Genomic DNA, 144179 nt, shown 5'->3' on the forward strand with positions numbered 1-144179 from the left:
CTACAATGTTCTGTAGCAAAAGAAGTCGTTGCACTGGCGAGCTAAACACGAGTTGCAACCCCGAACGTACCAAGCGCCTCGGCGAGGACGGTACTGGACGCGGCAGTCCGGGACGTGGTGTTCCGGATCCGTAAGATGGCACCCGGACGGGATACCATGTACTGCTACAATCACGTCTGCGACGGTCAAGATGCTACGGCAGCCCATGGCGGGTATGATGAAGACTGCAGGACAGCCACTGTCCGGTCCTTGGGGAGCGCTTTGAATCGTTATCGGTATCAGCATAATTATCAAGCTGCAGATGAAGACGTGCTAGCAGCGCCGACGGATTTAATAATGATAAGAAGAGCCCGGGTGTGCATCGGCGTTCCAGATAAACTTCCGACAGCGTCTTCCGAAGCGCACGTGAATCCCAACTCGTCGTGTACTGGGAATCAGTAGTTTGAAAGTGATATTGTGTGTACCCAGGACAGTACTACTCTCGTGTGGTAGATGTAAGCTTTTCAAATACGAAATCTTTTCGAGTGGCCAACGGTTGTGAATGGTATGAAAACAGTGGCGATTGAAAGCAAGCAAAACATCCTTAAAACGCAATAGGTCTATGTGCAGAAAATATAAATATTTTCTAGAACGTACAGAGTGACGCGGGAAATAGATAAGAACGAAGATATAGAGTGATACCACGGTAGAGATAAGCGATTTCCCTACACTCGGGGGAGGTTAGTTGGTTGTAACCTACAACAAAGTGAGTACGAGTCACAGAGGAGTGAGAGTGCGTGTATGAGGGCAGTGAAAAACGAAACCACTAGCTACTAGCAAGAAGCGGTCGGGCCGAATTTGCTCCGAAACAGTGAGAGCGGTGTGTGTTGTTTAGTTCCCTTTAAGGTTTTCCGTTACTGCACCATCGCGTCAAGATGTCGTTCCTCAACAATCTCAAGAAGGTGTTCCACCTGGGCAGCGGGGAGGCGAAGAAAAAGCGCATCTTCAACAACATCCGCATGGACACGGACCCGAACGACTTTTGGGACATGATCGGCGAGCTCGGCGATGGCGCGTTCGGCAAGGTGTACAAAGCGCAGAACAAGGAAACGCGCCAGCTGGCCGCCGCCAAGATGTGCACCCTCGAGGACGAGGAGAACCTGAGCGATCACATGGTGGAGATCGACATTCTGTCCGAGATCAAGCATGAGAACATTGTCGGTTTGTACGAGGCGTACTCGATCGACGACAAGCTATGGGTGAGTTGAGTGAGCGAAGGTTGTTGGGCGGGGTTTTTTTGTGATTCTAATTCAGAATTTTATTGTAATCAGAGAATCCTATCTTAAATTCAGAGAACTATTAACCTCCAATCTTTTAGGATCGCATAAAGAAAGTTTAGCCCGATCTGTGTGTAGATGTATAGCAATGCACCAATGTAAAATTGATCGCAGCTTAGTGCGTACGTTGCAGTTGTAGAGTGTACAGAAGAAGCTAAGGTTTGGTAGTGATTAGAAAAATATCTTGAACACAGAATATAACTTTCCATTTCATCCGATACGATGACTTGTACTGGAGTCGCTGAAGGCGAGAAGACAATTATTTTGCCTTTTATTATTAAATTACTATTTGATTTTCCTGTGTTGATTGAACGTTCATGTTCCCTCGAGGATTTAGAGACTAAGATATACTGTTTTACATATCAACCGTAGGATAAATTCCTACTGCTCCAATGATCTACTTAGGCCAGTTTTAATTATTTCCGTGGAGTGAGCTTTACCAGATCTTCAAATAAATGCCTGTTTCCTGTTGTGAATTATCTGATTAAGGATCAACACCGCGTACTCATAAAAATATCAATATGTAGACCTTGTGAAGGCTTGATATTATAACTAATATTGATTTCAGTAGGATCATATATACAAGAAAATACTACTCGATTTGTATTTTACTAACTAAAGTTGGTTTCGCATTATGAATACTCCTAGAAATGTTTTATTTTCTTTTTCCTTGTTTGGAATTCTTTTAATCAAAACCGTAAACAAGAAAGATGATACAAATAACCAAACAGTCTAATTTATCACTCAAAAGCAATTGTTCATTATTGTAAGTACACCCATGTACAATTGCCAACATGCGTTCAGCTAGTGTGAGTTTTTATACCTACTTTTTTGCTTCTCGCTCATGTAAAATCAACGATAGCCTGTGCCTATGCCGGCGGTACAATACGTTACCCTTATATTATTGCACTGAGTGAGGCCACCCTTTTTTATGCTTCGATGTTTTGCATAGTTGCACGGTTCCTTTTCACTGCACCAAACCAACGACAAACCTGATAGAGAAGAAAAAGGATCGAAAGCGTCTATATGTGCTGCTAAGAGACTGCGACTTGCAAACCAAGACGCTAGCTCAAAGCGTGAACATGTTTATGAAAAACAAGCAACGAAATACAATCTGTTGCACCGTCGACAGTCAACTGGAACCTTATGCCGCTTTGTCTTGGAAGATGTTTTCGGGATGGGGCAGGCCACCTCCAAGTGGATCGAATTTCTTTGCGGGATTGCTTTCCTACTGCCCGGTCGGTGTTGGTGTTGGTGGAGATTAAGAAAACCCGGCGGTAGGTAATTTCATTCATAAGCTACCGGATGGTTTTGATATTCCAAACTGTCCTCCGTCCTCCGCTATAGAAAGTTTCTGTTTGGGTCCAGCGATTATCCGCGTCACCATAAGGGAGAGGGATCATATGTTTTTCTTCCAGAGGGTATACGCAGCCTGTGCAAGGTCTAGGCTGATTGAAGCGATTTCTTCTTCGCACCTCACCCTTCGGTGGTCTTTTGTTACGAAACTTTATCACGCCTTTTCTCCTCTTTCGTTTACTGCAGATGCTGATAGAATATTGTGATGGCGGTGCCTTAGATAGTATTATGGTGGAGCTGGAGAAACCGCTCACCGAGGCGCAGATTGCCTACGTATGCAAGCACATGTGCGCCGGACTGAACCATTTACACAAGAACAAGGTGATACACCGGGACTTGAAAGCCGGCAACGTGCTGCTGACGATGGACGGTGGCGTCAAGTTGGGTAAGCAATTGCAATAACGCCTACCGCTGCCGCGTGTGTGATGGATGGGTGCACCCGTGAGTTGCAACGATTAATCTCTTTTCTCTGCTTCCTTTCGGTTTTCCGCAGCGGATTTCGGCGTCTCGGCGAAGAACAAGCATACGATGCAGAAGCACGACACCTTCATCGGGACGCCGTACTGGATGGCGCCGGAGCTGGTGCTGTGCGAAACGTTCCGGGACAACCCGTACGACTTCAAGGTCGACATCTGGTCGCTCGGCATCACGCTGATCGAGTTCGCCCAGATGGAACCACCGAACAGCGAGATGTCGCCGATGCGGGTGCTGCTCAAGATTCAGAAAAGTGAACCCCCGAAGCTGGACCAACCGTCGAAATGGACGAAAAGCTTTAATGACTTTCTGGCGCGCACACTGGTGAAGGTACGTACGGGTTTGATTAGAAACATTTATATTCTTACCAGCTGCTGCTTGCACACAAAATAAAACTGTCTTGTTGGACTGTCGTTGTAGGATCCCCAGCAGAGGCCTTCGACCGACGTACTTATGGCACTACCGTTCATCAGCGGTGACCTGGACTCGAAACCCATCAAGGACCTGCTGCTCGAGTACAAGGCGGACGTCGTAGAGGAAGAACTGGTCGATGAAGAGGCAGAGGTACGCATTTTACTCCGCATCGAAAAAGTTTTCACAAATCAGGCGCAACAGGATTTCGTACCACGACGTGGACAATCTTGGGCCTGCTACCAAATAGAGTTTAGCCCTCTGTGTGCTCCATGACTCGCCGCTCACGTACTAACACACACGTGTGTTTGTTCGAAATGCAATATCTCACTATCTCATGCTCTGTTCACATCTTTTCCTTCCCATTGTTCACACGCTGCCTCACACCTGATACTCGTTTACTAACATCTGCGATCTCGCCATTACCAACCGTTTTCTCCGTGGAATTTTTTGTCTAACAAACTCAAACGAACTTGCGCAAACAAAATAACAAAACGAAAACAGAAAGCTAAACGACAAGCGAAACGCAGATCGCTCTATCAGAGGGTTGGTAAGTTTTGTCAGACTAGAGTGTTTTGTGCTGGAAATGACGGCAGCCCGATTTGCGTCCCTCGCTCGTTCTGTGATTGCGCGTGTTGAGTGTGAATTAATGTTGTGTTGTTAAGAGTTCCTCTCCCGGTACCCACGGGGCGCCAGAGTTTCGCATTGTTTGTTGTACGGAAGTAAACTTATCTATTGTATTAGATTTTATTAAAACGATATTTAATCAATCACTTCTTGATATTATACAAAACTACCAATCTAGTAGAAAGCTTTTGTTTGGACGAGAGGGAATTGTATACTAAATTGCGTACATTTCGTCATGAAGTTGCTATTTGAATTTCATTTTCTCATAAGAATCCCGAACACGACCTATGACTAGTTTACAATTTCAACAATAATGTATTATTTTACGGTTTAAGAAATCAATACAGTACAGTGTGACATAGAATCGTATGTTATACTATACAATTAAACTAATTAGTTTAACTTACTTCCTTACGTATGCAACAACGCCCCTGTACTCTAAGCGCCTCGTTTTCTATCAAGTGTGTCGTAGAGTGCCTCATTGTAAATCGAAAAGTTTTTCAATCTGATCTAAAGAAAAAGAATTTGAAAAAAAACCAGAAAAATCGGACTGTAGTGCGTAAACATCTAGTCTGGCAATAGTTCCGTAGCTCTTTTTCTTTCTTTTCTGTTTCGCAAACTGTCATTCGATAGTTAGTATTGTTCATATTTTCATAATTTGCTCAATGTTATATGCATGATGTTTTTCTTCAATGATTTATACTTTGATAGTGTTATTTTCACTTCATTCATTTTTATTATCAGTTTTTTGTTCGATTGCCAAACTCCTTTTCTTACATTAATGTTGTTTATTTTTCTCTTGCGTATTTCTTCGTCGCGCACGCCAGGAACCCCGCAATTCTGCTCTACCGCTCGACTTGGACGATGATTCTTCATCACTACAGAGTCAAGAAACTGATAAACGTAAGTGGAAGCTTTGGAGAGACGCTGGTAGAAAAGTGTATGTTTTATTGAATTCAAAATTATTCCAGTTCCAGACACACCGACATCCCTTTCGAAATCGTCCAGAGATTCGAAAGAATCTACACCCGTTCCTAGCACCGAAGACGAGCCCAGCAAAACGAAGCCCATCCCGACGGTTCCAGTTCCGGTGCCACCACCAGCGGCAGCAGCAGCAGCTCCAATTGCTGCGCCAACTCCTCTTTCTGGACCCGCAGAAGTGGTTGTTCCGGCTGCTGTGGAGACGAAGCCAGAGTCGAAAAAGTCGCAACCGGCACCGGTTGCAGCGGTGTCGCCGCAACCAACAACGACCACGTCATCATCTTCAACCTCGTCCACGGTTTCCGGTGTGCCAGCGCCAGTTCTACCGGTTGCCAAGCAAGTTACGGCCAACGATCAGCAACAACTACTCGATCAGACGCCATCGGTAGACGGTTCGGTGGTGGGAGGTGAGCAGAGAAAAGCGGCCGTCATCGGTGCTGCCGGCGTTAAGAAAGGACCCGCACCTCCACCGCCACCGCAGACACCGACTTCACCGACGGCCAAACATGCCATGCTACCGCTGGCCGGCGCTGGTGCCATGCCGAACGAAGGAGTTCCCCCGACACCACCGGAAACACCCCAAACACCTCCGGCCGGAGCTGATCGTCCGGATGCAACAGCGGCAAGTTCTGTTCCACCACCACCGGCGCTTGTGCGCATGAGCAGCGCCGGTGTACTGATCGACGATCAGCCTAAGTCTCCACGCAAAGAGCACGCTCCTCCGACGCCAGTAGGAGGAACTGGGGCCACCAGCAAGGATAAGGTGTCCCCGGTCGTCGTCGAACGTCCTGCGTCGCCGACACCTGCTAATCAATCGTTCAACAATGTTGCCATTCCGCCGAAAGCAATTCCACCGTCGGACGATGGAGACGATGGTGGCGTTAAGATGGTCCCCTCGACGCCCGGTAGCGCACGCCAGCAGCAGCATTATCACCCGCATCATCTGATGAACTCTTCCTCTACCACATCCATTACCATCAACGATGCGACCGTGTTGGCTGACCCGTCGAACAGTCTGGCAAGCAATGTGGCCCAGGTGACGGTGGTGACGAGCCACCCGCCGGTCATCATAGATAATTCGATTCCACCAGCCGCGGCCACCACCACCTCCGGAACGTCCTCATCGGCTTCGTCGACGAAATCGTTCGGTTCGTCGCAGCAGCGTCGCTCGCGCATCATATCATCACCGGCGACCGGCGGCTCGGACGAGGTCGTTATTGTCTCGAACGAGTTGAACAAAACGCACGTCAACGAATCGTCGACGGACGACGATTTCCAATCCCTGGACAGTCTGGAGAACGTTTCACCCCGGCATCGCCAGGGAGCGATCGCACGCAAACTGGACGAGAGTGAGGTGCTTATCGTTAGCCCCGGATTCGACGAGGTCGCGGTGGAGCGCGACACCGACAGCTACGGCGACGGGGACGTATTTAATGCTAGCATTAGTAACCTAAACACCAGCGGCAACGGAAGTAAGCTGCTGCTGGACACTAGTCATGTATCGGTGGTGACGGTGGGCGAGGAGGAGATCAAGGTGAAGGACTCGTCCCAACACCACCCGCAGCTGATGCTCAACCAAGGCCATCTTCCCCAGCAGCAGCATCCGCACCACCATCTTCATCATCCGTACCATAATGATTCCACCAGTGACTTGTCGAACGTGAGCTGTGGCCCGAGCGAATCGAGTGACGACGTGAAGGTGGACATTGTGGTGGGTGCTGGCGGCGGCCGTCAGCAACCGCTCCCGACGCAGCACCAGCAGCAGCGGTCGCCCTCGGGATCATCGATTTCGTTACCGAGTCAATCGGGTAAGGCGCCGGTTGGTGGTCCGGTGTCCACTGTGGCCGGCGCCAGTGGTGGTGCTGCGATCAATGGAAATCGGTTTAACGGTGGGGCCGAGTTCCATCAGAGCCGCGAGGACGTTAGTATCATAGTGAATAGAAGTAAACACAACGAGAAGCAACGGATTTCACCGGACAGCAGTGTCGGTTCACTCGAGGGCGGTGGATCGGTCCGCTCGGCCAGCACCCCTATCCACCACCATCCACCGGCCGCAGCGGTTGTTATCGGGGGTGGTAGCGGCAGTGCCGGCCACCATCATCATCAGCATCAGCGCATCGGCAGCGGAAACGTAACGGTTGGGCCGAAACAACTGCACGATCGAAGCGATGCGGAAAGCATTGCGACCACCACTAGTCACGACAGTCGCGAGCACCCTGCCGGAGCCACGCTGGAGCTCGACGAGGAGGTGACACTGCGAAGGAAACCTCTACCCTCACTGGACCTCGACGACGGAGATAAGGTGCCACCGCTGCTGTCTTCCTCGTCGGGCGCTTCCACGCTTGTCATTGGCGAGGGAACGAAGGCAGCTGCAGCAGCTACGGCAGGTGCCGGTGGGCCAGGTGTAGCCGCCGCTCCGGGCGCTCCCGGTGCGGTGCGACAGAAGGCGAACCGTAACTTCACCAAGGAGGAGCTGCACTTGCAAAATCTGAAAAAGAAGACCCGCAAACGAACGCGTAAGTTCGAGATCGATGGCGTACAGGTTACGACCACCACTAGCAAGGTGATCTACAGCGACGAGGACAGCAACAAGCTGTACGACGACCACCTGTTCCGCAAGCAGGAGCTGCGCGAGCTGAAGATGCTGCAGAAGCAGGAGAAAAAACAGTTTTACGACCTGCAAGCGAAGGAAGCGATCGCCAAAGAGCAGCAGGAAAAGAAGTTCGAGCAGGAACGCCTTCAGCTGGAGCGTACCTTCGAGGCGGACATGGATGTGCTTGCTCGCCAGCACCGCCAGACGGTGGAGAAGTTCGAACAGCAGCAGGAGGCGGAACTGCGGAACACCTCGAAGAAGATCCGGGGCGAGCAGGAGCGTGATCTAAAGTTGGTAAGTTAAGACTTCGCCCCTTTCCTCGATTACGTTGTGGTACATTTGCATTTTCTAATCCCGATCCATGTTCTTCTCAGTTCCGCGATAGTCTAAAGCAGGAGATACGGCTGCTCAAGCAGGAGGTTGACCTACTGCCGAAAGAGAAGCGGAAAGACGAGTTCCGCAAGCGAAAAACGCAGATGGAATTCGAGCACGAGGAGCGTGAGAAATCGTTCCTGTCGTCTCTGTCGGAGAATCACGAGCTGGCGCTGCGACGGATCAGTGAAATCTACCGCGAGAAACTATCGGCGACGGACAAGGGTTACCTGCAGCAAAAGCAAACGGTATGTTTGTACTAAAGTTTGATGGGAGCGCACTGAATATTAGATAGTTTGGATTGCCATCCAATGGGATTTACTATTAAAATATTGTTATGCCTTTGTGGTTTTCACAGACAATGAGAACGCGAGAAGCGATGCTGTGGGAGTTGGAGGAGAAACACATTCACGACAAGCACCAGCTAGCGAAGAGACACGTGAAGGACATTTGCTTCATGCAGCGCCATCAGATGATTATCCGGCACGAGAAAGAATTGGATCAGATCAAACGGTATGGCTAAAAGGGATGGTAGTTTTTGCTTTCTTTCGTGAACTCACAAACTCTTCCGCCTCTTCCAGTATGATCTCCCGGAAGGAGGAGGAGCTGCTGAAGCGACAGACGATCGAACGGCGAGCACTGCCAAAGAGAATCCGCGCCGAACGGAAGGCCCGCGATATGATGTTCCGCGAATCGCTGCGCATTTCGATGACCACCGATCCAGAGTTGGAGCGGGATAAACTGAAAAAGGTATGAGGACAGAGAGCCTTCCCAAGTTGTTTTAACCATTCTTACTTATGTCATTTGTTTAAAACCATCAGTTCCAGGAGCAGGAGAAGAAGCGGTACAACCAGGAGCAGCAACGCTTCGAAACGAAGCACAGTAAGCAACTGGAAGAGCTAAGGGCTACCTCAGAAGGTTCCATCAGGTAAGTGGATTAAAAGTTTCCATTCCTCCAAAGCATATGGTGATTTTCACATGGTGGATCTATTTCTAACAGGGAACTGGAGCAGCTGCAAAACGAAAAACGCAAACAGCTGCTCGAGCACGAGACGGCTAAGCTGCGTGAGTGCGACGAGGCGCTGCAGAAGGAGCTGCGCGAATGGAAGGCTCAGCTGATGCCACGCAAACAGGTAAGTGTTCCATGATGATAGAAATTGAATGCTCTATTGGCAGAAATGCGAGGGGTCTCTGGGACCTGCATGTGATCGTATGTGAGATTGGTTTTTAATACTCCGTATGAATTGTAGAACCAAATTTTATCATCTTCTTTAAAGATAAACTAGATTCTAGATTAGATGAAAGTCATCTGAATGGTGAAGTTGAACGTGAATGACGAGGGGTGTTCAAAACCAAAGATGTAGTTAGCGTTTTTCAAATGTTTTTGTTATTTAATTCAAATTGGCTAATGTAAAAACGATTGTACTAAAATGTTTGTCGAAGAACTAACTTTATTCGTTTAAGGTTTCGTTAACCCCCTAAAGGCTTTTGATTTAATTGTTAAGATAGATGAATTTTAATATCATACCAATAATTTTTTTTTTATTATTAGAATACTTTCTTATTGACATGGTTGATCAAAATTTAACGACCTAGTACGAACGATACTAACTAAACTATTTACATACTTTATTTAGACCCCTTCACAGCCAAATTGATTACGAAATGTGCCACATTGTTTTTTTAAATAGTTTATCGTCCGAAGCAGAAGAAACATTAATATTAATTTAATCCTAAAAATGTTAAAAATTATGATCTATACTTTAAATGATCGTTTGCTCCCTAGCAACTATGGAAGTACTTTGGATAGTAATTAGCTGCTTGTTCTTGTTTTAAAAATATATTAGCCTGTGCCGCACACGGGAAACGAGCAGTACGAAATCACTGCGCTTACCCGAGTGAGGTAAAACTATGAAGGCGACAAGCCTTTACAAAACAATTTCAGAAAAGCTTTACCCTGTAGTGCCTTAAGGGTTCATATTAAATTGGTTAATCTATCTTTTAGTAAACACCGTTAGTTCTTCGACGTAACGTAGATTGGTTGGTGTGTAAAATGACGCGTTGTAGCGTTTGCTGAGCCAAGTGCATTGCATGCGCCACAAAACTAATCGTATGTAAGATTAATTAGCTTCTAACCAATAATGCTCATGTTTTCAGCTTTCGATCCTATTTATACCCGTTAACCTGTTGCTGTACAAATGCCGATGCCACTTACTAACCGTAACCGAATGTATTTTTTTACTCTTTTTCTATTTCTCTTTTGCCCGCTACGTTTATGAAAACAAAACAAAACAAAACAAAACATAACACAACTCACATACTCGTCGATTTTTGCAAATTTTGTGTCATCGTCCTTGGTCCCGCTCCCCGATTTTTCCCCTTCCCGTCCCGTCACACTGCTGGTCGTGTGTGTGTACCGGTACTGCCAGGCCATCGAAAAGCACCTGAACCGCATGGTGGACGAGTACGAGGACCGCTGGGGTCCGGTCGATCGGCGCGAATTCGAGGGTGACTTCATCGTGCCGCCGGAGCTGCGCAATCGCGCCAACTCCCTCAATACCCTTTCGCTCCGGTTGCTCAACATCACGCGCTCCCGTACGTTCCTTACCCTTCCCTCGGTCAACGGCGGTGGTGTGGGAGGTGGTGCCGGAGTGGTAGGCATTGGCGGAACTGGTGGTGTAGGTGGCGGTGGGGGTGGTGGTAATCGTAGCAGCATACACAGCTCCGTGCCGGATTTGACCCGCTCCATGCCGAACACGCCCAACTCGGCTCACAAGCTTTCGCTCGCCTCGTCCTACGACTCAGTGCTGGAGGAGAACGAGGGCGAAAACTACATCCCGAGGGGGGCTGGTGGAGGAGGAGGTGTGGCAAGTAGTGGGTACTCAGGTGGTGGAGGTAGTGGCAGTAAGGGAAGCCACCGCGATTCCGCGATCAAGTATATTCACACGAATGACGGAGCATATGGTTCCGCTGGTGCTGTCCACGTGCGGCGCAAATCAGAGGATCTGCTGTCCGGCAAGGGGTCGTCGTCGGGTGCCCGCTCGGCGACGCGCATTCCCATCAAAAGTTTCCTCCACTCGAGTGCTTCGACGACGGGCGGCGGCGGTAGAGGGGAGTATGAGTATGGTAGTAGCTCCTCCCGGACGTACCAAAACTATCCGGAGCCAAAGGATCGCAGTATCGTGTCGATACGCGTCAATCAAGTGAACCATCGGAAGCCGGCCAGCATCTTTGATGGTATGTCGAACCGGTCGAACATTTCACACGCATCGTACGCGTCCAGTGGCACGATGCCCCGCACGTCCGGTGGCTGGGGAACGAGTCGGCTCGGTGAAAACACGTTTGCTGCCAGCGCTTCCGACGTCAGCAGCGTTCATCGGCTGACCACATTCAGTTCCGCCCGGGGTGGGCTACCGTTGCCACACGACGCCACGGCCAATGGTGGCCGAAAGTCGGGCACAACGGGCTTGAAGTTGTCACCGTCGACACCGGTGCTGCTGGCGCCGGGCAAGGATGATGATACGGTTGTTTAGATGGATTGTTTTTGTCCTCCTTTCTATGTAGATTGGAAAACATCTAGAGATTTTGCTCAGTATGTGTGCCAAAAAAAGGGGAAAGGAAAGCTGATGCTGTGTATTGCTGGTTCGTGCCACTCCATATCTCTTCGCCAACACCATCACCACCACCACCATCTCCCGCACTGCCAATGGTTCTTCTATCCACCCAACTATCCCTCTATTCCCTCGAATTACGTACCACTGTTTGGCGCGCGTTGGGATCTTCCTCCCGGAAACTCCCAGAGCGCCAAGAAACCCGCATCGCGAACCTGTGACATGCAAACGGAGCTCTAAAACCACCCGCAACCAACCCGCAGCGCAACTCGGAACTGACTCGGGCTGCAGACACTTCTCCAGGCGGATCACACGAACGAACGTTCGCTTACTTCTCTCCTCTGTTGAAGTACGAAGAGACAGGCCGTGTTCTTTCCAACACCTTCCATACGTACTAACATTCACCCACGTTCACACCGAAGCACAACAACTACAAATAGGACGGGAAGAGTGTGGCCATCCTAAATCAGTCTGTCACTAACAAAATGCCATCGCGAAAATGGAAGATAAACTACTACTATTACTAACATTTGTCACACATATTAAACACTACCCTTGCCAAAGGAACTAACCATGCTTGCACAACCAACATCGTATGTTAAAACGTGTTGAAGTTAAGCGAGCGAAAAAGAGGAATCGGGGTACAGTTTAAAACTTCTTGTGGAGTACTCCTTCCGGAAACTGCAAAACATTAGGCATGCCTGGTTCCGCTTCCACCCGGTTATTACGCCCGTCAAACGAATGATACCAATGGCGCTCTTCCCCATATGTTCCTACAACACACTCGCGCTATTCCCGCAACATCCAAACAAACGCCACACGCGCACGTCCTTGTTGTGTCTTGCGGCCCTCTTCTTACTGCCTGCCGACATTCTGGATCGTCCTGAGAAGGTTGGTTTTCGATGTTTTTTCCTCCCTCTTTGTCGAACCACATCCCTGCTGTGTGTACCGTTGTTCCGTTTGTTCATTGTGTTGTATCGGTTAGTTCTTTTCTGTTCCACTTGCTACGCGTGTTTTTTTTAAATTATATCCCATGTGGCGTAAGTTGCTTTATGGTTTAATGTTATAAAATGTTTGTTTCACCTTTTGGGTATTTTTCATTTGTGTTAACGATTATCGTTTGTTATTGTCGTCCATCCAAGCGAGTGGTCCATCGAAACTGGTGCCTCATATGCCATGTCATTCATCTTGAATTCTGATGCGCAGATCAGACATTCGCTTCTTTATCTCTTTTGAAAACAACTACTGTTTTGAAGTACAAGCAGGTGCACCAATAACCATAACTTATGGTAAAATATTACCTACCTTCTGTGTAAATGACCAATACCAGTCACACATTCCAGGGATGACATTCTCCCGTCGATGCATCATCATCCAATTTGAACTGTCCCAGTGTATGCGAACACGTGATAAACCGAAGCCACATGGCGCTCATTTTCGTTCCGCTAGCTGGTTTGCCCTCCATCCGTGACGACGGAAACACGTCTTGGAACGGAAACTTGGTCATCAGCTTGGGGATAATGGGTTGTTAAACATCTGTAACTCATTTCATCCACGTTGCGTACGGGAATAAATCTCCTCCGACTTGGTTGGAGTACTTCAGGTGTTTATTTATTTTTATTTTTTGCAACACAAGCGTGTTGTAACGCACCTAGTGGTGACACGAGCTTATCGTTTCCAGTGTCTTATCACGTTTGCTATGTACTCTACGATAAGTTGTCCCTCCGATTTGCTTTACCGATGCGCCGATGATAGAGAAAGTGCTTCATTTGTTTGAACTCTTTTCGAGTGTAAAATCTGGTCGTGACCCATAATTGGATATTTTGCTGTTATCGATGGTTTGAGTAGTAGAAATAGGACAACGAAATTCGGGAGAGGTTGATAGCTTTTATTTTATTTATCGTAAACAAACATGCATATTTTAAATAAATAAAGTTGAAATATTTATGTATGGGCGAATTTACACACTTTATGTGTGTATGGTCAACTTATGATGGAATGGAATATATTATGAAAATTACGCTACGTGAACCGCTCTGCCTTTATGAATGATCATCCTTTCGGTTGAGCAGGTCCGGTTGAACATAGGCATCGGTAGTGCGTTCCGTTGTTGGCGCAACCGTACTTGCATTTGCTGCACCGGCGCCCCTTCCGGTAGACCGGCCGCTCGTACAGATTCCCCACCGAGTAGTTGCACACCAGGTAGTACTGCGTCACGGGCAGATCCTGTTTCACGCTCCGGAAGCGTACCATCGCGCACCCGACGCGCGTCGTGTCGGCGTGTACCATCTGCGTGAAGTGACCGATGCCGGCCCGCATCGACTGCTCCCCGTAGCGATCGAGCAGCTTCTGCCGGCCACGGCTGTGCTCCTGGAACCAGTGGCGCTGGAACTTGTCGATCGCCGCCGGCACGGTCACGTTAACGCCGTGGAACCAGTTGATGGCCAGATTTTGACCGACCTGCCGGTATTTGCGCGTATTGCGACACTCGTCGTGGGCGAAGTTGCACGTACGCGCGTTGTACTCCGCCATCCGGGCGAGTTTGTTGTCCCAATGCTGAAACAAGCGAGGAAAAAAACAAGGAAGGGAGTAATTGTTCAAGTGTCAACATCATGGACACAGGGTTTGTTGTTGGTGGCTTACCAACTGCTCCATCGAGCTCGCCTCGGCGTAACGACGGAAGTACCCGCAGGCCAGATTGTTCCGCAGCCGGTTGTGAAAGTCCAGTATCAGGCCCCGGTATGCCGGTTTCATCTTGATGAGCCTCGGATCCGATTGGCAGGCTGGCGAGAAACGCCGTCCATTGCAGACGACGTGGCGTGCCCCGGCTGGTTGGCAGAGATTTTTCGACGCGGCACAGTAATCGAACGCCGCCAGGGTGCTAAACTGGGGCTGACTATCGATGGTTAGGAACACTAGCAGCAAACATCGAAACAGCGCGAGCGTCACCACCCTAAGGGTCGTACCACCCCGTGGCGCGCATGGTGAACCGATTCGCTCGGATATCATTGCTAAACTGAACCAGCCAAACAAGTGGTTCGCACGCCGTAAGGCGTGCCCGACTAAACGCCGCGCACCTTACTCTACTCCATGACTCCGCCGATGACTAGTATTCTTCCGCAGGAACCACACTTCCGGACAGCAGGCAGACACCCCCTGTCACCGAGCATTGGTTTCCCCCGATTGGTACGGGTTATTATTTCTATGAGTACCAGCTCAGTACTCAGGGCGGCCTCCGGGAGTCGGTTTGTAGTGTTGGCGATAAGATTGATACGGTATCGTGAGTTTCACGCGGGATCACCTCCTTCGCATTTTAAAAGCGAGGAGAGATCCAAGATCTACCATGTGTGTGTGTGTGTGTGTGTGTGTGTGTTGCTGACCGTGTCATAAAACCCCTTAAAGGTCTCGATCACGTATCGATAAGCGATTTGCACACTTTAAAATTCAAGATCACTTGCGATCAATAATAATGGGTGGCACAAGTGCGCAAGGCGTTGCTAGATAAATTAGTTTGCTTTCGTTTGTCTGTTGGGTCGTTTTCAAAAGGACGCGCGTGTATAAACTAAACCGGTAGATTTGTTAACAAATTGTAACGTTTACGCTGGAAATAGGTGGGCTACATCGAATGAAATCAAAAGGTTTTTAAAGATATATTTATACCGCTTCTATGGGGTTTCTATGGCGTCCACATCCATTCTTTGTTGATTAATGTCCAATGCCTTCCTGGGACACATTTAACTATATGCAAATATGTTTTATGAAGTGTCACTACGGAAAAAATAAACACAACAAAGTATCAAATACAAGAGTTAAGATAATCAAGGGTTCAGTTCTCTTATGGTCGCGCATCTGTTGCACAAATCACGTGCATTTATGATCGATGTTGGTGCATGGACATTGCGCCGCTCGTCGTGCATAAAATAATCGTTCGTCTTGTGCGACACACATACGGAGGGAAGCTTATGCGTGCGTGATGTTTTGTATTCACTGTACAATCGATCAAGTACATCAGATCGACCACACAGTGTGACATGTGTTGCACGATTCGTTAACGACACGATACCCCGTTTCTTTTCCTCATGCTGGCAGGAAATGAAGGTGTTAGGAAGTGTGGTGCAATTTTTAATATTTTACATTGGCACCTAACATAAATCTAACAAAAGGTAAATCCTCTTCATTATCTATTGTTTATGTTTGAAAAAAGAAAATATACTTTCTTTAACACATTCAACTTTGATACTTTTATTATATTAAAGCTTTGAACCACTCAGCTTCACTACAACAATTCGAATTTAAAAACAAAATGTGGTTATTTTTTCTATGAAATTAATCCAAAACTTTGACAAATTGGAATTAAATTAGTTGTTTTGTGTTTAATACTATTTTTCATGGTAATCGGCCATCTAGCATTGTTGGATCAAGCGTATACTGTTCTATATGGTTAGGTGGTTGGTTGGTGAAGGTTTATCATAATTTGTGTGGGCCCCTTTTCTGTACAGGGAGCTTGTTTCTCCTCGTACATGTTTCGTGTTTCATTTTTTTTTGTTTTTAAAACCCGGCTGCAATACTCATAGATATAATTATATGTTCATTATGTTTGTTACACTTTATTTAGTATACCACTTGTTTTAATTATCTGTTTCTTTCGATTCGTTTTGTGTGTATTTTTTTTATTTCTATTTTTTATGTTGGTCATTATCATTGTGTAAGAATTTGGGACTGGGGATAAACTCAGGTTTATTGTTTGCTAATACTGTTTTGTTTGTTTTTCTTTATCATCTTGCTTTTCTTTTGTAATACCACCGTCACCATTGAACTACGCAGCGCCTCGAGGAAACGTTCGCCCAGCAGCTGGACGAAATGGAGCAGCTGTACGGGAACAGCCTCGTGCCGATGCCTCCACAATCTCCCCAGCAGCCCCACGACCACCAGCAGCATCCGAACCATGCGTCCCATCATCCGCACCACCACCATCATCTGCTGCAGGTCGGTGGCTCGACGCGGAGCAGCATTTCTTCGTATTCCGATGGGTTGGGTGCATGACAGGGGGCGGCAGGCTTCAGGGCACGGTACAACAGTATCAGCGGCAGCGGGACCGGTGGCAGCACCAGCAACAACAGCACCAGCAGCAACCGGAACAGCAGCAGCTAGTCGTGTGGTCGATCGAGGAGGGCAACTGTCTGCTGCATTTGTGCTAGCTCCCTACGGTATTGCCCTCCGCGAAAGGTCCACCACAGATAACACGCGCCTTGTAGTCTGCCACGTACGGAAATCGAACGTTAAGAGCGAACGTTCGCTTGCAACGGGGCACGGGGATTCGTACATGTTAGGAACGATGGGTTTTGTAAACTTTAGTGCTAATCTTTTTGTTACTTCTACCGTAGCAGCGTAAGTGAAAGCGGGGTGAAACAGAGAACTAAAGAAATTTCACTATAACACGACATAATGAGACCGGTAGGAATCAGAAGAAGGAAGGTATCGTTAGCTGTAGTCACAGGAGGAGGTAGTGCAGCAATGCATAAGATAATCCAAATCAAACGAACTAAGCACAGGGTCGATGTGCATGTAAACCATTCGGGAACACTCGAATTAGTACCGCTAACCCAATCGTAGAATCCCAATTTAGGGAACCAGAGACAGAGAAGACAAAAAGCAGATAAAGCATAAAGGAACGCGCAACATTTTATAGCGTGTTAACGTATGCCTCTTCTCGATAACCGTATGCCAAAAGGAAGTAGGTACAGTGCGTAGCCCAGAACCGGAACGAGATATAGCAGCTTGGTCGGCGCTGTGACGATGTTATTGTAATAAACAGCTATCGTCCACACTTTGTAACTATAAATATCCCAAATCGTCGCGGCGATCGACCAGCGGTTGGAAGATCAAGTTGTTAACTTATGTAAATCCATTTTTTAACCTCTTAGTTCGTATTACATTTCCTGTGACTGCGACGTACCCCGAACATGGCTGAAACGAACGTCCATTTGAAGGCAGTTCGGAATCACTTGAGCAGCCAAGGGACATTCTCTTCCCGGGTTTGCCCACAATACGTTAAGAACGCTCCCGGGAGCCAACTCCAGAGTTATTTGCCAAAATATGTACATTTTACAAACGTAATCAGTACTTTACCTTCGTCTGCCATGTCCATGATCCACACTCCACAAAACTTCGTCTGTCGCCTCGACTCCCGACGGTTACCGCTTCGGGTCGCTACGGTTTTCCTAGCTTTCCTGCGACCCGGGTTCGTGGGTTCGTGTTTTGCGATTTCTTCCAGATCGGTGCGTGGTGTCCATCGAGCTGTTCGACTTATATGGATGTGAGTTGCGGTTGGATGCTCATCGGCTTAGAAATTATTGCATAACGTCGTTATTTTGATTCTGGTATATCAATGCCACGAACAGGAAGATCATTCGCTTTCCTATCAAAACTGTAAAGGGCGGGAACATTCAACTGCATTACATTTCTGGAACACGTAATAGCGAAACGCTCGCGTTCTTGTGTTGTTTTAAAGCTAGCATTAAGAAACAGACCATCATTTAGGGTATGTTCCGTTTTTATGTTATCGGTTTGGCTGGTGGAGCGATGTGAGTTTACGTTAAATTGAAGCTGCTCCAGCTTCAATTCTTCAGTATGTCCCAAAAAAAGTTTAACGAACAACTGCCGCCGCGCTGTACATAGAAAGTATGTAGTTTCCGCTTGGGCAAATTAAAGGCCCGCTTCTCGAACATGTTCAAACCAACAGCGAAGCCTTCGCGTTTATTTATCTTCTTGTACGTGGGAAGAGTTCGGTTGACGGTGACTTCAATTGCAATACATTGACGCATTTATTTGCCTCTTGGTACTGCTCATTTTAGAAAAAAAAACAAATACCTTTCAATGAGTTTAAAGTCGTCAAAGAATTGAAGTCGATAAGTTAATTTTCTAACGTTAAAAAAGTAGCTCATTGGATCCGGCTGCGACATGGGAATCGATGAATGGTGGGGCATTAGAAGAAAACAGAAACTTATTCTGGCTTACGGTCAAGGTATAGCCCGACAAACAGCTGGCATGGACGTCAAAGTCCAATGTTGAACGTGATACAAACGAGAAGGAATGAGTTTATTTTTTTGATTGTAAGAACATGTAGGTGAATTAGTTAAGGTAGCTGAATAAAAATATTAGATAGCGTTCGGATTCGAGCAGTGAGCGATTTAGCACGAATGTGCACCATGTGCTGGTGATGAGGACGATAAGCAAATGTATTGTATCTACTAAATATATTAAAAATCTATATATATATACATGCATAGATAATGTTTAAGAAATATAATAACAATTCTTATTTTTACTCAAAGAATTATTGTTGTTCTATTTTTTTCTGATTTGGAAAATGTATCCTCCTTTAGAAGAAGGGTTGTGGATTTCAATTTCTAGTAGAACGTAAAATGCATATGACATAATAGCACCAATATATTTTGAAAGCAAACTTGGAGACCAACTGGCAGTTCAAAACTGTTCGAAATCGTTCAACGCAGTGTCGAGGCTATTGAAAATTCCAGCGTTGATGGCTTTGACAATCGTGACATTCGTATGACTGTGGGATATCCAAGGTTACTAAACACTAGACAGGTTGCGACAGAGCAGTTTTGCTCGGAACCATTTTGGATATCTTGTTTACAATTTGTCTGTCAAAATAACGGTGGTGTTGTTGTGGTTTGCAGGAACGATGGAGATAATTTAGTGGCTCGCATAAAAATGCTTCTCTTTTAATCTTTTTTTGGTTTGCTTGGACCATGGCCGTATAGGCTGTGATAAGTGTAAGATGTGAGAAATAACATTGCTCTAAATCGTAGAATCAGAGGAAGGACCCAATGTGTACAATGAGTTGATCTTGAAGAATGAAAAGAACTTCATCCATTTGTACGTCCTCAAGAAACCGTTTACAGGCACACCGGTACTCAATTGCAAACTACGATAGGGAAAATCAGGAACTCATCGCGTTTGTAATGTTGAACGATGGCGAGGTCGGCCTAATGAAGGACATGCTCGAGAATAAACTGCTACACCCAAACAAGTGGAACAAGTATCTCTACACCTGCCTTTGTGAGTTGATGCCGATGAAGCAGCTTGTATGAGACGGTGTTCGAAATCAGTTAGCATTTTAACAAAATCAATTACAGGTGGCCTCTTCCCGCGATATGGATAGCCAGATAATTCGTAAAGGAAATTTTCAAGGGCAAAAAATAGTCTATAAACATTCAAATTAATGATAGCACAAAGCTGCGCAAGGAAGATCGTACGCTAATGCCCCATTTAAAGACGTGCAGCAGAATAATGCTAAAATCAAGCAATGGAGCTATTGGCGGAGTTTAGAAAAATGGGAAAATTTCTGTATTCGTCGGTGATACGGCACTGAGCACTATACATTAACAATGGTACACAGTCATTCTAAGATTAAGACTATAATATAGGATTAAGAATAATACAGGATTAAGACTATATCTATAACAGTATAATATAATACTAAGCTTATATCTATGACGGTACTATGTAATATATTGAATTATGTTGTAATTTTTTTCATTTTTTTGACCGCTTTAGTGTTAGCCTGACCAAACTTTCTTTTGGTTTTATATTTAAAAGTATTAGCTGTTTTTAAGTTTATGTAACGCATTCTTACTATCACTCGTTGTTTAGCAAAAGAACGAATTATTTCTATTGGCAGTTCTTCAAAGTGTTTTTGTATCCTTCTAGTAATTTGCTGCACTATGCCTGAACCTTTCATTAAGCTTCCGTCAGGATTCATTTTAAGAAATATTTTTTCCATCTTTTTTCCCCAATTTAAAAATTCGTCTGATGGTTCAAACAACCCACCGCACGATAGGTGCTGCACAAATGTTGGGGGTTGACAATAGGTATGGTCTAATTTAGTTTTGAATGTATGTTCCCCCAGATTCAAATTGGAAAACTTAGATTGGTGTTTTTTTGCAATATACCCAAGTATATAAGCCAATCCGTCAGCTTCTTGTTCAGGCAATTCTATGCTAGTTTCACTAATTGAACTAAGTGAACTTCCGTCTGGCATTGAGAAATTATTTACATCTTCCATTGCTTCCACATTTGGCAAAATAGGAATTATTTCGGCTTCACAAAACATGGAGGCTGAGATAAAGAAATCGTTGCTTCCAACATCACATGCAGTGCTCTCTGTTGTTGTAATGAACTCATCTTGCTCAGTATTCATAGCCTCAACGGTTGTTGTCTGGTTTAGCAAAATGCTGGGTGATTTCCCTAAAACCATTATACGTATTCTATACAAACAACTGAGAGGAGAAGGATGATCGTAAACTCCCCCAATTTGTCGCAATTGCGAGAAAAAATTCTCTAATACATCCTGATTTAGCTGAAAAAAAAACAAAAACATGAGTTCAGATGTTACAAAATATTTCAAAATTTAAATATGAATTACCTTATGTGTAGAGATGAAAGTAATAGCATGTTTAGTTTTCATATCTGCATAAACCATTTGAAGAGATTTTATCTGCATCAGAATAGAACGTTGAAAAACTTGCATCGTATTTTTCCCTGGGATGGTCATTTTTGATACAGTTTCATACATATCTGTAAGAGCTCGCACTTGATTGTCGCTACCAATGAACGATTTTTTTAAATCCAATTTCGCGTAGGGGGTATACGAATTGGATATACTGAACCATAAATCAACTATTTCAATGAAATCCGCCAAAAATTTGGCACCATCATCTTCTGGAAAATATCGTCGAAGAGCTATAGCGGTAGTCCGAGACAATAATTCTGCTGCTCGACGAACATTTTGACGCTCTTGGGCAGTCATATCGACATGTGATGTGGTAAGCTTGAACAAAGGAGTCATTTCGGACTCGTTTCTCTTTGCTATCAGACGGAGAAGATTACTTGCTTCAATTATTCTACCATTATACTCAAATCCGTGATCCAGAAGCCAGTTTCTTAACAATTTTAAAAGATGCGGTGTATCTGGGATCACATAAACATTCTGTTTAGTTTTTGGATGGATAAAATATGGTCTTTCAATGTCATCCCGTGCTCCTAGCTCTTTCCAACATCCTAAGTTTGTTTGACAATTATCGCTGACAATCGCCACTACATTAATCATTTTATCGCTAAGCCTAGAAATTATATCAAATAATATTTCCTTAGTCATTTTTTGATCAAAAGCAATAAAGATGGGTTGCTTCCAATTCTTGAATAACCCTCGGATCATTACTACCTGCAGGTAGTTAAAAGGACCCACCACTTCATCTGCTGATGGATCGTACTCTAATATCTTAGAAACCTTCATTTCATCGAATGATAAAACACACTCTCGTTCCCTAGGCTCTAATGTCTGCGCAAAAAATCCTATAAAAGTTAATATGTCTTCCAAAATACCTTGTTTCATGTCTAATTTGCTAGCATATCGTTGTAATGTTCTTATGGATGGTAGAGGATAATTTAAATCTGTTAGCATGTAACGGTAGGCCCTTTGACTGAAATATTTTAGTGTGAATGCCGCCGAAAGTTCTTGCTTAGTCCATTTGACTGTTTTCTTAATATTCAAAATTAAATCTATTTGATTTGATGACAATGTCCCTTTAAGATTTTTCTTCATATTTTCTACAAAATGCGCTCGTGGCCATTCTTCCTTAATTTTTTTAGTTGTATTTTCTAGTTCTTCTAGCAGCCTAATGTGAGTTTTTTCCTTCTCGTGAAATTCTTTTAATCTTTCACTTAACTTATTATTAATATCGACCAGTTGCTTATTTCTCTGGTCCATTTCCTCAAGTCTATTTTCTAACCGTAATATTGTTATTGCGTGTGAATTACACTTTGAGCATAGGTTTGAGGTAGATGGAGTGGCTGAAATCACATTTAAACATGTATTAGCATGGTTAAAATTAGTGCGGCGGATTGGTTTCCCAAAATATTACCTTCCAGTTGCTGCAAAGAAGATCCTTGTATATTTTCATACTGGTTCTCCTTGTCGACAGAAGGGTGAAAAACATCATTAGCATTTTCGTCTAACAGGATGGAAGGAATTGCTGGAAGGACATATTGATTGCATAAGTTTCACTAAAAGTAGTTTAATTATCTCACCTTCAGGATTGAGCCAATTACATCCATGCTTAACTGCCTGCGTACTACCTAATTGGTAATCGGCTTCAATAAAATGTTGAGAGCACACCACATTATTTGATGATGGTATCCAACCCGTTTCCTTTCCACAAAAACTTATCCATTTTTGTTTAATTGGTTCAGTTGTGGGAAATTTATGGAACCATATTATTTTATTAAATTTTTTCACATTATATCTATTGTTTTTACAAGATTTCACACAACACTTGAAATTAGAAGACATGGTTTTTGTTGTATGGAACAATTTTCAATCAACTCAATAGATTTCGTGTTCTTATAACGCCTGCTCTCGTGGAACTGTGAATCTGTCCCTCCACTAACTTTAATAATCTGGTTAAAGCCTACTTTGATTGAAAATAGCAGCGCTTATGATTTTTCGCTGTGAGCGCTAACAGTTTATTTAAATATTAAAAAAAAAAAAATCTTCGTTATTCCAATCCGAACGTAAACAAACCATTCCAACTTGTTTGTCAAATTTTTCTTTCATTTTTTTATCTCCAAGCAGTAAAAATGTTCTATTTGTCGCAACCTGTCTAGTGTGTAGTAACCTTGTGGGATATCCGTCCGTGGTATTAGGGATGGGCAAATGAAATTTTGAGAAACTGTAATGTAGGGAAGGGAATGTGGGGACCGTTTTGCCCACCGCAAATCGTTTTGAATTTAATTCGTCTTGTGCTGTGTTGAAATTTTATTGCAGAACAGTGATAATTTTGATGTGGGTGAAAATAAAACTATATTTTTTTTCGGAACTAATTCCTCCGCTGTAGGTCCGCTTTTCGTGACGGAACGCGATCTGTCATATCAACGCACACTTAGTTTTTCTTTTGCCGCTCGAAGTTGTCCCGCGTCGGGTGCGATTGACTCGGAGGTTATCTGAATAGTTTATAATAATAGTTTATACTAATAATTGGTATAGTTCATCTGAATTCAACGCTCGACTGGACTGCCGACAGATCCGGTAAGTAAAATGGGGTTAAATGCCTTTTGTTCATAAGTGCGTAATACCAATTTCATTACGAAATGTTTTCCATTGTTTCCATGAACGCTGGTTTCGCTACTGCTCGTTTGTTTGCTAGCTCGACGAGCAGGTAATAAACCAATCGCAGCAGGTAGCGAATGTTCTGAACGATGGTAATTCGATTTCCATCCATCTTGCCCGCTGTATATGCCGAACAAAGGAAACAATCAGTTTCTAGGCGGCTGTTGACACGTATCGGGGCGTACTTGCCGTGGGTCTGCTTATTCAGTTCGATAACAATCGTTTGGAGCGGAGGTGAGTAGAATTCTAGAAGCTTCTAACAATATAATCTGTAAATGTAGTCTGCATATTTTCGGAATGCGAAAAGCATAGTTCAAAGCACGCTTGCTAGGAACTATATGCTTTCGACGTTAGGGACAACGGTTGTTTTCTTCCGGACATAACGCTACTGTCGACGGCAGAGTCAAAATGTCACCGTTTAATGGTTTCCGGTATCATTGAACAGCTTTTCTCTTCTAGCGAACAACTTGCACATGCAAGATGGTGTCCGGACGCCGGACGTGATAGCGGGGGACGTGTTCTTTGAGATTGTTGACCCCCCGGAGCTTCAATACACTTACCGGTTACGGCCGGCAAAGGATTTCGGAGGCAGCTTCGGTACAACATTCCGGTCGAAACGGGCAAAACTAGTGCCAGCTATTCCGGCGGATGCGTGCTCAACTAAGTTTGTGAATGTAGAGGAGCTGATCGGAAATATTGCATTGGTGGAGCGAGGGTGAGTGCTGGAACATTAATTTCTCTAAATGTAAAAGTTAAGAGATGTCGAAACATCATAAATTTCGCACGGTGTTCATAATAATTCACGTGGGCATTACGTTGTACTCGAAAAGTTTTGTACATTTTCGTTTGTGTTTCTGCTCTCCATCCCGACAGTGACTGTTCGTTTTTGACGAAGGCGATCAACGTAGAGGCAGTCGGTGGTGCTGCAGTTATAATGACCGATGTAGATGTCGATTCAGACGACTACGATTATTACATCGAAATGGTGCACGACAATACAGATCGGGACACGGACATTCCTGCCGCATTTCTGCTTGGCAAAAATGGACTTATCATTCGGCGTACGCTGAATAAACTAAAGATTCCGTATGCCGTTGTGAACATACCGGTTAACCTCACATTCGTGCAGCCGCACGAAATCAATCAGCCACCGTGGCTGCAGTGGTGAGCAGGCTTTGAAAAACGATGCGGCGAACCAGTGATTTAAGTTATTGCAATGGAAAGGGAAACAGTCCAACGGTTGTGATGTAACAAAACGAACAAAACGAAATCAGTTACTAATATTTCAAATGTGAACATACTGCGCATTAAATTGAGTTTCGGAACAATGGCAGCCATTTTGCTTTTGCTGGCGGCAATAGCTTCTGCATTTGCAGAGGTTATTTTCATGCCTACTGCCTCATCGACCAGCTACCAAATCGAAACATTTCCGTTGACTCCATTTTGGGCCAGCACAGGATTGTGTCCGCCAGAGCCGCGCAACTCTAGTGGGATGTTCCTGCTGTCCAGAGATTCGCTGCTTAATTTAGAGTTGATAGCGTCGCTTACAAAGAACGGAGCGAAAAGTGTGCGGATACATTGGTTGCTGGAGTTGCTTCAAGTGTAAGTATTTTCAGTTCGCTTCTATACTAACAAAAGCAGTGTATATTTGACGAAGAGTAGAATTTGCTTTAGAAAAATATTTTTTGATACATTTTGTGTAGTTCGCAATAGATGCAATAACCAATCAGGATTAGCGCTAAATACATTCACATTTTAAATAATTTTGAAAACTCTGTAATTGTATCGAGACTCGAAAGAAAAGCAAAATGTTTTACGGTTCTTTCAACGAGAAAAGGGATCTTTATTTGAACGTCTTATTATCATTATTTGAACAAGTAGGCCGTTGAGTTAACTTGGTTTGGTGCGCTTATGAAAATTCATCTTTTTCACTCATTCGTAGTCATTGTGTGGCAGTCTGGCATAAAACCATCGTATCATAGGAAGCGTGATTCCTTTCATAACTTAGTTCACATTGCTAATACATAGACAGTGCAGTAGTGCGCACTAAACTAAAATGTAATTCAAAGAAGTAAGCAATATTTGGTAAAATAATGTTGCTCTTCATTTTTGTATCATATTTCTACATCATTTGCTTTCCTTGGGTCATCGTTGCTACAGTTCATTGGAGGAAGGAAAATTTCGGTATAATTTTACTGAACTGGACAGCTTCCTGGATTCTCTGAAATATTTCGGACTAAGCCCTGGCTTCGAGCTGATGGGTGTGCCTGTTGGTGAGTTGAGCATGCAGATCACGCATTCAGAATACTTCTGGAAGGATTTGGTTCAGCAGCTGGTTGAACACTACTTGAATCGTTACGGCGCGTCATATGTCGCCTTATGGCGGTTTGAGGCGTGGAACGAACCAGACTTGAAGACTTACAACATGCTCAATTTTAGCGTCAACGGTAAGAGTGCTGTGTGTGTTCTATATTGCACCAATGTTAATTTTCGTTAATAGGCTGAAATAATGAATGCTCTTTTTTTCTTACAGACTACTTGACTTATGTAACAGCTATTCGGATGGGTTTGGATGCGATGATCGATTCTGCTGGACCAGGTGTAGTACGACTTGGTTTAAATGGTCCTGCAGGACTTTTCAAAGCAGAAGTACATCACCCATTCTGCTGGGGTGTTCTGGATTTTTGTAATTCGATGCCCAACCAGTGCCCTTTCGATATAATCACCTTTCATCGGAAAGGGAGTGGACGGTGGGCCTCAGAGGTGTTGGATGGTGCACGAGAATTGATAAACGATATCTTTACCCGATTTCCAAAACTTCGTAGGATGAAGTTCGCTAATGAGTAAGTATAGATTGCTAGCGCATGATTTTTTTCACTTCTCACCTTTTCCTGTCTGTCTTTCATAGTGAAGCTGATCCCATCGCAAGCTGGTCTACAGGACGCCCATTTCAAGCGGACGTTCGCTATGCGGCAATGCTGTTCTCCATAGTATCGCAGCATTGGAATGCGATGCTTGACACTGGAGACGACTTTGGGCAACATTTTCTATTTCTCTCCAATGATAACGCGTTTCTATCGTACTATCCCTATGTGTTCGAGCAACGCACTCTGCTAGCCCGGTTCCAAATGAACGAAACCGTGCCACCGCATACGCAATTTGTGGTAAAACCAATTTATTCTGCCCTCGGAATGTTGGGCAGGCTTGGAGAGCGTGCCACCAGAACGTATTTTCAGAAAGGAAACGTCTCCTACATCATTTCGTTCGACGATCGGTCACCTCCATCGTACCTGTGTATTGTGGCATCACGATCAAACGATACCTTCCCATTGATAGTGCGAAGGTCGTGGTTCAATATTACTTTACCGCTGAGCGTTTTTGGGAGAACCCGCGTGAGTTACCTGATAGAGGCTCTACAGGATGGATTAAATGATCCTTTCCGAATCTGGCAATGGGAAGGACGACCAGCATATCCGTCCGCTAAGCAGCTGGCCGCAATGCGTGCAGTTCAGTTTCCCAGCGTGCTTAATCGAGGAGGTGTAGCTGAACCGGTGCAATTTGACCAATACAGTGACTCAACGACTCTGTCGGTGAACTTAAGCCTTAGCGGTCCCTGGATTCTAAGTGTACGTATCTGCAGCAGCTTATCCGCCAATAATAAGCTCTTCGGGCCCGTGCGACGACTACGAGTGCGTTCGGTTTTTGCAGATAATGTGTTGATCTTCTGGGCAGTACCTAATAGGGGAAACGTGCGGTATGTCTATATTGTGTTAAAAATATTCATCATGGGATTCTAGATCGTTTCTTGCCTCCTTCTGTTATAGGTGCATCCAAAAGTATGAAGTGTGGTTCAGGCCTCTTCAATCTGCTGTCGGTAAAGAAAAATGCAAATGGCGTGCAATCAACAATCATCAGCATACGCCATTCACTTTCTTCCAGTATGTTACCGATAGTGCTCTTAGTAAGTGGATTAACGAGGATCCTGTTCTTATGGGAGAAGACAGAGGTATGAATTGACACATTCGCTTCAAAATTTTGTGTAGGCATTTGAATTATGTCGTTTCCTTATAATTTGTCGAAATTAATTTTCTATAGTAATTTTTCATTGACTTTTCATAGTTATAACGGAAATGTAGAAAATGTAATATTTACGTTAAAATATTTGTCTCATGTAGGAGAATAGAAGATAAGAAAATGATTTTTAGAATTTGTATTTACCTTCTCGTTAATTTAGTTTTTTTTTGTTTTTTTTTCTAGCCTGTAGCGGTGTTAGCGGATACTACAAAGTACGTGTCATCGATATGTTTAATCGACCTGCTCCGTTTTCGTCAGTCATTCGTTATGAAGCGCATCAGGGCGAAACCATATAGGCGATCAAATATGCCATAAGGTAGGCAGTGCAATATAAATTGATGTCTTACAGAGGCATGAGGCCTAAGTGATTTGCGATAGAATTGCGAAATGATTTTCGCTCGGAACAAATCCGAGGATCGGACATTTCAACATAAGCTTTTAGGGTTTCTTTCGTGGTCGCAACTGTTTTTTTACTATTTTGCAATTTTCTTTTTTTTCATATCAATGTTTTCTTAAACCACCATGTTCAATTTGGCCCATGATATACGTGTGGAAAATTTGTAAGTTTTAGTATACAGTATATGGTATGATCAAGTTTATTTTCTGTTCCTCTCGACTATGCGTTGTGCATGGTCGAATTTCATGTACAATAATTATGCATGCATTGATTCCGCGGTACTTATATCGCCACTTTTAAGCATCTTTTCAACACCGTACCGAGTCTTCAAACGTGCGTTTTATCAAATAGACCCCACGAAGGTAGACCTCCTAACTTGTCATCACGCGTGTTAAGGGCAAAAGTTCTGAACTTTGCCGGTATTAATTGTCGTAAACTCTAGCTCTGTGTTACCTTCAAGCTAGTTTCCTCATGCATATGACCGATGCCTATGCAATAGAAGGGAAGAGTTGATCGTTTCGTGCTTACGGATAGGGTGGCAAAGTACGGCTGTCAAAATAACACGAGGTTAATCGGTAGAATTTTAAACTTGGCACTGATTTATTTTACAAAACGCTGTCTCACTATTGTAGCTTGTTACTTATCGATTTTCGGATCCGCAAAGTAACTCGACCAGTAGCACATGGTAACAACTCTCGCATTATGCACTTTATTCGCAAGCTGTCAAAACTGACATATTTGTGGGTGTGAAGTTCATGTGTACACCCCGTTTACATGTCTATATCAATTCTCTCCCTTGTTGAAGAAAGAAGTTCTCCTAGTACAATTTCATTATAGGTTTAACCTTTTCAACCGGCTCTCTGACCCCCCTTTTGGCTTACCCGCGTGGTTGTGCTGGCAGACACCGCAGCAACAGCGGCTGGCTGGGTTGCCGGTGTCCTCCGCGCAGGCTTAGCAGCGGGCTTTGGGGCGACGGTTGCAGCCAGCACCGTCCGTGCCGCACGCTGAGTGGGACTCGCGCCTGAACGGCCAGGGCCGCCGTGTCTTCCTTCCGCTTAGGCTGGTAGTAGATCCTGTTGGCCAGACTGTCCAACTAGCCGCGCAATTTAACCCACGTAGGGATGATTTTTTTTCCAGCCGTCCGGCAATATGAGACTCCACAATTACTCGGGGGTTTTCGTAACGGTTGATCAATAGCTGCCAGGCAGTCTCAAAGTTATTATTGCAGATCATACTGACATTCAATATGCCTGCCGCTTATCCAATCAATGCACTATTGAGATTGTGCAGTTTCACTGCATCTGAATGATTTGTGCGAGCCAGAAGATCGCTAAACAGCTGGGAAAATTGGGCCAATTTTTATACTGCCCATCAAACGTGGGTATTGGCATTGGCAACAAGTGCACACTCTGTGTAGGAGGCACATCGCACTTTTTCTCAGGATTGCTTGCGAGCAATGCTAGTTGAATTCCCTCTACGAGAGTTTCGAACGCACTAAGCTGATCATCGTGTTTCTCGTAGTCATCCACTGCTGCTGACTCCAATCTCTCGACGTGAAGCTCCTCGTATTGTACTCTGCAACGCTCCAAGACGGTGCTGCGTAGTTTAATGACTGCTTCCGTAGGGCGGGTGCCAGCTGCTTTTTCATCGTCCATTTCTGCTCTCAACTTCTCCACCTAACGCTAAACATAGTTTATGCGATGCCGCAGAGAGTCCGATGATTTTACCCTGGGCATTTTGAAGCCTTAAACTGTGCTTCACACTACACACACTATATCGCGGTATTCGAACCACGCGTTTTATACTTTCGACCCGATTTACTCGATTGTTCGCGGAGGATCCCACATGGGATCAGAATCCGGTTCGAAAGGCCAAATGTTCGAGCGTGCCGTAAAGTTATTCGCAATCGCTTCTGACCGGAGTGTGTGCGTTGGTACGTACGGTATCAACAGTCAGTGTGGAGTATTAGTAAGGTTGTGACCGATGGGCATGCCAACAGATCACAACTCCCCAAAACCGATTCAAAAGGATTGTTGGCAGTTTGGGGTCCATTTGAATTAAATATTCTATCTGGTTAAATAATTTAACGACAAAAAAAATCCAAGCGAAATTTGGTATATGCTTGCGATAGTAGTTTGCGAATGCAATGCATCGTTTGATCTCCTCTGGTGATGTTGGGGTACTCCACTCCTGTATACATCGAACCTGTTGAAGGTCTGGTTTTACTCCTTCCGCTGATATGAAATGACCTAAATAAACCAGTTCTTTTGCCATGAAGTAGCATTTGGCAGGGTTTAATTTCTATGATGTTCGTTTATGGTTCTCCCGAATACGATTATATCATCGAGATAAACCAGACATTTTTCAAGACTTAGTCCTGCTAATGCTACTGTCTTAAGTCTAGAAAAAATCGAAGGGCTAACCTTCAAACCCATGGGCAACCTAGTCATCTGGTACTGTCCGTAAGGTGTAGTGAAAGTCGGCCATATCTTGATGGGATTTATATTTTGGTTCTGAGTACTTTTTCTTTTTATTTTTTCTTCTATAAAAGTTTTACGTGCTAGCTCATTAGATTTTTATTTATTTTTATTAGAGATTAGAGTTAATTGTGTATTAGTATGACATGTTGTGTTGTACACAAATTGATAGAACTGTGTCCAGTCATCCCAATCGTCATGGTGTTTATTAGAGAAGGTTCTCAAATATTCGCACACACAGCTTCCAGCAGTCCAACACACAGATTTGTCTACGCTGTAAGCATCCTGATGCCAGCAATCGATGCACAATGCATCTGCATTACGCACAATTTTTCACTCAACTACGTGAAAAGCTTTGTCTACGTGAAAAGCAAAAGGCTTTTGAAGAAGGTCCCCCTGCGGAATGGCTTTAGCTCGAACCGAGCGTGCGTTCCATGTAACTATTTTCAACTTAACCATATCGAATAAGTATGGACGTAATTGCGTTGAGTTGCTCCAGTCGAGTACGGCAGCTCCGGGGTTTTTGCGTCATTTCCGTCAAGATTAGCAGCAACGTGTCCGCGTCGTACAGGTCCGACGGGTCTGCTGCGGGGGTTGTTTTCTTTCTTGGCCGCTGGTGGCATAGGACGGACCGAAGACTTAAGTTTGGCGACCGTTCTGGTCGGAGGTCGGGTGCAGAAGAGAATCCCAAGGTTACTAAACACTAGACAGGTTGCGACAGAGCAGTTTTGCTCGGAATCATTTTGGATATTTTGTTTACAATTTGGCTGTCAAATAGCACATGCAAGTGGCGATTTGTATACAAGACGCCCTGCTTTTGTTCCATTTGGCCTCTGGCCTGGGTAAAAATAGGACCGTTTTGTTTCGTAGTAGGGCGTTTCGCCCGGAAGAAATTCAAGCATAATATAGTTGTATGCGTATGTTCCCCGACTATGTAGGTGTGTGATTGTGCTCAGAGGCGTGAGAGTGTGTGGGTGTGCACAGTTACTTACGTGGATTGGTGTGATATATCAACGGATTTCTTTAGAACAACATTATACCTTTCAAAGATTTGCTTTATTTTTCAATCTTGTGTTTCAAGCGATATGAGCAAGTGTAAAATATTTTATGTTGTAAAACGAAAGATTAAATGTGAGTTAGTGATGTTAAAAGTTAACCAAACAGTAGCTATGCTGGAGGTGAACGAACTAATGTAGATGAGTTGTAATTACAGATGAATTCAGCCGACATAAACAACAATGAAAAGGCCATTGTTGAACTTACCTACTTCCAGGCTACCCGTTGTCGGAGATATAATCTCCATCTCCGCTTCAAGCTCCGCGATATATCGAAGTGCCTTTCTATATTTCGATGATCTTGATGCCATTTTAAGTTGTTCGTTCTACAATTAAAAGGAAAAATTAGTTTGTGCTCTGCTTTCTTGATTGCTTCTCACCGCGTCGCTGAACTTGTCAAATTGCCGGCCGAAGCGTCGAGCAATTCTTGCACCAACACAAGGACAATGCACCAGTGTAAATACACGGGTCACTATTTTTCGCACACCATATTGGATCGAAGCAAAACGTTCATTACACAGAAGAGCAAGACAGAAAAAAATAGTCTGTATGAGTAACAGGGATGGCATGTCCAGTGTCTTGTGTACAAGGTGGAAAGTATAGGTGGTTGCGGATGGAGGAAAGTACTCGAAATTGTCTAGCGGGGTGTTGTTGTGGTTTGCACGAACAATGCACTTAATTTAGAGGCTTGCATAAAAATGCTCCTCTTTTAATCTTCTTTTGGTTTGCTTGGACCATGGCCGTAAAGGCTGTGATAAGCGTAAGATGAGAGAAACAACATCACTCTAAATCGTAGAATTGGAGGTAGGGCCCAATGTGTACAATGAGTTGATCTTGAAGAATGATATGAACTTCATCCATTTGTACGTCCCCAGCAAAAACCGTTTACCAAGTTGATCGAGGATTTAGCCCGGCTACAGGCACACCGGTACTCAATTGCAAACTACGATAGGGAAAATCAGGAACTCATCGCGTTTGCAATGTTGAACGATGGCAAGGTCTGCCTCATGACGGACATGCTCGAGTGTAAACTGCTACACCCGAACAAGTGAAACAAGTATCTCTACACCTGCCTTTGTGAGTTGATGCCCATGAAGTAGGTTGCATGAGACGGTGTTCTAGATCATTTACATGTGACCTCTTCCCGCGACATTGATAGCTAGATAATTCGTAAAGGAAATTATTTAGGGCAAAAAAAAAGAGTCGAACAACCTTCAGATTAATGATAGCACAAAGCTGCGCGATGAAAGTCATACCCTATCGTACGCTATCGAATCGAACCACATTTGTTTGGCCGTGGTCGCTTCCCTAACAATCTCCAGGCATTCGTCGGCAAGAAAGTTAACAATACGGCTTCGTGCCTTTTTGTCTGCCTTCGCGAATGCTGGTTCTTCGGTTTTTGTTTCTTCTGCCGACACTACACTCCACACACCTTCCACGTCCAAAACAGTTTGTACGCGGAAACACCAATTCTGGAAATTGGTATCATCGTTGAATAGCGGTATGTTATATTTCGCCTTCTCCATGGTTGGACCTGGGCCCATAACCTGTTCAGAAATACACTTGTGTGGAAGAATCTGGGTAATTTTCATGCCGTCCAGCATTTGGCACTGGCCGCGCGGCAGCTTGACGTGTGCCGTTTGCATTCCATCATAACGGCGCCAAAGGCGCACCGCGTCAGCTTGCACCGTTAGACCTGCCTGCCGTTTGGTCGCTGCGTCCACGTCCTCTGCGGTGGCTAGCATGTCTATTCCGGTGAGTGCTGGTGTCTGTTTGTCCACCAGGAGGCGCGACACTCCAACCTCCTTAATGGCGGCTTGGACATCTACCAGCACGCTCTCACCGTCAACCCTGGCGACGTGCTGGTCGATGGTTGTTTTTTCCCGCACAGCTTTATAGGCCTCTATGTAGCTCTTGCCCTCGTTGGCCTCAAGAACTGCAACTCCAGGCCTCTCTCCCCTGGCCGTGCTTTTTTTTTTTTTATAAAGGGTTCATTCATGTATTTCTCTTAGATGTCTTATATACAATATCACAGATTTTTTGAGAGAATACAATCGCTAATCCCTACTCTAGCCCTGTTGTTGCCCCACACGGCATGCACCTACACGGTAGAGCCGTTCCTTCTTCTCGCCGCTCGTTGCCGGGCGTTCCTGTGCTCTCTCCGAGCATTCTCCAACCCCAGTTGGGTCTGCCTCAGGTTCTCCGCCGTCGTCGCCTGATGTTCTGGCGCCGCGTCGTGGTGCCGCAGATTCGCCACATGAAGTGTCATTGTGGCCTCAAACACCGCCGACGGCATCCGATGGCGCCTCAGCTCCAGCTACCGGATGTTCTGTTGCAGCTGCCGAGCACGCCGCCTGAAGGCCTCCCACACGTCGTCACTCATCGCCAGGATGCGGTCCCGCAACGCCGGGTCGCGGCCGAAACGGCCCTCCCTCCATAGCTGCCGTCGCGCTTCCCGCTCCGTTGCTTTACGTCTGGCCTCTCGTGTCGCCCGCACCGCCACCGCACCTCGCTCCGCCGTCCAGATGCGCTGCAGCTCCCGGGTGACACGTCCCCCTTCTCCGCAAGCATGTCGATGCCCTTAACCAGCAGCGTCACGGTGTCGAGCCTGAGGTGCACTTTGCAATCCTCCGGAGCGGCTGCCCTCACTCTCTCAAACACTGTCCTGGCATCGACTGCCTTGCGGAGGAACATCTTAAGGTGGTTATTCTGCGTGCGCTCGCCCTTGTCAACCATCTCTACTATCTCTTTGTTTGCCCGAACCTTTCTAAATACGTCCAAAAACGTAACTCCTGGAGGCGGGACGACCTTGATGACGTCTGGCCGTCCCTTCACCATTGGCCGCGCCGATGGTGCCTCTGTTGAGTCACCTCCAGCGCCACCCCTGCGTCGGGGCGGGGCAGTCGCTCCCCTGGCCGTGCTCGATGTTGCCTTCTGCGACGTAGCTGCATCCTTTGATCGACGTCCAACGGCCTTTGCGAATGTTGTCGCCGTTGCTCCGTTGCGCGTCCCGATTGCTTCTTGTGCCGCAGCGAGTTTAATCTTTTTTTTTTTAAACAGGGTTCTTGCATATATTTCTCTTATAAAACTAGGTTACATTATCACAGTTTGAACAGAAATACATACAATACTCCCTACTCTGGCCCTTTTTGTTGCCCCACACGACATGCACCTACACGGTTGAGTCGTGTGGGGCGGGCGTCTGGCCTCGTGGCCTATCTAACTATCTAACGATTTCTGCCCTTAGGGGGCCTGTTCGCCTGGTGGGCCCTCGTTGGGCACCAGCATCACCCGTTTCACGCTGACTACCTTCTTGCTCCCGGAGCCTTCTTCTGTACGCTCTTTGACGCTCGTTGCGTCGTTCCTGTCTCGCGTTCCGTAGCTGTCTCTCGGCGTCTTCAAGCACTGCGGCGGCCCCGTTCTAATCTTCGGGGCAGCATCATGCAAGCCCAATCGCGCCACACGTACTGCCAGGTCTGCCGCATATACTGCCGGCGAGGTTCGCCGCTCCCGGTTCCTCAGGTGACGTATGTTTTCCAACAACTGGCGCGCTCGTCGCCTGTGCGCCGCCTGTGCCGCTGGGTCCATCGCCTTGATCCTGCCTCGTAGCGTGGGGTCACGGCCAAATCGTCCCGTTCGCCACCGCTCCTGCTCCTCCTACACCTCAGCTCCCCTCTCGAACGTCCACAATCGCTGAAGCTCCCGGGTGATGTTGGTTACCGCTTCCTCCACACGCTCCCACGCCTCCGGGCTCTGAAGCAAATAGTCCAGCATTTTGTCCGCTTCGGCCGGGACCATCCTGTGCCCCGTCAGCAGGCGCTCGCGCACCTCCGCGGCAGTCCAGCTACTAGGGTGGCGACCTCGTACCGCACCGTGCGGAAGGTGCTCGCCACCATCTTCGCCGACCTGTTGTGGACCCTGTTGAGTCGTCGCCGGTTACACTGAAGCTCCGTCGCCTTCCACCACACCGAGGCCGCGTATCTCAGAATGGAAGTGGAAACGCTGGCCAGGGTGCGGCGCCGGACGCTGGACGGTCCTCCGTGGTTCCTCAACAGGTATCCCAGAGCCCTGTTGACCCGCGTCGCTTTCTCTGTCACCGCCTGGACGTGGAAATTCCACGAGAGGTGGTCTTCCAAGCGCACGCCCAGATACCGGATATGGCGACTCGACCGCAGCGTTGTTCCGCCTACCCGAACCGGGACTCTCGGGTGTCCTGCGCGCATGCTGCTTACCATCACGATCTCGGTCTTTTGCAGTGCAAGCGTCAGCTGATGTTCGGCCGTCCAGCTTTGCACTGTCCCCACCGATCTGCTGGCTAGCATTGATGCCTCCCGAGGCGTTCGACCGGGCACCAACAGGACGAGGTCGTCGGCGAACGCAACTGTCTCGACCCCCGGCGGCAGCTCCATCTCAAGTACCCCGTCGTACATGACGTTCCACAATGTGGGCCCCAAAATGGAGCCCTGTGGAACGCCAGCAGTAATTGGTCTCGTCACGTGCCCGGCGCTGGTTGCGTAATGCTGAAGTAGCTGCCTAGTAGGTTGATCAGGTGCCCGGGTACTCCTTTGCCCTCCAGGGCCTCGCCGATCCGGGTCCAGCTCGCGGAGTTGAAGGCGTTCCGGACATCAAGGGCAACAACCATGAGACAGCGTCTATCACGTTTGTTGGTCCTTTTGAAGGACATTGCCCGACGTCCCACCTTCACCACCTCCTGGATCGCCTCCACCGTCGATCTCCCCTTACGGAAACCGTACTGGCGGGGTGAGAGGCGAGGACCATCTGGCTGTGGAGACTCCAGATGGCCGTTAAGGCGGTCCAGGACTATGCGCTCGTAAACTTTGCCGACGTTGTCGAGCATGCACAGGGGCCTATAGGAGGACGCTTGGCCCGGTGGTTTCCCGGTCTTAGGAAGCAGCACGAGGCGCTGCGTCTTCCATTGCTCCGGGAAAACTCCGTCGTCGAGCAGCTGTTGATATATCCTCCGGAACGTACCTGTCGACTCCCGGATGGCTGCGGTGACTGCTCCGTTTGGTATACCATCCGGCCCTGGAGCCTTCCGCGGATTCATTTTTGCTGCAATCGCCAACAACTCCTCATCGGTGACCGCTCTCAGGCTGCTCTTCAGGCTTCAGAAGGCACCGGCCACTCCACTTGTTATCTCACCCGATATGCATCCTCTAGGCTCTGGTAGTCATCTCCAGCACCCAGAAACCGCAGCGTGATGTTAAGCCTTTCCCGAGCTGTTATTGCATCTCGCATATAGGTGTCCTGTTTACGGATTGCTAGGTATACCTCCTTATAGCTCGTCTCTGGGAGTGTGGTAAGTTTAATCGCGTCCGCTCGAGGCTTTCGGGGGCGCGACTTTCGCTTCTTCTTTGCAGTTCCGTCAGGAATTGCAATATTCCTTGGTGGCGGGTTGTGCTGTTGGCGCGGTAGCGCTGGTGTCACCGACGTCTCCTGGGCAACTCGGGTCGTATGGAGTCCGCGCGTTAGTACGTTGGACCACATATTCTCCTTCGGTTTCGACAGATGCCGGCGGCGGAATTCCGCCATTCGCCAATTGTCACACAGACTTCTGGAAATGTACTCGTCATTGCACGCTGGTGCTTTTCTTAGTACATTTCCCCGACACATGGCCAAAATCGCCACGAGTAAAACATTGCGGCTTTCTTTCGCGAGAATTCGCGCACTCTTTGGCACGATGCCCCTTCGCACCACACTTAAAACACGTTGGACCCACTTGCTTTGATGGGCATTCGGCTAGTTGGTGAGAGCTACTGCCACAACTACAATAATTGCGCTTCTTGGTGTTCTCCGTCGCCCCTCGTTGCTTTCCCACCACTGGTATCTTTGGTGCTCCCTTGCTTACCGCACGCTCCATGAATTTTTTGCCCTCAGCTTTTCGTCACTAGTGTAGCCATCTCTGCTATGTATTCGCAAATGCTTTGTTCGTCAAGTTGTATATGCTGCTCGATTTTTTGCATAGCGTATACGTAATCGAGCGCCGATTCTTGGCTACCACGCTGCCGCGCTGTTAGCTGACGGTGTATGTCACTTGTCCGAACAACTTCCCCGAACTCTCTGCAACTCCCATTTCAGCTGTTGGTATGTTATGCCTGTGAACCGAAAGTCGAGCGGCCAGGCAGAATGGCTCCTAACGACTTTCACCTTAAACTTCGCGGAACTTAAACGACGAACTAGCGGACTTAAAAGACCTAAAATTAAACGCGACACACGGATGGATTACCTTACCCTGGCACCTCCAGGTCTAAATTGCGAACCTTTATTAAACATTTGATTGGTCTTATATACTAAAGCCAACCCTGTTGTCCCTTCAGCTCTCCGCCCCCTGGTCATCACCGCACCTAAGCCTTCGTCCCTCTTCGTCTTCTATCGCCGTTGGCGTCCATCAACGTCAACTGTTCTACTTTGCTGTTCCAGTTAACCCTCCGCTGCGCTTTGTTTTGACAAACATCTTAACTCGTTCCCACATGTCGATGCCTGGTAGTCATCAAACGCGCTATGTTTTGTCAACAGTTATTCTCGCAATTTTCCCCAACTCATAACGGGGTCGCGATGTCTTACTGGGTCAATCGGTCCCAAGTCATGCGTTCTTTCCGATCGGCGCTTGTTGAGTTGCGTGTCGAAGGTTCGACGCATTCTGCTGACGATGGATTTGCGGGTTCCGAGCTTGGCTGTGTTTTGCTGACGCGATGTTTTCGCTTTCGCCGCGCGCGTTCGCGATGTGTCATGCACAGCGTAGCAGTTGCGGAGTTCTCTCTGCTGACGTTGATGCTTGTTGGCGATCTTGGCTGGCGGTTATTGGCTTGAGGTGGGAGACGGTTGGGGCTAGCTGTTGGACAAGCTGGGTCGCTGCAATCGTTTCTATCAATGCTTTTATTAGTGGTGGCAAATTTGAAGCACGTGGGATGGACAAAATGGGTCGCTTCACCTGCTTGCAATGTCATGATAAATGGCTTCGCAATACCAGTCAGTTATTTTACGGCACATGATTGCTTTCTGCCTCTCGTTTCAACGGGCCATGGTAGCTGTGGCTTCACGATCAGATAGCCACGTGCTTACACTTGCCGTGCCATCATACTCCTCGGAATGAGTAAGGCTGTCCTCGATCTTGGTAGGCGTCATCTCCGTCGTCTTCCTTCGTAGAGTTGGATTACTTGGGCTTCGATAATAAGCGCAGGTTATTTGTGATATATTAACACGCGGTAACAGGAAGAGAAAAGAAACACGTCAGTGTTGGTTGACGATCAAGAAGGAAGAGAGCACACACTTCTTTAATGTGAGGAGCTGTTTCCGAAGAAATAACTGTCCCGCAACACCACGTCGTTCAAACACGTTACACAACTTGTCCCAGATCAGTTTTGGCGACGAGCAATCCTTTATTAATTCCAATTGACTGTCACCGATTGCTGGAGGGGAGTCACTGGAGCAGGTTATTCATCCTAGCCAGGTCCACGAGCGCCTGGGCAATTGATGTGAGCACAAGGCGGGAGATCCGTTCGTTTTTTTGCCCTTTTGTTGGTGTTTTGGAGCGATTTTTGGTGCCGTAGTTTTAGGTGCTGTATGTTGTAATGGTGTAGGTGCGCGCTGCGTAAGATTCTCGCTTCGTCTGCGCACATGTCCTACCAAAATGTTCTGGTACTAGACAGTACATGCAGTACGCCGCATGCCCGGGGTATTTTATTCGTGTGCGTTCACCGGCAATGATCAGCGTTGGTCCCAGCTTCATTTTGGCATTGAACGATATTAGCCTAACCTGGAACCCGCGTTTCTGCTCCGTATTTCTCATCGTCAATCGATGATATTTCGCCGAATTTGGCCATTTCATCTCTGATTTCTTCGTGTGTGATGTACGAGGGAAGCTCTAGCAGCTTCACCTCTATCGTTCCGTCCTCCAGGATCAACGGAGTGGTATAGGTTTTGCCATCGATGGCGTGTTTGTTGCCGTTGGCTGCGACAACCTCTCTCGCCAGCTCACCTGTCTCCATCTGGACGAAGACGCGCCCGCGAGATGAGCAATTCTGGATTGCTTCGATTTTGTCGCCAAGACCAAGCTTGTCAACGATGAAATCGATGACTTCTGTTCTCGAGGGGCGTCTTGGCATCCCCTCGTAGTCGATGCAGAACGTGTTAGCCCGTATGGGCATCCTCATTCTTGCATCCTCCATTTCACGTTTTCTCCGTTCTCACAAACTTGTATTGCACTCGTTTCTGTCACACTGAACGTGTGGTGTAGTACGTCTACTCGCATCTGCGTTTCAGAGCATACTATCTACTGGCTACATTGTTGCAAGAAACTCTTGCTCTTTTTAAATACCGTTGGCAACGGGTGACTCATGCGTCCGTCATCTTTACTTACTCCACCGTCACCAATAAATCAGTACAATACTTTTTTTTGTTCTGTCCGCTTCACACGTTTCGTTCGCCGCTTTAATAAAACCACGTCTGCTCTGATCGGCAGATCGATCGCCACTCTGTAGTAGATGGACTGGTGGTCGCTTGGTGTGTGTAGTCCGGCAGAACGACACAGACATCCGTTCCACCTATGCTCTGGCTGGGCAGCATCTCGTGGCCTCTGGCGTTGGTGGTCCTCCGCATTCACTCCACTGCTGAGCCTCCCCAATGCGACGGCCGCCATTCTTATGGCAGGTTCGAAGACCCAGTTGTTGTTTGCGCGGGCACGTGATTTTATTTGGACAGTATGGCAATGTCCGCCCCGCGCTCACGTTCTAACTGGGTCAACCGATCCTGGCCCGTCGCATTCCGTCTCAAGTTCTGTTGTATTATGGCGAACTTGTACTGCGGTTTTGGCACCGTGCCGTGCCGGTGGCGTGCGGTCCTCCGCAATCCAGGCACTTGGCTGGTTGTTCGCAAGCGGCGGCCTTATGCCCCTCAGCTCCGCATCGACGACAGAGTGCGGACCTGTCCGGGCCGTTGCACGAACGCGCCTTGTGTCCAGCCAGCAGGCAGCGGGAACAACACATCTTGTCCATCGGAGGCGGTGGAGCGAGTGACACCCGGCAGCGGCTGTACCCGAAGACGAACCGATCCCCGACCACGGCGTTAGCAATGTGCCGTGGCACACGTACGAACGCCCGCTGATCTCCCTGGTAGTATCGGTACATCCTGACGGCGCTGGCCTCGATGCACTTACCAAATCGCGCTGAGATCGCTTCTGCAACGTCTTTCTTTTCTGCCAGAATATCGATGCCCTTAACCTGGATGGTCACTGTATCATGGCGCTGGTGGACCTCACAGCCCTCGGGTGCGAGCGCCTTAACCTTCTCGAAAACCGTCTGCTGCGGCTGTTCCCGCGATTGTTGCGCCTTGTCCTTTCCCAACGTGGTCTTTGATGGACCTTTGCGCTTGGCTTCCACAACTAACCGCTGGACGGTCTCCGTTTCCTCCTGGAACAACTGCGATTGTTGCTTTATCTGGTCTCGTGTAATTGCCGCAAGTTGATCCGTAAGCCCTGCTACCTGCTTGCGGAGCTCTCGGTTATCTTCGCGGAGCTCTTGTATCGTGGTACGTAGCTCCGCGATGAGCCCCTTGTGCTGCTTTGCCTCGTCTTGCAAGGCAGCTAGCAGAGACATCAGGACCCCAGATTCCTTGAGTTCGGCCATAACCTCTTTAACCTCCGCTGTCGAGGTATGTTCTGTCGCGGCAACGGGTTTCTCCTGCTGGTAAGGAGGACCAATAGAGTTACGTCTATCCTCTCCGGTTTCGTCTCGCGCCGTGGACCTCCCTCGTCCTCGGAATCGTCGGTTACACAATAAACGGTTACGGGCAACTGAGCAACCCTGGAGGGTGTCCCCGATCTTATTGAGGAAGAAAAGGAGCGTTGGGGTAGTCGAAGAGTAGAGAGTGAGCGTGATCGTAGTTGTTTTCGTTCCACGTCTCCCCTCTTTCTCGTCTAGTCCTTCTGCTCACACCACTGTTCGCACCTTAGCAGTTTGGTGTACACACACACGCACGTAGACTTCTTGCTTGGTGAACGAATTCCGCGAGTTAGCGATCCTGGATTTCGAGGGTGAAATGAATCACAACCAGGTTCTTGAGTTCAGTGTCTTTGCGACGTGTATTGTTCAACTGGTGTACTGAGAATGCTGTGTACATTGCTTGACTAGCTTTTATATTATTTTATAAGGTATGATTCATGAATGTGGGTAAGCGAATATGGCTGATGTTTAATTATCAATCAGGTATATACTGCTTAAATATGCAGCATGGTTATTGTAGCGACGGGTAATATGCTCTGTGTGTGTGGTACAGGTAGTGTACAGGTAGACAGGTAGAGAAAATAAATTATAATAATATTTGAGGAAACATCTCCGGGTCTTCTTCTTCAGCAATATCCCAGAGCTTCGGTTGCCAGCCCTGGAAATGAGAAAAAGCATGTTAAAACATGTAAATGTGTATTTTTATTACATGGAAGATTTTATTTTTTCTTTTACTTACACATACTACTTCTTTTCTTTCTATGCCGATAGTATCCGATTGTCTGCCAAACCCTAACCAGAACCAAATTTCTACCAAATTTCCTATCCATCCGTACTTTGAGCATCCGTAACGTATCGCTACAAATGGTCAAATAACGGAATATGTATGCTGCGATTGATATATAGACTGTTTCGAAGGCACCAAATTGCATTTCATAGTCTTCTAGATGCAATTGGTTTGATTTAAAATTTCCACAATCTGTGTTTTGATCGCAGTGTGCACACTGATGCGTATATTTATTGCGTGTCAGGTTTTTTGTTTAATTTTACTTACCAGTGGTTTTGTTCCAACTCGCAACCTCTTGGCCAGATTTCGGATAAAAAGACTTCAACTCAAGCGATTTCTTATAACTCGCAAAATTGCGGGCGGGAGGAGTTAAAAAAACTTTCGCTTTATTTCTATCCTTTCTGAGCCAAGAGTGAAGCCCTCTTCCCTCTTGGCTCCTATTTATGTTATTTCTCTTTTTTTTTTTTTTTACATAAAAATCCAATAGGAAAACCAGATAAAATGCATAATGGTTATAATCTTTATTGTTTAATAATAATAATGAAAAAGTAAATAAAGGAAAGGGTTAATCTTGCTGATAGAAGAAACGCGCTTTCAGGATAGTGGGCATCTCAACAGGATCGCCGTATTCCTTTCCGTCGCCAGAAGCACAGGGAAGGTAAAATTGTGTCGTTCCATATTTGATCAATTTTTCAGAGACAAGTCTCGCATTGATCGTCGCCTTCACGCCGTTGATGATTGATATTGCTCGATCATCGGTCATCAATCCGAATGAGCCCATGGTTTCCTGTGACGTTTTCAGAATACGGAATAGTTCCGAGTCTACATCCACTTCTACTCGGCACCTTCCAGAAAACACAGGAGCCCGCGATACCTGTCCCTTGCCTCCACGGATGAAGTCTGTCTGGGCTGCACTGGCTAGCTTCGCAAAGCGCTTAAAGGGGATGGGATTGAAGGCTACATGCTTCCCTGATTCCCCTTTCTTTGAGAAACAGTCTCCCATCTGTCGCCGGGTGAAAAACTGGGAACCAGTCATCCAATCCAACAGATCAAGATTTTCCTTCTGCGAGCCCATAACTGCGTGGAAGTTGATCTGCGAAGCCGTCTCTTTTGACATGTGGTCACCCCGCATGGTAAAGTTCTCCAAACCAGCCAGATTCCAGAAATTTAGCAGACCGTGGCCAGAGAAATCCATATTCTTCAGGGGTGCACCGAGATGTTCGAATTTCAGAGTGAACGAGTAGTCGCCCAGTTTTTGCTCAAATTTTGATTTGTACTCAGGGCAGGATGATGAATTGACCTTCATCAGCATGGCTGCAGGAATAAACGCTTTGTTTGACGATCGCGTTATTCCAAAATGGCACAGGTCACCCAGGGCCCGGATGAGTGCAGAATACTTGGACTTCGATCCTGCTAGCAGATTGGCTATTTCCTCGATGTTGGGAACCAACTTGAATGCCTGACAGAAAGCATCCTTCCAGGCACGAGAATACTTCTCTTCCGTGTTCATGACGAGGTTAATTAAAACAGTCAGTGGCCCCAATGACTGTTTCATAGAGGACTGGAGTGAAGGGGTATAACTGCAGCCTGTGAGAAAGGGAGCATGGGTGTTGTTCAATCCAAAGCGACTGAGTTCCATAATCTGCTCTTCGTTGTTCTTCTTGGTTTTCATGATAACAACGTTTCCTAAACGGACCCCGTTTAGTCGATGCCGATATCCTCCAATTAAAGACAGAATGGAAGAGAGCGTTCCGATGTTCTTCCTATCCTCCTCATTGCGGGTATACTTGAATCCGTATTTTTCCTCAAAGACCTTGAGGTGTTCCGCCACTCGTTTGCCCGTACCTGCCATGTCATTCGCCTTGAAGACAAATTCATCATCTATCAGCTCACGCAACCCTCCAACACCATTAGCTGACTGACGATTGTAGTTGTGACATGTCACAATTATGGACGTCAAATCAGCGATAGCCTCAATGTTGGTCTTGTCCTTCAGCTGGAAAGCGTCTATTAGCCATTCATGAGAATGAAGAATGTAGAGCAGTGCCTTATGCTTCTTCTCAACTTCCGGTACGGCTTTGTTGCGCTTGGAGTCGGGGATCTCGTTGCCGTCTACGTCAACGTTGCGCCTCTTGATTGAACGCGGTTCGGGAGCTGCTGCAACTGGTGGATCATGTTCCATTGATTCCGCTGTAGTGTGGTAGCGCTCTGACATTTCTGAGGAAGTTCCACCTACTGCTTCTGGGTTTTGCATTTTATATTTTCGATGTAAGAGTCTGTTCATACTTTTTAGAACTGAAATGTTGCAACTCGCAACCTCTTGGCCAGATTTCGGATAAAAAGACTTCAACTCAAGCGATTTCTTATAACTCGCAAAATTGCGGGCGGGAGGAGTTAAAAAAACTTTCGCTTTATTTCTATCCTTTCTGAGCCAAGAGTGAAGCCCTCTTCCCTCTTGGCTCCTATTTATGCTCTTTCTCCTCCGGTTCTCATCCGCCCGACCGACGATCGCTAGCCGATCGCGGTCATTCCTCCCTATCAGCTGACCGGGCAAAGGTGACCCGGCGATCTTTTTTTTATGCCCGACAAGTAGTTTGCAAGTTGCAAACAAAATAATTTGGATGCAACCAAATTTGAACGTAACGGTTTGCAACAGGTTTTGTAAGCCAATCGGACGGGCATTTGTGCAGTACTACCGCAACCAGTCGCTGTACTGTCTCCGTTGCCTCCTGGAACAGCCACGACTGTTGCTCCAGCTGGGAACGCGTTAATTGTTCCGTCAATCCCGACACTTGGCGGTGGAGCCCCGATGGCGATGACCCCGAGATTGCTTCAGGGGATGATATCGTAGTCCGTGTTGGCGCTACCGGGGAAGCCACAGGAGTTGCACTTGGCTTTGTCGATGTCGCCAGTTCGGACGGCTGATCCGCCTCACTTTTCTCCAACTCCTTCTCCAAGTCTCCGATGAGCACTCTGAGATTATCCTTGAACGGAAGCCTGCCACTTGTAGAGTGCGAGCGCGGCCGCAGCGCCCGCTCCACGCTTCTCTCCTTAGATGACTCGTTGACAGCTACCACTTCTGCCGCCTCAGCGTTGGCTACCGCCGAGCTGCGGCCCGTGGTCGAGCTGGAGCGGAGTGTTCGTTTCGGTGTAACGTCCAGCATGGTGGTTAGTAAGTTGAGGGGGGGGGGGGACTTAGCTGGAACGATCAACCCCTACCCCGCTAGACTTCCCACCATTGTCACAACTAATGAAGCTCTTCTGCTCGTTACCGGGCGCTATGGTTGGCCGAGACACGTCAGCAGCTATCCATGAGCGTCGTGATTTGACGACTTCTTGGGTTTCGTCTCGTTTGGGGAACGGTATTCGCTGGACTGGTTTGTTGTTTCTGGGTCGTACGCGTAGATACATGTTTCGTCTCCAGTTATTATTGGTTTCATATTGTCCACTTAGTCTGCTAACATGGTTTTTTGCAGACTTCTACGCGATTCCTGTTTTCAAACAGGTTCACCCATTTGGGTACCATACCCTCGATGGTCTTTCGCCCTTCCTCGATCATGTAGGTCTCTTGGAGAGCCTGGGCCTCCAGAAGCCGCTCAAGCTATACCATCAGGTCCGCCACCTGAGCCTGGAGCGCTGCGTTCTGCGCCGTCAGCGCCTTGATCAGCCATCGCGGACATTTCCGCACGCTGCTCCGGGCCTCCAGTTGGATCCTTTTCGGCCACACCCGAACCCTCGGGCAGCTGCGGCGCCTGCTGCTCCGGAACCGAGACAGTGGTGACTTCAGGCGTTGATGTAGTTGTCCGGTTTAGCACGACCGGGGAAGCCGCAGGAGTTGCCAGGACATGGAGGTGGTCTCGTTCGAGGAAGACGTAAAGCATCCTAATGTCTCGATTCGCTTTTTCGATGATGCCAAGAAGTGCTTGAGTTCCTGCCACATCATCGAATCGCCAAACACCTGCATGGTAATACCGGTATTGTGTATCACGTCGACGAGAAAGCTCCGCAAGTCCTCTTTTGAGATAGGTGCGCTCTCCCTGAAGCTCATCTCTGATGTAATCATGTGCACTATCTTCCAGTGCTGGTGTAGATTCTCTGGTAGTCATTGGTGCTACCGAACTCATCGTCATCTGTGGTACCGATAACGGATCCTCCTCCGTCCCTTCCAATTCCTCCTGGGCTAGCCTATTCTTGCGGATCAATGACCAAATCTGATTAGCTGCACTCAATACTTTCTCACTTATTTCAACTTGAGACGTTTCAACGTCGTCGGTTGTCGTTTCACGGTTGTACTGACTCTCAAACTCCATGGTGCGGCTTAATATACTCTTCAACTGATCGATGGTACATCCCTTTTATACCAATAACACCGATCACGCCACTATCAATAATCCACCGATCGATTGAACACACCATACTGTGTACACTCAACTACCTCGTGTACTGATAACAAACACGCGCTGCACTGATCCAACTATGGAATTTTCCACTCAATAACAAACCACTTGATAACGACACCTAAAGACACGAGGTTAATGCACACAGCATTGATTGCTTGCTCAAGTAGTGTTTATGATAACTTCGATTGCGTCAGTTCAAACGGTTGGTCCGCCTCGTCTTCCTCCGACTCCTCGCTCGTTCCGACACCTACAGTCACCTCCGAAGACTGTGGCACCTGGGGCAGCTGCCCGATGAGCACACCCTTGAGGTTATCCAAGGTGCTCCCCAGGAACGAGCGCGGGCCACTGGTCGAATGCGAGCGCGACCGCAGCACCCGCTCCACCCTCCGCTCCTTTGGTGATTCGTCAATAAATTCTACTACTGCCGCCTCAGTGCTTGCCGCCGCCGAGCTGCGGCCTGTGGTCGCGCTTGAGCGGAGTGTTCTTCTCGGCGTTTCGTCTAGCATGGGGGCCGCTACTGAGTGCGGAAGCATAGGTCGCTGCTTCCCCCTCTTCCTGTCGGTTTGTGGCGCATGACACGCCGTGGTGAGCCAGTACTGGCAAGTTTTTACCTGCCATTGGCATGACACGCGTGTGAGCTCGCCTCCGATGAGTAGGTACGATGCGATCGGATCGGTTCGCACCATACGCACCACACGCACATCCGACAGGATGCCAGCTAGCGGAGAGTTCAACCCATGGGTTAGCTCTATTATCTCCAATACCTGCCCATATCTCCTTTGTGAGTGCTTCGTCGGTGACGAAATATGGCAGGTCTAAAACCTTCACGTCGGTGGCGCCATCCACGAGTTGTATTTCTATTGGGTAGCCGACACCATCTATGGTTTTCCCGTGCTTGCCACGGTGCTGCTCCACAATTTTCTCTGCCTCTTGCTTCGAGCTCATCTTCACGAACACGGTGTTCGCCGAGCTCGCTTCAAAAGGCCATTTTTTGCAACTAGCCTGGACCTCGGCTTCTCTCGGCCTTACCGGGAGTGCGTTATAGTTCACCTTAAACGCATTTGACTTATTCCCATTTGGTTGCCTCGTGCATCTTCACTTTTCAGAAGAGGAGAGGAACTGGCTATTAATCGATAGATTGTCTTTGATCTTTGAAGATCTTTGGTATAAACCTCTTTTTTCTTCTAACCCGTGTGGGTACTGGCACGTTTCGTGAACCTTTTTTTGTTGGACTTCTTGGGTGAGAGGTTCCCAATCCTAGCAGAATGGAATCCTTAAGTTGTATTGAGTCCCGCTCCCCATGGCAGTCAAGATTAGTTCTGAAGATGTCTTTTACTTTGTTCACAGAGTGGAATACATGAGTCATGGTCCCGGTTGTCAAGCGGTATACTGGGGTCAGGATATTTCAGCTTCTGATATTCATAAGTTTCCCACAATAAGATAGCAATAAGATGTTCAAGAAGGACCGACCAAGTAGAGCATCGAAATGTATAATAATATTGTGGTAACTCAGCTTCGAGTTTTCTAATATCTCCAACTGAGCTATTGTCACAGAAGTTTTTGAACTGTTTTTTTATAATCGGCGTCATATCTGATCATGATTTCTCTTTTCCCTAAAGCCAGTTTATTCACGATTGCAGTAGCTAAAAGACATCCGATGAGGATACCATCTTTTATATCAAGTATCATGCCATATATTCTATCTCTTGACATCCATGTGTGATCATCCAACACGTGATAATCTCCTTTGTTTAGTGGAATATATTCCGCATATTTTGTAGCTATGAATCCCAGAGCCGCAACAGATAAGCTCAAGACCACGAACATGTAATATAATACTCGTAATCTTTTATGAACTTTGGCGTTGCTAGCTCTAATTTTACAAATTTCCAACAATTTACGTCTTGACATTACAGCATTAAAAGCGGTTGAATTCTTATTTGGTACATCATTATCGTTATCGACATCTGGCGGAAGGAATGGTTCATTCATGATAGTGGCTAGAGGCATGTAACTTTTGATTGTTAATATATTAGTAAAGTCGGGATTAGCAGGAGGAAGTCTTGGTAATTCTCTATATATCGGTGCGTTTGGGTGAAAATCGTTTACGTTACGATGACCAGCACGTTCATAGATAACCACGTTACCAGTACCAACGCCATTTGTAATATCCTCAATTCGTAAAACTGTGGTGTCGTTAGAAGACATAAAAGGATCTCTTTCCTTAGCCATTATACTCATATACTTAAAAACTTAAATTTTTAATTTAAATAAATTTTTCGATACCCGCTGTGGGGTGTTACTAGCGACGGTGGTCATATACATCTATGTTTGGAAAGGACTGGTTTACGAGTGTTAGCAACCGTTTCTCGAATGTTCAGCTTTTATAATAAAATATGGTATGGTACCCCCATACGAACCGCCCATACGCTGATGTTGATGCGCTGCTGATCCTCGAGCCCGTCGCGCATCTCCTCGCGCGTTGCCACCACGTCCACGATGCGGATTATGACCGTGACAGTTTGCCTAAGGGTGGATTATGACCGTGACAGTTTGCCTAAGGGTGGTCACAGTCGCCTTTGCCTCAAGCGAAGCTTCTATCTTCTCCGCCAGTACCGTGGTGTCGCCGGAGCTCTCCTTGGTAAGTTCCACCAGCATATACCCGCCCGTCCGCCAAACTCGCTTACTTTGGCCTCCCCTATCTGTTTCAACTTGGGGTCAGTGTGAAGAGCTGTTAGCATCAATTGACCAATCAACCTTCGCTTCTGGAACTTCGTCTTAGTTGATATAGACGAGCTGTTCCTTTTCTAACGGTACCGGGGCCGGCAGACAATTTTTAGTTCAATTTCCTGGGCGAAATGTTCTGGAGTCAGCGGCACTGTGTCTGTAGATTCACTCGATAATGGTACTAAAAATCGCGACTTCAAAACAACTCGACTTGAGTTAATGGGATTATCATTCCTTCCTGAGATTCTTTCTGAGCGGATAATATGTTGCTTTACCGATTCCGCTCTCTGTTAATGCGTGCTCGAAAAAATAGGTCCTGCGAAAATAGACATCCATCCTAGCTTGTTAGGAGGATTTTAGGTCTTTAAGTCTCTGGTTCTCTATTGTCTTCCAGTCAGTTGCCTTATGCGTATGAAGCGGAGAACCTCTTCCTTGGTAAGCCGGTAGTTTTCCGCACGCGATGCTTCTTTGATGAATGGAAGTTTTTCGGAAGGGTCAGCGTACTTTCACTGCTGTTTTCGGTCGGCGCAAGACATATTTGAAAAGTTTGCTTGTTTGGAAAAAATGTTGTAAGCCGTAATGGTGCGGTTTGCTTTCTTCTTTACTATAGTTTTGGTTTCTGCTGCTGGGTTGTGGTAGCTAGAAGTAAACAAAACAAGCAAACCAATTATATAATCAATCCAAAACAAGTCGCCTTTTGATCGATTCATTCAAACTTACGAATAATGTTGCATTTCTTCTTTGTGGTCTATTTTCGCCCAGGTTGCGAGATGTTCATAAACTGCTTTGCTTTCTGCGGAAAGCAGCTTGAACTTCTCGCCCGCTTTCCGAAGCAGTTCGGCCTGAAACATTAACGAGATAATGTAAATGATTAAATTAATGCTTATTTAACAATATAAAAAAAAAAACCCACCAGCACGTCAACAGATAGTCTAATCCGGTTTTATTACCATCACTCGATGGACAATGCATGGATAAAACCTATAACGAGATAATGTTAATGATTAAACTAATGACAAACAGATGAGAATCAAAGAAATGTTGCAACCAACATCTTTTAGCGGCCACATGCACCGCAACACTCACCCAAGTTAGTTCCGGATGCTGCAATTTTATCATCCGGAGGTTTGCTTTAAGGAAATGGTTGTAGGCAGTTGCTGGATTTTTCGGCTTCTTTGCCAAGCACGCCTGGATACCTTTCTTCTGCACGTTGCAGAGCATTTCGTCCAGGCTCCAAGGAGGAGCTCTTTGATTTTTGGATTGGTTTTGACTAAGAACCAGAGAGTGTTATGTTGAAATTGATACGATTAACCTTGTCAGTTCGTTTGATATGCATTTTTTTTTCTTCAGCAATATCCCAGAGCTTCGGTTGCCAGCCCTGGAAATGAGAAAAAGCATGTTAAAACATGTAAATGTGTATTTTTATTACACGGAAGATTTTATTTTTTCTTTTACTTACCCATACTACTTCTTTTCTTTCTATGCCGATAGTATTCCACTATCTGCCAAACCCTAACCAGAACCAAATTTATATCAAATTTCCTATCCATCCGTGCTTTGAGCATCCGTAACGTATCGCTACAAATGGTCAAATAACGGAATATGTATGCTGCGATTGATATATAGACTGTTTCGAAGGCACCAAATTGCATTTCATAGTCTACTAGATGCAATTGGTTTGATTTAAAATTTCCACAATCTGTGTTTTGATCGCAGTGTGCACACTGATGCGTATATTTATTGCGTGTCAGGTTTTTTGTTTAATTTTACTTACCAGTGGTTTTGTAAGCCAATCGGACGGGCCTTTGTGCAGTGCTACCACAACCAGTCGCTGTACTGTCTCCGTTGCCTCCTGGAACAGCCGCGACTGTTGCTCCAGCTGGGTACGCTTTATTTGCCCCAATTGTTCCGTCAATCCTGACACTTGGCGGTGGAGCTCCTCGCGAAGTTCCTTAATGGTTCCATACAGCTCCGCGATGACCCCGGTGTTCGCCTTTGCCTCACCTTGCAAGGCAGTAAGCAGTGTTGCGTTTGTGTTAATAAAGCTCATCTTCAATCTTGCGCACTCATGTAGTCGTCTACCTCTGCTATGAGAATAATAAAGTACATCCTTAGTAGTCAAGTAATTTTTCCACTAAGCGTAATACTCTCGACTTCCATTCCGAGACGCAATACACAAGTGTTGAGCAGAGATTCTATAATATTGGGTAAATTGTAAAAACCTTGAACATCATCGATGACGCTTTTATCAGCATGTTTACTTTTGAAAATAGGTTTTTGAATCTACTGACTATACCCGCGAGGTAAGATAGTTCAATACATGATCCCGGCCTGACTAATCCAGATATGAAGCCAAACCACTCATACAAATGCAAAGTACCATATGTAGCATGTAGCGGGCCAACTGGGTCAGGAGATCCTGGGCCATCGCACTCCGTCTTAAATTCTGCTGCACTACTTTGAATTTTGACGGCGGTTCTTACACTTTTCCGCGCCACGGTCCTCTGCATTCAAGGCATTTTTCTGGATTGCTGCAGCTAGCAGCCTTGTGTCCTTGCCCTCCGTACCGACGGTTCAGAGCGGACCGGTCGGGACCGGTGCAGGAGCGCGCCATGTGGCCGAGCAACATGCAGCGAGAGCAGCGCATTCTCTCGAGCTGCGGGGGCGGCGCCAGCGAAACTCGGCAGCGGCTGTATCCTATGTTGAGGCGGTCGTCGATAAGCGCATTTGCGACTCCCCGCTGGACACGCACCAGTGCCATCTGGTCACCCTGGAAATAACGGTGCAATCGCACGGAGCCCGCATCAACTTGTTCACCTATGCAATCCGCTACAGCCTTGGCCACATCTGCTGGTTCCGCCAGCATGTCTACTCCCCGTAGGACGACGGTCACCAGATCCAGCCGCAGGTGAACTTCGCTGCCCTCGGGGGCCAACTCCTTCACACGTTGATATGCCGCGTTGGCATCCGCAGACCGCTTTAGCGTCATAGCGAGATGACTTGACGCGGTCCGGACGCCCTTATGTACCGCGGCTGCTACCTGCGTGTCCGCTCGAACGCTCCGGAATACGTCGAGGAACGTTGTCCCAGGAGCCGGCACGACCGTGATGACGTCTGGCCGATACCTCAGCTCCGGCTTCCTCGACGTCTTGGTGCCACCGCCGGAATGCCCCTTCTCGCGTTGTGCCGCGGCTGCCGGGCGCTCGGTGGATGAGCCGACTACTTCGGCGAAGCTCTGCTTGTCCTTCGGGGCACTCTGGTGTTCCATTCTCTTGCCTTTGTTGGCCTTGGGTTTCCCTTGGTTGGCCTGGTGGTCTTGTCCTTGCTTGTTACTAACCGGACGGCCCTTCTTTCCAACCGTTGTGAACCCTTCATCCTGCTGACGCTGCGACTGCTGCTGCTCCAGATGCTGCTTCTGCTGCGCTGCCGGCGGCGGTGTCGCTTTCTCTTGTCCTGCCTTCCTGAAGCGGTTTTTCCCTTGCTTCTGCTTCGATGGAGGGTCTCCGAAGGCCTCGCGTACCATCCCCTCGATGGTCTTCCGCCCTTCCTTCATTAGACTCGTCTGCTGGATAACCTGGGCCTCCAGCAGCCTCTCTACTTTTGCCATCAGCTGAGTCACCTGAGCCTGGAGCGCAGCGTTTTGCGCTGTCAACGCCTTGATGGTCTCGGCCATCGCTGACATTTCCGCACTTCGCGCAGGGCCTCCAGTTGCATCCTTTTCCGACGAGCCTCCGGGCAGTTGCGATGCCAGCTGCTCCAGACAGAGACAGTGGTTACTTCAGGCGTTGATATCGTAGTCCGTGTTGGCGCTACCGGGGAAGCCACAGGAGTTGCACTTGGCTTTGTCGATGTCGCCAGTTCGGACGGCTGATCCGCCTCACTTTTCTCCAACTCCTTCTCCAAGTCTCCGATGAGCACTCTGAGATTATCCTTGAACGGAAGCCTGCCACTTGTAGAGTGCGAGCGCGGCCGCAGCGCCCGCTCCACGCTTCTCTCCTTAGATGACTCGTTGACAGCTACCACTTCTGCCGCCTCAGCGTTGGCTACCGCCGAGCTGCGGCCCGTGGTCGAGCTGGAGCGGAGTGTTCGTTTCGGTGTAACGTCCAGCATGGTGGTTAGTAAGTTGAGGGGGGGGGGGGGACTTAGCTGGAACGATCAACCCCTACCCCGCTAGACTTCCCACCATTGTCACAACTAATGAAGCTCTTCTGCTCGTTACCGGGCGCTATGGTTGGCCGAGACACGTCAGCAGCTATCCATGAGCGTCGTGATTTGACGACTTCTTGGGTTTCGTCTCGTTTGGGGAACGGTATTCGCTGGACTGGTTTGTTGTTTCTGGGTCGTACGCGTAGATACATGTTTCGTCTCCAGTTATTATTGGTTTCATATTGTCCACTTAGTCTGCTAACATGGTTTTGCAGGCTTTACGCGATTCCTGTTTTCAAACAGGTTCACCCATTTGGGTACCATACCCTCGATGGTCTTTCACCCTTCCTGGATCATGTAGGTCTCTTGGAGTGTCTGGGCCTCCAGAAGCCGCTCAAGCTTTACCATCAGGTCCGCCACCTGAGCCTGGAGCGCTGCGTTCTGCGCCGTCAGCGCCTTGATCAGCCATCGCGGACATTTCCGCAATCTTCTCCGGGCCTCCAGTTGGATCCTTTTCGGCCACACCCGAACCCTCGGGCAGCTGCGGCGCCTGCTGCTCCGGAACCGAGACAGTGGTGACTTCAGGCGTTGATGTAGTTGTCCGGTTTAGCACGACCGGGGAAGCCGCAGGAGTTGCCAGGACATGGAGGTGGTCTCGTTCGAGGAAGACGTAAAGCATCCTAATGTCTCGATTCGCTTTTTCGATGATGCCAAGAAGTGCTTGAGTTCCTGCCACATCATCGAATCGCCAAACACCTGCATGGTAATACCGGTGTTGTGTGTCACGTCGACGAGAAAGCTCCGCAAGTCCTCTTTTGAGATAGGTGCGCTCTCCCTGAAGCTCATCTCTGATGTAATCATGTGCACTATCTTCCAGTGCTGGTGTAGATTCTCTGGTATTGGTGCTACCGAACTCATCGTCATCTGTGGTACCGATAACGGATCCTCCTCCGTCCCTTCCAATTCCTCCTGGGCTAGCCAGTTGTTCATGAACTCCAGATTCTTGCGGATCAATGACCAAATCTGATTAGCTGCACTCAACACTTTCTCACTTATTTCAACTTGAGACGTTTCAACGTCGTCGGTTGTCGTTTCACGGTTCTACTGACTCTCAAACTCCATGGTGCGGCTTAATATACTCTTCAACTGATCGATGGTACACCCCTTTTATACCAATAACACCGATCACGCCACTATCAATAATCCACCGATCGATTGAACACCCTATAATGTGTACACTCAACTACCTCGTGTACTGATAACAAACACGCGCTGCACTGATCCAACTATGGAATTTTCCACTCAATAACAAACCACTTGATAACGACACCTAACGACACGAGGTTAATGCACACAGCATTGATTGCTTGCTCAAGTAGTGTTTATGATAACTTCGATTGCGTCAGTTCAAACGGTTGGTCCGCCTCGTCTTCCTCCGACTCCTCGCTCGTTCCGACACCTACAGTCACCTCCGAAGACTGTGGCACCTGGGGCAGCTGCCCGATGAGCACACCCTTGAGGTTATCCAAGGTGCTCCCCAGGAACGAGCGCGGGCCACTGGTCGAATGCGAGCGCGACCGCAGCACCCGCTCCACCCTCCGCTCCTTTGGTGATTCGTCAATAAATTCTACTACTGCCGCCTCAGTGCTTGCCGCCGCCGAGCTGCGGCCTGTGGTCGCGCTTGAGCGGAGTGTTCTTCTCGGCGTTTCGTCTAGCATGGGGGCCGCTACTGAGTGCGGAAGCATAGGTCGCTGCTTCCCCCTCTTCCTGTCGGTTTGTGGCGCATGACACGCCGTGGTGAGCCAGTACTGGCAAGTTTTTACCTGCCATTGGCATGACACGCGTGTGAGCTCGCCTCCGATGTGTAGGTACGATGCGATCGGATCGGTTCGCACCATACGCACGCACCACACGCACATCCGACAGGATGCCAGCTAGCGGAGAGTTCAACCCATGGGTTAGCTCTCTTATCTCCAATACCTGCCCATATCTCCTTTGTGAGTGCTTCGTCGGTGACGAAATTTCTATTGGGTAGCCGACACCATCTATGGTTTTCCCGTGCTTGCCACGGTGCTGCTCCACAATTTTCTCTGCCTCTTGCTTCGAGCTCATCTTCACGAACACGGTGTTCGCCGAGCTCGCTTCAAAAGGCCATTTTTTGCAACTAGCCTGGACCTCGGCTTCTCTCGGCCTTACCGGGAGTGCGTTATAGTTCACCTTAAACGCATTTGGCTTACTCCCATTTGGTTGCCTCGTGCATCATCACTTTTCAGAAGAGGAGAGGAACTGGCTATTAATCGATAGATTGTCTTTGATCTTTGAAGATCTTTGGTATAAACCTCTTTTTTCTTCTAACCCGTGTGGGTACTGGCACGTTTCGTGAGCCTCTTTTTGTTGGACTTCTTGGGTGAGAGGTTCCCAATCCTAGCAGAATGGAATCCTTAAGTTGTATTGAGTCCCGCTCCCCATGGCAGTCAAGATTAGTTCCGAAGATGTCTTTTCGTAAGCACGTGTCCTCGTACAGCTGTCGGATCTGGCGTAGGGTCGTCGAGGGAGGTACAGGCACTTGAACTTCCGCCAACACATTAATCATTTCACTTTTAGTTAACATTTTTACGGGTTATCCCACTTCTGAAGTTGTAATCGCGTCAAAATATAACTGATTAACGCACTTAGGGTTATTGCAGCAGAGTCGCGGTTACAGAAACGAACACGAGACAAAGGCTTAAGTTGGCCGTTCTGGTCGGAGGTCGGTTGCAGAAGAGAATCCGCCTCGTGGTTTTATTTGACACATGTCATAGTTCGATATGGTTAGGACTAAGGTATGATTTACATAAGGTGGTCAAACTAGAGGTGTACATACATAAATTCCAGGTTATTAATTATAGGAGTTTACAGTTCAATTTCTTGGACGAAATGTTCTGGAGTCAGCGGATCTGTGTCTGTAGATTCTTTCGATAATGGTTCTAAAGATCACGACTTCAAAAAGCCCGACTTGAGTAAATGGGATTATCATTCCTTTTTTTTTGTTTTCTTGATATTTTAGAGGGGAAACAACCTTCCTAAAGGCTTTCGGCTTCTTGTCAAAAGGGACAAGCCTACTTGTGTGGGAGTCAATGGATTCCACTCCCTACTTGTGGAATCGCCAGAATGTCATGGTCTAATATTTTATCGGGAACCCTTTGTTCTCTATGACCATGCGACACCTTTTAGGCATTGAATCCACAAGATTCTGAATTGTGGATGGTGGAATCCTTCTCCATTCATCGTTCATTGCCTCAAATAACTGATCGGTGGTCAGATAGGAGGCTCTCTCACGGACCATCCTCTTCACAATAGACCAAAGATTCTCGATGGGATTCAGGTCCGGAGAGTGCGACGGCCAAGGGAGAACACCAATATTGTTCTCCCCGATTCAAGCACGAGCAACACGACAAGTATGCTTGGAGTCGTTGTCGTGTTGGAAAAGCCATCGCCGGTTTGCCAGGGTTTCCTGGGCATGGGGAAGCATGACCGAGCGTAGGATTTCGACTTAGCCTGCCCCGGTCAGCATTCCGTCTATCCGGTGTAGCAGACCTACGCCTTCACCCGAGAAGCAGCCCCAAACCATCACTGACTGACTGTGGCGGGTTGTTGGTAGACAGTACCGTGGGTTCAGTCTCTGGTTTCGGAGCCGTCTCACGTGGTTCATGCCGTCCGAACCAAGAAGGTTGACCTTGACTTCATCACTAAACAGTACATTCCACCACTGGTCTACACTCCAGTGACGGTACTGCCTAGCAAACGCAAGTCTGGCCTGCCGATGCTGGAGCGTAAGCTTCGGCTTCTTGGCTGGAAGATAGGCCCGTAGACCGGCATCCAACAGCCGGTTGATCACCGTGCGTGGTGTGACCGGCAAGTTTAGGTCCGTTGTAATGCGCGTTGCTGGAGTAAATGGCGCAGACCTTGCCGCGTTTACTATGGCTCGGTCCGTGCGTGGCGTCGTCTTCCGAGGCCTTCCGCTGCTCCAGCGAGGCTCGGTAGATCCACGCTCAGCGTAACGCTTGAGCATGCGGCACACAACAGACGGCGACATGTCAAGCGAACGACAAATCTGCGCCTGTGATGCAACAGACGAGACTCGTCATTTCGTGACTGTACACTGATTTTAAAACACTATACTCACGTTTGTTTGTCCCTGCTCCGACATCCGGACGACATGGCCAATCGCAACAGCTGAATAAACCTTTCGCGGCATTGCAAATCACAACACTTTAGCACTTGAAAACAAAACTTGAGATAAACAAACGTGGAATAGCGTTTACCTACTGCGACAACGAAGCCGATTGCGTCGCGCTTTTATAGCCGCCGCGGCCGCAAAATCTTGCCTTCATGCCGCGGCAGTCGACCCGAGCGCAGCTTCGTGCGTTCGGCAGATTGGAATTCCAAGGCGCTGTGATTTTTCACAGACACCATCTATGGGTTTCCGTGCTTGCCAAGGTGCTGCTCCACAATTTTCTCTGCCTCCTGCTTCGAGCTCATCTTCACGAACACGGTGTTCGACGAGCTCGCTTCACAAGGCCATTTTTTGCAACTAGCCTAGACATCGGCTTCTCTGGGCCTAACCGGGAGTGCGTTATAGTTCACCTTAAACGCATTTGGCTTACTCCCATTTGGTTGCCTCGTGTATCTTTACTTTTCAGAAGAGGAGGGGAACTAACTATTAATTTTTGATTGTCTTTGATCTTTGAAGATCTTTGGTTTAAACCTCTTTTTTCTTCTAACCCGTGTGGGTACTGGCACGTTTCGTGAGCCTTTTTTTGTTGGACTTCTTGGGTGAGAGGTTCCCAATCCTAGCAGAATGGAATCCTTAACACTAGAATCCAAATTGGGGTCATTTTGACCCCAACGCAGTTTTCGATTTTAATATTTCGAAAACGGCTGAATATTTTTACAAAAAATAACGGAACAAAGCGCAGAATGGAAACTACCTATGGAAAATGTTAAAATCCACATCTTCAAGATCAATTTGTGGCGTTTTTTGATAATTTAAAAATATGAAATTATTTTTCAAAGGTGGCCTAATACATCAACATCATAGCGCACTCTTTTTTTCCGAAGTTACATGTTACATTTTGAAAGAATAAAAGTTGAAAAGGATTAAATTTCGACTCATATCGATCTTTTTTGCTATACACCGAGCTGGTGGAATGATGAAGTGGTACATCCAAAAATTAAAAACGCCAAAAGATAGTCTATAAATATACTAAACCGTAACAGTTTACGGATTTGAAAAATCTTCAAAAATAGTGATGTTATAGCGTTTTCAAAATAGGGGTCAAAATGACCCCTAAAAAGCATTCGGGCAAGTTTCCAAAGCAATGTATTCTAGTGTTAAGTTGCATTGAGTCCCGCTCCCCATCGCAGTCAAGATTAGTTCCGAAGATGTCTTTTACTTTGTTCACAGATTGGACAAAGTAAACTGATTTCCTCTTAATGTATTTCTTTCTTTCATATAGGGGCTGAGAGGTGACTTGCTAGGTTCGATCATCCGCTTACCAAAGATTGATCGTGGCGGACTTCAGTTTGTAGACCGGGTATATCCGCCAAGATCGGCATTGCTTGTTTGGATTGCAATTTGTACGATGATTAACCCGTCTGACCCATTGTCCAGATCGGTATCAGCTTTCAGTGATGAATTGCTTACTGACTCCTCTATCAATCGGCTTTTTACACTCGCTCACGTGATGTCCGAAGTGCGACTAATTGAAGCAGCGTATAGGCTTTGGCGGGGAGCGGGGTGTTTCCTGAAGACGAACCGGGGAGGCTCGGACCTCGGCAGAAGGGGGCTTAATAGCCCGAAGGCGGCGGCTGGCTTCGAAACACTTAAACTTCTCACGCAAGTCAGCCATGGTATGGACCATATAGCGCAAACCCGCTGTTTGGTGGCGGGGGGGCGGGGGGGCTTGATGCTTGATCAGGGCGTCCTTCAACCCAGTGTAGGTGGTAAACCGGAACGTCTTAGCAACTGAGGCGGCAGTGCCTGCAAGAAGCCGGACGGTCAGAAGAAACTTATCGCAGTCACGGATACGATGAAGCAAAAATAAGTATTCCAGATCGTGGAACCAGCGTTCAACATCACGATTCTGGTCGGATTGACTAGGATAGAGACGAGGTGCGTTTTTCTTGTCTACTTGCACGGACATGCACTTAGCTGATTTCTATCGAATGTAGAGACATGGATCCGCCGTTGACTGAGTGAATTCCATCTCTACTTTCAAGGCTAACTCGATGTTAAATTTTTCAGCCATTGTATTTTGGCTGTTCCTCTTCGCCTTCAATTGTTTAGAATACATGAGTCATGGTCCCGGTTGTCAAGCGAGATACTGGGATCAGGATATTTCAGCTTTTGATATTCATAAGTTTCCCACAATATGATAGCAATAAGATGTTCAAGAAGGACCGACAAAGTAGTGCATCGAAATGTATAATAATATTGTGATAACTCAGCTTCGAGTTTTCTAATATCTCCAACTGAGCTATTGCCACAGAACTTTTTGAACTGTTTTTTATAATCGGCGTCATATCTGATCATGATTTCTCTTTTCCCTAAAGCCAGTTTATTCAGTAGCTAAAAGACATCCGATGAGGATACCATCTTTTATATCAAGTATCATGCCATATATTCTATCTCTTGACATCCATGTGTGATCATCCAACACGTGATAATCTCCTTTGTTTAGTGGTATATACTCCGCATATTTTGTAGCTATGAATCCCAGAGCCGCAACAGATAAGCTCAAGACCACGAACATGTAATATAATACTCATAATCTTTTATGAACCTTGGCGTTGCTAGCTCTAATTTTACAAATTTCCAACAATTTACGTCTTGACATTACAGCATTAAAAACAGTTGAAATCTTATTTGGTACATCATTATCGTTATCGACATCTGGAGGAAGGAATGGTTCATCCATGATAGTGGCTAGAGGCATGTATCTTTTGATTGTTAATATATTAGTAAAGTCGGGATTAGCAGGAGGAAGTCTTGGTAATTCTCTATATATCGGTGCGTTTGGGTGAAAATCGTTTACGTTACGATGACCAGCACGTTCATAGATAACCACGTGGTGTCGTCAGAAGACATAAAAGGATCTCTTTCCTTAGCCATTATACTCATATACTTAAAAACTTAAATTTTTAATTTAAATAAATTTTTCGATACCCGCTGTGGGGTGTTACTAGCGACGGTGGTCATATACATCTATGTTTGGAAAGGACTGGTTTACGAGTGTTAGCAACCGTTTCTCGAATGTTCAGCTTTTATAATAAAATATGGTATGGTACCCCCATACGAACCGCCCATACGCTGATGTTGATGCGCTGCTGATCCTCGAGCCCGTCGCGCATCTCCTCGCGCGTTGCCATCACGTCCACGATGCGGATTATGACCGTGACAGTTTGCCTAAGGGTGGATTATGACCGTGACAGTTTGCCTAAGGGTGGTCACAGTCGCCTTTGCCTCAAGCGAAGCTTCTATCTTCTCCGCCAGTACCGTGGTGTCGCCGGAGCTCTCCTTGGTAAGTTCCACCAGCATATACCCGCCCGTCCGCCAAACTCGCTTACTTTGGCCTTCCCTATCTGTTTCACCGTGGGGTCGGTGTGAAGAGCTGTTAGCATCAATTGACCCCTTCGGTGCTGGAACCTCGTCTTCCTTGATACAGACGAGCTGTTCCTTTTCTAACGGTACCGGGGCCGGCAGACAATTTTTAGTTCAATTTCTTGGGCGAAATGTTCTGGAGTCAGCGGCACTGTGTCTGTAGATTCACTCGGTAATGGTACTAAAGATCGCGACTTCAAAACAATTCGACTTGAGTTAATGGGATTATCATTCCTTCCTGATATTCTTTCTGAGCGGATAATATGTTGCTTTACCGATTCCGCTCTCTGTTAATGCGTGCTCGAAAAAATAGGTCCTGCGAAAGTAGACATCCATCCTAGCTTGTTAGGAGGATTTTAGGTCTTTAAGTCTCTGGTTCTCTATTGTCTTCCAGTCAGTTGCCTTATGCGTATGAAGCAGAGAACCTTTTCCTTGGTAAGCCGGTGGTTTTTCGCACGCGATGCTTCTTTGATGGAAGTTTTTCGGAAGGGTCAGCGTACTTCCACTGCTGTTTTCGGTCGGCGCAAGGCACCCGATCTGCCGGATCGGGTATCTCCCCAGTGCGACGACCGCCGTTCTTGTGGCAGGATCAGAGACCCAGTTGCCGTTATTCGCTGGAACGCGGTGGTAATCGGACAGGAGTGCTACGTCCGCACCACGTTCTGGGTCAGGAGATCCTGGGCCGTCGCACTCCGCCTTAGATTCTGCTGGATCACTCTGAATTCTCACGGCGGTTCTTGCACCGTGCCCCTTCGATGGCGTGTGGCTCCCTGCACACCGGGCACCTTTCTGCGTTTTTGCAGGCCGCTGCTTGATGACCCTCGGAGCAGGCAGCGGTGGCAGTGCACCTTGTCCATCGTTAAGGCTGGGGCGAAGTGGACCCAGCAGATGCTGTACCCGAAGACGAGGCGGGTTCCAACCAACGCGTTGGCCATCCGCCTTGGCAGATTTTTTTTTGTTTTCTTGATATTTTAGAGGGGAGACAACCTTCCTAAAGGCTTTCGGCTTCTTGTCAAAAGGGACAAGCCTACTTGTGTGGGAGTCAAGAAACTAAGTCGTGGGACAGCACTAAGAACTCTCTAGAAATAGGTTGCCGGGACACCTAAAAATTATTTAAGCAGAACATGTACTATTGTAAACATCAATACATTCGTATATATTCATGTAGAATATTGTTATCTCACCCGATATGCATCCTCTAGGCTCTGGTAGTCATCTCCAGCACCCAGAAACCGAAGCGTGATGTTAAGCCTTTCACGAGCTGTTATTGCATCTCACATATAGGTGTCCTGTTTACGGATCTTCGGCGTTACAATCGTTAGCAGATATTCAAACTCCTCCCTCGACACCCTCATAAATTTATGGTGTTGTCGAGTTTCTCTTCCAAAATTTTGCGTGTTTCTTTTCGCGACATGTCCAAACGTGTTGCATACGTAACTCCTCGGTCCTCTCAGCATAAACTCGCATTCCCTTGCACGATGACCGGCATTACCGCAATTGTAGCAATTGTCAGTGTTTTTGCACGAAGCTGGGGGCACTTGGGCTTACTTGGGCACACATTGGCCGGATGGTCCTTGGAGAAACAGTTCATGCACTTGCGACGGTCCATAATGTAATTAATGCACTGAATTATGGACCGCGCGCGCAGCTCCGAGCACACCGTCGTCACGTGACCCATCTCGTCGCACGCGTAACACCGCCGCGTCCCAGCCCTCTGACCCCCCTTACTCACCTTCGTGCTGGTGCTGGCAGGAACAACGGCAGCAGCGGCTGGCTGGGTCGCCGGCGCCTTCCGCGCAGGCTTGGGAGCGATGGCAGCGGGCTTCGGGGTGACGGTTGCAGCTAGCACCGTCCGTGCTGCTCGCTGGTTTGCTCCACGCGCTCGATCCGTATCCTTCTTGCGCTTGGGCTGGTAATATATTTTATTTGCCAGCCCATCCAACTCGCGACGCAGCTCAACCCACGTAGGGATGAGCTGCTGGTCCGCACGCCGTGTCACGCTCGCAATGGTTTCAGCGTCTACCTTATCCATTACGAGCGCGACAATCAGCCCGTCTTCCACCACGGAGGTGGAATCGCCAGCCTCGGCGATCTGGCGGGTTGAGGCCACGGCCGTCTCCACCACGTCGATGACGCGCATCAACGCGTTCGCCGATGGAGAGCTCATCCTGGGCAATTCCAGGATCTTGCGGATGTGGCCCATGAATGCCACCCGCTTCTTGTAAAACCGCTCCTCGAGCTTGGCCCATGCCTGGGCGAACGGCATGCCGGCGTTCTCAAACGCCTCGCAGCTGTGCCTCGCGATGTCGCATCGCTCGAGGCACTTGTGAAGAAAGGCGAACTTATCGGAATCCTCCGACAGCCCGGCCACGCGCTTCTCGAACCGGCTCGAGAACGCGCTCCATTCGGAGGGCGAGCCTTCAAACTTGGGCAGCTCGATGCGTGGCAGATGGTCTGCCCGCGATGGCTGCCCCGCCACCGTGGCGTCCAAAATGGACGGCTTGGAGGCAGCTCCGTCACGGCACTTGGTTGCAGCCGCCATGGCTGCCGCATAAGCCTCCATGAAGGGACCCCTGCGCGGGTGGGGGCCGGTGATGCATTCGACGCGCATCAACGCGGCGTTCCCGTCGCGCCACAGGGACGCCAAAATGTCCGCTTTCACGGCGGCCACCTCCGGACTCAGTTTGGACTCGAGGCTTGCGGCCACCTCCTTTACACTGCCCTCCAGGGCGGTAAGTAGCCGCAAGGCCTCGGACACGTTGGTTTCGTTATCGGTATTCATTGTTTGTTCACTTATAGTGACAGGATTTTACCTCACGGCACTTTTCACTATCACGTCGGGGTCACCAAAAAATGTTTTTGCACGAAGCTGGGGGGAAACGTTTTTGCACGAAGCTGTGGTTTCGGATTTCACGATGAAATCTACACTTACGTTAAACGCGAACTAAATGACTTTATTTGCACGTAGCGAAGTAGAAAAAGCACGTAGTAGATTGGCACGTAGCGGCAGTTTTCACAAGCAGGCGAAAGCAGAAAAAGAGGCCCGTCGATCCGTTGATCGACGGTTTTATAGTGAGAACGCTCCCCTCCACTTCCCTACGCGTGGGAGAGTTGCCCGTAGCGAAGCTCTCCCACGCATTCTCTCCTGTGACGTACCAGCACGCGGTGATAAGCTGACATTCCAGCACGCGGTCTGGCACGTCACACGATCTTCCGGGTCATGGAGGGGATTTGCATATCGATGGTCGCACGGAGGACATCATCGATATGCGCTTATCGCATGGTCGCGCGGATGACATAATTGATAATTATTGTCACGCAATTATTTCCCACAACCAGTCAGTGCCTGAACTTATGCTGATAAGTTAGATGCCGGGTTTACGCCTTCGAGTACCCCCTAAAAAACCCTGTCACAGTCCCTCACCCCCCTTATGACAGCCTTGCGGCATGTTGTCAGAGGGTGAGTCGATAGAGAGGACGTCGTCATACATCACATTCCATAACGTAGGACCTAGTATTGAACCCTGTGGAACGCCTGCTTTTTTTTTTTTTTGTTAACCCAGGGACAAATGCACTTACGCACTGCGGTCACAAGTGCCCGACTTACGCCTATGGGTACCCCCTAAAAAACCCTGGCATAGTCCCCCACCCCCCTTATGACGGCCTCGCGGCATGTTGTCAGAGGATGAGGGACCCGCCCCCCCCATAGTGTGAAGCACCATGGGTTAGGCTATGCGCTAAAGCTCTCCACTCCTCCAGGAGCAGAGTCTGGCTCTAACTGGCCGTTGCCAGCCCTCTCTTCTCGACGCTGCCGACTTAGGTCGCTCTGCTACTTCTATGGCGCTGTTAATTGCCAGAATGGATGGCCTCAGCGACCGCCGCCTCCTCGTCAGAAGTCAGAGCACCGGTCCTTGATGCATCGCTCAGGCTGAGCGCGACCCCGCCACTGCTGCTGGATGCTCTCGGTGGTGTTGGCTGAGGTACGGCGTTTGACTGCTGCTGCTGCTGCGGTCGTCGTTGCTGCGCAGCGTGCCGCCGTACTGGAGTCTGCGATGGTCTCTGAGACTTGGACTGATACCATTCCCTCCTCGCTCGACCACACTCGCTGAATTGGCAGGCTTCCGGTGACTACCACTGCTGCCTTTGACGTCGAATCAGCCGCCCAGTTCCCGTTGTTCTCTGGGACGCGATATATCTCCGACGCCAAAACGACGTCGACTTTCTGCTCCCGTGCGGTCTGGAGCATCAAGTCCTGCGCTACTCTGCTGCGTCCTAGGTTGACCTGCAGGATGTTCAACCTGGCGCCCCCTCTGCCATCTGCGGTCGTTACTGGCGTTACATGACGGCTGGCTACTTGCGCTGCAAACCGTTGACCCAGTTTGATGGTTTCCGGAACACACGAGGCACTTGGGGCCCGAGCTGCACTCCTTGGCCTTATGCTGCTTCGATCCGCACCGGAAGCAGCACTTGGAGTAGTCCGGTCCAGTGCACTCACGCGAACGGTGCCCCCTCCCGAAGCAGCGATAGCATAGCTGCTCGCCTGCTGGGACCGACGCAAGCGCCTGCACAATGCATCTCGTGTTCCCAATGGTGATCCCAAGGCCATCCAGCATCTTGCACTGGGAGCGCGGCAACTTGATGTGCGCCTTCTGCATGCCATCATAGCGGCGCCACAGGCGCACCGCGTCCAACGGCACCGTCAGGCCTGCCTGTCTTTTAACGGCTGCTACTACATCCTCTGAGGTGGCCAGCATGTCTATGCCGGTCAATGCTGCCGTCTGCTTATCCACAAGGAGGCGTGCCGCACCTACCCCCTTGATGGCCGCTTGCACTTCTAGCAGCACGTTTTCGCAATCGATGTTAGATTTGAGAAACAGGGACATCGTGCGTTCCCCTGTTCTCGAAACTCGGGCGACATGCTGGTCGACAGATGTCTTTTCTCGGACAGCTTTGTAGGCCTCGAGGTAGCTGTGGCCTTCATCGCTCTCGAGCACAACCACTCCGGGCCTTTCTTCTCTGCGCATTGATGTCTGCTGCGGCAGGTGCGACCGCTTCGATCGACGCCCAACGGCCCCGGCATACGTCGTCGCTGCTGCTGCGTCGCGCGCTTCAATGTTGTCAGCTGCCGCAGTTTCCTTGTTCTTAACTTTTTTAGCCCTTTTCTTCGGTGCCGGAAGAGGAGCAGCGTTGCTGCCAACACCGGCCACCGGTACGCCGGGCATCGCTGGTGTCGGCTGCGCTGTGCTGATCGGCGCTTCAGCAGCTGCTGTCTGGTCTTGCTCCTGCTTCTTCTGCTTCTTCCTCCCGCGTTCTCGCTTGCGCGGAGCCCCCTGACCCGCTGGAGGTGTCTGCTCGGCTGGCGCTGAACGTCGTTCAAGGTCTCGCTCGCCTCCGCCGATTCCGCCTCCAAGCTGTTGTGGAACTTCCATCGAAGCCATCGAACTCATGGAGCTGATCCCGCTGCGAAGCAGCGCCATCTCCCGCTCGCAGGCAGCTGCACGCTCGCGCAGGCTATTGTTTTCTCGCTTTAACTCCATGTTATCGCGAGCTATCAGCCTCAGCTTCGCTTTTAGCTCAGCGCCGCTATCCTTTGCCGTTGCCCGGCTCGTCTCCATCTCGCTTACCTTGGCGAGGAGGGTCTCAACGGTTGCCCGGAGCTCCCTCAACTCGCTGCTGAGGCTTGCAATTGTCGACTCCTGCTGCGGGGCTTCGGCCACTTGCTGGACGACGGTTATGTTGAGCTCGTCCTCCTCGCTCTCCTCGGATATCTCCATATCGCTGAGAGCCATTCGCTGCAGCATTACCATCGGCCGAGTGTTCGTCGCAATCGATGGCGCGACACTGCCCCCCTTTCGCGGCCGAGTCAACGGCAGCGCAGCCGATGATGATGAAGATGTCATTACTTCGTCCCTGTCGTCCTCCGTCGATGGTGCGGGAGCGTCACAGGACGCCTGCTGACAGCGGTCGCGTGACAGGACCCTGCGATATGTCGTACACTAAGAGTCTTCCCTGGAACCAGCTTTCCAGGAGTCGTTGCGGAACGCCGCGGGATTCGCATCCGAGCTACTTGGAGCCCATCACCCCTTTTCCTCAGGTGGACGACGGCAGGGGAGACTGCGACGTCTGTTGCGAGTTCGACCGCGTCAGCCACTTCCGCCTCAGTGACGAGTATGTCCACGCCTTTAAGCTCGACTCCCTCCTCCAACTCTCGGTCCTTTCGGATTACTAGGTATACCTCCTTATAACTCGTCTCTGGAAGTGTGGTAAGTTTAATCGCGTCCGCTCGAGGCTTTCGGGGGCGCGACTTTCGCTTCTTCTTTGCAGCTCTGTCAGGGACTGCAATGTTCCTTGGTGGCGGGTTGTTCTGTTGGCGCGGTAGCGCTGGTGTCACCGAAGTCTCCTGGGCAACTCGGGTTGTATGCAGTCCGCGCGTTAGTACGTTGGACCACATATTCTCCTTCTGTTTCGACAGATGCCGGCGGCGGAATTCCGCCATTCGCCAAATGTCACACAGACTTCTGGAAATGCACTCGTCATAGTTTTGCACGCTGGTGCTTTTCTTAGTACATTTCCCCGACACATGGCCAAAATCGCCACGAGTAAAACATTGCGGTTTTCTTTCGCGCTGGGTACCTCCGGGTACTTGGGGTTGGTTGAGGACTTGGTGAGCAAACACTTGATATACGTTCTTCGGATGTCGCGCACTCTTTCGCACGATGCCCCTTCGCACCACACTTAAAACACGTTGGACCCTCTTGCTTTGTTGGGCATTTGGCTCGACTCCCTCCTCCAACTCCCGGTCCTTTCGGATTGCTAGGTATACCTCCTTATAACTCGTCTCTGGGAGTGCGATGAGTTTAATCGCGTCCGCTCGAGGCTTTCGGGGGCGCGACTTTCGCTTCTTCTTTGCAGCTCTGTCAGGAACTACAATGTTCCTTGGTGGCGGGTTGTTCTGTTGGCGCGGTAGCGCTGGTGTCACCCGCACAGTTACTGGGATTATCATTCCTTCCTGAGATTCTTTCTGTGCGGATAATATGTTGCTTAACAGATTGAGCTCTCTGTTAACGCGTGCTCGAAAAAATAGATCCTGCGAAAGTAGACATCCATCCTAGCTTGTTAGGAGTTTTGGTCTTTGTCGGTCCAATTACCTAAGTCTCTTGTACTCTATTGTCTTCCAGTCAGTTGCCTTATGCGTATGAAGCGGAGAACCTCCTCCTTGGTAAGCCGGTGGTTTTCCGCACGCGATGCTACAGTTGCAGAAATAAACATAGCAACTATTAAAATCAGGCACATTTCGTGCAATTTAAATTCCCTTAGCAATGCAAAAATTGCTTTCCTCAACCAATTTTTTTTTGTTTTCTTGATATTATAGAGGGGAGACAACCTTCCTAAAGGCTTTCGGCTTCTTGTCAATAGGGACAAGCCTACTTGTGTGGGAGTCACGAAACTAAGTCGTGGGACCGCACTAAGAACTCTCCTCTTAAGGATTCCACTCCCTACTTGTGGAGTCGCCAGAATGTCATGAATCAATATTTTAACGGGAACCCTTTGTTCGCTATCACCATGCGACACCTTTTAGGCATTGACACCACAAGATTCTGAATTGTGGATGGTGGAATCCTTCTCCATTCGTCGTTCATTGCCTCAAATAACTGATCGGTGGTCAGATAGGAGGCTCTCTCACGGACCATCCTCTTCACAATAGACCAAAGATTCTCGATGGGATTCAGGTCCGGAGAGTGCGACGGCCAAGGGAGAACGCCAATATTGTTTTCCCCGATCCATGCTTGAGCAACACGACAAGTGTGCTTTGAGTCGTTGTCGTGTTGAAAATGTCATCGCCGGTTTAGCAGGTTTTCCTGGGCATGGGGAAGCATGACTGAGCGTAATATTTCGACGTAGCTTGCCCCGGTCAGCATTCCGTCTATCCGATCTAGCGGACCTACGCCTTCACCCGAGAAGCAGCCCCAAACCATCACTGACTGACTGAGTCTCTGGTTTCGGGGCCGTCTCACGTGGTTCATGCCGTCCGAACCAAGAAGGTTGACCTTGACTTCATCGCTAAACAGTACATTCCACCACTGGTCTACACTCCAGTGACGGTACTGCCTAGCAAACGCAAGTCTGGCCTGCCGATGCTGGAGCGTAAGCTTCGGCTTCTTGGCTGGAAGATAGGCCCGTAGACCGGCATCCAACAGCCGGTTGATCACCGTGCGTGGTGTGACCGGCAAGTTTAGGTCCGTTGTAATGCGCGTTGCTGGAGTAAATGGCGCAGACCTTGCCGCGTTTACTATGGCTCGGTCCGTGCGTGGCGTCGTCTTCCGAGGCCTTCCGCTGCTCCAGCGAGGCTCGGTAGATCCACGCTCAGCGTAACGCTTGAGCATGCGGCACATAACAGACGGCGACATGTCAAGCGAACGACAAATCTGCGCCTGTGATGCAACAGACGAGACTCGTCATTTCGTGACTGTACACTGATTTTAAAACACTATACTCACGTTTGTTTGTCCCTGCTCCGACATCCGGACGACATGGCCAATCTCCACAGCAGAATACACCTTGCGCGGCATTGCGAATCACAACACTTTTCACTAGGAAGCAAAACTTGAAGTAAACAATCGTGGAAACACGTTTACCTACTGAGACAACGAAGCCGATTGCGTCGCGCTTTTATAGCCGCGGCCGCAAAATCTTGCCTTCGTGCCGCGGCAGGCGACCCGAGCGCAGCTTCGTGCGTTCGGCAGATTGGAATTCCAAGGCGCTGTGATTTTTCACAGACATCATCTATGGGTTTCCCGTGCTTGCCACGGTGCTGCTCCACAATTTTCTCTGCCTCCTGCTTCGAGCTCATCTTCACGAACACGGTGTTCGCCGAGCTCGCTTCACAAGGCCATTTTTTGCAACTAGCCTGGACCTCGGCTTCTCTCGGCCTTACCGGGAGTGCGTTATAGTTCACCTTAAACGCATTCTCCCATTTGGTTGCCTCGTGTATCTTCACTTTTCAGAAGAGGAGAGGAACTGACTATTAATCGATAGATTGTCTTTGATCTTTGAAGATCTTTGGTTTAAACCTATGTTTTCTTCTAACCCGTGTGGGTTAGAACTGGCACGTTTCGTGAGCTTTTTTTTGTTGGACTTCTTGGGTGAGAGGTTCCCAATCCTAGTAGAATGGTATCCTTAAGCTGCATTGAGTCCCGCTCCCCATGGCAGTCAAGATTAGTTCCGAAGATGTCTTTTACTTTGTTCACAGATTGGACAAAGTAAACTGATTTCCTCTTAATGTATTTCTTTCTTTCATATAGGGGCTGAGAGGTGACTTGCTAGGTTCGATCGTCCGCATACCAAACATTGATCTTGGCGGACCTCAGTTTGTAGACCGGGTATATCCGCCAAGATCGGCATTGCTTGTTTGGATTGCAATTTGTACGATCAGCTTCCAGTGATAAATTGCTTACTGACTCCTCAATCAATCGGCTTTTTACACTCGCTCACGTGATGTCCGAAATGCGAGCAATTGAAGCAGCGTATAGGCTTTGGCGGAGAGCGGGGTGTTTCCTGAAGACGAACCGGGGAGGCTCGAACGTCGGCAGAAGGGGGCTTAATAGCCCAAAGGCGGCGGCTGGCTTCGAAACACTTCAACTTCTCACGCAAGTCAGCCATGGTATGGACCATATAGCGCAAAACCGCTGTGAGGGAAGGATTCCCCAAGCCGTCGATGATGGTTGTAAGAAGTTCAGATTCCGGGACGGCAGCTTGACGAGCAACACGTTGCATGTCCATAAGATAATGCATTGCGGATTCCTGGGGCTTCAACCCAGTGTAGGTGGTAAACCGGAACGTCTTAGCAACTGAGGCGGCAGTGCCTGCAAGAAGCCGGACGGTCAGAAGAAACTTATCGCAGTCACGGATACGATGAAGCAAAAATAAGTATTCCAGATCGTGGAACCAGCGTTCAACATCACGATTCTGGTCGGATTGACTAGGATAGAGACGGGGTGCGTTTTTCTTGTCTACTTGCACGGACATGCACTTAGCTGATTTCTATCGAATGTAGAGACATGGATCCGCCGTTGACTGAGTGAATTCCATCTTCACTTCGTTGTTCAAATTTACATGTTCCAGCTGTTCCATAAGCAGTTTTTATGTCGATGTGTTTCGCCATCATATGCCGCTTGGCTTGCTACAATAAACATAGTCCGGAATGTGTCCTGCTTCGCTACAGGAGCATAGACCATCTCGTAATCCGTCCAAAACTTTTGGCGGAATCCTTCCCGGTAGTTTGTGCTACACATTTCTTTTAGTAGCGAAACTTTACCGGTAAGGGTTGCCTTGGAGTGATGAGCTTTTAGCGCATCCCATGTTTCCTTCGCTGTAGCCTTAGTAATGATTAGATTATGTTGGCTATCTTCCACCAACAAGGCAATTGTGGCACGTGCTTTTGCATCACCCCCTGACCGGGTTAATAAATACCGGGATAATAATATTATGGTAACTCAGCTTCGAGTTTTGTAATATCTCCAACTGAGCTATTGTCACAGAACTTTTTGAACTGTTTTTTATAATCGGCGTCATATCTGATCATGATTTCTCTTTTCCCTAAAGCCAGTTTATTCACGATTGCAGTAGCTAAAAGACATCCGATGAGGATACCATCTTTTATATCAACTATCATTCCATATATTCTATCTCTTGACATCCATGTGTGATCATCCAACACGTGATATTCTCCTTTGTTTAGTGGAATATACTCCGCATATTTTATAGCTATGAATCCCAGAGCCTGGCGCATCACGTGGCAATGCACTTCTCCAACTAAGCTGGCTGCACCTATAGCGTCAGCAGGCTCTTTTGTGTCAACTAGACACCAAAAGTCCGTCTTCTTGGCAGAAACGTTGACGTGTTCAAGTGCCTGAGTCACTTCCTGCACGGGTTGACAGGTTGGGCGTTTTCCTCCGGGTCCACGAGGCATAGCCTTTTCCACTGCCTGCGTCAGCATGGTGCTGGTCATCTTTAGGCTCACTGGTTCACAGGAGACTAGTCCTGCTGGTGTGCCAACTCCACTCCAAGTAAGTTCCGGAAATGAATGGGAAGGAAGTCGACCCTCGACGCGAGTTATCCAGTTCTTGAAGGCGTGTAAATCCTCGAAGATCTCCAACTCTCCATAGCCATCAGGCCAGATGTCCGCAGCGTTCTGAAGCACGTGATTTCGGAAGACCGCTCCCGGAATCGAGCACATCTCCTCAAACACCTGCCGCCATTCAAGCGGAGTTTCCGCGTTTGACGCCAATAACAGAGTACCTGCTATTGTGTCAGGTAACCCGTGTGGGTTAGAACTGGCACGTTTCGTGAGCTTTTTTTTGTTGGACTTCTTGGGTGAGAGGTTCCCAATCCTAGTAGAATGGTATCCTTAAGCTGCATTGAGTCCCGCTCCCCATGGCAGTCAAGATTAGTTCCGAAGATGTCTTTTACTTTGTTCACAGATTGGACAAAGTAAACTGATTTCCTCTTAATGTATTTCTTTCTTTCATATAGGGGCTGAGAGGTGACTTGCTAGGTTCGATCGTCCGCATACCAAACATTGATCTTGGCGGACCTCAGTTTGTAGACCGGGTATATCCGCCAAGATCGGCATTGCTTGTTTGGATTGCAATTTGTACGATCAGCTTCCAGTGATAAATTGCTTACTGACTCCTCAATCAATCGGCTTTTTACACTCGCTCACGTGATGTCCGAAATGCGAGCAATTGAAGCAGCGTATAGGCTTTGGCGGAGAGCGGGGTGTTTCCTGAAGACGAACCGGGGAGGCTCGAACGTCGGCAGAAGGGGGCTTAATAGCCCAAAGGCGGCGGCTGGCTTCGAAACACTTCAACTTCTCACGCAAGTCAGCCATGGTATGGACCATATAGCGCAAAACCGCTGTGAGGGAAGGATTCCCCAAGCCGTCGATGATGGTTGTAAGAAGTTCAGATTCCGGGACGGCAGCTTGACGAGCAACACGTTGCATGTCCATAAGATAATGCATTGCGGATTCCTGGGGCTTCAACCCAGTGTAGGTGGTAAACCGGAACGTCTTAGCAACTGAGGCGGCAGTGCCTGCAAGAAGCCGGACGGTCAGAAGAAACTTATCGCAGTCACGGATACGATGAAGCAAAAATAAGTATTCCAGATCGTGGAACCAGCGTTCAACATCACGATTCTGGTCGGATTGACTAGGATAGAGACGGGGTGCGTTTTTCTTGTCTACTTGCACGGACATGCACTTAGCTGATTTCTATCGAATGTAGAGACATGGATCCGCCGTTGACTGAGTGAATTCCATCTTCACTTCGTTGTTCAAATTTACATGTTCCAGCTGTTCCATAAGCAGTTTTTATGTCGATGTGTTTCGCCATCATATGCCGCTTGGCTTGCTACAATAAACATAGTCCGGAATGTGTCCTGCTTCGCTACAGGAGCATAGACCATCTCGTAATCCGTCCAAAACTTTTGGCGGAATCCTTCCCGGTAGTTTGTGCTACACATTTCTTTTAGTAGCGAAACTTTACCGGTAAGGGTTGCCTTGGAGTGATGAGCTTTTAGCGCATCCCATGTTTCCTTCGCTGTAGCCTTAGTAATGATTAGATTATGTTGGCTATCTTCCACCAACAAGGCAATTGTGGCACGTGCTTTTGCATCACCCCCTGACCGGGTTAATAAATACCGGGATAATAATATTATGGTAACTCAGCTTCGAGTTTTGTAATATCTCCAACTGAGCTATTGTCACAGAACTTTTTGAACTGTTTTTTATAATCGGCGTCATATCTGATCATGATTTCTCTTTTCCCTAAAGCCAGTTTCTTCACGATTGCAGTAGCTAAAAGACATCCGATGAGGATACCATCTTTTATATCATGTAATATAATACTCGTAATCTTTTATGAACCTTGGCGTTGCTAGCTCTAATGTTACAAATTTCCAACAATTTACGTCTTGACATTACAGCATTGAAAGCAGTTGAATTCTTATTTGGAACATCATTATCGTTGTCGACATCTGGAGGAAGGAATGGTTCATCCATGATAGTGGGTAGAGGCATGTAACTTTTGGTTGTTAATATATTAGTAAAGTCGGGATTAGCAGGAGGAAGTCTTGGTAATCGTTTACGTTACACGATGACCAGCTCATTCATAGATAACCACGTTACCAGTACCAACGCCATTTGTAATATCCTCAATTCGTACAACTGTGGTGTCGTTAGAAGACACAGAAGGATCTCTATCCTTAGCCATTATACTCATATATTGATATATCTACTTAAATTTTTAATTTTAATAAATTTTTCGATACCGGCTGTGGGGTGTTACTAGCGACGGTGGTCATATACATATATGTTTGGAAAGGAATGGTTTACGAGTGTTAGCAACCGTCTCTCGAATGTTCAGCTTTTACAATAAAATATGGTATGGTACCCCCATACGAACCGCCCATACGCTGATGTTGATGCGCTGCTGATCCTCGAGCCCGTCGCGCATCTCCTCGCGCGTTGCCACCACGTCCACGATGCGGATTATGACCGTGACAGTTTGCCTAAGGGTGGATTATGACCGTGACAGTTTGCCTTAGGGTGGTCACAGTCGCCTTTGCCTCAAGCGAAGTTTCTATCTTCTCGAATAGCGAAGATTCTATCTGCTTACTTTGGCCTCCCCTATCTGTTTCAACTTGGGGTCAGTGCGAAGAGCTGTTAGCATCAATTGACCCCTTCGCTGCTGGAACCTCGTCTTCCTTGATATAGACGAGCTGTTCCTTTTCTAACGGTACCGGGGCCAGCAGACAATTTTTAGTTCAATTTCTTGGACGAAATGTTGTGGAATCAGCGGCACTGTGTCACACACTGTGATTCACTCGATAATGGTTCTAAAGATCGCGACTTCAAAACAACCCGATTTGAGTAATGGGGTTATCATTCCTTCCTGAGATTCTTTCTGTGCGGATAATATGTTACTTTACCGGTTGCGCTCTCTGTTAACGCGTGCTCGAAAAAATAGGTCTTGCGAAAGTAGACATCCATCCTAGCTTGTTAGGAGGAGTTTAGGTCTTCGTCGGTCCAATTACCTAAGTCTCTTGTACTCTATTGTCTTCCAGTCAGTTGCCTTATGCGTATGAAGCGGAGAACCTCTTCCTTGGTAAGCCGGTGGTTTTCCGCACGTGATGCTTCTTTGATGAATGGAAGTTTTTCGGAAGGGTCAGCGTACTTTCACTGCTGTTTTCGGTCGGTGCAAGACATATTTGAAAAGTTTGTTTGTCTGGAAAAAATGTTGTAAGCCGTAATGGTGCGGTTTGCTTTCTTCTTTACTATATTTTTGGTTTCTGCTGCTGGGTTGCGGTAGCTAGAAGTAAACAAAACAAAACAAATTTTATAATCAATCCAAAACAATTCACCTTTTGGTCGATTCATTCAAACTTACGCATAATGTTGCATTTCTTCTTTGTGGTCTATTTTCGCCCAGGTTGCGAGATGTTCATAAACTTCTTTGCTTTCTGCGGAAAGCAGCTTGAACTTCTCGCCCGCTTTCCGAAGCAGTTCGGCCTGAAAACAAGATGAGAATCAAAGAAATGTTGCAAACAACATCTTTTAGCGGTCTACACCCATGTTAGTTCCGGATGCTGCCATTTTATCATCCGGAGGTTTGCTTTAAGGAAATGGTTGTAGGCAGTTGGTGGATTTTTTGGCTTCTTTGCCAAGCACGCCTGGATGCCTTTCTTCTGCACGTTGCAGAGCATTTCGTCCAGGCTTCAAGGAGGGAGGGGCTGTTTGATTTTTCGCATTGGTTTGGACAAAGAACCAGAGAGTGTTAAGTTGAAATTGATACGATTAACCTTGTCAGTTCTTTTGATATGCATATTTTTAAAAGTTGAATCTAACGTCTTCTTATGACGATCGGTTTTAATTTGAACGGACGGAGGGTTGAGAGAGGATCATCTGTTATATATGCTGTGAAGCATATATTCTTACTGGCATAAATTTGATCATATCAATAACTACAAGTAGAGTTTTAAAACTGTTTCACTATTTGTTGCTAAAAAAAAAAAAGATTGCAAAACTTATAATTGTACGTGGAGGAATAATGAACTTAAAATCATAGTTAATAGAGACCACATGTTGGAAACAGTTTATACGATTGCAAATGAACAACATAGTGTACGGATATGAAGAACGAGGCGTTCATAAAGAGTGTAGAAAGTTGTCTTTTTTACTATTTCATCTTTATTTATAAAAGTGACTATTGTATAGATAGGGAATGTACGTTAAGGCCCATTTCTGATACTGAAAGTTGTAATGTGACAGATACAGCAAAAGAACAGCAAAGATTGTATAATAATATTATATTGTAAAACACATGGATTGTTTTTCATCAAATAGCTTAAGTAAGTAATTTTGTTTATAATGCCGAAAAGACATTTTGTTCAATATACGAAAGAGAAGGTAAGTTGATGCCACATTTGTTAATGCTATTTAATAATTAATAATAGATTCTTAAGGGCACAGTAAACGAAGCGTAATCGCTGGTCTCCCGTGTATCGTCGATATTCGGGTCAAGCTTCATCTGTGCTTTGTTTATGTTTTGCAATTTGGTAAAAGTTACAACATTTCTTGAAGCTACAGCTTTCATTTTTTTGTGCATTTATGAAAATACAAAAATTACGCTAAATAATCACAGAATTTCGAAAAATATCATAGAATTTCGTCATAATCATAGAATTTCTAATAATTTCAGCGTTCAAAGATTCGATTTGGGGCAGTGGAAATGCTTTGTTGACACACCATGCTAATTCGTTTAGGCCTGCCTGTTGCTTTCGATGTTATATTAAAATGAATTACTGGTCTAAATATGCCACTAATCTTTTGAAATAGCTCTAACGCATCACAGTTTGTCACTAACTCATCAGCTTCTGTCTTCTACTGAAAATATGAAAATAAAATGGGTTATTGTAGTTTTTCTAGATAGTCAACTACACATTAACAACAATAAACATTACTTAATCTATGCTTTAAAACTAAACTTGTACCAGAACCATCAATTCTTCAACGATTTTCTTTTAGAGCATTTGCCTTTGCGTATTTCGAAATCCGCACAGAAAATCGGTGTTTTCGGGGATATAAACCTACTTTTTCATAACTGCTAAACGTCACTTGTTTTATTTGTTTACAATTTCGGATACTAACAAACTTTTATAATGTTAATAGTTCTTCCTCATTGCCTTATTGCGGTTAGTTAAAAAAATATGTTTTACTCCAAACAATAATCTCTATGTTTACATTCATTCTGAGTAACCAAATTTTTAGATAAACACAAAATTGAATTCAAAAAGAAGTAGATAAAGAAGAATCAGATGTGGTAAAGAACAATCAGATGTGTTTGGAGGCAGAAGTCAATCATGGGCAAAGAAAGGTGGCAACGACTGTAAGTTCGAATCGACTAACAAGGTTACCATCGGTGCATCGGTGTGCTGATCCCGTGACATTGGCTCGTAGACGCCGGCGTTTGTTGTTACCAGTACTAATTAATATTTGCCCGCGCGAACAGTCGTCTCGCCGTGATCCCGTTATGGGACCGATGAACACCAAAACCGCGACGCCCAAGAGTGATCACGCGAATGGTGAAATGATACTTCCTTTCCAGCGAGCTCATCCGGATGATTCCTTGCGTGCGTGTGCCCGTTGGGAGTTGGGGGCAACGAGAGAGGGACATAGATACGGAGAGAAATGGTAGAAAGGCAGCCATCGATATAATAAGCGAAATGTCAGTTGAACCGGCGATTCCCGGGTAACTGCAGGGCACTGGATGGGAACGTACAAAGGGTACAATTAGGGCTCTAATTACTGGGATATGCTGCGGTAGACAGGTCATATCCTCGCTTTGCCGATTGACCCGTCTACTTGCTTGCTTGCCGGAAAGGATCCAGTTTACCCTAACTGTTTACACTGGCCATCGGTGGCATCATCATCCTGCTTCTAGTTTCTCACTTCTGTATCTTCATGTTGTCGGTTCGGTGAAGTATTGAGGTCAGGTGGTGAAGATAGGATACTTCGTTACCAGAAATGCACGATAGAAAACGTGTGCGGCTGATCATCGTTTGGTTTTTCTTTACCTTTAACGGCTCCTTCAGTTTAACACAGTGGGCAACATATGAAGCATGTCGTAACGAGGGAACGTGTAGTATACGTGCTTTCAGAACTGCATCGTACGAAATGCAGTACGAATATAGTTCCATTGCATTCTGTACCCAGAACCGCCAAAAACCATTCCCTAACTACCTCTGCGTGTGTTTTGTAGTAAACTGCGCTGCCTTTCGGTTCCACTCCCTTGTTTGGTTTAATGTAACGGGTCAAGGCCATCGTTCTAAACTGAACCCCACTACCTCTAACCGTATTGGTGAGGAGAAATCAGTCGGGTGGCGACCGTACGTGTCACCAGGGCTGCAAATTGACGGTGTTTGATAGCGATTGAAATAAAAAAATAAGTGTATGTTCAATATCAATAAAACTGTTGTGCAAGACTTTGCCAACGCCAAGCGAGGAGTCAGCTGTCCAAATGTGGACATAATACCCAAACCGAACACTTTGGACGAGAAGGTCCTGTATGGTACATGGGTGTTGTACCGGAAGAAGCTCTAAAGGAAGGAGGAGCTGGCGAGGGTAATGAATTTTACTGCAGTTTCGTGTGACACTTCTCTGGACATGGGATGCACGTTGCTCGTGCGTGCATATAAATGCCATCGGTGGCCGTAACAAGGATCAAAATGCAGTAGAAGCATCCAGTTACATTTAATGGGGAAATTTTGTACGAAGAGATACTCGCAACGCCGCACGCGATAACGTGGGGTTTTGAAAGGCGTTTGCATTGCTAACGGCTATTAAGGAGAGCGTAAATTGAATAGCTACATCCAGAGGTATTCAGGAATAGGTATTTCTACTAACGAAATTAAAAATATTGTTTAATTTTTAAGTTCTTTAAGGTTTATTTTATTTCTTCAATTATCGTGAGTTTACTACCTGGTAATCTACTCGATAGAGGGTGCATAAAGGTAAGTTCTCGGTAAATTAAAAAAAAATATCGGTATTTCTCATGTTCGGTAAGAAAATCGGTGTTTCTCATGTTTTCGTAACAACATTCTGACAAATCTCTTTTTTTCACGCCGGTACAAGTGTAAAGGAGTTTGTTTAGCCGATGGAAGTGTTGGAAAGATCAGCTCACATCGTATTTGACACTGATAGAGCCACTGTTTAGCGCATCATAGCATCGTTTAACTTCGGTAGTTAGTCGATAAACTTCGATGGGGTATTGTTGAATTTCATCAGCATCGAAGTGCAGATAGGTTTATTTTTATTTTAATGATTGTACACTTTTTTCACCAACATGATCGCGATAGATGGCAAATGTGACAGTAGGGGGGTTCGGAGTTAGACGGATAGGATCGCGTGAAATGAGTCCAATAGAAGGAGCGGAAGAAAAGTCATAAAAAAGGGGTCGCAAGAAAACATCGCCCTATTCTGTTGGAAAAGCGACAAAACCGCAGTTGAATTTTTGTAACGCCGCATAGTACGGTTTTTGGTTAAAATAAAGTTACGAGAAATTGTGCTTAAATTAAACTGTTCCAACAATGATTGACATAACATATAAAAACCTAAAACAAACCGGTTTAACAATTTGAACCGATCGATGTTATCGGTTTTTTACCGAAATTTGACGATACCTTGATAAATTTAACTGTATTCTAATGAGGTTTAATGATTAAATTGCTTAAAATGTTCATTCCTACATAGCGCGAGATAAAAGCCCGAGTGCTCTCATAATTCAACATATTGTTTATTCATCTCTGGTTATTGTTATTCTGATATCTAATACCGTAGCTCCCCGTAGTACGCAATACTCGATATATGCGAATTCGCGATACTCGTTTTTTTTTACAAATGATAGCCCATAGCGTTGCTTGAGTTCCGATTAGTCAATTTTGCTTTGTTTTGGTAGAATGAAGTTTTTAATTCGCAGTTTTAACCGGCCGTTTAAAGGCCATGATTGCAACGGCCTGAATTACACACGTCCTGAATCGATACACGTTGGTTCTTGTTTTATTAAGCTGTATAATCTTGAAGCGATTAGCTTGAAGTGATTACTATGGCATCAAATAATTAAAGTGCTATAACAATTACAGAAAAGATAGAAATAGTACAGATAATCGAACAAGGAAAGAGTTATGTAGCAAAAGCCTGGCAAATAAAATGAACACAATAGTGCGGACCATTATCCAAACAAAGATAATCTGCGGAATTCGACGAACAGAGTATGGCCACTCGGAAATGTAATGTGATAATAGAAGAAATGGAACGCTTATGGATTAGTAATATGGATAAAAGATATGTTAAATAAGCAGTTTCCTCTAGGTGTCAACTCTTCAATATGAAGTAAAAACGATATGGCTGAGAAAATCCGCAATACGCTAATACTCGATATACGCTGTAGCGTTCGGTCCCAAATATTAGCGTACTGCGGGAACCTACAAATATCTTTCTATTGCTGTCGGATATATCTGGACATTGTTAGACAAACATGAGAAATATTTTCTCAACTTTAAATACCTCTACCTTTTTTTCTCTGCTGCTTCATGGGTGCTAAAGGAACCCTGCACAACAACTCCGATTAAATGCTTCGCAACATCGAAAAAGTTCGGGACTAATCGGTATCTCTGCAAATACTCTGGTATGTTAGTAAGCATAAAAAGCGTACCACCATGCAGCCTACGATTAAAGATGTATCAGATGTAGGAAACTTGCTGAAGGCACTTCATCTCGGATGCAATTTCAATTCTATCTTCACCCCGAATGATAAAAAAAGCTACCGTACACCCCCGAAATCGAACCGTTTCCATTCCAAAGCAGTTTTTCCTGGCCGCCATGAAAAAATGTGATGCATGACGCGTCTGCAGAAAGTGTCCGTACGTAGGCTAATCGGCCCCCGCCCAGTGTATCCGATCTGTGTGAAACTACGGCCATGCGAAACAATCGACACTTTTTAAAGGATACGAGCTGCTGCATCCCTACTACCAAGAGAAGGAAGTAACTTGAGAAGGAATGGGTAAAAAATGGCGCCACAAATCATTCATCCGATTTTTTTTTTCGCGCCACGAATCGTGCGTGTTGTGTTGGAGTGTGTGTGTCGTTTCTCGCAATCGGCCATGACAGTTTTGCCATTTCCGACACCGGAGATTATCAGTGGCCGAGGTATGGCTACGTGTGTTGCTATTTGTTTTCTGTCTAGGACGAGAATGGGGAAAGAAAATAACCTCGGGAAAGCATGTTTCAGAATGTGTTTTTGATGAACGATAGGGTTGGGTCCTCGGTCCGGACACTGTTTGATGCTTGCTGTGACTGTGGAATGTCGTACTTCCGGTGCGATTGCGGTGATGGAGTTTTCATAAAGCTATCAGTAACGATTGATCGGTGATGCGTTATGGAGCGCAGTATAACGAGAATGGCCATGGAAAGAATGGACGATTGAGCGTTGTTCTTTTTTGTTGGGGTTGAAAGGTTTAAATTCATGTTTTAGATTCGAAGCGTTTAACAGCTTATACAGGACACATTATTTCTCATCTTTGCGTACCAATATTAAAAGATAAATTTGACAGCACTAGCTTAGGCATAAAGGTCACTGTGTTAGGTATTAGAAAAATTGTCAGGGATTAATAGACATAACGATGTCCCACTTAGAGAGTAATCGGTTTGCAAAAGTCATTTTATTTTTCACCAGGGGTTGAAAGGGTATAGAAATGAACAGTTTGCACGGTTTTTTGAATAATCGAAAAAGGCCTAAAGTCTAAAAGTATGTCGCTGCACTATTAACTATTAGGCTGGTGTCAGTGCTTTACCGCACGATGTTTTGTCGGACGACAGGTCCGCCAATTTTTCTGTAACTTTTAAATTTCTAAGACGATTAAATGAATTTTATTATTTTTCTTAGATGAAAGCAACAACTCAGAGTTTATTAAGTTCAACTTTGTTGACAGATAACATCGGATGCGTTCATCCGATAAAATCAAATGATTTTGATTTTATCGTGCGATTAAATCGTGCGAACCTTGCAGCTGTCAAATCCCATACATTTTCGCCTGTCAAAACCTGACGCGGTAAAGCACTGACACAAGCCTTAGTCTGGAGCAGGGGTCGGCAAAGTCCGTCCCGCCAACTGATTTTATCCGGCCCGTAAGAAAATTTTAGTGCTTCATACAAAAAACCCATCTCAATTTTTATCGGATTTGTCCCAGATGTCAGGTTTGTTTTCCTGCCAAAAATGAAGATTAAAATTGTCCAACGAGGTATTCCTGTTATATGTTGGGAAACAAAATCAAAATTCAATAAAAGTAAGTATGAACATATTTAAAAAAGTTAAAATTTCAAATATTTTATCGTTTACCACTTTTTATGTAACGTTACTATTTAGAAAGAAGATACACCATAAAAAATGTTGCTACTTTGAAAATATGCAGTCATCGTTTAAGGTATCCGGCCCGAGGTTTCAGTTTCCTTTTAATCATCTTGCTCTTTTATGGAAATGTATGCCGACCCCTGGTCTGGAGGATGGTTATTTAATTTAATTTAAGTACCTTCTTCTTCTTCTTCACTGGTATAAATATACTTAATTTGCATCTTTGAAAATCAAAATGACTGGGACCAAAGTTTAACGATGTCCTGATGGGTTTAATAGGACTTACGAGGTTTAACAATTCTTTTCAGAAGTTTAAGAATACAATCGGCGCATTTATGCTTTTCTAATGCATAGAGAAACCATGTAAACTGGTCTTTTTGACATATTTACCAACATAACAAAATCCTGTATACTTGTTCCGGCACGATTACTCTCTGCTTTGAACAATGTTACGTTTGCTAAACCGTTTTTTTAAACCTAATATAATAACCTTTCCGAATGTGTTATGTCTGACAACCTGTCACACAAACATGGGGAACAATTTGTTCAAGTTTACTGCAAAAATTCCGCGCGCATCCTGATAAAATTGGTAAAACATTCCGTAAAAAGTATATTCTTCTTCTGAATTTATTTTAGCAAGTTTTTCAGCAGTTTACTTTTACTACTCTGCGCAATTTGCCTCTTCTAACGGATTCGTTCGTTTGATGAGTTTTTAATGGAAAAGAAGCTAAACACCAAACCTCGGCCCGAATCGCACATGCATGCACGCCCGCGTTTGTTTAGTCGAGGCGCTGCAAAAATCCTCCATCTGTGTGGAAAAACATGTACAAGTGGATTGCTGATGAAACGACGCGAAATACGCGGCACTTCTTTCGCTGCGTCGTTTTACGCTTTGGTCGCAAAACACCGATGAACACGGGTTTATTCCTCCAAAGCCACCGTTAGTTCCAATTAATTAAATCGTTCCTTGCAGTGAGGGCAGCACAAAACAAGGAAGCAAATCACCAACAAGCACTGAAATGCAGATGCATTTCCGCGCATGGCTTCCGCTTCGCACACATAATTAAAGTTGTACGCCATCCTTGTTGTTGTCAGTTGTGTTCCCGCCGAAGATAGTTTTTCTATTTTTGTTAGCTCGTTTTTTTTCGTTTTGGCCCCGTGCCGCGCCACCATTTGCATTAAGCTGCAGTGAACAGCACGGCATCAAGAGGTTGTCGTCGTTGGTGAGATTGTGTGTCGTTTTATTTGCATTACCCGACCCCTTTTGAGAGGGGTTCGTCTCTTCTGCTCTGCAATTATGTTGAGCACAATTAAAAGTATAATGATGGATCATTATTAGTGTTGAAGTTTTCGAACAGTTGTGTAATGATTGTCTAGTCTAGGAATAGAAGCTTCAGAAAATCGTTTGCAAATGTTGGAAAAATGAGCACTTATTTATCATAGCCTAATCCTTTTGTTGTGTTGCGTCAATTGTGATTAGCTTTGTTCACCTTCTGTTTTATTCTTATTTTCTTGAATCTTCTGTTTCATTCTTATTGTTAACCTTCTGTGTTATTCTTATTTTCTTGAGTTTAAATACTTTACACTTTGAAGATCAGTTTGGACCTTAAGATAAATTCTATTTCGGTTACAACAACGTTAACGCCGCTTCACGGTTTATGAGATGTTAAATTCGTGTGGTTCACTATCCTTTGCTATCCTTCTTTTGTTCCACCTCCCAAAACACTTCCTGTTCATCCTGTGGAGGGCTTAAATTACAACCGGATTCGCTGACATACGTTCGCTTTTGATCAAAGGACTGTGCGGTCAATCTAACCTCATTCGCTCGGTGTTTCATTTTGAGGTCCACGTTTAATCGCGTCCCATATTTCTCTTCTCACCGTGGCCAAACAAAAACTGCACCGTTTTAGGCTTAGGTGCACGGGAGCGTAAGGTTTGAGGTATGCTAATTTATGTAATCAATTTCATATTCATCGGTACGCTTGCAGGCCAACACCATGTTTTGAGGTCCGTTGGTCGCTTATTTTATAGCCCTTCAACCATTCGGTGCGCAACGTGGCTGCGATCAGGTTCACGATCGTTTTTTCCTCCCAGGAATGGGCCCTCAATTTTTGGGGACAATAGCCGGCTGGGTTCGAGGCAATTGAGTAGAATTTTCTAAATAATCATCCAGTCGAACTTTTTGTTTTAGTTTTACATTTTATGATTACAGTTTCCGCCGATGTTAAATAGGATGATTATTTCGTTTGAAATTGCTGTGAAAACTTACTCTTAAATGTTCATGTTTTAGTAAAATATGGTTTACATCTAGGAGTCTTTTCATTTAGTTTATCTCACTTGTGCTTATATTACAGCATCGCCAGACCGTGCAGCTTTCGTGTGGGTCAAATTCGGTCATTTTGGAAACCGTTCTTCCCAAAACTTACAGCATCGCTTCATGTGACGTGAATAAATTCGAATGCGTTACGTTGTGTTACGTGCTGCATATTTTCACCAAAATTTGTTTACTTCTGAATAAATGGGTACCCATTCCGGTAGCCACTCTTCGTCCACCTCCGGTCGGCTCCTCCGTTAGACGATATTAATGGATGGAAATGAACGTTGGTGTTATGCCTACCGACCATGCGGCCCATTCGGTTCCAATGGTGTATCCGTCACGGGCCTTGCACGCCGTTGCTAAAATTCCGTAGTTTGCGGTTGACCCGATGCGCTTTCGAGTGGATTTGATGAAAATCATAAAACAACATTTCGCCCCGGGTTGTTCATGGAATAGAGCGGGTGTCGCTGGGAAGCTTCTAACACACTTTGCGTACGCAATTACGGTGCACTTTCCAACCCCCTGCATGGTTTTGCAACTGCACTTTTTCGGTCGTGTTGATGTAGTACCGTGTTTTTTTTTGCTGGCAAAAAGTAACCAAACTACAAAGTACTTTCCGTAGCTGCAGCCGCTTTACTTTCGGGTTAACGGCAAAACTTTCGCCCTTTTAGGACGTCGGTTAGATGATCAAGTTCAACTTCAACAAAATGGTGAGATAATGTTTAAAGTCGGAGGGCCAAACTACACTTTACGATCTGTGTTTGGCTGACTGTTTTTAGCAGTTTATTTGGATTATAAAGTGAGCAAATAGGAGAAGCAAAGAGTTGGTATATTACGTCACTTAAACTTATTACTTACTATATTTTGAATAAATGTTGTTTGTTATAGACTTTAATTTCTGTTAACATCTTCAAGAATACTTTTATGTTTATTCTCTTTTTTCTCCATCATAAGGAGTTTTAAATAATGTAGCTTGAATACGCTTTTGTCGCAATTACCTGTAATTGTTATCTGTGTTTTTTTTTATTGAAGAAATTGTTGTTCATTATGCCGTTTCCTTTCCTGTACATATTTTCACAAATAAATCATCTTGAACGAGAAGCATAGCTCTTCTGGAAGGAATATTTATTTATTTTTTTGTTTGTTCTCTCTATTTGCACATTTTCCAGTAATGTTGTTCACGCTCGCTCTACTTACATTTATCGTTCATGAATAATAATTCAAAATGGGAATGTGGCACACAGCACCGAATGATATCCCACTTGCAATAAATAACTTTAACTAGTTTTGCCATGCTACGATATCTGTTAGTTATGTCCTTCGGCAACGCTGCTAGGAAAGCTTCCTTCCTCCCCGGGGGAGGTTACGCAAAGTTCCGCAATGAGTGCTGCTTTTTAAGTTTTATTTTATTTATTTTTCGCTGTACACACACCTTTCGCACCCGGAACCCGAAACATAATGACCATCACCTGACGGACGGGGCAAAGCACAAGCTATTTTATGGAATATTTCCACACACAAAGACACACAGTGGTCTGTGGCGTTCTACAATGTTCCGTGACAACTTAACCGGGAGACTTCACCTTTTCAGCATGCACGTATTTGCAGTTCTGGAAAATGCTTTTTGGTTTGGGAAAAATTGGTTCCAAACAGAACTTTTCGACCTTTACTTCTCCGGAGATTAACCTTCTATTTAACTTTCAGCGTAGTGTAGGGGAGGCCTTGTGAACCTACGACGGATTTGCTGCCATAACTTTCTAGTTCTTTGTAGGTAGGATTTTTGTTTGTTTGTATTTTCTTGTGTTATGCTTTATTTCTATTTATCCTTGTGTAATAATTTGTTGCTTGACGTCGAAACGCTGAAATACATGGAGTTTCTAATTTTGAATTGAGATTTCTTTCAATTGATTTAAACACAAAATATGTTAATTTATGATATTGGAAGCATGAAAAAGCTGGACATGTATAAGAAGGTATAGAATAAAGATAGAAAGGAATAGAAAATAGATAAAAGGGAATTAAATTGTCTGTTCCCTAAATAAGTTGTTTATCCTTATGATGTAAAAGTGAAGCAAAGACTTCCTTATCGAAAGAGACAAGTAAAATACGAAACTGAATAAGTTGTCTTTCCTTTTAATGTTGTTAAAATATCGCTACAGGCAATCGAAAAATATTTTATAAACATGGACATTGAGAACTTCCATTGAAGAATTTTACAAAATAAGTTTCAAAATTCCTCTCTTTCGAAAGATAGTGAATTTTTCACCATCAAATTGTTCCTTCTCACCAATCTTTCCAAGATATCGCAATCGTGCGTATGAAAATCACGTGTCTCCAGAAGCAAATTTAAACAAAACGGTGCGACTTATAAAATTTCTTCCGGAAAAACTTCCCTCCTCGCATTCGGGTGTAAGTTTTCCGGCGGCATTGATTTTACTTCTGTTTGTTTGGTTGATTTTTCAAAGTGAGGATTGTTTTTGGCCGTGCACGATTTGTCTTCCCTCCTTGGGCGTAGCTCAAATGTTAACGAACGAAGCAAATCGGACAGGAACGATCGGGACCGAGCATATTTATGCTCGCAGACAACCCTGTAGACCCTTGATCCGGCTTGAGCCGACACCGCGGCCGCTCCCGAGGGTTGTCCGGGAAGGTTTACGTTTCGGTTTATCCGGATCCGAAGGTAGGCCTATCGACCGGAGGGTCTCCGATATGCCCGTATGATTTGCTTCGTATCCACCTATCCGGCACAAAGCGAAAGCCTTGTGGGTTGTCTTTCCCACTTCCGTTTCCTCGAGCGCCGTTTCTGTACACCCGAAGCGCGAAGGATCCGAACTAAGCGAAGGAAGATAAATTGTTTAGATATAATCACGTTCGGTGATACTTCTCGTAAACTCGTTTCAAACAAATTTTCTTCATAACGTCGAATCTTTTTGTTTCGTCGAATCCTCCCAGTTGTGGGTTGATTCTTTTTGTTTTTTCTTTATTTAGAGAAGCGAAAGGCGGATGAAGATATTTCATTTCTCTGACCTCGGGCCTGGCTTTTCCAGCGGACGTTTCGAAACAACATTTTTACCTGCACCAAATTTCCATTTGTTTTGTTTATTTTTTGTTTATCGTTCGCCATTGATGATATTCTGTTGTTTCGATTAAATTATGATTTTCCTCTTTTCTCTCCAACGTTTGCTCAATTTTTGAGGAATAGGGGGAGTTTTTCCAACTCCTTAGCCCAAGATGAGGTCAATTTTCTTAGTTTTAGAGTGACGTCTTTTCGTCGGCACGTTATTGGTTTTTTTTTCTCTCCCTTTTGCTGTACCATTTATTTTGGCGACTCTTTCCTTTCGAGCGCTTTCGAAGCGGGACAGATTGGAGATAATTGCATTGGGCGCGAGGTAAGCGCGTGTCGTGGACTTTGGGACTGAAAATTATTTAAATCAAGTTAGTTTTGTTGAAAGTTGTTGTTCCACTTAATCTCCCTCGTCTTTGGGCCTTTGTTTGACCAGTTGGTTGTGTACTGTTGTTTTGGAATGTTGAACAGGCGGGACGTTTTGTGTTAGCTCTAATGGAATTTACTTATTTTGTGCTGATTTCATTTTCCTTACATTGGCATCAGAAAGACAAACAAGTAAATCTCGTTGCTTCGAAGTAAAACAGTTGATGCTTCAACAAATCTTTCACCATACTGCAACAAAATTCCATGAAACTTGGCAAACAAAGTAGTCGGTTGCATATCTGGAACAATATAAAAGCCCTTTCGAGAAAATACCTACCAGGCAACTAGAACCGCTAATTAAAACAACACAAGAAAACAACTGCAAAGAAAACCACTTGGGAAGTCCATGCCCAGGGCGGTCAGCATTCGGTAACACCTGTGAATCATGGCATTATAATTCATGCTTTCCCGGTTGCTATTACCCAGCCAAACATCTTCGGTTTGCTGGGAATGTTTCCACTTCAGGGTTCCAACTTTGAAACTGAAAAGTAATCTCCCAGCGTCCAACCCTGGTAGTGACTCCATGTTTTTCGCTTTTGTTGTTTAAAGTGTAAAACTTTGCCCAAAACTAGCACGCTGCTTGGGTATGCTGTCCAGGAAGGTGCCCGAACTAGCCGGAGATTCGGTGACGGTTGTACTTTGCTGCCTCATGCGTTGAAATACGTCTGGACCAAGGTGTGAACCGCCAGTACACGATGTGGTTATTTATCATCATTTTCCCTGGAGTTTTGTGCCATGGTATCATACGAGCTTAGACAAACGAAGAATTATCCTTCAAACTTTGATTGACCGTGGATGTGTTAAGTGCTTTTTCGTGCCGGATTCGTTACAAAAGAGATGCTGAGTTGGAAAGTTTATCTATACCCTTCGGATGGCATTATTCAGTTTACATTGGGGTAGTCTTTAATCCGAGGGTAAATACGTATTTCTCTTGATTTGCAGTATTTTCCAGATGGGTATTCTTATAGTGTTCTTTACAATGCAAAGCATTTTGAAATATGTGGTAATCACTTAACGTAGGGAAAGTAATTTCACTTATAATAATCTCATGGTTTTTAACTGTCTACTTACCAAAAATTAGAAGATTTGTTTTGATAAATTGTATCATCTCAAACAAGAATCAAAAGTTGAAAGTGGAAATAGAACTACGCTGTTTGTTATTGTAATTTACAATGTATACGAATAGAGCATTCATTTTACACAACCATATGGTGCGTCGAAGGGTGTACTTTTGGTTATGTTGTAACTATCCATTTGTTTTACAGTCATGTGCATTTCAAAGTCATTTGCAAGACATTTTTCCATGACCGCTACCGAGTATTTTCTTCCTTTGAAAATGGGACCCGCCTCGGGAAGCCAAGAACTTCATTTGTCATGTCTCTACCAGCAAGGTTCCTATTCATAAATCAACCGCCGTTTGGATTGTTTTGTTTTTTGTTTGGTCTTTCTGTTGGTGGATTTTGGATTGAAATTATTCACACATCAGCGCGCATGCATTTTGATGTAGGAAGGCATAAAAAGTCTTTGCAGTCGCATTGTTTTCTAAATGCTATTTTGCAGATGCTTGTCATAACCGTATATTGTCTGTTTTATGACAAGATGATAAAGTTTTCCAAAGTAAAGCAAACAAAGTTCAAAAGTATATAATATGGTGGTTTCTCTTAAAAATTGTCTTTCATACTCACCAATTTTCAATCCGTCCGTTCCATGTTGAGAAAAAGGAGCTCTGCCTAGCTTTTATTTGACTTAAATAAAATGCAAGACAAACGAAAAGTCAATCATCAAATCAGTGTCTTGAAAGGTTGCCATTCCATAAAGGGAGAGACTACTATAGACCCGACCAAAAGGGATCTTTGATAGACTCTATCGAAAGCAATGCGAGTCCTGTAGGGAGTCGTTTGGAATTCCTGGATGAGTTGGAAAAAAAATATCTGTCTCGAAGTGACGAGCACGAGAGTGAAGATTGTTGAGTTGGCATCAGTTGGTTGTTCAAACTAAAAAAAAAACGGGGTCTTTGAAGTCAAACTCCTTCGAAAAGAATGGATAATATGGAGTACTACTCCAGCCTGCGTTTCGTTGACAGACAGCGCTATTTTTAGTGGTGACTTCTTTCGGTTGGTTTAGGGTTTTTTTTGTTGCTTTAACTTCCTGAAAAATGTCCCAAACCGTCGCTCCCTTGTGATTTGTTGAAATAAACTAGATGCATGGTGACATAGACGACACGTAGAGTGAATTTTAATACAGGAAACAAGAAATAGCGTGCTTCCGTTTTTATATTTTCTTTTCGTGTGAAGTGTGTTGTTTAGAATATTTTTTCATCTATTTTCATGTATGTTGTTTTAGGTGAAGTTGACGGAATTTTAATTTTAATGTGGTAAACATTTTTTAAAGATGAAAAAATTTGGAAATATTGTTTCGGTATTTTATCCAAAATGTATTTTATTGTTTTCTGTGTATTTTAAAATGAAGACTAATTCGAAATGAACAAGCTTCTTCTAGCTTTATTGTTACACAATATTATTTCTTTTATGTTATTTAAACTACCTCGTAATTTTTTTTTCTTAATATGTTAGAAGTTGAACCCACTCGTTAACAGTCATTGTGTGATTTCGTATCATTTCTCTAATTCCACAAGACAAGTAGATGCTCAAGTCAAACCCTTTTCCTCAGAATATATTTAAAGGGTTGAGACGTGCGTAGGAAATCGTTGGGCGGGTGGGGGTCTTCTCGCGGAAACATCGAAGCATAATAATTCCAACATCCATAAGGGTACCCCCGATTTCCTGTGGGCTCCCAAAACCAGTTGTGTCGATGGACGTTATCAAGTTCGTGGCTTTCATCTTGCGCTGTTAGCAAACCCGGAAATCCTCCCGCAATGGGCCGTTTTGAAAATTATGCTCGTGCCCGAGCTCCCGAGTGGTATGCGGACGCACGGAACGGATTTGGGGTTGGCTTTTCCGGCCTCGAAATTTGCACTCGTTGGCGCGAAGGTCGAAACGCAAGCTATTGACGGGCGCGCAATCGAATGGAAAGACGATGGAACGGGTGCGCCTTCCTTGCCGACGGAAAGCCGCGGTTCCTTCATCGAGTCTTTTATGTGACAGTTTGGTTTTACCCGTTTCGGTGTGCATTCGCTCAAAATGGTGGTGGCGTACGCCGTTGTTGATCCCGTTTCTTTTGCCACCCCGTTATTGTGGTTTACACTGATGGACATTGAATTTGCAATTGGGTCGAGTAATATTAATAATACTTATTTTAGTAATTTTTTGAATCCTTGAAACTTTTATCATATTTTATTGTCACATATTAGTAATTAGCGCATTGCTCGGCAAACTCTTATTTTTATTCCAAGAATCACTAATCTCTGCGCTATCGAGGACTAAGGCGGCTGTAATAAATCTGTAGAATCGATCAAGTGCATTTTTCTTCGATTTTACTTTCAAAAACACTAAAAACCAATGATAGTTGTTCTTTCATCTGAGAATGAAAAGAAAGAAGAAGAGAAATTGTTCATCATCTGAGAATCACATTTTGTAAATTTATCAAAAATCTACTTTTGACAGATGCTTCGACGCGCCAATGATGTTCGATTTTACTTGACAGTGATGTTCGACTCAATTATGAGAATAGGATTCATAGCTTTTAACCTACTGAGTTATCCATGATGAGTATTTCAAATAAACTAATCTTGTGATGCATGCTATTATTTACATTTTTATAAATTAAAAACGGTTACAACGTTTTACTTGTTTAAAACATCCCACTTGCTTCTACATTTCTACCAGTGCTATATTCTTTTCCACCACTGTTAACTGTCGTTCACACTCGTTGCGTGCGTGTCACTCAGCATAATGTGAATGTTTTATCCCCAACAAACGTCCACGGGGCTGCTGTTTATGCCTCCCAAATACGGGATAGAGTGTCGATTCGGCAGCCCAGCAGGTTCATTTGCCAAGTACTACACAAAATCACCGATGTTACCACCGTTTCTCGTTACCATCTGAACGATTCGGAACACAGCGTGGCGTACAGTTTATGTTTATTAAACCAAATTGAACCACACGATTTTGACATGAGCACGGCTCCCTCGGCTCGATCGCTACACGCAAATGATCAGTTTAAGCTGTCAACTGACGCTGGTACGGATGTTTTGTGGATGGTATGAAAACCGAAATTCGATAGCTCTGTCTAACGGTTGGGCTAAGCACAGCGATTGGTATTGAAGGGGGTGAAAAATGCCATTGCGAGAAGCGTTGGTTGAATTCAAAATTCATCGTTTGCTCGTGAAACGTTTAAGGATTTGAAAGTGACCAGATTTCTAATCTCGCATCATCAGATCAAACAACAAAGTAGATCGTTACCGTTTGAAAATGATGGATGACATCGTTCAACGCATTGTAACCTGTTTGACTCGTTGATGAAACTATAGGTAGAGTGTTCCTAAAAAGGGTTCAGTGTCTAGCCTAATATGTGGAATGATTTGTGTACTAACAACAAGACCTTGATTTTTCAATTCATGAAACACTTCGGTAATCAAATGATCGGCAAATGTGTTAGCTAGAATGGCAATCCGAAGAAGGCAGCTCAATCAATTTACGGTGTTCATGCGAAGTGTGTTTCTTGGTATGATGAGCCGATGTTTCCACTCCCTGATGGTAGTCGTTTTTTTTCGACGCTTACCATTTACACGAGCAATAAATGTTTGTCCTTTCTCAGGAATCGGCTACGCAATGAATGTAAACATAAGCCGAATGATTGCACAATCAGAGAAGTGCATGTTTGACTTGGTTCAACCTGCGTTTCACAAAAACCATAAATGCTTGAAATGAAGTGGAAAACGAATGATTGTAGCTGGAAAAGTCTTGGATTTTTTTTTTCTTGTATCAAAAAGCATAACGATGAAACATCAAGGATCAAATATCTGGTGCATGCAAATTATGATTTCGTTCTTGTTTGACCTTTGTAACAGCCAACTTTCGGAGTTGGTAAAATTAACTTCAAACAAAGAATTTCATATTGATTTGGCTGACTTGAGGTTTGCGTGGAAGTTATTGTCTGCCTCCGATAATGCTACTGTATAGTGTTGGTATGTTTCATGATCCGTATTAGAAAATCTTTGTTTTAATTTTGAAAGGAAGTTTTAAAGATTGTTCAATTGAACAACAAACCTTTCGTTACATATATCGTTTAAAAATTGTGTTTTACGATTACGAAGAATCGGTTTATAAAGTTTGGGAAAACGATTGTTCGACTAATTGCAATTTAATTTAATTTAACCATTTTCTATTTCATTGCAATGAAATTGCATTTAGCAGCATCTAATTGGCGCTAAGCGTTTGTTTTTCTGTTCCAAATGATTCGAGATAAGCTTATTTTGAATCCTACGTAAAACCAATTTGACATTGTTATTCACTTTCAGTTTATCCTGTAATTTAATGAGCAATTAGTATCACATACCATTTGCTATATAATTGTTTCCTGTTATCGAAATGCTTTTGTTTTATAAGCAGAGTAAACAATTAGACTAATTGACGTAACTGTTTGTTATTCTCTGTAAAAGCTTCCCAAAACTTACCGATCGAATGTATCTTTATTACGTGCTTTGAGATATTTGTGATGTGATGATTTTACGAAATAATAACTTATGAGCTGAAACAACGAGAGAGTTTAACAGATTATAAAAATGTTTATGTTTTTCATGCCATTCATGGTTTGTGCATGTTTGCTTTCCAGAACAGAACAAATTAAAGAGGCCTTTCTTGTCATCAAAGGGGGTTTGGTTTTGGATTTTAAAATGTCCATGTGGTCGACACAACAACCACAACCATCATACCTCCAAGTTGGAATGCAATTTCCAACTCGACAGGGCACGTTCCGTGTTGATCGGGAATGTTAGGGACGATGAAAATGCAACATGAAAGCAAATCGAGCAAATGGTGAGAAAGAACAGTTCCCTTCTTATCCGGCAGTTGGGAAACTTAAAGAACGACCCTTTGATGCGCAGATCAGAAGACCGGTCGATCGATCTGCAGGTATGTATCGAGATTTTTCCTTTTCCCCCCTACAAGGGCAGGTGGAAAGTTCTGCGATCGATGTGGGGGGGATGAGAGTTAGTTTTCCATCAAAGAGAGTTAGTTTTCCGGGCTCGTGCTGTACCCGTGAAGGTCAACCGCTCGTTTTCCCATTCGGTTCGTTCATTTCGTTACGTTTCGCCGATTTTTCTCTTCCCGCTCGGTTGGTTTTTCGTTGACCGGAGAAGGGCAGCGTTTGACCTTCGTGTCTGGCTTCTAGTGTTTTCCATACAGTTTTTATCTCCAACCCCCGTTTGTTGTGGGAAAAGGGGATGGAAATGTCTGCCACGTGTTCCACCGGTCACGTGGTGCGTCGCGTTTCTCCACGCTGTTTCATTCGTCAGCCTCGCCCAAACCATCTTCAATTTGCATAACAATCGACCGCCGTGGGATGGGCAGAGGGTCACGCGTCGTATCCGTAGCATTTTCTTCGGCCGCTTCTAAAGGTCTTGGGTATTGAGTTTCGAACCGAAGCCACCGAAAGGCAATCATGTGAGAGAAAGTTAGCCAAAAACGGACCTGACCTTCTTGTGAACGTTTGTTTGAACCTTCTTAGCGTTGCCTGCACCATCCTTGTGTACGTCTTTAGCTGCTAATCGAGCTTATAACCCTCCCGGGCGACTATTCTGAGGCATCGATACTAATTGATGAATAATAGATTTATTTATATCGTCTGCGACAGAAGCGAGGACGTGAGGACAGTTTGCTTCCGGCTTCGGTAAAGTCATCCCGAGCTACAAAGTAACCTTCCTTATGGGCCAATTTTTTTTAGACAAGGTCTCTTTGAAGCCTTTCCTTGCAAGAAAGTGAGAACCTATCTGTGAGGGGTCTTCTCATGCTCGTACTTTGGGATGGCCTTGCCAGGGTGGGTCGCAAGGAGGAAACGTTAGACCATGTTTATATTCATAATATGCATTTAACCCTTCCATTTTAATTCTGGGTTTTCGTTTCCGCCGCTTCTTCGCAAACCGCCTATAAAAGGGCGAAATGGTAGCCTTAAAAACTCGAACCGATATAAAACGCACAAACGGATGACTTCCGTGGTGGTCCAGTATGTTTTTCTTTTCATCCGTCGGTCGTGAAATGGACACGCGCACCATAAGAAGCAACATACGCCCCAAAAGGATCCTCGTCATCTGCATGCTTCTTGTAGGGGAAAGTGGGGCAAGATGAACCGGTAGGGTAAGATGCACCTGTGTGTTTTAAGCTGAATTTAGCCATTTAAAAATAAATCATGTAACGGAATGTATTTATCAATGTATCTAGGACACCTTACATAAAATTCAAGGCGCGACTGTTAGAAATATAAGTTAAACACTTGCTCACATTCTGGCGTTGAGGAATGCAAGGAAAAGAAATCAGGAGGTGAAGACATGAATGAATGGACGAAAAATAAGGAACTAAGTCGGAGAATTGTAAGATAATCCAAATGAACTATTCTGACAGAAGAAATAAAACAATAGCAAACTGGAGCTCAAGGTGCAAGGTTTCCTAACTAGACGAAGATCATCCAAAAATTCTTACAACGACATTACCATCTCATGAAGAAAACTAGAAAAAACAAATTGACTCCAAACAATGTAATACCTTGTTACTATTATTTAAAGTATTGCAAGTCTTCAAATTATATTTTCCAATCAACCAGGCATTCTTCTAGTACCTGAATATGTTCATTAATGAATAGCGAAGAGAAACTGTTTTGACAATCTCAACACTTTAATTAAAAGACAAAAATTGCAGGGTCCTCAGAGTGGGGTAAGATACACTGGGCCAAGTGAGGCAAGACTAGCATACAAAATGTAAACAATGAGGCATGACAATGAGGCATGTAAACAAGAGCAAACAAAGGTTGGGTGCACGGTACCTCCATAATCCACGCAAATGTTGATTTAAATAAATATTCAACATGTGATGAGAGTTTTATAGAATCGAATATTAAATTTGTTGTGACGTTCAAATGTGTTTCATATCGTAGATCAACAGGATTACAAAACATCAAACTTTGACTCTGTCAGAAGTGCTACCAGCTAGGTTAAAGTAAATATAAAGGTTATGCCAAGGCGGTATCTATAGAAGACCATAAACAGATCCATAAAAATATACAATAACTGTTCGGAAATTAGCAACGAGCTTATACCCAAACTGTTTTTCGAAAAGAGTATCACAACATTCAAAACAATGTTCATTACACGGATTGAATATCGTACTGCTTACTTGTGTCTCTACATGAACAACCCTGTCGACAAGCCAGTTTGTGTTGGGTCGTTTTGCCCCATGTGTACGGCGCGGTGCATTATGCCCCACCGGTTGGGTCATCTTGCCCCACCATTGTAAACGGAGTAAAATCCAAAAGGTCCTATGAAAATTTTATTTTACGAGAAATTGTAGTTTTTTATAGTTTTTGTTTTCAATGAATGGAGTAGAAGAAAATATTGTTTTTCGCTTAATAGGGGCACTTTGCCCCACATTGCCTTACTACCGCCGTTCGAAATAAAAAAAAAGGCAACGCCCTGCCGAAAGGTTTCCGATGGTTTGATGGCAATCGGGCGTGAGATAATGCGGATGAAAAAATAGAACCCACTCGTACGTCCAACGGCGGGTTTGGGGTTAGACCGAAGGGGAATACCATACCCCCCCACAATGCTTCGTTTCATACGTGCGTGGTTTGTCCATCCTTCGGCAGATTTTACGCACGAACGGACTTTTCAAAGAGTTTAGCTTTGGCGTTCCCTTCGATATTGGGTTTTATGTCTTTTCGTATCTTATATCGTTCGCATTTGCAGGAAGAAACAAGGCAGCAAAGAGTTTTTATTGAAAAGATTAATTCTTTTTTTTATTTACTTTACCCGGCGCTTTGCATTCGCAGATTCCACGAAGATTTGGTTTTGTAGATTGATCATGATCGGGGATCGTCAAAAAGTAGCTTTTCGGGGAAATTTCGAACCCTCCATGGGAATTCGCCATCTGTACGATCGGGTCAGATACTTGACGAAAGACGAATAATTTTCCTGCAGTCCCTAGCGGCCGTTCTTGAAAGTCGAAAGATTTTTCAATGCCCTCCTGAGGAGTGATGCAGTTTTTTGCGGTGGCTAAACACTTTGCATATTGTTTCGAACGCCATTAAGCCTTAATCGGAGGTTTCCGTATGCCATGCTGTTTTCATATGTAGTGTATATTTCAGATAGGGCATAAAAGGTTTAGAAACTTAAATAGTGATGTATTGATTAAAATCGTTACAATTGGGTAAATTGAAGCGAAGTTCCTGTTTAGCATTAAAAAGCCGGTTTGATGTTGTGAAGACCACTAAAACAGGATAAATGGATGTTGATCAACTGAATGGAAAATAATAGTACGTTATCGCTTGAATCCTTCGTAGAAAAACCCTTCATTATACATCAATCATTACCAATAATAATGTTTCTTAGTATGTCAGAAGTACATGATAAGGAATAGTCCATAACATAGGAAGATATTACGGGCTTGTGTTTTCATTCTTCGAACTGCACATTATATTCCGATTGATTTTATCGTTCCATGGCATGATCAAGAAAAACATGGGCAGCTTCCGTTGCGTTGCACTATTGTGTGACTTTTCGTTTTATGATTTCTTTCATCTAGCGGCTAGAACATACCTACTGAAATATCCAATACTTCACCGAAGAAATAGTGCTGTACATGCGTCAAAGGAGGATGAAAAATAAAGACCAATACCTGGTAGAACAGAAATAGCAAAACAAACCGGTACCGCCCCGGCGAGGTTAGATAAATATGTTTCCATTTTTCAAGCTTTTCAGATTTATTTGGGTTGCGCGAAGGGGTTGTTTGGCTTCTGGAAACATTCGATTTGATTTGTGCATGTTCAGTTCAGGCATCGCTTTCGTTCCGTCGCGCCGTCGTTCTTCTTCATCATGCGCTCGTGACTCGAGAGCGTGAATATTTAACGGGTTGGCTGTGTTTTTCTACTTCCGTCGGTTCTGGTGGAGGGTAGGCCAACGGGGTAGGAAGTTCCGATGCAATCCTTATCCACTCCTTGCAACAACAGTTGAGTTCGTTTGCAGCTCGTTATTGATGGGACGGATGGGGGGATAAGGCTGGGGCGAAAATCTTTGGCATGCCTTTGGTGGAACACCGCGTCCAACAGGTTTTCCTTTTGCTTGATGCATTTTTTCCCCACTGTTTTTCTGATTTTTCTATCCTACTCAGGCCACTGTGAGGGTTTCTTTTTCCACAATCAAGAACCCCGTTGCCGAGGGCGCTGAGGGACGGGATTTTCCATCGGTCCACGGGTACGCTCGAATGGAGCCCATCGTCTCGCGAAATCGTGGAATTTCCATTGGCAGATTTTAGCCCGTACCCTCCTTCCCCTTCCTTTCCCAGTCACCGGTGACAGGGGCGCCTCCGCTCGGGGCATACCCGGGAGTGCAGTTGCATCTGCCGCGAACTGCAATCAAATAAATCAACGTGAAACAGTTTCCTTTCATCATGATTTCCACCGGGGGCGTTCGGTGTGGGGGGTGGGTGGGGTAAAAATTGCTGATGCATCCGGAATTCACCCATCGAGCAGCGATTCTCATCATCCGCGCCGACAGCGAGGTGGAAACCGGTGTGCACCCCCTTGCTTGCTCGACGGTGAAATTGACGATAGGAAAATCTTTACGTCCTTCTCGAACAAGAACGTTCACCGGTTCGATCTAGCAAGGCGTCGGAATGGTGGAGACGTTTCATCCGCATGGACACTGTTCCGCTCGTGTGAACTGTCGCATTGATCAAACATTGGTTGACAGCCCAATGGAGGATAAACTTTTGATCTGCATGCGCTAGCAGATGACGGTAATCATGACTGATTGTCAATAGACGCCCGGCTAGGCTACTTAGCGCTTATCAAATAGCCCTTCTTAACGCACTTCAAATACTTTCGTCTTAGGTAAATTAAATGTTCACTTTATGTTAGTATCCGTGCTACTTAGATTAGTGTTTTAATTAAAACGCTGTAAAATGTCCAAATGAATAAATTCATCTTGACGTGTGACAAAAATTGGTAAAAAGAAAGGTGTGTGTCGGAAGATCTTTTCAATAATCTTTTAACCCCTTCACAATTTTTATTTGACACTAATTGATCCAATTGAACCAAAGTTTTGCTTATTATCGATAGTTTTTTGCTGATAACAACAACAAATAATGCATATGCAAACTGACCATCATTTAATAAAAAAAATCCTAAAATTTTTCTAAAAATATAATTCTATAATTCGTTTCTAGATCAACTATCCAAAAACGCAACAAAAACAGTGTGAAATTTTGTTGAGCCCTTTTCTCAACTGGGCTGGACTGTAAAGGGGTTAAATAAAATAAAGCATCTGAAATTCTGCATCACACTGTTCCAGTTTTAACCCAGGACCTCGCGGATAATATCCTAAAATTATCCAAGTAGTCCAAAGTGCTCCACGGTGCAGACTCATGGTATACAGATGCTGTTGGTCGCCGTTAAACGTTATGGTCTTCCTTACGTGATGATGATGATGATGATGGTGCAACCCTTCTCCAGAACATATACCGAACGCCTTGTTCAGTTAGTGAAATATAATAAATTTATGGTTTTAAACAAACTTGTCATGCTGCTCATGGAAGGTAAACGAGATTTAAACTAACTGTCAAAAATATTAACACGGCTTAAAGCTCTTTGTATGGTGTGTTGCGACCTTTCTTTTTACTAATCGTAGCAAAGACATTGGTTATGAACTGATCAAAAGGATATCTGCTAAGGTACTTAGCTTTTAACAAATGGCACGTCAACATGCACTCCGTATTTTTATTTACATTCGACGTAGTTTTAAGTAAAATATAATTTTGTTTTAAATTTTTACCCGCACCAGATAGATGTATTGAACCAAAGCGTAGCTTTTGTGTTAGATTAAAATGTCAAAGCATGTTATGTATGATATTCTTTAAAAAAAAAGCAAATGTTTTCAATGTTTTCGAAACTACTTTTTACTTAACAGTTTTGTATTAGTTTTATCCTCTCTACTTATCAGTTTTTTTTGTTTACAAAATATCAAGAACGTTTTAAAGTTGCAACGATGAAAAGTAGTTGAGTTGTTGTTGTTGTACACACACAAAAGTTGTTGTACAAAGCATATTGTTATTTTTTGGACTGTTTTCTACGGTTTAATATTTTGAGGTAAAGAGTTTACTTATATATTATTTTCACTTAAAGGTTCTTTTAGTTAACAATAGTTTGTTTGTTTTCTTTTAGGTTTTCATATTATTAAGTCAAGCATTTGCTTTTGATGAAAAATTGTTACTAGTTCATAAAACCATTCGAATTGTTTACTTTTTAATGTCACTTTTGCTTCGGTCGTTTTCGGTTCTGTAATGCAAATTTGTCAGTACCGGTCTGTTGAAGTCCTCTGTTTGCTATTCATTGCCCGGAGCCCGCCGTGGAACGACTTCGATTTCATCCGATTTGCTTCAAGCCGCGAGTCTTCTACTCAACGTCAGCGGTGGCCGCTTTCCTTCGCTTGCCTTAAAAAAAAAACGGCGACCAACATCAACCGAAATCACCCGCTATAAACTATAATAAACAGATATTCAATCTCGCTCCGTTCCGTCCGTCTCCGTTGCGCTGGGAAATCTGGCTCAGAGTGGAATGGCATGTCACTGTGTGTGTGTGTTTTTTTTATTCGCGTAAATGGAAATGAGAACCACACCAGAAGCAGCAGAAGCAGAAGCATCAGTGTCGAGCCGTGAAGAATACTTCCCTTTTCACTCTGGTGGTCTATGTTCGTTCTGCAATCGTAGGCTCCGAGGTGACGTTCATGGCGGTTCTGGAAGTGCACGAGTCGGTGTGGAGATCTACCGCTCTAAATTCCACCCAGGGACCATCGTCAGGCTCAATCAGTGCGCTGCTTTACGGGCGGGATCAAATGGAGCCCGAGCGCACTGGGGAGGGATATTCGCACGAACCTAACGAGCGAACCGAAGATGGTACGGGGACTAGACTTTGGTGTAAGGATTGCAGATGCCCCGTGCTGCAGCCTTCCGGTTCAACTTTCAGCCGGGGGAAAACCAGTGGGTGTACTCTCCCTCATCGATGGACGCGATCTCGTTGCCCATTGTCGTCGGGTGCCGGCTGCTTTCGTAGGCTGCTGGTCTGGATTGCCCGAACTCTGGATGCCGGGGATCGTGCCGAGGACGTGACCCACATTCATGAGCCTAAACGAACTCCTCGGCCCACGGCGGAAGGCATGCGGGGCGAGGGGGGGGGGGGGGGGGCAAGGGGTGCAAATCTTTGTTATGTGGAATTTCGCGAAATTGCCATCAACTGTTTTCCTCTTCCGGGTTTGCCGGCTTGCTTTGCTTTTTCTTTCTGTCAATGCGTTTTGTGGTCTGTGGTAGGAAGTTTCCACATTATCCGCGGTTCGTTAGAATTTGCTTTTTTTTCTTGTTGTCGTCATGATACTTTTTCCTGATTCCGTATCAGTCGATGATTTGGAGGTTCATTATTGTTCGTAACCTATCGACACATTTTTGCAAGATGTCTGAAAAAACGCAGTGTTTGGTATTCAAGAAAAACTTTATTTCCATAGTATTGATTACGTGACAATATTTTGTCTATGATCATATTTTCTGTGACGAGTTTTTTTATTCGATTAATTTACAAATGTAATAACGTTTTCACTTCACAGGACCTTGAAGTATAAAACGAAGGTTAAATCTGCAACTCCAAAAGGTCCATCCTAAGGCTCGCTGTGCTTTTCCGAGCCTATACCATGGCGGAAACTCTCTCAGGGAACCGATTTGTTACTGATAGGAGCAAGTCGAGACGGTCTAGTGGTAAAATGGGGCTAGAGAATCATGCCACCCAGTGCCAGTGAATTGATTATTCAAATCGTTCGACCAACCAAATTGAGGAATCGCCCATCCAGTCCTTCGTTCAGTATGACGACCATTCCCAGGCAGCTCGATCCTGCATCTGTTATCCTTCGGGCATTACCCGGGCTTCCACTTTCTACGTTGCTGGCACAAGACAAGCGTCATACTGTCTCCTATTCCAGGATAACCAAACAAGCTCGTCGCAAACTGATGCGTGCTTACATTTTACGCAAATTTAACGCATCATTATTTGATTGTGTAAACGAGGCAACCTATCCATCCATGGTCGTTTGTGTTTGTGGGCTGTTGGTAGGTATATCATGACAATATTCATATTGCCCGGTTTAGTCAGTCAGAAAAATATCTTGTAAAATTGAAATGTTTGGCAATTTTAGTGTGTATTAGTTTTTAAATGTTAGCTTTTTTTAAACCATCTGCTAGTTGTTTAGTTACTTGTTTTTCTATTTTCATTAAATTTCCTTTATTATCAAAATTGAAAACATCATGAAAATCAACCACTTGTACAATTTCTATTCACTTCTGTGTAATCGTTCCGGATACTAAACATGCCAATTTCAGTGTGAATTCGTTTTTTAAATTCAAGCTTTTTTTAAATTATCTACCAGTTGTTTAGTTACTCGTTTTAATATTATCATTAATTTTTTATATTTAAGAAAACTTAAAACTTAATGAGAGCTCACCATTTGAACAATTTCTATTCATTTCTGCATAATCGTTCCGGATACCCAAAATTCTGATTGCAGTGTGTACCAGTTCTTTACATACTTTTTCATAGTTTCTTTATTTATCCAAATTTAAAACTTAACGAGAGTTAATCACTTGTGCAATTTCTATTGACTTCTGTATAATCGTTCCGGATACCCAATATTCCAATTTCAGTGTCTGTTAGCTTTTTTTAAAATGATTTTCCAGTTGATTAGGTACTCGTTTTCATGTTTTTCCTTTTTTCTCAACCAAATTTAAAATTTAATGATAGTTAACCACTTGTACAAGTTCTAATTATTCACTTCTGTGTAATCGTTCCGGATACCCCAGAATTTTCTTTATTTATAAAAAATTAAAGCTTAATGAGAGCCACTACTACTTGTACTATTCCTATTCACCGCTGTATAATTGTTCCGGATACCTAACATTTTGCGATAATCCGATGCGATAAGATGGAACTCTCGTTCATAAATTGTTGTTGCTATTTTCGAATGCAAATGAAGTTGGTTGTATGATAATGTTTACTTTTTGAGGATAGGTCACGGATCAATTTGTGATGCAAATTATGTAAGCGTGATGTATGTACATACGTGTGGTAGTATGTAAAATGAAAAACTAACCACACGTATGTCATTTGTCTAATCATGGTTTTGTTTGCTCTTAGTGGTTGTGTTTGTTAGCAAAATAGTTGTTTCATTTTCAACTATTGATCCAATAATGTTTACAAATCGGAACAAAGGATTTCTGGTTGGTGCTGCATACGTTGCAATTTTGCAGGAAAGTATTTCCATTTTTCTCTCGTTCGATAAGGTACTCCGTAATGTACACTTCAATTGCAAGGATATCCTTTCTCTTAGAAATTTAATTAATTAAAAACCCAGCTTGTCCAACCGACCAAGCGATGAAGCTTTTAAAGCTTGAAAGTTTCATGAAATGCCTTACGTTTAAAGTGAAAACCATTAAAATAATTGTTTCAATAGTGTGATAAATCACAAAATTTCAAACTTGAAAAATTACATTCCAGCTATAAAGTACAACTGTTGCATAATCAATTCGTTTTGTCGCTTGGAATGCGTCGTCGGAGTAAGAAAACTAGTACTCTTTTTCCCTTCCCCAATGGCATTAAGTGGATGCCTTAAATGCCTTTCGCTCGTGCATCGGGTGCCGCTCTTTAAGTGGTACCATTCTTCACCTGAAGCACCATCGAGTGCGCCGTTGTAAATCTTGCACACTCGGCACCTCGGCTAGCTCAAATAAGGAAGACAAAAACTTCCTCCAACTCAAAAGCTGCCGAGCACATGGGGGGACAACATAAATAAGGAACTGAAACAGGCCGTGGTTATCCGGACCCCCGCGGGGTTTCGGTGGGCTGCTGTGGCGGGCGTGGCTTCTCGTAAAGCTTTCGGTGGCACCCGTGGAATCAATTATGCCAATGATTTGGAGCCAAGTGTGGCTCCCCCGCTCCCACGACGGTAAGCTTCTCGCGCGCTTCGCAGTAACGCTTTTTTTCCGGGGACTTTCCTCCATCGAAAAGCGGCTCAGAAAGTACCGCCCCCAGGCGATGACGATGGCGAGGGTTTGGCGAGGGGTGAGCGGAGTCCACGAATCAGACGCTCCCAGGTGTGTAGTTATTTTATGAAATCTCACACAACCTGCACCATTTCCGCCGTCAAAGGACCCCGTCGTCGACGTCAACGTACGGCGTTTGGTTCATTTCTCGCTTTGCATTACGACCCTCTAGCCACTTTCAACCACCAACACACGGCATGGCAGGAGGCGCAACATCCGGCCCGGTGTGCGGTCGCCATGCCCCCAGGAGGGTCTACCCCTCCCATCCGCCCCGGTTCGTTGTCCTCGGTTAGCGGATTTCCACCGTTCGGTTTTTTCCATAATCGCATAATAAAGTAATCCCGGGGAACTAATTATTTGCGTAGCCGGGGCCAATGTTTCCGAGCGAGAAACGAGCATGGGAACAAAACCCGGTGCCGCGGGGTTGTACCGGGTTCGGTTGCGGGAATGGAGTGCGTTTTTTGTTTTGTTTTTGGTGGCAAGGAAATGAAATGTTTCATTCCTCGGCTCGCCGTGGCTTTGATCTTTGAGCCCCGACGGTGTTTTGTCACCTTATGGTGTCGGTTTGCTTGAGAAGTGTTTTGAAGCGAGTTATGCTTTCGCACGAAATGTGAAAGAATGGGTTTATTTGGCTTTATTGTATAATTTTTCATGTTCCACTTTCCTGCCCAAAGATTTTCCTAGTTCAACCTTTTACAAAAGGCTTTAACTTAATGTAAAAAAATATATTCATATACACTTTAAGGCTAGAATTCTATAGTTTTAGACTACTCCTGAATGGAGTGGCATTTTCATTTAAATTCTTTCTCTTAGTACTATGTCATTTTTGTGCAGACTTGGATGCTGTGCAGTGCACTTTTTGGTTTCCCTTTGGAGATTCTGATTTTTTGTGTACTTCACCCGTACGCGTGCTCTCCTTTTGCGTTTTGCTTGCGAGGCTATTACATTTTGCGTTTGTTTCATTCTTTGAGATCTATTTGTAGCATCGTTTTTATTATAAAATCGTTGAATTTCTTACTTTTGAATCTACCTATTTTTTACATTTTTATAGTTTTTTTCTTTTTTAATTTTCTGTATCTCCTTTCCAGTGCACATTTCTTTTCTGAATTGACGTTTTTTTTAGGGATAGCAGTGTTTATTTGAAAGTTATTGGATTTCATAAAAATAATAAATAGATTTGGTTAGATTTTTATAATTTGTTCACACCGAAGAAGCAAACTGTATTTATGGAAAAGTGTTGAAAATACCCGGATGCCTAAACAAAAATCAATAAGTGTATTAAACAGTAGCCATTCGCAGATCAGAACAGAATCAGATAATCGGTTGATCTGAAAGTTGGTAGCTCTCTTCTTGAAATTAGACGATATTTGTGTTGCTCTGTGTACTCTCGAAACATCTTGTTTTGAGAACATAAAATAATGTTATTATCACAATAATAAATTGAATATTTGGTTTAAACAGCCACTTGATATGACTTATACATGAATACAAGTTGAATTCGTGTATGAATATTTTCAAGAACTCGAGTATTGTGCTAAAATTAATTAACTTTATTCTAGGAACACAAAAACCCATCCGAGCGCTCGCAGCTCTAAGCAATTCTATTACCGAAACTTTTCGACCAGTTCTCCGAAACGACTTATTACTATCTGTACGACTCCCTTGGTGTCGCAGCTGTTTCCTTCGGGCTTTTCGCGAAGATCAAACCCAACCACCCTTGGGGGAAGGAACCGTACACTGGTGGATCTTTTGGTGACACACGGGAAAAGCGTAGATGGTCGCACACACACGCACGCACCCGCCGCGTAACCGCCGTGAGGTGTAAAATAAGCACACGGGCTCGATAAATTGTTTCCCAAACAGCGATCGCGGCAACACTGCTGCAGCTGGCAGCCCTGACAGCTGACACCGTCCAACTTGCGGTCCCGCGGCTTAACGTACGACAACCTTGGCCTCGAAAGTTGGCGGCGCCCACCTTTGGTTTTGTTGTGCCATCCCTTCAGCAGCCGACGGTTTTCTTTTGTTTTGCGATCGGAACTTTTTCGATCCGACTTTCTTTTTAAAACGCCCATCTTCAGTTCGATGTTGTGTTCGTGTGTGTGTGCGTGTGTACGTGCGGTTCGTCACAGAAACAATACGGCTTTGCGACCGCTCTCTCTCTGCAAGCTGCGCCTACTGCGGTGGTATGCGGTGTGCGGTGCGAATGAACGAAAAATGTCTGAAATATTTTAATTTGTTTTCTACGATTTTCTTATCTTTCCCGGGTTCGTGGTCTGGTGCAAGATGACTCTGCCTAAGATAAGCTCGCTTTCCCCGCCGGTGAGGATGGAAAGGGGTGGGCAGGGCGGAGTCAGAAGCACTCAACGCGGCTGTAAGACAATCCACTTCGCCCTCCCCCCTCCCCAACAAACCAACCTTCGCCCACAGTGGGTGGAATTTCTTTTCGAAAGCAATTTATTTCGAAATGGTGTTGGGATTGCTGGCTGGCCTTTTTGCGATTCCTAGATTTTTGGCACGGCCGGGCAAGCGCCGCTTTCGGGTACGTTGGCTTCCATTTGACCCAGACCTGGGACGTTCGGTGACGAAGTGGAATGTGTTGTTTTTTTTCCCTCGTGTTGTTCTTGTCTCTTTGCAAGAACGATGATAATGTTTTTCCTCGGAAAGTATTCTTCCATCTTCATTCTCCAACCAAATAAACGATTATTCACTTTTGGATGCTACGCGGAGTCGTTTGTATTACAACTTTTGACTTATCTCGGCAGGCGCTGCGAGAGCGTAGCTAAATGAATCAGCCAAATCGGACTTAGAATGTTTGTGCAAGCGTTTAAATTTAAACTTTTGACAATAACTGGCTTAAAGCGGCCTTGAAGGCCTGCGTTCTTTGAGCACAACATTTTTCATAGGAGTGTGTAGTTGACTCATATTTTTCTTAGATAAGTATTAGTAACACGTTTTATATCCGAATTACTTTCTTTTCTTACATTTGCGGATATCAATTTTATTGTTTTATTTTACGGGTTCGAAACATTTACCTTTTCACTTGAGTTTGTTTTTAAAAAGCTAAGCTGGTGTCATTGTTTAGATCTTTTGAGTTTTTTTTTTCACTGTTGGAAAAAATATTTTATATGCAAAAAATATCTACTTGGACTTCAAAAACCCTTATCGAAGAAGTGTGTGATTTCGCAATGAACGATGAGTTACTGAGAATAGAGTTATGTTTCTAATCAATTTATAATGCCCTTTTTATATGATAAGGTGCATCATTTACCTAACTTTTACTGTTGGATGCTTGGTTAACCTATCAGTGGTTGCTGTAAATTCCAATTAACATGGCTTGATATATGTTTTAACTAAAACAAGGAGTCAGAAAAGGGTAATGCATCAATTGCATTTGTACTGCAAATAACTCGTACTGGAATAATTTAAAATGGTAGTTTGAAATAGTTTTCAGAAAGAGCTTTAGGCTGTGTAATATTATTTTGCACCCAGATTTAGTGTTTGTTATTTTTTTATAAGATCGAAATCTATTTATAGACATAATGGTGTGTGCTATTTGTTCAAACATATTATGCAGAAATTCTTAAAAGAATAAAATCAGCGTGGTTAGGCTTATTGATATGATCTGCTCTAATGTGTATCCCTAAACTAATGTCCTACATTATTGGTGACTATATCCTATACATGTGTGTGTTCGTCTGTGTGTGGTTCAACTTCTCATCAGGCGGCATCCGATCGGCCTTTACCATCAACAAACGCATCATTTTCGAATTCTCTGCGTGTGTGTGTGTTTTTGTGTGTGTGATCATCGGTCTCCACGGTCTCCACGCAAGGCATGTGGTAAATGGTTCACGTTTACCGCATCCTTCGGCATGTTGCGCCTCCATTCTTATTTTTTCCATTCTTCTAGCCTTTCAAGCGTTCTCCGAGGAAAATTACGACGCACACACTCGCACCGGGCGGGTAACCGAAGTCCCCCGGGGGCTGGCCAAACGAATGTCGTTCGTGAAACCGATCCGATCCGGTAGTCCATAAAAGCGAAGTATGGCAATAAATTTGGGATCAAAATGAAAAACACATAATGCTTAATTTATACTTTTGTTTTGATCAGATTCGCCGAGTGTGATGGACTTTTTTTCTTCCGTTTTCCGCTGCTCGTCGCCTTTCTTCTTTCGTCTCGCGGTCTTTGGGTGAAGATTTAGATCATCTAAAAGACGGCTGGAGGGCGAAAACAGCTCGAAAGCTGTTCCCTATATAAGCGGGGTGTTAGGTTGTGAAGGAGGCTTTCATCGGCGGTCGTTGGCAGATGTGAAGCAGCGTTGGCAGCTCCCGGCTCGACAGGGGACATATTTACCCTAATGATGGAATATGGTGTGCGGATTTTGTCCCCTTTTCACTCTCTTCAATGATCAGCTTTTCCGTAGCTTATTTTCTTTTTTTCGCGGCCACCACGAAAGGCGCTTAAGATTACTCAAGATATCGAGAGGGGGTTAAGTAAATTATTATTATGATCATCATGGCGGGATCACGATGAAGGGAAAGCAAGCAAGAAGAGATAAAAACAACTGGTGTCTCACGTCCATTCCGACATTCCCGGAAAAGCCATCAGAAGCGCGTGCCCGACGCGATTTTCTTCAGATTTTTTTTAAGGAATAAAGCGAATGTCAAGAAGAGAAAAAAACAAACAAGAATAAAAACAATTTGGCTACGCATCTTTGCGACGCAGACGCTGGAAACGGAAATGCGTTGCGATGTCGTTGGGCTGTTGTTTTGCTTGTTTGGACAGATTTGATAAAGATGCACGACGAAGCAAACATATTAAAGTCGGATGGAAATAAGACGAACGGGACGAAAAAAAAAAGCTTAATCGTTCGCGCTGAAATGGATCTTTACGGTTAACGAGATTTTTTCCTTCCCCCCGCGAGACACATGTGTGTTTGTGTGTTTGGAAGCACAGTGTAAATAAAGTATGATGAAGCTAACAGAAATTAGGGCTGTCATCAACTTCATAGAGACATTGATGAGTAGGAGGAAGGAAAAATATCAAATTCATAAAAAATAGTATGATTGAGTTTTTGAGGTGTTTAAAACAAAAAGTAAAAGGAGATATTTTACACATAAATGAAAATTAATGCAAGAATTTTAAAACAACCTTTCCAAACTGTACCATTAAATGTAAAAAAAAACTGTAGGTTTTCCGTTTATGGTTATCAAGGAATGTTCTAAATCGATTCGTGTCGAATAGGTTTTCAAATGCCCGACAAACGGTTTAATTCTTTGATATGTTTGCCTGAATGCCAACCGTTAGGCATTATCACAACCATTAACTGAAATTGCCAAAGGTCAGCAAGCAAAACGAGAAAAACTGCCTACGAGGGCACCCGTACCGTCAAAGTGTTGCAGAACGGGACACACTGAACGGTTAATCAAAGGATATCTGTTAACGATATCAATTATACGATAATGACAAGAAATGTCCACCATGGGCGATAAAAATTAAAAGCAATCCTAATTTTATCGTCCACCGGCAGTCGGCCGGGCGCGGTATCCTTCGTAACGGGTTCTGTTCCGGTAGTTTTTCACACGCTCGCCGGGGCTGGCCATGGTTCAGCAAAGGGGAAAAAAAGAGAAGAGAGAAAAACCAAGCATCAAAGAGCGGGAGGACGACGGGTTGTGTCACGAAACTAGCGCCATAAATTGTGCCGCCGGAATTGACTAGCCAGTGTGGATGTGTTTCATCTACGGCCAAACGGACACCGCAGCGTGGAGTTGGAGGTGGATGGGACCAGAAAGGTGGAGTGGACCGTTTTAACTAGCCAGATTGGTGCAGGAAAGGTAGCGTTCCGAGCGCGTCTGGGTCACAGTTTGTTCCGTGCCCGGTCTTGCCACTGTCAATTATCGTAAAATGGCTTGTGCTGGGCTGCGTTGGTCGACCTGCCTCATCGTTTTTTTTTCTTTCACTTCCCGCTTTTTAGTTTGCTCGCGGAACGGGGTTTTGCTAGAATTCCAGCGCGCTTGCTGGCGATAAGGATACCCGAGGGGGGAGTCGCTGGCGGGCTGTGACCAAACGTTTGCGGGCGGCCGGTGAAACCTGGTTTGGTTTTTATTTTATTCACTTCAATCCCGCGCAACAGCACAACATGCTGGTTGGCTTGTTAACAATCTTCCGTTATGACGCTGGGTTTGTTTTGCTTCCCCTTCCGACAGCTCTTTGCAGAGCGTTATACATCAAACCGTGAAGTTGAGATGCTTCAAAAGTGGTGGGTTTTTATTTAAACAGTTTCCAGGCTCCCGGTGTGGTTTGATTTCTCGGGAAAAAATGTTGCTTGGATTTATTTTGATTTATAATAGAACTATCATCGTCTACTCAAGCTTTTATTCAATTCCTTTAGCTTAAACATCTCAATTTGATTGAGCTTAACACAATTTGCAATTTATATGTTTTGTTTTGAAAATCAAAGTTGAAGTTTTTATCTTCTTTGTTGAAATTATAGGGCATTACTTCATACTTTTTTCTTATTCCTTTACGAGCATTAGAACATGGTTAAAGCTTTCCGTTATCATCTTTGTGCCAACTTCACTTTTACATTTTACACGGTGTACAATATATTCGTATTCAAATTTCAACATCAACTATTTTGTAACACATAGTCGGATTTTATTGAAATCTTTACTTCCATTTCATTGTTTATGTATATGTTTTCGAATAAGCATGATTTTTTACCAGGCTCAAACGTGTTTCAAAACTGTTTCATGCAGCACACTTGCGACTTCCAGCTCTTTTTTCTCAAATTCGGAGGGCTTCGGTATTGAACTCTGCCAAAGTGGACATGTTTTGTCTGTTTATCTTTGATATCATATATAACCAATCAAAATACCCAGTCTTTCTGGATGAACAAATCAGTTAAATTTTCTCGTTTTAGGTTATAGGTCAAATTAGCTGTGTTTAAGAGATTTTTTATCAAGTTCAAACACCTTGTCAGCCTTTTCCTATATTTTTCTACATTTTTTACTAACACCCGTTATAGAATGTAGAACGTTGATCGAAATTATCTAAATCTTTTTTTAAATACATCCCCCTTAAACCACAGTGGAGGTGGGGTTTTGGAGCCATTAACCTTTTATATTTCTATTCAGAATATTCTTGTAGCTAAAGAACCAAAGTATGCCGTTTTGAAAAGCTTAGATAGAAGCCTAGAAATAGATTTCATCAGAAAAGAAAAACGCTCGCGAGGTGGCAAAAACAGGAGAAGCGCTATTTCAATTTTTTTAAATGAAACATTGTAAAACTCCCTTTAAACCGACGTTGATTCGACATTCGACCTTGGCATCTGAGATCATATAAAAGTATATGGATTTTTAAAAACATTAACGTACACAACTTTTTTATTTTCGTTGAAGTCGTTCCCTGACAGCTTTAATCACTTATCCAGGCGAACAGTTTAGGCTGGAGCTATATTGGTCAAGAAACCAGTAAACCCCACCGCACTTCCTTACCATTCGATACAATAATACAATTTTGTTTTATAATAAGCAACAAAATTCTAAAATACTCTCACATAGAGGATGGTTGCATTTCTTTTAGCATCTGTTTTTTAATCATTTCAAATCTGAACTTTTCCTCTTTTTATTTTAGACAAACAGTCACTAGTAGTAATTAAACACAATTTTTGATGATTTGTATAAACACAATAGAATGTTAGAAATTGTTTTTGAAAGGGTTTACACTGAAGCGCCTCCACTACGACTCGATGAAAAAAGTGTATGGGAATACATTAGAAACCGTGTGCTTCAATGGAGGCGCCTGGTCGTTTTCATGTTGTTTACCGTAAAGTGACCATGCATTTTATTTTATACACAAATTTTAAATAGCTTATATCTATCCTCAATTTCACTCCTTAAATCGTTGTTCCACACCATTCCTCATATACATAAATAGAGTCCGTAAGACTTTATTCGAGAAATGAGTTTGTTCGCGTCAATTTATTCGCATCTTTGCTCGTCTTCGAATACATTTCATGCAAATCGATTCACCGCCGGCTGTACTGTCGAGCTGTCGTGCATAATACGATTGAAATGCATTGGGAGGGGTTGCAGAAGGACTACGTATTGAATATTGATTGGTTTATAGGTTTCAATGCTATTTTACAGCCGTTAGCTGTCACCATTTGTTTAGCTAGTTGTTTTTTCCTTCTTTCCGGCCGCAGGATATTGCAAAGGCGTTAAAATCATCACATCTTATGCCACTGTGATCTGCTTGGGCTCGAGAAGGAAAAACAGAAAATAAGAAGGAGGGCAAAAATCCAAATCGATCGTCCATCCGAAATGAGTACGGACTACCAGGCGTCTCCATCGGACGGAAGTGGAGGCTTTTTTTTCGCCGTTCCTCCCACTTCCGCCGGTTCGATCCGAAACCGCAGCTGTACATCTTTGGCAATGAAAGGAAACAGTTGTCATCCAGTGGAATAAAAAAGGAATTTGCATAAAATGTGAGAGAAATCTATTCGCCTGCCAGGCTCGGCTTGTTATCACGTGGCTGCGGTTCGCCATTGCCATCCATCGGAATGCCATTTCCATCGTCGTTTGACGTCGGCAGCCTTGAAGCAAGTCGGCTTATAGTGGGTTCTTGGGCAAACTGTGGCAAACGCCTCCGCCACGCGTGGGACAAATGGGCAATGCTGAAGAAACGAAAAAAAGAAACGGGCAGAACAAGCATGAAATGACAAAGAGCACGGATAGAAATGGGTATGAAATAAATAAAAACGAGATATTAGATGCTTTCCAGCATCCAGAGGAACGAATTGTTAACCCACAGTGCACGGGCGGCGAATACAGTGAGCGAAACGCCCCGCTGGATGGGTGGAGATGAATCAAGATTTTTATCTTACGTTTCCATTTTGTTTCCCGTTCCAGTGCCCGCCCCTCGGCCCGTTCCTGACCTCAAAATACGCGTCGCGTCTGTCCACGGGTGTGGTTTTTATCCATCCCATTTCCCTTGCCCTCGCTGTCCTCCTCCCCCCTTCCGTTCGTTTGCTCGGCTTATTTTCCTTGCACAATCTACCCAAACAGCGAGGTCCGATTTCCTCGACCCGGCCGAGCCCACGTCGACTTCCGTTCCGACAAGGACACTCTGGTTCGCGGAGCTTTTTAGCTGCAGAACACATAAAGCGCTCGGGCAAAAGTGATAAACGCTTCCGATGAAACTTTCAAGCTGCTCGAAAACAACCACCCCGGTCGGCCTCGGCCTATCCGGGAGTGTGTACGTTTGTCATCGGCAGTTAAAATGGCGCTGTTGAATCTTCAAGACGCGACGGGCCGGAATCAGGAAAAGGGACTTTAAACTGCCCTCCCTTGGAAGTGCGATTTACAAGTGGTACCGGGTGGCGAAGCTGCTGCCTTGAGTTGATACTTTTCTTTTTGTATTTCGCACATTGTTTTCTCCCAGCTCCGAGCTTGTGAACGGTAGGCACAAAACCGTTGTTGGTGATAGAAAAATTGGGGTGGAATTAGGTCAATCACGGCTGGCCTGAACTTTCACCTGTTATTTTGTTGTGCAATCGAGCTCGATTTATGTTTTAAGCTTATTATTGTGTAACTTGGACTAAAGTTAACACAAACAAAAGATACAATTCTTTTTCTTAAGCATCGAAAACCATTCTTTTGAAGATGAGAATATTTATCTATCGAAAAAATGTAAAGGTTTTTATTGTATTGTTCTTCTTCCACGACCTTTGTCGTAACGTCGTTTAACATGTTTGACAACATCTAGAGGTTACTATTCAAACGGTTTCTACCCAGTAATGAAATGTTTATATGAGTATTCATTGTTTGTGACAAAGGTATACACTTTAAATAATGAGTCTTTCGACTTTGGTCGCACTTTATTTTAATAGGCAAAAATATTTTAACAATGTAGCGCACTTATTTTGCTTTGAAACAAAATTGTGATTGTGAGATTGGTTTTTTAACAACTGAATAATAAAAATTTTTACGTTTGCTTAAAGTAGTTATTAGAAATCATTTTCAACATGAACTTACAGACATGTTACAACGGAATGTCTTCACGGGGTGGTTTTGATGTGTGACTTACAGATTTATCTTCGATCCATTTTATTTAATTAAACAAGAATAGTAGTTCCCTTTATGCGTATTGTGGCCTCTTATGTCATATAGGTCATTGATAAGGCTAAATTTCGTTTTTTAAACGGTTTAGAAATATATCATTTGAGGTGCAACTGTTTGGAGGTTTATCTTCATTGAAATTCGACAAATATTGGGAATTGAGTTCTCGAATAATTTAAATGAGTTTTTTGCATTATCATATGAAAAAAAAGTTACTATTTTAAATTTTATGTTTTTAACTCATGAACACAATTACATTATGTACACGTCATAATCCGACAATTTTGAAATGTTAACACCTTGTCGTTCAGTTTTTCTACTGTGGCGACGTAAGAAGCTTACTGATTGACAGCCAATCACTCTATGCTGGAGTGATTACAGTTCTATCGGTGTTCAAACATGCGTTATTATTGCAACATTCCTATTATAGTTATTTGTTGCTTTCATTTAAAGTGGGTTTGGTTTGTCAGTCCGCAAATGAGGAAAGAAAAATAGCTGCGGCAGGAGAACGGAACTGCGGAATTTCTAAATATGTTTATATGTCTGTGAACAACGACGTTTTTTTGTTACTCCAATGAATATTCCGGGACGTAAGTGTTCTTTTTGAAAATTGCAAGGTTTCATAATCAACTAAACAGCTTTCTGTTTCTGTTAACTCTGAGAAATTCAAGCTTTGTCGAAAACTTGCTTCCGAAAAGTGCCCACCATGGTTTCCATAGTTTAACATAGCCTCAGATAGCCTACGAATGCGCGATGATCCGATTGCGCTACTGCCAGAAGGTAGCTGGCAGAACACTGCTCCCAGTTCATCCTGTTCCCTGCGCCTAATCCAAGTCGATTTACGGTGGAACGCACCGAGTCCGGCTTCCACCTGGCATAAACTTCCGGCGCGTTTGTGCATCCACGTCCCAGCGCACAAATGCATGTATTCAATTTAGTTTCGCAATTGAATTCCTTCAAAATCCCCCTTTCGAAGCCGTTTTCGTGCGGCGCCCTTTCCGGAGCGGCTCCTGGCGAGCGTAAGCTTGGCGTAAATTTTACCCTAAATTATCGCTATCCGTCCGATATATAGGCAGCCCGGGCCTGGGCTGGGTTTTCCCTCGGGTTCGTCCCCGGCACGATCCCTGCTGGCAATTTGTAGCGAAGCCGTGGGAAATTGATGTGAATTTTCAACCCCGAGCCGGAGCGTCTCCCATCAGGATCAGTAACGAAACGAGAAGCCCTACCAAGGAGCTGCTCGGCCTGAACATACGATTTTGTGTGCGTGCGTGTGTGTGTGGAGGGGTTTCTTCATCAGAGATAGAGGCACGCCCTGCCGGTAAGCCCGCAGCATAAATCAAGCATAACTAGCATAATCTTCTGTCGGTTCCGTTTGGCCGGGCGGAGTGAAGCCTTTTGCAAATTGTTATCGCTCGACAGCGAGTCATGTCGTGAGCTTTCCGTTTGGCCGCGCGGCAAGTGGTCGGGCGCAGAGTGTGCGAGGTCGAGAGCGTTCCGATGGAGAGTGTCCGATACAGACGGAGCCGAAATGGAAGAGTTTTTCCAGGAACGGCTCGCTCCGATTCTGTGCTTCGTTTTATTTCTTCCCGGTAGCAACGGTGCCTTGTGGGGCATTTTTAAAGAAGCCGAAGATCTCAAGCACCCGCCTGAACGTGCTTTCGGCGAGATCAGCGGCCGATAAGCGGAAGAATAATTGTGTGGGAAGTGAGAGGGGCCGGCGCCGGTGGGGGAACGAGGTTCCAATTTGCCAGCGGAATGCTGACATGCCGTCCTGGAGCGCGTTTGCCTATTGTCGATCGCTTGACCACGGACCAGCGGGGGATCTTTTTACTTGGCTTCGTTCCTAGTGCTAGCATGTTTTACTATTGTTGTTTTCTCTCACACAGCTGAAGACAACCCTCTTGTTAAGTTGCGAAGCGATGATGTATTACAATTTTTCGTTCCTTAATTGAGGTGTGTATCTTATATCTATTAACATAAAATTTAACTTACTACTCTACTTATTCAATTACCATTTAGAACAGGTAGCTTCTTTAAATGTGAAAATATCATGTAGTTTTTAAGATGCATGAAACATTGGAATCGTTTTTGGAACAAATAAATGGTAATTTCTAATATGTATAAACTATCATATTATTTCTTTTTGGAGCAAATAAAAGTTTTGTCTCTAAACAACACAGAAAAAACTGGTCAAGTTAATTGTGCAGTTCAACTAAACATGTTTGATTAGTTTATAAAAATTGTTTGAAATCATACTATTTGTCCATCTAATGGCACAATATTATATAATTAGTAAAGTGAATAAGAAATATTCAATTTGAGATGTTCAAAGTTTCATGGACGAGTAACGAAATGTGTAAAATCGAAACGAATAATCGATAACGAAAAATCATCATTTATTTCAATCATCTCAACTACGTTTTGAGAAAGCTTTGTTGGTATTTCTCATCATCTCTTTTGGCATTTACAGAGTTTCATTAATGGAATGTTTCAAGTGGTAGAAGGAAAGTGTCATCGACACAGGAAATATTTACAGACGCATCGGGGAACTTCGCAACCATACAGAAGACTAATATAAATATCAATCGGAATCGTGCGAACCCACCAGGGAACTTTGCAATCGAAAGAGACGAATGACCGAATAGGTCAAAGTCTCTAAAATTAAAAAAAAAAAAAACTTTGCAATCGATTAGAGTAGCTTCCAAGTTCGCAAAACTCATTGTTTATTGTTGGTAACTGATGTTCCTCCTGTTAATAAAACGTTCAAAAATCGTTGTTTTCAACCAAGACAGGTTTTTAGTTAATGTTAAAAACACAAATTTTAACTGGATTGATAGATGAATAAAAATACACAGTAATTAATTAACATTTGTTGCGTGGACGTAGTTGATACTGGTACGAATCGAAATTAAAACAAATGCCATCAAACAAGGATTTTTGTGACGTTGACAACTTCCTCCCCTAACGCGTTGCAACCTTCCCCATATCCCTTAACTATCGGACACATTACTCGATATGATTGCAATGTTTTCTCTAACGATTGAATTTAACCCCTATGCTTTTAAAATGTTCCCTTTGCCTATTGAAACATTCCATTATATGGATCGAAACTCTGTAATAGCATTCCATAATTGATTATTCTCGACATTTTACTGTGTTTGTTTTAATAAAACACTCCGATTGATGATTGATTTGACCATTAAAAGAAGTGAATTCAATAATAAACTATTCGTATTCTAATGTATCAAATCGTTCAAAACAAATTGTTTTATGTAAATGAACATTGTGGAAAACAAAGAATTTGCATCGTTTCCTCCACACTGTCCGAAGCACGTCATCGACACCCTGCAACATCTGCCCGTTTAAAGCCAATCAGTTACGTTCTGCACGAATCGATAATAGCTAAACAAATTTTCATAATGTCGGACCTTGCGCTGCGAATGCAAACCAGTCGGGGGTTCGGTTGTTCAGTTCGGTACGGGAACCAAATACGCGCGAACCGCCCACGCCCACCACCCCCTGTCAGGGGCGAGGTGAAATAGTTATGTTTGTTTGGTGTATCTTGATGGCGAGAATGGGCGTCCGTTTTGGGAAAGGGAGGGGAGGAGTGGGGGATAATCGAGGAGCGGGTATTTTAAACAAGCGTGTCCATGCACCGGGCGTGCATTTCTTTCTTTTGCGCGCCGGCTCCGTACGGGCCTCCGGTGGCCGATAACGACTTACTCCCAAGTCACATTTCTCACCCAGATGAACGAGTTTTCCAATAAACGGGACTTGCATTCAATGTTTTTCCACCTTCCCCCGCCCACCCACATTCCATACCATTCGCGCACAGGATGGCGTTCCATGCGTTCTTAGGGTGCATAAGAAATGATTCCCTCCTCCGCCTCCGGCCGGTCCACGTCTACCACAAATGAGATGCGAGGAACGCTTTCTTGAGCTTTAAATAGAGTCAGGAAGGGAGGCGCAGGGGAGTGGGGTGAAGATGGAACCGATGAAGAAGTTGTGCGACTTGATTGCGAAGGAAAGATACTCGGTTCGTGCTGGAAGCACGCTCTGGCCACCGGCTTTGCCCGGATCGTTGTTACCCCCATGTCTAATAGGCGAATGTTTGTGTCGTTTGCTTGCCGTTGCTGTACCGGGCTGTCTCGTGTTGTTGCGTGTGTGTATCGTTTCTTACCCCTATTGTGTGCCCGAAGGTTCCTTTCTTCATCATGCCGGCACTGGTGTGTGCCATTTCTTCGCTGCCAGGATTCGGATGTTCCGGCATCGACCGATGCAAACCCCTTTCCACCGTCCCGCGTGAGCGAGTTGCACATTTCCGGTGCACATATTCGCCTCTCCTCCCCCAGTACACGTAGATTTAAATCCACCCGGGGGCGTGGAACGATGCACAGCCCACCTTGTCCTAGCGTACCTCACACCACGCCGATTACTGTGCATCCGGTTTTCGGTGGACTACTACCACGTCGTTGGAACACTGATGGTAAGTTTTGCGTAACGATCTCCGACCCTCCGACGAGGTACGGTTCTTGTTTGATCATCGTATCAAAAGTCACCGAAGCAAGCGGTTTCCCACGCTCAGTTGCGATGGTGTTTCGACTAAGGCATCGGAGAGCAATTACACGAAGCGATGCTCTTTGTCGGCGCTATAGTGATCGTGCATGTAAAGTTTTGTTAATTAAGGATATTGCGAAGCAGTTGTTCGTGGAACTGAGGAAAATGTCAAACAGCGTATTCCTCGAAGCGCCACCGGTAGGAACTTGCAGTGATGCTTTCCTTGGAAATGGAAATTATCATAATACGAAAATATTGTTACTGACATATTTTTGTTCGATGGTAACGACAAGAACTTTCTTTGTTCCATACTTGATCTTTCGTTACGTATAGACGTAGTTCGCTATTTGTGTTCTCTCTTTGGGTGCGGATGTAATGTTTCACTGGAACGAAATGAAATTAACCATTCCCATGTATAGCTTTCGTCCACTGGAGATGGATACAAGCAACGTTTCATACATCCAAGCTGGTAGGAGAAGCTTAAAACGATTGCGATGAAATGTCAGCAATAAACACATGTTGGTTTAGCTGGTAAACTGAATTGTAATATTTTCTGTTTATCAATACCATCTACAACACAAAGTTTATAAAATGAGTTTTGTTTAAACAGCTGAATACTTCTATCGAGTACCTGTGACAGTTGAAATAAAAACTTAAAATTGGAAAATTACATTTTGTTGCAAGAGCTACTTACTATTTCAACTTAAAGTTGCATTCGTGTTCTAGCATCCTTACTATTGTTACCATGCCTCTGTCTATGTCAAGGGACTTTGAAAGGTAAAATAATGCTTATGATTTTTATTTCACCAATCAGCACCTATTTTTGCCTTTAAACCTCTCATTATTGAAATAGAACATCAGATTATGAAACTAGAGCATCAGCATTTATCTCAAACTTATCAGTTTTTGCCTGGTGTTCGTCCGAGTTTGTCTATTGATTTTAATTTTGTCTCTTACTTATAAATTGGTTATTTAGAATTCTTATAAATATAAAGATTAGAGTTTGTATCAACAATTATTTTATAAAGCTGCTTATAAAGGAAACGAGGCAAAATTATTAATAAGCTTGAAGTTTGATATTGACCAAAATTAGAAAAATATAAGTCAGTGGATGCAAACAAACAAATCAAATGATTGTTAGCAGCTAAAGGGCACGGTAAACGAAGCGTAATCGCTGGTCTCTCGTGTATCGTCGATATTCAGGCCAAGCGTCATCTTTGCTTTGTTTATGTTTTGCAATTTGGTAAAAATGGCAACATTTCTTGAAGCTACTGCTATTATTTTGTTGTTTATTGTTAAAAATACAAAAACTGCGCTAAATAATCATAGAAATTTGATAAATAATTACGATGAATGAACTATTGATTCGTTTGTTTACGTACTGACAAGATTACGCATGCGATTATAGGGTAGGTGAGCCAAAATTCTTTTTGACAGATGGACCAGCAGAATAACACGATTACGCTAGCGATTACGCTTCGTTTCCCGTCCCCTTAAGAACATAAATTTATGTCACCGAATTCACCATTTTATTGTTGACTTCGAAATATACAAACAAAAAAGCACTCGGAAAACCGGTAGAAAACTATGATAATAGGCTCAAGTTACTTTTAATGCTTAGATGAATTAATGTTTATAGTTGTTATTGTGTAATTATTTAGGAAAACCATATTTGATTTTATGTTTTCGACAAAAGACAAAAACTGATAAGTCAGAGACAAAAGTCTCTTAAAGACAACACCACCTGCTTTCGAGATAAAGTTTAGTGGCAATGGCTGTAATGGCATTTCTTGTATGGTGCGCCCTTTTGACATTTCTCTATCTTTCTACAAAAAAAAAAAAAGAATACAACACAAGAGAAGGATGCATGGCTATTAGAACAAAAAAACTAGCGAGTTTTATCCACATTCACATTCCATTTTATTAGCAAAAACTATAAACAATTCAAAATGTGTTAAGAGGCAAAGGAATAGCATTCTGAAGTGATGTAAATGCTAGATGTACTAGTTCCGCACAGCAACATCGATGGCTTTCCTAGTCGAGCAGGAGTTGCATTGACTCGCAATCGTCTATCGCTGAGAGAGTTTCCTTTACTTTATCCCGTTGTGAAGACGGTGTTCCCTACTTAAAGCAAAGCTACACCCACTCGTGCTCGATGATGATTCGAACACATTTGTGCATAAATTACACCGCGCTCGCATAAAAATATGTTTACTTTATGTTAATGAACGGTTGGGCAACGGTACGAGGGCAAAAAAGCGTGGCTTTGTCCGTCGAGTGCTGCTTGTCGTACGGCACTTCGTTTTATTTTATTTTATTTCCTCCGCCTCTCTACCATTGCCTCGTGTCGCCAGTTTTCCTTACAACGGTTTGCGTACCTTGTAAGAGCACAGGGGAACCCTTGGAGAAGGGAGTAGGGGAGGCCAACAAACTTGTGGATTGACGTTGCCTTTGCCCCGTACGCTCGCTACCGGAAGAGAACCGCTCCGGGGCCAGGGGTAGCATAAATAATTTCCCTGCTCCACCGTTCCACAATCGGTACGTACGCCCTTCCAGGATTCGCTGTTAACGATACCGAAGAGTGCTGGAAAGCCGAGGAAGATGGTTCATAAAGAGGCATAAAGAAAAACCTCAAAGGAAAACCTTGTACTGTCAACCGTGCTCGTGTCCGTGTATCGTATGAAGCGTGGAGGGTGTAACGCGTTTTTTCCACCTCGTCAATTGCCATCAGACATGTGATGAGCCAGCGAAGGTCCCTAGCGATCATAGACAAATAAACTGTAGCGGAGCCGGTGTCGTGCTCGTGGGAGGAGAGTGCAACAATGGCACAAACGTGTGTGCGTGTGACAGCACTTTTTAGCTCACCGATCATGGGCTTGGAGTGATAAGTTCGTAGAATACAGCAACAGGTTATATTATCCTTGAAAACTTGTGTTGATTTTAGCAGGATTAGTCGATGTGAAATGAAATTTTGCACTTTTGAAATTCCTTCTTTAGAAAATATTGAACACATTTATTATTGTTTTTGCGCTGTCTGACCTTTATCCCTTTGTTTATTTTAGGCGTTTTAACACGTGAAGCAAATACTTGAACACATTCTCTAATAATTAGTTGGTGTTTGTTACAAACTGTTAGTGATTTTTTATACGAACATAAAGTTTAAACTTTAGTTCTTGCAGCTCGAGGATGAGTTATCTCAATGTGTATGTTAAATAGCATTTACTGACATATGTTGACACCAACTTATATAGAAATTGTTCTTTTAATCGTACACCTACTGAAGCATGGTTCTTGACGGTGGAACGAAAACATAGAACCAAGATCGGTGAAAAAAGAGGTCGAGGCATATCGTGTAAAGAGCCGAAAATCGCACACAAGGAAGTTCTACTTTTTCTTGGAATCTTAGGACCTTCCATACAAAACTACTGGATATTTGTTCCATACCGAGGACGTTTTTAGCACTCTTGCTCGAAATCGTCAAGCGGGTGTGGGAATATTAGTGAAAGTTGGTTTGAATCGTGTTTACCTTTCATGAGCGGCTTGCAATGCTAGTTAAAATAGAAAATTTCGCATATTTCACTAACTGAAAAAGTAATTGAGGTATTCGGTAAAATGCTGCTCGTTAGAAAGGCCTTCTAACTTGATTGCGGCCATATCATGTCGACCATTAGGATCCATATCCTATGATTTCGCACCGAGAAGCACTTTCGGCTACTCGGGATATTACTTTACCACAATATCCGCGAGACCATGTGTCACAACTGAAACACTGTGATCCAGAATTTCCGGTTACCAATATCGTTTAAGAGATTCTTGTGAAGATCTCCTACATAATACACGAATGTTTGTAAACATTTTTCAAAACATTGGCGATGAAGAAAATAGCTTCGCATCGACCTCGCTTTTTATCGATCTTGCATAAAACACTTCAAGTACAGTCAGTATTGGCTGAAAAGTGATTGATTTTAAATGTGCTACAAAAATAGGAATGTTCTTCTTATCTCTTTGGTATAATTAATCTGTTTTGATCTGTTTGCATACAGACTTGTTGGTTTCGAAAAATATATTTTTAGCATGAACATAATGAGCAAGGATGCTCCCTTCCACAAACTTGTCACAGCGTGCGGTACCTGTGTTTGTAGTCAAGCGAGGATTCTTTTCCATCAGTTGTCATTTATTGGAAACGAAAGGGGACGCCCTCGGCCTCCGGTGCCTGGCGCAAGATGACTCATTTCCGGTGCGGTTGAGCGGATCTTTGGTTAATGCAAAAATAACATATCGAACGAGCAACCACGTCAGTGGCCATCATCCGACGTCGCAGGGAAACCGGTCGCTCCCGGGTGCAGGCGCCGGGTATTTCGATAATGAAACGCCACACGCTTACAACAATGTCGGTGCCGGAAGCCAAACCGGATGGAAACACGATCGGCAAACGGCGCGGCTGATGCTATCATCGAGTGCCGTTCGTGTATCGCAGTTTGCATGTCCTTTGTCCTTTGTGGGTCGTAGTCCCTGTTGCTCCGGCTGGATGGATTGTTTTGTCAGGTTCGATATTCCGATCGTACCATGACACAACGTCGATGGTGATGGTATTATTTGTTTTCACTTCCCGTTTCCATCTAGCCAGGCCGTCGTGTTCGGCGGTGGGAGGCTTTGCCGAGGCCAGACTGATTGAAAGCGAGGTGCATCAAGGTGCATTCTCGGTTTTGCGGAAGTGGACAACTTACGATGCGCTTTTGTTGCATGTATAGGGTCGATTTAAATAATTGCCAATTAGAAGCGAGCGTTTATGCTTGAAGCTTTCGTACGTGAGCGGAATCAGTAAAATTTGGGAAGCGCTTGATAAATGGGTAGAAAGTGAAGAAAACTCAAAAGCGGTGATATCTCACAATTGACATCACAATGAAAATGGTGTAATGTGAATGTTCCAAAAACCCAAGGGAACGAATTGAAAACTATGCTTGATATTAACGTTTTATTTTAACGCGTTGACTGCCAAGCGATCTTAGCACACTTTTTTGGTACAATGTTTTTAAAAAAAAATAGTTTATTACATTTACTATATAACATTACATTTATTTTTTATTACATTTTATTACATTTATAATATTAAATTATATTTTACGGGTTTTGAGGGCTAAGCAAAGGCGTAGCTTCCCAAAGAATTGATATTAAATATTTCTATAATCTGTATGTATATTTTCATTTATTTCTGGGGCTAAAATTGTTTAGAACTAATGACATATGCCTATCAAAAAAGATAGTCATGGCAGTCAACGTATTAGAGAGATAACAAAATGAATGAAGTATGGGTTTTTTGTGAACAAGTTCAGTTTAATTGTTGCTGTTTTCATTTCTCTAATAAAAATTGTAGAGCAAACCTGCGTTACATACTTTTAACTTTTGATTTCCTCGTGTAAATTTAATGTAGTTTGTGTGGTAAAAGGAGGTTCATCATTAATTTTTCTCCAATAGAATCCCTAATCGTAGAGCTGTTTTACAAACGTGTTACAAATGTCTTAATTTCCTTTGGTTAATTTGAATCACTTGCCATGGTTTTACTTCATGGTTGTTTTAGGTTATTTTGTGTTGTTTAAGTTTTATGTTTTACCTTCCATCTCACTTTCAGCTACAATGTAGTACCCATTTTCGTCCACCGTCAGTGTTTTGTTTTGCTAGCAACGAGGTTTCTATTTCAAGCATCAGTAAACAAGATGATTAATGCAGTATGAGATTAGCATTTTAAACCCACACTGTACGGCACGAAATACCATGGCACATTTTGCCTACAAAGTAGTCAATAGTAAGTTTCGCAGCTCTGTTACTCATCCATCGAGAGTCACTGATAGTAATAATTATTGAGATTCGCTGCCCGGTGGCGATGTAACCTCATGCATGCGATCGTTATCAGGGCAGCTCTTACCAGGTCACTTATCGCGCAGGTCGTTCGGTTTCATATTCCTGTCATTGACTTGCCCGGAACGATCGTTCAGTTCGTCGTGTGTTGTGTACAAGTGTGGTGATTCCTTGGCTGCTGTTGTTACTTCATCTCTTATATTGCAAATAAGAACCATGAGGAGACTGCTCGTGCTTGCTTTGATAGGCGGTTTCTATCTAACAAGTGGATACGGTAAAAAGCCTAGTCTGCTAAGAGTTAATCTTCGTCGGATCAACAAAACACGTGTGATTTATCACTGTTTCTTCCACTCCCAAAGTGATCCAATCAGTGGAGGAGGACAACGAATACCCTCCTCACTACGAGGTACATTTATGGGAGGGAAAGCAGCTAACGCTGGCAGATTATACAAACAGAAAGCTGTACTTTCCTCGCTGGTACTATGAAGGACGACTTCTCACCGACCCGCGCTGCCGTGTGACGCAGATCAATCTGGTGTGCCCTTCTGTATCGCTCCACGATAGTGGCCGGTACGAGTTGGTAGCAACGGATCGAAACGATCGCCGGTACCTCGTAATGTCGGTGCAAGTTACCGTGACCAGGGCTGTACCGGAACCTCGAGTGTTCGAACCGGTGTCACGGTTTGTAGAGGAGGTTGAGCGAGTGCCAGCTCGCCAGGACCTGTATTACGACGATTGCTTCTGCTCGGGCATAACCGGACGCTGTCGGATGGCGGAAGATCTTTACCGATCTGTGGTAAGTAGGGTAAAGTGGGGCAACATGCCCCCTTTATTAAAAAAAAAAATGATTCTTTTCAAAGAACATTCAAAATATTCTAACATTCCGATATTTAACCCGTATAATCCACATAGGTCTGAAATTTGGTGGTGTAGTATTCAAAAGAAATTTTGGGTATTAGTTCGTTACTGAATTCCAAACAATGATGCAATATTTTTACGGAACTGTTTATGTCCTTTTATGCGCACCGCCTTGGCTTAACCTTCATAATTTCATCAATCTTGCAGATATGACAAATTTAAATCTTCAGTGCGTAGATCCGTACACCCTACTTTGACTTACTCTTATTTTGATGGTGCATCATGACCTATTCTTTACATTTTGAATGCTAGGGCGTCTTGCCCCAAGTGGGCCGATGCATATTGCCCCAATATGAGGACCGTTCGTTTTTGGTCTTTTATTTAAAATTTCGATATTATTTAATAAAAAAAATTTTTTTTTACATTTTCTCTTCGGTATTCATTAATATATTCAGGTACTATAAGGATGCTTGGTTGATTTTAAAATATAATTTCAACATTTGAAATTCCATAAATAATAGTAACAAAATATTACATTATTTAGAGTCAAGTTGTCCTTGTTTTTTTTATAACCTGTTAATATTATACCGAAAAATTCACATACCATGTAGTTATTCAACACATTACATTACTTAATTTATTTTTAAATGGCTCAATTCAGCTAAAAACATGCCGGTGCATCTTACCCCACCAGAGCATCTTGCCCCACATTCCCCTATTTGCAGTCTCCCAAAATGGCTCAACTGAAGTGAAGTGAACATTTAACCGACATATTTTATTCGGTTCCAGCACAACTTCAACCTCTCCAGTGCCGAACCTATCGAGCGTATCTTAAGTGCAACGGATACCACACCGGAACGGTGCATTGCCATCCCGGGTAGCGTTTGGGCCGGGAACCTCATCACGTCCTACGGCGGATACCTTCGCTTTCCGGTCACCAACGAGTGCTACGTGGAGCGAACGAAACCGTGCATCATACTCGCCGACAAGCACGGCCTAGCGATCGGACACTTTCTTCCGCCACGCCACGATAAACGTCCGCTGAGTGTGCACATGAAGGAATCGAGCTGGAAGTTGCTGAACGCAACGGAAGAGTCCGGGACGCAGCCCGACACGTACGGCGCAGCGCCGGTGGACAAGTTCACCTTCATGTCGGTGCTGAGCCACATCCACACGGTGTACATTCGGGGTCGGTACCGCTCGCATGAGGACAACGTGCTGTCGATCGACCTGGCGTCACCGTACGACGAGGGATTGGGCAAGGTCAGCACGGTCGAGGAATGCTTGTGCCACCGGGGCTACGCGGGTCTGTCGTGCGAGCGTTGTGAGAGGGGTTACACTCGAGATGACGAAATGATCAGCTCGACTGGAGTGTGCATAAGCCTTTCCGATCTGTGGCGTTCCATCAAGCGGAAGTACAATGTTGATTAATGTCCTAGCCATAATCGCAATAGTTCTTGTAATGATGGTTGGGTTGTCAATCTAATTACGAAATAAAGGAATTTCCTATGCCTCCATGTGTTATTGGTAAAATCAAGTAGAAAAATTAGGTACTCTATTTTATGTCAAGATCCTTGAACAGATACCAATGTGAAACGAATTTGTTTCAGTTTTATTCCTACGATGGGTTGAGCAAAACGATTCCCATTCCACCACTATTAGTTTCCGATGGGAATCAGCTGTAAACTGCTCCGAAAGTAAGTCGACATGCGATTGCTTTCAATCGTTCCACCACTCATTGGCCACACGAACCGTACAGGGTTGTTATGACTAGATGAAGAGAGCAAAGGCAACATCAACCCTCAGGTGCGGCGCAGACACGAGTTGGAAATGTCACGACCACTGGTGGAGGGAGGGACTCCAGGAAACCGGCTCCCAGCACTCGGTTTATATATTTTTCCCACACGTTTCGGGAATGGAAGTTTGTGCTCCAGTGGCGCCGGTACGTACCTGATGAACCGTGGCGAAACACAGGTGAGCTGCTACCGGATGCTGTCAGCGCATCGAACATTGCCGTACACCGGGAAAGACGGAACAGATAGTACCAAGTTCACTGGAACGGTGAGAGCGTGCCTGATTCCTTCATCAATAAGTAAGTGGACGGTGCCGGTGTGCACTTTCTAATAGTTTTTCTTGCGCATTAGTAATAGTATTTGATTTCTTTTAGTCCCTTTTGTAACCAAACGAAATCATTTCGTTTTGTTTAACCTTTCAGAAATTAACAGTTTTTTCTAGGAACAGTAATGATGCCGTAGGTGTTTTGAATGCAGTTCCTATAATTTTTTGTAGCATTTTTAGTACCTACAATACATCTTACATTTACATAGATTTCTGAAGCTATTTGCGATAGTTGAATCGTCTACAAATTGTTGTTAGACGTTTTCGTAATTATTCCTCTAATATACGAGCGCATAAATGTACGTCGCAAAATTGATATTAAGACTTGCTACAGTACATACTCATTTCAGTGTTTTCTTTAATAAATTTAGCATTAGTCAAATGAAAAATATTTAAATATTGTTATTGTGTCTTATAATGATGATAGTTGGTTCATTATTGAAAATATCTACAAAATCGATGAATTCATGCTAGATATTGCTATAAATATTTAGTTTTCTGTTCAAAGTTCCTTAAATTTAAAACGCTTGGCATTTTATGAAAGGTTGGAAATTAAATTTTTGAAAATGGTTTTGAAACAATTCTTCAACTTTATACAATTTGCAAGTTTATATAAAATACGTATAAATACAAGTAATAAGTAAACATGCATAGTTGTAACTGTACACACGATGTATATGTAAATATGTAAATCGCTCGTAGGTTCTTCAAGCTTTTTTTTTGTGTACACTTATAAGTCGACCAATACTGAATCGTCAATTCTGAAACTTTCCTCACATTAAGTTTAAGCACTGCAGAAGTTGTTGAAGATTTGTTTCATCACTAGTTTTTGATAAAATCATCTAAATTCTACAACTGAATCTCAGTTTTACTAACACCACCAAAACTTGCGTTAACACATTGTGCATTTCTTGACAAAAAAATAACACATCCAAAAAATGCACAAAATCTTCATTGGGTTGTCCAAAGATTGTCTACATTTTTCTGTAGTTTTTGTGTTAAACAATAATCATTCGTAACAATTTTGGAGTTTTCATTAAGATTAGTCCTATTAAAAATAACGTCGTGGCCTGGCATCGCTGGCCACTACTGCAACCCAACTACAGCGAGATATGTCAAGGAGTATGCATCAACAGTGATACAGCAGGACTTTTACAGCACCATATGTCAAGATTTATTATCAAATTTTTAAAGTAGGGTTGATACAGCACGAAAGTAGAGTCGATAAAATATCGATCATTTTAAGTATGCTGTTACTATAACAATTAAATTAAAACATATTAAACTCTCAAGTAAAGAGTAAAAACTATTAATCTTTTCTCAATCCTTTCGTCATCGAGGACCACCGGGGCTTCAAGCTAGTCAAATAAATAAAAATGATTACATCAAAACATCCTGAAGATTAAATCAGACCCGTCATACTTGATGGAGTTTCAAACGTCACGAAGCAACGTTTCCATTTCGAAAGTAACGAACAGATTTTTGTCATACACCCGTAGAAATGATTGTTGATTTGTAAAATAAATTAAAAAAACATGATTCTAACCATTGCTGATTTTTTCATATTCCCCAACACGTCTGTAGTGGTAGCTCACTGATTTTCTCCGATGATGGATCGATTGAATCGATTCGAGGGCACTTACTTCGCTTTCATTTCCTCGTTTCCCATCCACGAAAGTAACTATCGGTGGATGAAGCACCCAGTAGCAGCAACCGACTGAAGCAGACGCCCCGACGTTAAGTGTAATGAAATGAACACTCATTACGAGGAACGCGCGCCGAAGTGCAGCATCCGGTAATGGTCTGTGGGAAGGGATGCGAAAGGAACCCTGATTACATGTACGCTGCATGTATTTTTTTTTTGCTTCACGCATGCAGCTCGCATAATGCCGTCCCATATTTGCTCTATTACTCGTCCAATTTACGTACCATTCTCTACAAAATCAACAATGTATTCATTCGCTCGTCCCGTCGTCGCGCTCGTACGTCCTTTTGGGTTGGAAGAGTGTTGCTTTTTATGAGCTTCTCCGTGACGAAGAGCCTTTGGTTAAGCGAGGTTATGGTGGCTCATCTCGGCCCAAACCCGAGCAGGACGATGATAATGATAACGCGTTCTCTTCGGGTGGCGCGCGAGGAAATGTTTACTTTTCCGTACCATTTCTCGGCCAGCCAACCCTCGGGGCCCCGGGGGGCCGATGGAGTCGGACGGTGCGAACGCTTCGCAGGCGAGAAAACACTGCTCGCCTTCGAGATGCATGCGGATTTGCGGATGCCGGAATGCACGTCACTGCACAACATTATGCATTGGGTGCATTAACGCGCGCGTTGTCAAGTGTCGCGAAGCGCGTGCATCCGATGCGGTGCGATTTGAATGCAGTCGGTGCGCTGTGAAGCGTGTTGTTACTAATTTAGAATACGACGCTGGTAACGCATTGCTGCCGGGTACTTGTGTGCATGGTTCCTTGAATGGGTGCAATATCGTGGATCATTAAATGCCAACCGCGCTCGACGCAAACCGGTCTAATAAACTTGATGAAGAATGTTTTAAATGGGAATGCTTAGTTGAGAGTTTAAAATGTATAACTATAGTTGAACGAAAGAGAGGACGACCCACAAACTTTTCAAAAGTTTTGGCTTTTAAATGATTTCGTTCTAAAAACTTTTCCGAATTATTGGAGTAAGAAATTGGAGGCAAAATTTATTTCCTTGAACCATGAATATATATCATAGTAGTGTTGAGAATAACAACTCTTTTCAAAGATTTGTATCAGAGTGAACAATTATCACGATAGTTCGATTCTTTAAGTCACTGTTTTGTGATTGAAAACGTGTAAAAGGATTTATTAGTCGTCGAGGAGATTTAAATCTTTAACAGGGATTCGAATCCCAAAAGAATGTATGAGTGAGTAAAAGAGTTGCTAGTCGCCATAGAGATTCGAATTCCAAGTAGACATTCGAATACCAAATAATGATTCGAATCCTAAGAGTAAGAAAAAGAGTTGTTAGGCACCACAGAGAGTCGACAGTATGTATATTTAAATATAGTTCGTATATTAAGTCCCAGTTTAGGATTCAAGACCCTATTAGGAAATCGAATCCCAGTTTGAGATTCGACTCTCTATGGTGACTAGCAACTGTTTTACTCACTTTTAGGATTCGAATCCTTATTTGGGATTAGAATCTCTACTTAGGATTTGAATGATGACTAGAAACTCTTTTACTCACTCATTCATTCCTTCGGGATTCGAATCCCTGTTAAGGATTTAAATAAAAAAGGAGTAACAAAAACTATCTGTTAGGATTTTAAATAATTATTCATTGGTAAGATTCAACTCAATCATTCATTCTTACTCAGTACGCACATCACTTCATCGCAGTTTGGTTTTTAGAAGAATGATTAGTATTTATATGGACCTCATTCCTCGAAAAATTAAATAAACACTCCACTCTAGTTACATAACGGCACTTAAATTAAAAATGTTTATGTAAATCCAATCATCATCACGCGAGATTCTTATTTATACTTTGATTAAATCTTTTATAGACTTCAAAGATTCATAAATAATGAACATTTGTAAAGCAAATTGCAGGATGTTATTGTTTGTACATAATCCGTAAAGATACGCTTCCTTTCTTCTGAATCAAACGTTTTCGTAGGGAGAGGCCACTTTGGTAAACACCTTCAGTATGTGAATGCGGTCTGTTTCATTTATTTTTCATTTGAAGGCTTCCAGGAACATTAAACAAACACACGGGATTTTTGGATTATCCCTGTTTCACATGGTGGAAAGGAGTGGCGTGGCCTTTCAACAACGATGTTGAGGATTTAATCAGTGTTACTTGATGTTCGGATGCCGTGAAAAACGGGAACTTAAAAGCAAACTCTGTGTTCCCCCCGGACGGAAGTCATGTAGATCCATTACTAATGAAGTGATTTTCATGTGGTTTTTCTCTTCGCCCTAACTCCTTCGGTCATCGCGAGCAGACCGTTACGAGCGTCGGTTTTCCGAGCGGGTTTGTGGAATGTAGATTTTTCCAATAGTCGCGGGGCGATTTGCCAGGAGTGCTTCCGGTCGCTACGATAATAGAAGTGGGTGTGTGACGAAAGGGGGAAAGGAAAACGAAAATAAACTACACCGGGACCTAGTGCTCGAGGATGGGATGGGGTTCGCTCAGCTTAACAAGAAGTACATTAGCGGTGGCGTACGGCCAATGCTCATGTGCCCTCGTCGGGATTGGGGCCCTGTTCCGCGAATCCCCTCCCTACCACCGAACCCGTTGCATATTCATGTGGATGGTTCATAAATAAACATTCGCCACCAACATTGTGTTGCCGGTTGGTTACATAATTTCCGATATTTTCATGTTCACTGATTCCCTCCAGCCGGAACCTCTGGGAGGTCGCGGAGGGTAGGGCCACTCTCTGGTAGAGCGTGGGTCGCGGGAAAACTCTGGAGGCTTGCAGCAATTGCAGCACCGCAGATTTAACGCGACCGTGTGAAGGTCAACGGTTTGGCGAGTGCCGCTTTAACCGTATTTCAGCTGATTCGCTACCTTATGGGAAGGGTACGATTAATGGAGAATGCAAACGGAGAGACAGAAAGAGAGAAAGAAAGAGAGAGAGAGAGAGAGAGAGAGAGAGAGAGAGCGAACCAGCCAGCATGGCAAGATATCGAGAAGGAATGCTTCATTTCCGGGAAGAGATGAGAATGATTTCCGCGTTCCGGGTTGCGAATCCGGGACATTAAAGATGGTTTCCGGATACCTGCGCCCGGCTGGACACCTGTAATGATTTCCCGCCCAGCATTCCGTGGGCAGCGGAGTTCCGGAAGGGGCAAGGATTCTTCGTACGCTGACGAGCCCCACACGTGGTTAATCTCTGCGAACGGAAGGAACTGGGGAGCAAATTTCAATTCGTTGTTCTTCTTTTGAGAGGATGGTTTATTCAAATTCAGGTGGGTATTCAAGCAATACATACGATTTCGTGGAAAGTAGGCTCTGGATATAGGTTAGGAGGAAATTCGTCCTTATTTTCCGAGAAATGAACCGTTACATCGGTTTGGTTTCGATGGAAAATATGGGAATTCAAAGCCTTTTCGGTTGAATTGTCATTTCATCATGTTGATGGATGATTAAAGATTTGTTTAAGCTTTTCCACACATTTGCTCCTTCATCAACAGTGATGGGCTTACATTGTAGAGTTAAATTAATACGGTAACTGAAGATTAAATCTTGAGCAAGGTTTGCAAAATTGAATATTTTATATAAAGGAAAGGTTACAAGAAAAAGGTACGGTGCTCGATATTTATACCGACTTGAGGAGAAATTTTTCACACAATTTTTTGAACGAATGAAATCAGTTCCTTTAACAGAACATTTTTTATAAGAAATCCCTCTAAAAACAGTAAGCAATGATAAACCAACGATAAGTTTTCTTGTTGTTTCAATTATTAAACTTAATTTTCATTGTTGGAAACTACTTTTTGTGTTTGTGGAAAATTTATAAATTCATTTCAAAGCACTTCAAACTAAAAGTATTATGAAAATAATTTTAATCTACTCATAAAATAATGTGTGATTTCTACTTCGGTTCCAGTAACTTTAAAATAAACGATCGAAAAGGTAGATGGGTTTAAAATCTGGCACCTTTTTCTTTTATTTAAACCAAACCTGGACTTTCGTTATCGCAAACGCAAATCGGGTACTAGGGATGACCCAAGCCCCAAGTTCAAAAATAGTCAAATGAAGATGAAAGCAGGAGGACAAAGTAAATAAATCTAAACTGTTATACTCATGGATAACGGCAGTATAACAGTTTATCTATCAAAAGAGACTTGGATGAGAATTCAACAACAGTTGTGCCGAGAGAAAAAGTGAAAAAGTATGTAAAACCTAGAGAAAGCACTTTAAGAGAGCAAAAATAATGAAAACAACCGGAGAGATTTTCCAGAGTGCGTGTGTGTGTTGGTGTGGGAGCACGCGGTATGCTTTTCCGAGCAGCAAACTTTTCATCCTTGCTACTAGCGACAGTTTCCGGGACAGTTTGCGTTGAAGTTGGTGAGTTTGCTGAAGGATTTATGAAAAACGATTTTCATCAAACATCGTTCGATTATTTTCATTGTTTGGTGTAAAACAGCAACAGTAAGTGTGTAAGCGGTAATAAAGTGTACACGAATAAGGATAATGGTTGTTTTGAGGTAGGATAAGGTTGTAAGTTTATCGCAAGTGCGTCTCCTTACGGTTTTTATTGCGCTAACACATACAAACCATAAAGAAAACGTGTGATTTTCCGAGCGAACGCTCTCCCTCTCTCTTTATCTCCCTCGGAGAGTACTCGTGGAGGGGAAATATGTATTTTTCCATTTACTCAATGAGAAAGGCTGCTGGGAAAACTGGATGCAGTACTAGATCTGTGCCTGTGAGTTTTCCCGAATCTGGCAACACTGCCACCGTGCGTACGCGCATCTCTCTCATTTCCCCTCGAGCGGAGAGTCGTGTCGGAAAAACACCAACAATTTTCCGCTCACATCCTGTGTTGTCCTTTTCGGCCGACCAAAGGTTCGTGTCGCATCGCAACATCGACTCCAGAGCGAGAGAATCGCTTCGGGTAGAGAACTGTCATTTTCCCGGCGGTGAAAATCGAAAGGGGACAGACAAAAAAAAAAGGCCAACCAACCGAGAAGGTGAAGCTCGCAAGGATCGGCCACCGCCGATCAGATTGTCGTGTCCATTCGTGGTGCGAACGTGTCCTCCAGCCTAACGTAGGGTCCGTTCCGTCGGTGCGTGAATTACGTTCGTTGTGTCGCGTGTGTGTTCCGGAGTTTTTCCGAGCTCCGAGGTGGAGCTGAAGTTTGCAGTGGGTTAGTGTTATTTTCGTCCGGTTGGTGCAACGCCTACTCTTTTTGGGATATCAATCGTCGTCCACCGTGAACGTCAACCCTTGTCCGTTTGATGGAAAATACTTAAGCAACCTTTTCCATCTCCGTGTTGCGAATGTTTGTGTGCGGCCGTATCGTGTGTCACAAGATCGCCGAATGTTGCCGTCGAACGAATCGTGTGGCCTAAACTTTTCCTAACCCCACCGAGGCCCGGGGCCCATTTTCCAGCAAAGCGCTACGGCCTCGGTCGCGGAAAAGCTCCTCCTGGGAGCGAGGATTAACAAAACCGCGGAAGGTACACAGAAAATTAACGAACTAGCCCCGGTCCAACCAGGGGGCCAGCGCCTTTCGGCCTTGCGGTTTCGTCGTCCGGGCTTCGTTCTCCCGCGAGGGGGAAAGTTTTGCCCGGTCTGGGGCCGTGGCTCGCCTTAGGGACCCCAGGGGGTTTTTCCGAGCCGCATGGTCCTCCCAGTGAGTGCCGAGGCCACCAGGCGTGTGTTGGGCGTGTGTTTGTGAAGCCCGGACCCGGATACGTGTGCGCGTCGCTCGCAGTGTTGGTGTTTTGGGAGTGTTTGCTGTTTTTATTTGGAAAACGCGCGTGTGTTTTTCGCGAGTCAACGTCGACGTTGTTGTTCCCGTTTATTTCGGGACAGTGTTCCACATTAACAGTCGGCGTTCCGCAACCTCCAATCAGGTGCTTCCGGTGAAAAGTTCATCCACGTCTTCGCTTCCCTTTTCACGCAGTGAAATTGTTTTCCCCTTCCGTGACCAGCAACAAACGATGGTGATGCAAAGAGAGTGTCCTGACAAATAATTTCCCGAAATAAACCCCGAGCTGCGGGAAAACAACGGAAGCGGAAATGAGGTCCTTCCTTCGGCCCGATGTTTACTTTGCGAGTGTTCGGTGCGGTGTCTTCGGTGACCTTCCGTGAGACAACAGCTTAAGAAGTTGTCCTCCTCGGTGTCACCCCCGAAATAAGGAAGGATGGCCAGAAAAAAGTGTATCCTTCCGCGTGCGGCGCCGTTCATTAGGGCCGGGGGTGTCCTTAACAGGATTAGGGTGACATGTTTTCGGAATTTGCCTTGTTTATTCTCGGTTGAGCGAAAGAACAACTCACACAAAAAAAAAACAAACGAACATCGACGAAAAGGATATACGAAGATGGTGTAGAAGTGTGTGGTTTTTTCTTCTTGTGGGAAAATTATACACCACCATGTCTTGGTGACGCCTTAGGAGCGGGTGTGCGTGCGTGTGTGCGCGTGTTTCGTTTTTACGATCAACCAAAGGGCTCCAGAAATCCGACCGGCCCATCGATGAAGGCGACCGCCGTCGAAGAAAGAAGCATTATGTCTCTAATGCGATGGCAACTTTCACACGTGTGGCCAACGATTCTTCTTGACAGAAGTTTGCTTTTTTTACGACCTACGGTATCTTTCCTCGTCGAGGACGCGATCACAACAAGAACGGCAGACGGTGGAAAAGAATTCCGGGTCTATGGAAAAAAGCTTTCCCCTTTCACCATCGGGAGGGTTTAACAGAGAAGAAAATAAGAATAAGGGATTTTGAGGTATAAGGAGGCCGAAGTGGCATGCTGATCGGTTGAGGAATGTCGTTCAGCGAACACCAAAATGGCCGGGACCCTCTCCCCTCGACCTCGAGGAGTTGTTTTAGTTTGGGCATTTTTGGACCGGAACGGTTTTTTATCCCCGGGAACACTGGTTCGCTTTTCACCGGCTGGAGCGTTTTTCAGTCGTTATGTTTGACGGCTCGAAGGTTGGACCGTTTCGTGTTACTTCCTATTTGACTGCTGTTGTTATTTGTTTTTTTTCCAGCCATCCTGCATTTTGCTTTGTCACAGCATTTTTTTTTCCACTCTCCCAGGATCGCTTTAAGTCATATCCTTTCGGGAGGATTTAAGTTTTTGTCTCCCTTTGCGAAACCCCGTTAGGTGGAGGGTTAGATAGATTCGGGGCGATTTGAACAAAAACTTCCCATTAAAAGAAGAGAAAAAACACACGAACAGGGAGCTTTTCAGAAATGCACAGAAGTTGATCCCATTTTCGTCACTGCCACCAGCACCATTATTGGTTGCCGCTTTTCGGGGAAGTTTTTCAAGTTTACGGACAACTTTCTGGAACGGCTGCAAAGGGAAGGAAAAAACAAACATGAACCAAAAAACACAAAACAACGAAGCATACAAACTACCAAATGGAGAGGCATCGGACAACGGCATAAAAAAAACAAAGCAGTAGAAACCATTGACAGCCGGAAATCTGCAATTTTTCCGACCCCAAAAGGGCTAAACAATGGGTGGAAAAGTGTAAGCAAAAAAGAGGAACCCGTTGGGGAACAAGGAGAAAAAACACACAGAGATGTAAGAAAAGGATCATTCTCGTGCGAATGACAAAAGTAAAGCATCGAAAGGCTAAAGGATGTGTTTTTTGGGGCAGGAATTTTTTTTCAAAGTTCCCCCTCCTCCCCTTTCCATCCTTCCATCCCCCCCCCCCCCCCCTCCTCGGGGCCGTGGTACCTCTTGACAAAGCATTCATAACTTCTTTTTTTCCTCGGGTGTTGTTGAATTTATTCGGTTATTTTATGTTCAAGATCGGCGTCAAGTTCATCCCTTCGCTATGGTTTTGGTCTTGGATCGAAAAACCAAGAAATGGAAGAAACCTTCATATACGAATGCCTTACATCAATCATAACCCATGTTGCCGTTGTTGCAGGCGCTGGTGCCAGACGTTCAACGCCGCGCCGTTCCGGTGAGGACCAGGCTGGAATGTGAAATTCGCCCGGCGACGTGCCTCTGAAGAGCACTCGGTCTCGTCGCCGTTAAGTGTTTTCCACACAAACACACACACACACGTACGCTTGAAGCTTAATCCCCGGAGCTGTAGCTTTGTGTGTGTGCGTGTGTGTGTGTGGATGACTCAAGAGCAGTCGCGTCATAAGTCGGACGCCTCTTCCGGCCCATCCATCCACATTCGGGTGGCCTCGAAGAGGTAATCGCTCCGCACTTGACTCTCCGGTTTGGTTTTGTACCACTTTGTTTCGGAATTTCCGTGCGCTTCGGTGGCTTTCCAATGGCTCGGGTAAAATTAATTCCCCTCTTCCGGCTCCAAGCTTCCAGCTTCCAAGTATCGAGACTTCGCTTCTGTGATAGCCATTCCGGGGTTTTTATATTTGTCTCTCCTAGCGGGGGGACACCGAGAGGATGCTTGACGGTTTTTGACGAACGCCCCTGACGAGGATCCTCCTCAAAAAAAAAAGAAGGGCCAAGAGGCCTTTCTACCGGCTGAAGTTGTTTGATGTTGGTGCGCCGCCGGATCGGATTCTTTCCGTTTACAGAACGGAAGCGAACGCCAGGCTCCGGAAACCACATCCGGTCGTTGGATGGATGGTGGAGTTTTGCGATGATGAAAAGCAAACACCGTGCGTGCGTGGTCCAAACTCGGGGGGCCATCTCGCCCGGAGGACACTGTCTGCACACAGTTGGGCCCAGACGACGTTTTCCTACAACGGGTGGCACGAGGGACCGGGGGTTTTCCATTCCAGAACGCACCGCAAGATGTTTAGATAGTATCTCGGGTTGAGTGGATCTCCAGAATGGATGGTCCCAAAGTTCGGTCCCTGGTGTAACACGGTGTCGCGCACTTTACCGGCACGTTACTGCACGGGAAAGTGATGGTACAACTCCCCCCACATGTCCCCACTCCGGGAAACGCACACCATTCCGTTTTGGTTGCTTCCGCTGGGAGGATAAAATAATTAAAGATGGCCTCCGGGCCAAATGCGCTCGTACGGCGTTGGAAATACACTGGACATCAAACCGCTGCAGCGTCCGGAACGATAAATCTCGTCCTCGGTGCCCCCATTCGGCGCTAGTTTCCGCGAGGAAAAACAGGAAAAGCACAGGTCAGGGTGGGTGTTGGGGGGTAAATGGTTTTGAATTATTTATGGATCCCCGCTGGTTTCCCGAACTCTGGTTTCCAGCGCCCAAATTCCGGAACATGGCCTGGCTTGGTCTGGTGGGCCTGTGTGTGTGTGTAGGTATAGGTGTATTAATCATTGTTCTCACGGTAATCTGTCAGCAAAGTGCGAGAACTTTCCCACGCCTCGACTTCGAGCGACGAGAAGCAGTTTGGAGAAGGAAGAAACAAAAAAGTGTTTCGATCAAACATTAATGAATGTATGGAAGGTGAATTTCTCTGCTCTGAAAATTTTCACGCACTACGGAACATTTTCCAGAACAAGCGAAGGATGATTGTGTTTTACCATCGACGCAGCTGATTGACGATCTTAGGTGAAAAACCGCCCGTTTTCGTGAGTTTAAAATTGTCTCGGAAAGGAAAATAAAAACTACAAACTAACCGCAAAAACACGACCATACAGCGTTGATTGATTTGCTTTCTAGTGGAAAATTTCGTTCTCACTCTCTTATCGACAAACCTCCATCGCTGTTCGTGTGTGTGTTTTTAACATTGTGTGCTGATACATTTTTTTCACCTTCCCCCCAAAACGCTTTAGGCTGGTGTTTGTCGATCGATCACTTTCGGTACGGCAAGGATAAGCAACGTTAGTGTGTGTGTGTGTGTGTGTGTGTATGTGGAAAATTAAATTGTTCTTCCTGTTTGCAGTGTTTTCTTCCCCTTCCCCTAACCAATTCGTGGGGAAATAATCGAAACGTGAGAAAAACGGCGGAAGGGCGCGTACTAAATGAGATGAAAATGAAATGAAATACAGTGTTTGCAGTGCAATGTAGAAAATATTGATTTCGTTTGCGTTCCGGGTGCGTTTGCGGGCGAATACCAATGGAGGGGCAGTTTAAGAAAATCGAACCGAGCGCACGTGAATAGTGGGGCGCCTCGGATCGGGACCGGGAATGCGTCAATCGGAGTGTTTGTGAGTTTGTTGATTGTTGACCGTTTGTTATTCTTGGCAAGCGAAGTGGATACAACCGTGTGGTACCTGTCGGTGGCCTGGATTTCCTGGCGTTCGCATTCCGTGAGCGTTGCGTTTGTATGTTTTGGAAAAACGAAAAATAAAACATAGCACAACATAGAAAACAAAAAGAAATAACATTCCCGGTTGGGCATAAAAATAAAAACGAACGGTTTCCACAGCATCCGGCGAGTTTGAAAATCGATCCGAAATCGAACTCGCATCGGCCAGGGCACCTCTTTCCACTTCAAGGACGACCGAGGTAGGTGTGCATGTATACATGTGTGTGTTTGTGTTATTTTTCCATGCTTTTGCCAACAATGGCTTATGTTTGATTTAGAACCGTGTGCCGCGGTGGGAAAAGGACGGTCTGTTCTCGCCGGCGTTCGCGTTCTTGTGCAGCATGGGATAAAAATAAATTCCGGGGACTTTATTGAACCATTACGGTCGGTTATTAAAGGAAAATATTTATGTTCGGAAGATCAGGAGCACATTAACTTACCGTATACCGGTTGGCCGGGCTGGCGTGGCCTGATTTGAAAACAAACACACATGAGCACGTTGTGTTCGTAGTTGGCTGCTTGGGATGTTTTCCAACTGAAGTGAAGGATATTAAAAGAAAATAAAACGGAAAATCATGTAAAAATGACATAAAGTTTGTAATCAAATGCATTAGATGCACTGCTAATAAAATTACGGTATGTGAAGAAAATACTTTGTCATAATTTCAATCATTAACACTAGAGTACAATAGTGGTCAGTTTGATATTTTTTCAATTTATTCCCCTTTTTCGAGATGTTGGAAAGTGGTTGAGTTTTTTTAACAAAGCCAACGATTTTCTTTGTGATGAAATAACTGTAATTACATTTGCGGTGTAAAATATTTCTAACGAACCAATTTTAAGAATAATCAACAACGCGGCTGAATGCTTTAGAGAAGTCGTTGTGACCTCTCATTTACAAAACTTTAAAAGTTTTACACTTTTGAACATTTTTCCGATCTGTTAACGCTTGTTGTTCTGTACTGTTCTTAGCTATCTCTTGGATTGTTTGGGTTTTTAATGCACTTTGCCATTACTCCACTAGCTCTGTGTGTACAAGAAATGTGCGAGTCAGACATTTTAAAACTTTTGCTTCAACTTTTTTACTTTCCAAACAGAAAAACTGGCCCAGAAAAGAACTTTACAGCATCTACTACATATTTTAGCTTTGTTTTATGTATGGAGTTCTGTGTACACTAAAAACTTGACCAATATTGAACCGTCGCTTCTGAAACTTTTCACACATTAAGTTTAGGTACTGCAGATGCTGTAGAAGTTTTGTTTGACCACAATTTTTTTGATAAAATCATCTAAATTTTACAAATTAAACTCAGTTTTACTAACACAAACCAAACAAGAATGTAAACAATTGTCTGATGTATCCAACATAGTTACCCTAAGGTTTATACAACACGGGGAAATTGATGAAATATTAAGCATTTTTAATATGTCGTTATTGTAACTATAAAATTCAAACATATCTTTCAAGTATTAAATAAAACCATAACTCTTTTCTCAATCCCTTCGTCACCGAGCAACGCCGGGGCATCAAGCTAGTTTTAAGTACTTTAAAGGAAGTCTTTTGGCCTCAAAAGTTGTGTAGCTTACCTTCATTTTTATAAGGAATTGCATAAACATATTTGCTGAAAGTAATTTTAAACTGTTTTATAATCTCCTAATACCTCGTCGGTGTTAGAATTTACATAAATGTAATATCAAGGCGTTCGTTTCTCGTGTTAAAGAAACCTTTCCAATATACTCGTGTATGCTTTATGCTAATATGCTTGCCTAGCAAAAGGCAAAAAAAAAACAGCCTTTACATGATCGTAATCTTTCGTCTGATGTAGGGCTTAAATTGATCACTACCATCAAAAAGCCCACCAGGGGGGAGGTGGAAGGAGGGAGGGAGAAGTTTCCCATGGAAATCACCCTCATCTATTGCCCGTTTCTCCCACGTCGACACCCTGGCCCTCCCCCGCCGGGGAAGGATGGCTTCACCCACAACTCGAGACTGATGTGCTCGACTTCGGTGAAGCCATCATCGTAATGATTAAGTCAGCATTCTCACCGTCGGGGTGTGCCAGAGTCAACAAGGCTTCCCGGAGACTCTCCAGGGTCGGGGCTGGGGGAGGGGGAGAAGGCGTGGTACATTATCGGGGCTTATCCAAACAGTGATCCCGCTGGCACTGCTGGAACGAAGATGTCCTCCCAATTGACTCGACCGATATCTCTTCCAGGGTGGTGGTAGGAGGAGCAGGCTTTTGGAGGGGTGTGTGGGAAAATAGAGGTTGTCTTCCGGGATGGGAGAGATCACCCTACCGGTGTTGGTCGGTTGGTCCAATCAATCACACCACCGGATCCGATTCCGAGCTTCGTTGAGCTCTCGAGGCACCTTTCAATCTTCCGTCAGACATAACCTCCCGTGTCCGGCGTTGTGCGTGTGCCGAAATAACTGAGGGTTCCGTACGGTTGCCGAGATGTTTGAAGAAGGTCTCCTTCCTATCGAGTCCCATGTTTTTTTATCATAGGTGATGTACTGAACTCCCCGAACGTACCTGACAAAAAAAGTTAAAATGAACAGTTCGATCAATCCCGTCCCAATCCCGATATCGATTCGCAAGCAAACGCCGGTACTTGATGAACCGATTCGCCGGCTTAACCCTCAAGCATCCTGAACAACTCTCCACCTTCAAGGAGGACACACATTCTCCAACCACAGGAAGCGTACGAAACGAAAATCGAATTCGAAATCATAGAAGGCCTGGGAAGAAAAAGAAACGTGCGTTGAAAAGGCCTCCATCGAAATGCGAAACATATTCCAACACAGGCCGCCTACGAATGTTGTTTTGGATAATCTTCAACGACGTGGACACGGTGTGTGTGGAGTGTTCGAAACCGGGTCACCTTTTGCCCAGATTGAACGGTCGATTTAACAGCCAGAACTCATCATCAGGGTCCAGGAAGGGGTTTACGGTCGTTTGCTCCCGGCGAGGAAGGTTATATTTTATAACCCCTGTTCATCGGAATCGACTACTCCGACAAGGGTGTTATGCGTGTCATCAACGGCTGGTCGTGGTGTAAACTGTAACTACATGCGAACGGTTGATTATCAAGTGGATACCATTTCCGTTCGAAATGAATAATTTAATTGATAGTTAAAAAAAGGACCTGCAAACAACACCTCAGTGTCCAATTAGTTCTTCCGTTTGTTTGTTTGAAACCGTTCCGGTTTAATTGGTACACAGTTTAGTAGTCGATCAATTCACCTTCACCGTCTATTCGGCGTGGCGCCGCCAACGTCATCGCTAGGAAGAATGAAGCCAATCAGCATGTTACCGATATAATTAAACCGTAATTGGACTTCACTTATCCTGCCCCGGGATCTGTTTACCAGCTTCGCCCGAGATTGAATTTTACAAATTGCGTCCCATGGTCAGCCCGTTTGAAGAAAATGAAGTACGCCCGGAAGCCGTCGACAGCACCGAATAACCCAGTAATAACCACCCATCCAATTCCCGGCCCCGGGTAGTTCGTGCACGGCATGCGAATTGATGTCCTGATGATGTTTTTTCACCCAATGTTATTTGGGGAACGCCTTTACGAAACGGTAACCGGAAGTGTGGTTTCGGGGACGCGTGTTTGCTCGCGAGATTTTCCCAACGTTTTGGCTGAGCGACTCACTTTCACTCGGCACTCGGTTTACTTCCCGGAGATTGGAGTTGAAGCAGCGTGAAAAACTGATAGTCCATTCCGCTGGAGTGCCTACTTTCGGGCGAAGTGTATTTTCCTCGCGATAAGCACGGAATGGACGCCGGCCATTGTCGTCATCGGCACCGTGGGATCCGAGTGGATAAGCGCTGAAAGGGGTTTTCTTCTGCCTACTCCAGGCTTCCGTCGTGGAGGCGTACGCTGATGGCGTCCTCCA

At 44.6% G+C, this 144179-nt stretch overlaps 5 protein-coding genes across 10 annotated transcripts; 4 read left to right on the plus strand and 1 right to left on the minus strand.

The window, feature by feature from the left end:
• Positions 1 to 556: 556 nt before the first annotated feature.
• Positions 557 to 11704, plus strand: LOC131260765 (uncharacterized). Its single transcript, XM_058262581.1, has 13 exons — positions 557 to 1238; positions 2859 to 3057; positions 3166 to 3476; positions 3567 to 3710; positions 4062 to 4103; positions 5012 to 5087; positions 5156 to 8052; positions 8133 to 8378; positions 8489 to 8643; positions 8712 to 8880; positions 8952 to 9058; positions 9131 to 9263; positions 10560 to 11704. Exons 1-13 carry the CDS (start codon positions 915 to 917, stop codon positions 11661 to 11663), a joined length of 5907 nt encoding a protein of 1968 aa, XP_058118564.1. The 5' UTR covers positions 557 to 914; the 3' UTR covers positions 11664 to 11704.
• Positions 11705 to 13793: 2089 nt separating this feature from the next.
• On the minus strand, positions 13794 to 14750 carry LOC131266515 (antigen 5 like allergen Cul n 1-like). The gene is made up of 2 exons (XM_058269069.1): positions 14385 to 14750; positions 13794 to 14297 (listed from the first exon to the last, which is right to left on the minus strand). Exons 1-2 carry the CDS (start codon positions 14748 to 14750, stop codon positions 13794 to 13796), a joined length of 870 nt encoding a protein of 289 aa, XP_058125052.1.
• An 8972-nt stretch (positions 14751 to 23722) lies between these two features.
• On the plus strand, positions 23723 to 25243 carry LOC131271782 (PRADC1-like protein). Of its 2 annotated transcripts, XM_058273314.1 has the most exons (4): positions 23723 to 23850; positions 23969 to 24165; positions 24391 to 24646; positions 24805 to 25243. In XM_058273314.1, the coding sequence occupies exons 2-4, from the start codon at positions 24021 to 24023 to the stop codon at positions 25097 to 25099; spliced, it is 696 nt and encodes a 231-aa protein (XP_058129297.1). In that variant the 5' UTR covers positions 23723 to 23850; positions 23969 to 24020; the 3' UTR covers positions 25100 to 25243. The 2 variants fall into 2 exon arrangements, with proteins under 2 accessions (XP_058129297.1, XP_058129298.1); XM_058273315.1 differs by lacking the exon at positions 23723 to 23850 and having other exon boundaries at positions 24026 to 24165; positions 24377 to 24646.
• LOC131271780 (alpha-L-iduronidase) lies at positions 25111 to 76747 on the plus strand. 5 transcript variants are annotated; one of them, XM_058273311.1, is made up of 7 exons: positions 25111 to 25533; positions 26092 to 26378; positions 26465 to 26774; positions 26840 to 27685; positions 27756 to 27937; positions 28189 to 28321; positions 76509 to 76747. In XM_058273311.1, exons 1-6 carry the CDS (start codon positions 25259 to 25261, stop codon positions 28299 to 28301), a joined length of 2013 nt encoding a protein of 670 aa, XP_058129294.1. In that variant the 5' UTR covers positions 25111 to 25258; the 3' UTR covers positions 28302 to 28321; positions 76509 to 76747. The 5 variants fall into 5 exon arrangements, with proteins under 5 accessions (XP_058129294.1, XP_058129295.1, XP_058129293.1 ...); XM_058273312.1 differs by lacking the exon at positions 76509 to 76747 and adding an exon at positions 62579 to 62630; XM_058273310.1 differs by lacking the exon at positions 76509 to 76747 and adding an exon at positions 50351 to 50434.
• A 48886-nt stretch (positions 76748 to 125633) lies between these two features.
• Positions 125634 to 127779, plus strand: LOC131266532 (laminin subunit alpha-1-like). Its single transcript, XM_058269092.1, has 3 exons — positions 125634 to 125691; positions 125777 to 126213; positions 127065 to 127779. The coding sequence occupies exons 1-3, from the start codon at positions 125634 to 125636 to the stop codon at positions 127704 to 127706; spliced, it is 1137 nt and encodes a 378-aa protein (XP_058125075.1). The 3' UTR covers positions 127707 to 127779.
• Positions 127780 to 144179: the final 16400 nt, after the last annotated feature.

This window comes from Anopheles coustani, chromosome 3 (genome assembly GCF_943734705.1).
Source record: "Anopheles coustani chromosome 3, idAnoCousDA_361_x.2, whole genome shotgun sequence".
Classification (NCBI taxonomy): Eukaryota; Metazoa; Arthropoda; class Insecta; order Diptera; family Culicidae; genus Anopheles; species Anopheles coustani.

Bases quoted from the DNA above. Each gene is read 5' to 3' on its own strand.
- LOC131260765 (XM_058262581.1), top strand. From the start codon at position 915: ATGTCGTTCCTCAACAATCTCAAGAAGGTGTTCCACCTGGGCAGCGGG. The intron at 4,104-5,011 runs GTTGGTAAGTTT...CGCGCACGCCAG, and splicing joins GCAGATCGCTCTATCAGAGG to GAACCCCGCAATTCTGCTCT. The intron at 8,881-8,951 runs GTATGAGGACAG...TAAAACCATCAG, and splicing joins AGCGGGATAAACTGAAAAAG to TTCCAGGAGCAGGAGAAGAA.
- LOC131266515 (XM_058269069.1), bottom strand. From the start codon at position 14,750: ATGATATCCGAGCGAATCGGTTCACCATGCGCGCCACGGGGTGGTACG. The intron at 14,298-14,384 runs GTAAGCCACCAA...CGCTTGTTTCAG, and splicing joins CGAGCTCGATGGAGCAGTTG to CATTGGGACAACAAACTCGC.
- LOC131271782 (XM_058273314.1), top strand. From the start codon at position 24,021: ATGGTAATTCGATTTCCATCCATCTTGCCCGCTGTATATGCCGAACAA. The intron at 24,166-24,390 runs GTGAGTAGAATT...TTTCTCTTCTAG, and splicing joins AACAATCGTTTGGAGCGGAG to CGAACAACTTGCACATGCAA. The intron at 24,647-24,804 runs GTGAGTGCTGGA...CCATCCCGACAG, and splicing joins ATTGCATTGGTGGAGCGAGG to TGACTGTTCGTTTTTGACGA.
- LOC131271780 (XM_058273311.1), top strand. From the start codon at position 25,259: ATGGCAGCCATTTTGCTTTTGCTGGCGGCAATAGCTTCTGCATTTGCA. The intron at 26,379-26,464 runs GTAAGAGTGCTG...TTTTTCTTACAG, and splicing joins GCTCAATTTTAGCGTCAACG to ACTACTTGACTTATGTAACA. The intron at 26,775-26,839 runs GTAAGTATAGAT...TGTCTTTCATAG, and splicing joins AGGATGAAGTTCGCTAATGA to TGAAGCTGATCCCATCGCAA.
- LOC131266532 (XM_058269092.1), top strand. From the start codon at position 125,634: ATGAGGAGACTGCTCGTGCTTGCTTTGATAGGCGGTTTCTATCTAACA. The intron at 125,692-125,776 runs GTAAAAAGCCTA...CCACTCCCAAAG, and splicing joins CTATCTAACAAGTGGATACG to TGATCCAATCAGTGGAGGAG. The intron at 126,214-127,064 runs GTAAGTAGGGTA...ATTCGGTTCCAG, and splicing joins AAGATCTTTACCGATCTGTG to CACAACTTCAACCTCTCCAG.